Source organism: Erpetoichthys calabaricus, chromosome 14 (genome assembly GCF_900747795.2).
Source record: "Erpetoichthys calabaricus chromosome 14, fErpCal1.3, whole genome shotgun sequence".
NCBI lineage: Eukaryota > Metazoa > Chordata > Cladistia > Polypteriformes > Polypteridae > Erpetoichthys > Erpetoichthys calabaricus.
Genome location: NC_041407.2, coordinates 98,212,499 through 98,318,711, shown reverse-complemented (window position 1 = coordinate 98,318,711; position 106,213 = coordinate 98,212,499). Strand labels below are relative to the sequence as shown.

Sequence of the window (106,213 nt, the reverse complement as noted above, 5' to 3'; positions counted from 1 at the left end):
CTGTAAGGAATGAGCCTGCCAAATTTCAGCCTTCTACCTACACGGGAAGTTGGAGAATTAGTGATGAGTGAGTCAGTGAGTGAGTGAGTCAGTCAGTCAGTGAGGGCTTTGCCTTTTATTAGTATAGATATATATATATATATATAAAATCCAACGTATGTCTGTCTGTCTGTCTTTTCATGAGAGAGCTACTTAACAAATTTAGATTGGGTTTTTTTTCTATAACTTGCTTGAACATTCTATTTGATTTTGCAACTCCTCTCATCGCACTAAGTATCATTGTTCAGTTGCGGCACCAATTTATTTGCGCAAATCTGAGAGAGAGGTTGTGGGCAGAGAGGAGGGGGGCATGGCCCTCCTCACTCACACACCTTCCTCCATTTGAGTCGCTCTACCTGTCACCACGAGTTGGAGCGTACCTTGCCTCCACTTAGCTAGTGATACCTGTTTGTTCAACAGACATCATCTACAGATTGTTAAGAAGTAACGTTTGACGTTTTTGAGAGAGAGAGAGATCAGAGCTCCGTGTGTTTTAGAGGGTAGCTGCTGATTGCCAGAGATATCACAGCCATATGCTTTTCTCCCCACGCAGGAGACGCTCTCTCATCAGAGCTGAACATGATCAGATACTGTGTCAACGTTTGACGTCCTTCTGCTTGAACAGAGTTACATTTTTTTTTGTTATTGATTTTTAAAGCGTGTCCTGTTTCACTAGTACGTGGGCGGAGCCACTGGAGATATAGAGTATAAATAAGTCTTCTGTAATCATAGTCATTTCCAAACCTGCAAAGTTCGAGGTAAGACTGGAGCCTTTCCTTGCAGCCTTAAGCTCTTACTAATACTGCGGCCAATATGGAGTCAGTAGTCAGCCTTACCTGCACATCTCAGTGGGATGTGGGAGCGAAACCCATGCAAATATGGGGAGAATGTACAAACTCCACCCCAACCACATCCACCCATGGGATTCAAACTAAGGATGTTAGTCTGGGTAGCAGAAGCACTAACCACTGTGCTATCATTCCATACTACCACTTTTGCATATTGCAATATATTTTTAAAATGCTATTAATATATGCTAAAATCACACAGGTGCTCCCTGTGCATGGTTTGCATATTGTCCACATGGTTTTCTTTTGGGTGCTCCAGTTTCTTCCCACAGTCCAAAGACATGCAAGTTAGGCAGACTGGGAATGCTAAATTGTGCTCTGATGTGTGTTATTGTGTGTTCATCTTCCCCAATCCAGGGATTGTTCCAGCCTCGTGTCTGATGCTTGCTGGTGTAGACTCCCTACGACCCTGTTGTGGATAAACTGGTTCAGGAAATGGATTGATCTTCTAGATGTAGATCCTGAATTAAGTTTGATTATGATGGATATCAGTAAGAGTGAAAGGGAAAGTGTACAGGACATTGGTGAGACCAGTGGTGGAGACAATGGCACTGATCAAACAAACAAGAGAGCTGGAGTTGGCAGAGTTAAAGATGCTAAGATTTTTGAATTGGGTGTGATGAGGATGGATAGGGTTAGAAATGAGGACATTAGAGGGCCAGTTCAGGTTGGGAAGTTTGGAGGCAAAAGGAGAAGAGGAAGGCCTAAAAGAAAGTTTATGGATGTGTTGATAGAGGACATGCAGGGGATGGGTGTAACAGAGCAAGATGAAGAGGACAGGAGGAGACGGAAAAAGATGATCCGCTGTAGCAACCCCTAACGGGAGCAGCCGAAAGAAGAAGAAGAAGATGAAGATGAATCCACAATGATCAACTGGAAAAAAGCAATAAAGTTCTAGCTGGCAAAGTTCTGTCACCCAATCACCACAAATTGAATTGCACAATCCTTCTACCTTCAATACAGGCAGATGCTGTGGTCAATTGTCAAGAAAGTCAAGCTCATAGGGAAGTACGGAACCAAGATTGGCATGAAAGTCATTAACAAAGAGCTGGGAGCGCCCTTTTAGTGCTGTGGTGAAATCTTATCTGAAGAGGTTGTTCTAATTTTATGGCTGGGGTGAGTTCAAATGTTCTAGAAGGAAGGGCTGAACAGGTCATCCCAGAACGTTTCAATGTTGTTGGGACCCCAAACTGGATAAGCTTATTAGAATATGGAGGAAAGGATGGATGTGTTAGGATGTATATTTAAACATGTAGTACCTTGTAGGAGGAACTTGCTGCTACTTTCATAATTGTTTATCATACTTTTTACTTTTGCTTGTTGTGCAAGAGTGCTCTCCTTTCTCAATTATGATCAATACTAGCTCTCTGTTAAGACTCTTTTTCTTAACCGATGCAGCTTCTTTCTTCAAAGTTCCCAGACACACTGAGCCACTTGAATAAAAAGAAATAAATAATCAGAGGAGCTTCATTTAAGGAAGGTCACATCACAAAACCACCTGTGTCCGTCTGTGTGGAAACCTAAACAGGATCTAATATGGTAAACTGACAGACAGCTAGGAGCTGATAACAATGATAAGAGGCCCATTTATTTGAACTTTTGATTAAAGATTCACTCAGGTGCATGGGTAGCCTCAGCCACCTCCGTAATTAGTAGTCTGTAAAAGCCACAGAGATACCAATTACTACCCATTATCTTCAGACGATGTTGGAACAGATCCACCTTCATGGTACTCTCTGCAAGCCAGAGTAAATTGTGTGTGCACATGTGAGTATTAAACTGCAAGCCCGTAGACGATGAAAAGATTTTATCCCTTTAATAATAAACCTGAACACCCAACCGTCAAGTTAGGACCACAGTGACTTACTATAAAATAATCTGTTTAGACACAAGAATGAGACATAAATGAGCACAACAAGTACATCTTTAGATAGATAGATAGATAGATAGATAGATAGATAGATAGATAGATAGATAGATAGATAGATAGATAGATATCGATGATGAGAGGCCCATTTATCTGAACTTTTGATTAAAGATTGACTCAGGTGTGTGGGCAGCCTCAACCACCTCCATAATTAGTCTTTACAGCCCAGTGACATGCAGGTTGGGTTGACTGGTGATTTTAAACTGGCCCTGAATGGCTTAGTATGTAGTTACACCTTGTGCTGTTTGGATAGGTACCAGCCAAAGGCTGATCATAAACATGAACTAGAAAAACTGATTAGAAAAAAACTTTTATAAACCAAATTTAATATCATTCATTATCCATCCATCCATTATCCAACCAGCTATATCCTAAGTACAAAGTCACGGGGGTCTGCTGAAGCCAATCCCAGCCAACACAGGGCACAAGGCAGGAAACAAACCCCGGGCAGGGCGCCAGCCCACCGCAGGGCGCACACACACACACACACACCCACACACCAAGCACACACTAGGGACACTTTAGAATCACCAATGCACCTAACCTGCATGTCTTTTGACTGTGGGAGGAAACCGGAGTACCTGGAGGAATCCCACGCAGACACGGGGAGATCATTCATTATCTAAGATATTTTTAAACTAATGCTCATTTATTTACAAGATGCTCTTCAACTATCTTCAGGCTCATTAGCATGACACTGTGAAATGTAGTTTTAACATTGTGGGGAGTGCACAACACCTGACCAGGTGAGTTTAACAGCAAATGATGGTCTGGCATTGCTTTACTGAATCTGTGAACTGAGCAGTAATTACTGCTTTGGTCTGTCGTGAGTATTGTCGGCCGCTTCAAATACCCTTTTTACCTTACATGTAAGAGAGAAAAGATGATAAACTGCCAAGTATCTGATGTGTTTTAATACTGTGTCTGCAAACGACTCCTTGAAAATAACAAGGGTCATTCCTCATTAGAGACATTTTCAGATTTTTGTTTGTTTTTTTAAAAAAATTTATTCCTATACATTGGAAATGTACTCATTCACAGTTGTGTGTTAATTACTTTTTCCCATTTGCTTTGCTTTTTTATAATTAATTAGATGGTAGCACCCAATTTTAAAGGCAATTTTGGGTTGATGGTTGGGAGAGACTGAGGTACAGTATAGAAAGAAAGAAAGAAAGAAAGAAAGAAAGAAAGAAAGAAAGAAAGAAAGAAAGAAAGAAAGAAAGAAAGAAAGAAAGAAAGAAAGAAAGAAAGAAAGAAAGAAAGAAAGAACTGATTGCAGATATCCAACAGGGATATGGATGGATGCTACTAAACCATAGACTACATTGCCTCATAAATACAGAGTCAGTTTAGATCCAGCAACCCATTTCTGTCAGACTATGTTAGTAGACTGTGATTGGAATGGAGTAGGATCTTCATGCAAAGTCTACATACTGTAGATAACATGACATTCAACGCATTGTGGAACACAGAAAACCGACTGGGTGTGGCCTTTTGCCTCGCTGTGACCTAAGACCGTTTTAAGGATGGCCTGAACAAGCACTGTTCCAACTGACCTTGTTGATTAAAAGTACGTCTAATGAGCTTTTATGTATTTAGCAAGTTGCAGTGTCTCACTTTACAAGACGTCTAGCGATTCAAAGGGAAAAAACCAGTGCACTACCTAGAATTGGATTTTTCTCATTCCAGTTTTAGTTTTGCCATTAATATGTTTGCACAATATTTAAGGTATCTTATAAAGACTTGAAAGACCACATGTTTTTGCATATCTAATGGCATTTTTTGAAATGACAATTGATCTGTCGGGGTCTGTTAAGATTTTTTTTTCTCCAGGCACTCTAGTTTTCCTCCCACATTTAAAAGAGAAAGGGTATTAGAAAGTCTAAATGAGTGAGTAAGTGAGTGAGTGAGTGAGTGAGTGAGTGAGTGAGTGAGTGAGTGAGTGAGAGTGAGTATGGTTATGCTTGTACCCTGTGAAGGACAGGTGTCTTGTTTAGGTTTGGTTTCTGCCTTGTCCCTGGTGCTTCATGAGACACATTACAGGATGCAGAAACAGAAATTTGATAGGAAATCTGAATTTTTTTTATACATATTAAAGGCCTTTAACACTAACTCCACATAGATAGATAGATAGATAGATAGATAGATAGATAGATAGATAGATAGATAGATAGATAGATAGATAGATAGATAGATAGATAGATAGCCTGTACCCTCATGGAGTGTCAATAAATAAAGCTCTCTAGAGGGAAAGATTCTTCAGGCATTGAAAAGCAGCAGCCAATCAGAGTCTAAGATGCAGTCAGCTGAGGAGGAGGTTGCCATAGTTACTGTTTCAGACAGATATGTTGGCGACATTTACATACAAGGCAAGTTGCTGGCTGCAGGACAGGTGGGGGAGGGGTGAGTGGGTTTGTCCTGCATCTGGCAGTCTGATGCTCTTCCTCTTGTATCTTTATCAGGTTAGTGCTTAGTGTGGTGCTTCAAGCAGTCACACTTACAGGACTGTATGCACCCGAGAGGATTTTCTGAAGCTCCTTACCTAAAGCACCTAAATTGTGTAATATCAGCTTGGCAAAATAAAAGTATTGTGGAGGTGGTCCATTGCTTTTTTGAAGCCTTTGTTTCATGATATTTGAGATAATCTAAGTAATTGTTTACTCACACCTTTGTAATCTAATTAACTTTGGAATGGTCAGTGTGCCCCTTCCCACACTGGTAGAAACAATTAGAGGGGAATAAAGCAGTCTGTGATTCTGGTGGTGCTCTTTTAGATGGTTTTCCAACCTGAGTTGTCAGACTATCATGAGCTGATGGATTTATACAGTAATAAGAAGATGGAGAGGCTATTAGAAGCAGAAGTCAAACTATACAATACACTTGTGACATAAGACTATGCTATTCATAACTAACCAAGAATAGTGCTTTAATGATTGTATCCAATCTCACTCACAAATTATAAAGGGTATTTATTTACCTACTTTTACAGTGTCAAGTCTGGCATGTTAAATGACTCATCTGTGTCATACAGTGGTAGGGAGTGAAGTGTCCTTGTAGTTTATAATTCAGTCATTTAGCCATGAAAGGTCATTACTATAGCACTACATAACATAGTATTCTCAAACTCACTTACCCCAGTTCAGAGTTGTGGGCTTCTGATGTCTGTCTCAGCAGCATTAGGCAGAAGGCAGATCCTAACTGTGGATAGGATTCTACCACACTCACACCCACCTACACTCACATTGGGACAATTTAAAATCAGTTACCCTAACATACATGTCTTTGAGATAGTGAAGAACACTTGGACAGTCCTTTGGGGAAAAGGGGGTGGAAGAGTGAAGCAAGAAGGGGGCAAAGACCCCTAGTATATATATATATATATATATATATATATATATATATATATATATATATATATATATATATATATATATATATATATATATATATATATATATATATATATATATATATATACTAGGGAGGGTGGCATGGTGGCGCAGTGGGTAGCGCTGCTGCCTCGCAGTTGGGTGATCTGGGGACCTGGGTTCGCTTCCCGGGTCCTCCCTGCGTGGAGTTTGCATGTTCTCCCCGTGTCTGCGTGGGTTTCCTCCAGGCGCTCCGGTTTCCTCCCACAGTCCAAAGACATGCAGGTTAGGTGGATTGGCGATTCTAAATTGGCCTTAGTGTGTGCTTGGTGTGTGGGTGTGTTTGTGTGTGTCCTGCGGTGGGTTGGCACCCTGCCCAGGATTGTTTCCTGCCTTGTGCCCTGTGTTGGCTGGGATTGACTCCGGCAGACCCCCGTGACCCTGTGTTTGGATTCAGCGGGTTGGAAAATGGATGGATGGATGGATATACTAGGGACTGCAGACCTCACAAACTCCACATGGATTATGGCCAGGAACAGGATTATGCCACTGCTCCACAATACCATAAATGTAATTATTATATTGTTAATTATTTATTAGATAGATAGATAGATAGATAGATAGATAGATAGATAGATAGATAGATAGATAGATAGATAGATAGATAGATAGATAGATAGATAGATAGATACTGTAGGTAGGTAGGTAGGTAAGTAGGTAGATAGGTAGGTAGGTAGAAACAATTATTAAATGAATGGAAACAACAAACCCCCTCTTAAATACATATCAGAACAACTGAAAACAAAGAAAACTAAAATGAAATAAAACTTCTGACTTGGCTAAAGATAAGAAGAGCAGTCACAGTCCAAGTGAGGCACTATAAAGGTCCATTTCTGTTGGCATAAAGTAGCTGCAGTAGTTTCTTCACACACCTCTTCTGAATAATTTGTGGGTTGAAAGTCCTCAGTGTTAGTGTGTCAGACAGAGGATCTGTAGCATTGTCCAAAATGGCCATCACCTTTGTTTGTAATTCTCTCTTTCACTTCCACCTCCAGGGAGTCAAGAATGTGTCCCATAACTGAGCTTGTCTTTTTAATTAGCTAATTGATTTGGTGGGCCTCTCTTGCGGTGATCTTAGAAGCCCAGCACATCTCTTACTAACAATCACAGAGATGTAGAACGTGTAAGGGAAAAAACAGTTTCCTTTGCCATTTTTATAAAGTTCCTCACATGTGTTATGAGAGCACCACAGGTTGTCAGTGATTGTGGACTCCTAAGTACTTGTTGTAGTGTACCACCTCCACATCCACTCCCTGTATGGTGACCAGATGAAGAAGTCAATAACCAGTTGTTTTTTTGGCTGATGCTGAGATGTGGACAATTCTTTCTGTACCAACAAACAAAGTTCTCCACTTGACTCCACTCCTCTCTCTCTCATCCCTCTTGTCAATAAACCCCGCCAGAAAGATGGATTCTGTTCTCTATGAAATTGCAGATGATACAGCAAAAGGTCTAACTGAGGAAAGCACTAAACACCACCAACAAGGGATCATGAAGCAAAGAGAAAGAGTGCCCTCTAACCGTTAGAGTCTAACGCATGACGTATCTGAACCCAGAGCAACAACAAAGCAACAACTCTACACGACATCATCCATAAAGACTTGGTATTGTAACACTAATTATCTGTACCAAGGTAAACTGGAACTCTAAATAACCAATAAACTGCAAGCCTATATGTTATACGTTGGTCTGCGTTCTGACTTATATGTAAATATATATGTACATTTATCATACTTCTATCATCTTTGTGTTTATTAATATATTGTATTATTCTGTTTCTAAAGTGAGTGTGCATCAATTATCATGATACAAGTTTAAAGGCCCGAGACCCCCTACTACAATAGAGAAAGGTAAGGTAAATAAAGTGAGAGCCTTCCCGAGTTATCTGAGTAACTACTGGTATTGCCAAAGGCAAAACTGATAATTAATTAACCAACTTAGTATTAACTGAGATCCTATTTTTAAATTGACTGTCCCTGTGTGGGTAAGTTAAAATGTCCTTTATAAATCCTACATCAGATCTTGACTTGATGGATTTTTGAAAGTGTGTTTGGTGAATGCTCATTAACAAGCTTCACTGGGCTATATGGCCTCTTCTCAAGAATCTTCACGTTTTGTAATCAAATTTTCAGTTAGTTTAAAAAATACAAGAAACAAAAAAATAACTAACTTTGAAGGACAATAAAACCGAAAGTCCCACTCCCTACTGCTATGACCCTCAAATCACCCTCCTCTTTCCACCCAGCCTTGTGAGGAACAATTTAAGAAAAATGAAAATTAGACATCCATCAAGAGAGGACAGTAGCCCAGTCAATGAGCCAAAAATGAACTATTAAAAGGTAGAGTTAATTCAGAAATTAAGATCTCCATATTAATGACCATTGGTCACCCAGACTCATAAGCAACAGGCATATTTTTTTTTAAAATTGGAGCTAAATGACCTATTAATTTACAATGCCAATATCTCCAGAAGTATAATGTTGTGAAAACAAAATTATCAGAAGCACAGGGTTAGGTTGCACGTGCTTCGGTGCGTTAACGCAACATGAGGTGGATTTTCTCTTCTTATATTGTTGTGGTTCAGTGTTGTCTGCAGTTGCTCGATTTACTAACAATTTCACAACAAATAATAACCAGAAAGAGAGTTAGGGACTTTCCAGTGAGAGACCAGTGCTGACTTAGAAGACAAGACTGTCTACTTTATAAACCTGACAGTAAGAGCAAAGATGTCTACAAGAAGAAATATATAGAGAGAGAAATGAATATCAGTAAAAAGGACTGGGGTAAAGTATGTTTGAAAAAATTACTAGAAAGAGAAGACAGGATACAGTTCCATAATATGTAAGGGAACATATCTTTTAAAGAACAATCATAGCAACATGTACTGTATGTTGTCATGTTCTTATTACAGCATGTAACTGCAAACGACTAACAAAGCAGCCCAAAGTTTAACTTTTTAAATATGCAACACATGAGATTTAAATAATGCTTTATTGGAAAAGTTATATTGTGTTTTTTTATTTTCTTTTTGCTTGGTTATATGTTTTCCAATTAACTAACATGAACCTCTGGCTCAGCTGTTTGCGTGTTTTGTCTGCTCTACAATCTACTATTTTAAGCCTTGAAGTAGCAGCACATTAATGCTGTATAATTTTAAGCAGTTCATAGCAATTTATAATTACCCTTCAGCACTTTATGTCAACAAATAACAATATTGTAATGACTGGTTTGTAGATGACTTTTGAAGCTACCCTTGTTGATTGTGTGTCCAATACCAAAAGGCACTCCTGACTTTTGATAAAGAACACGACAGACTAGGCTGAATTAGCAGCTAGAAGAGTCATAATGCAGTATTGAGACTGTGAATTCCACCTGGTAGGATGTGTGACGCCACTGCCAATTGCTTTTTATATGTTTTATTTATTTTAAGGATTTTATTACAATGAGTAAATTGCATCTCAGTAGGACTAAGGGCTCTAGTATACTTAAGTGGACATGACTACTGTACACATGCACAAACATTATTATTGTCCTTTCGTACTACAATAACTCCTTAATGAACTTCACCGGGTTATGTGGTTCCTAATAGAACCACTGCTTGATAAAGAACTATTTCATTCTGGAAAGAATTCTTCATGTATGAAACTGGTTATATGTACTTTGAATAAATTTCTAATATGTATGTGAACAAAAAGGAAATCTGTAACGTATAGTAGGCTACCCCAGCAGGATACTAACAGATCAAGAAAACCAGAACCGTGCCTATGTTATCGTATGCTTAAAATCATTAGCCCATTGGTATTTTACAAATCTGTTATCATTGAAATAGATAAACGTTCTTTCTTGATCCTTCAGGTTAATTCTTTTGGAAACTAAAAAAATATTTCTCCTATGGTATTTTGCCCACTTCATTTTTAAGAGTGTACATTTTCAAGGATAATGCCCCTGCACCGCTTGCACATGCACATTAATGCTTCAGAGTGAACAACACTTCACTTGAATAAGTCCGAGTAGATACAAAAGATGAAGGAGTGCAGACATTTCTCTGGACAAATGTGGTTATCCTCCCCATTGACCCCAACATTACAAGTGTGAATCCAAGTATGCATAAAGTACGAATTAACTTATAGAAGTGTTACATCTCATTCTCACCAGATAGACATAGAGATAGGGAAAGAAAAAGAATTAAAATGAAGTAATAGCTCAAAAATAGTGACAAAGACAAAAGGTTAGCAAAGGTTCAACTTGCTCAGTTAATTGAGAACGGTATTAATAAGTACAAAATTCTAAAGAATTAACTGTCTCTTGTAAAGTTCATTAATTTTTTTTTACTTATCAATCCATCCATTATCCAAAGAAGACAAACAAGTTCTATTTAGGTTTATTGAATTTTTTCATGTAATGTTAACATTAATTATATTGTTGTATTAAAAACAAACAGAAAGAGGTTTTTCTAATAAGGGGTGGTCATGTGTAAAAATGAAGAATCGTAAATCAGCTTGTACAACCCCTCAAAACCCACAGAATTTTGGAAAAAATAAATTTGCAGAAAGTCTTTAACTTTCGTTCCAAGTATACAAAGGTGTGGAGATCCCTTGGAACATCCATCCATTATCCAACCCACTATATCCTAACTACAGGGTCACGGGGGTCTGCTGGAGCCAATTCCAGCCAATACAGGGCGCAAGGCAGGAAACAAACCCCAGGCAGGGCGCCAGCCCACCGCAGGGCATTTTTTACTTATTCTTTAAGCAAAATTTGCACTCTAGGCAAAGATTAGTGGCCTTCATATCTATAGTAGCTTGCTTTATTTGTAATCCTCTCTTCAAAATCTTAGATTAAATGACTGGAAACAAAAGGTATATTGACACCATTTAATGATTTGCTATTAATAATAATAATAATTCATTCATTACATTTATATAGCGCTTTTCTCAGTACTGTACTCAAAGCGCTATCCACACTGGGAGGAACCAGGAAGCGAACCCACAATCTTCCACAGTCAAGAAGAACAAATAAAATCATAAATTCTAAACTGGCCTGATGTGACGCCTTTTGATGAATTGTCATTCTGTCCTGGACTGCTTTTTGTATTTCCACCAGGTGCTATTAGCATAGGCTCCTACTTCAAAAACGGATATATATATATATATATATATATATATATATATATATATATATATATATGTAAGTATATATATATATATATATATATATATATATGTATATATGGAAGAGAAGGTCTGTGATACGGTTTGCATATTTGCAGCTGGAGATCCATGAAGGGAGAAAAAAGAATCACGTATCATAAAATAGTTTTTTATTCCTGAGCTTTCAACCCCTATCAGGGGTCTTCATCAGAGGATAATGCTTAGACTTACAAGAATCAAAGGCAATATATAGTAACACATTAAGGGGGGGGGGGAGGTGACTAAGTCCGTATGATCATAATAAATAAATAAACTATACAAACTATACAACCCCCCCCCCCCGATCATACGGACTTAGTCACCTCCCCCCCCACCCCCCACAGCTGTATTTATCAATAGCACCTGATGACCCCAAATCTCTTGATTGGCTAACACAATGTCTAACTTGTATCTCAGAATGGATGAATAGTAACTTTCTCAAATTAAATAAAGAAAAAACCGAAATCTTAGTGATTGGCAATAATGGATACAATGAGGCTATTAGAAATAAACTGGATGCATTAGGATTAAAAGTCAAATCGGAGGTAAAAAGCTTAGGGGTAACCGTTGATTGTAATCTGAATTTTAAATCGCATATTAATCAGATCACTAGGACAGCATTTTTTCACCTAAGAAGCATAGCAAAAGTTAGACCTCTTATATCATAGAAAGATGCAGAGAAATTAGTTCATGCGTTTGTTTTCAGTCGGCTAGATTACTGTAACGCACTCCTCTCAGGTCTACCCAAAAAAGACATCAATCGTTTGCAACTAGTGCAGAATGCAGCTGCTAGAATCCTTACCAGGAAAAGAAAATCCGAACACATTTCTCCAGTTTTGATGTCACTACACTGGTTACCTGTGTTATTCAGAATTGACTTTAAAATTCTGCTTATGGTTTATAAAGCTTTAAATAATCTCGCCCCGGCTTATATATCGGAATGTCTGACACCTTATATTCCAAATCGTAACCTCAGATCCTCAACTGAGTGTCTCCTTAGAATTCCAAGAGCAAAACTTAACAGAAGTGGTGAGGCGGCCTTCTGCTGTTATGTACCTAAAATCTGGAATAGCCTGCCAGTAGGAATTCGCCAGGCTAATACAGTGGAGCACTTTAAAAAACTACTGAAAACACATTATTTTAACATGGCTTTCTCATAACTTCACTGTAATTTAATCCTGATACTCTGTATATCCAATTCATTATAATAACTATTCATTCAAAATCTGTACTAACCCCTGCTCTCTCTTCTGTTTCCTTTTCCGGTGTCCTGTTGGTGGTGGCGTGCACCACCACCATCTACCCAAAGCACCATGATGTTCCAACAATGATGGATGGATTAAAAGCCAGAAGTCTGTATGACCATCAGCATCAAGTGACTCCGTGAAAAACCTGAACTACAAAGAGGACTATTTCATTTATGTTAGGTAGAATGCCCAGAGGGGACTGGGCGGTCTCGTGGCCTGGAACCCCTACAGATTTTATTTTTTTCTCCAGCCTTCTGGAGTTTTTTTTTTGTTTTTTCTGTCCACCCTAGCCATCGGACCTTACTCCTTTCTATGTTAACTAATGTTGTCTTATTTTAATTTCTTATTTTGTCTTTTATTTTTCTTCTCTTCATTATGTAAAGCACTTTGAGCTACTTTTTGTATGAAAATGTGCTATATAAATAAATGTTGTTGTTGTAGATATATACAGACAGATATAGATATAGATATATATAGATAGACAGATATAGATATATATATATATATATATATATATATATATATATATATATATATATATATATATATATATATATATACTGTGTTGAGATAGGTTAATCAGAGAAATAACATGTCATAACTTACATCTGCTTACGTGAGCTCTTTTATCAGTGTTTTTGCCTCACACTAGTTCAATCTTATTGTGGTTCCTGGCTGAAATTCTTCTTGTAGATACTTTTTATATTTTTACTATGTCTGTTTGTGTTTCTTCTGGAAATTTTGATTTCTTACATATTCTAATAACCTGCACATATGACAAATGAGAAGTCTAAATTGAGCAAACCGAAATGGTAAATGTATTCTATAATTGACTGGCCCCTCGCCCAGGTCTGGTTTCTTTCTTTCATCCAAAGCTTTCACGATCAACTTCAGATCACTGAAAATGTGGACTTCACAAACTGGTTTAGATAACTGATGAATGGTCTGCACATATGCTGTTTTGCTATGTAAAATAAATCCAACTTAAGATCACAGGGTGCTGGAAAATATCCTGGCAGAGGAAGGAAGAACGTGTTAACCTGAATGTGGCACTAATCCATCACTGAGCTATTTCATACACAAACACCATTTCAATTTGGAATCACCATTTAAACTGCAGTGCAAGTCTTTCAGGGATGTGGGAGGAAATACATACAGCAGGTGTGGAGGATGCTCTGTGCTCCACGGATCCTACTTTCACTTGGACAAATCCAAAACCACAGTCCAGATAAGTCTCTAACCTTTCCAATGCTTTTAACACCATTCTGGGGAAAAAGCTCAAGGCTTTGAATCTTGATGCCCCCACAGTCTCCAGGATTGTGGACTACCTGACCAACAGACAGCAGTTTGTGAGGCTGTGGGACTGTGTGTCAGAAATGGTGGTGTGTAATACTGGAGCACCTCAGGGAACTGTCCTGTCTCCCTTCCTGTTTCCCCCCTACACAACACAATTCCAGCACAATACCAGTGCTTGCCATCTACAGAAATTTTCTGATGGCTCCACCGATATAGGCTGCATTAATAATAGAGACAAGTCACACAGTACAGGAGTCTTATGGAGGACTTCATCTTGAGGTGCAGGGACATCAACCTATTTCTCAAAATCAGTAAGAGCTGCAAGTGGAACATGGAAATGGTGCAGAGCTACCGGTAACTGCAAACTGGACTGGTCTGACAACATAGTGGCACTGTACAAGAAGGGCAAGAGCAGACTGGACTTGAGCCTCAGGTCTTTGAATGTGTGCAGTGAGTGGCTAGAAATGTTCTACCAGTCTATAGTAGTCAGTGTGGTGTTCTACCACTGTGGTCTCCTGGGGAAGCAACCTGAGCTCAAAATAAGCACAATGCCAGAACAAATTTATTGGGAAAGCCTGCGCCATCACGGGGCAAACACCTGGACACACTGGAAGCTGTTGTGGAAAACAGGATGGGCAAGGATGAAAAATCCCCTGCATCCCACTCAAGAGGTGTTCTCTTGGAGCACTTTTAAACACAGGCTCATTCCACCACAGTGTGCTAAGAAGCACCTCTGGGGTGTTTTACTGACCACTGCTATCAGGCAGTTCAGTGCTTCCACCCATAGTACTCGTTAAGTTTATTCATTTATTTATCAATTGATTGATTGGCTGTATTATCTGCCCTGTGAGTCTGCATCCTTGTTTTTTATGTTTCTCCTGTGCGTATATGAATTTCCCCATGGGATTAAAAAACATGTATCTAATATAATTTAATCTAATCTAAATCCACAATTCCAAGAGGAAAAGCTACATGGGTGCAAAAAGAGTATGCAGACTCCACACACAAATGCCTGGGTTTGGGATTCAGCAACTGCACCACGCACAGTACCACCCTGTTTTGCTACGGGAAAGTCAGAATTCAAGAATGAAGAGGACAACAAACATTTACAAACATTTATACTCACATTGCCCACTCGCTCTCCGAACTGACTAATCCAATTAATAGTTGCCATTATGTGAAACGAACGAACAATGAATGGAGCATCAGTCCATTACGGGGTACACTCATTCAGATGGGGCCAAGAACCAAAGAGATTAATGTAACAAATGTGTCTTTGCAAAGTGACAGGAACCCTGAAATACCTGGAAAAACTGAACTCAAACACAGGGAGATAGAATTACCTCAGACACAAAGCAGGCAGTTATTTAACCCAAGGATTTTACAGCTGTGAGAATGCAGCATTACCTACTACAATATCATGCCACCAGAAAAAATAATACCTCATTTTAGACACTACTTAAATAGTAAATTTCAAAATCAATTACATACACCAGAATATTCCTTTAGTTACTTAAATATGTTTTATTGCATAAAGTTATTCTTTGAAATGTACACATGTTAATATACACAGCATAGCTTGAAAGCTAGTTTAACATTGTATTTGTTCGGTCATGAAAAAAAGAAAACTTAGTTTATGTTCTCATAATGTAGTGCAAGTCATAAGTAAATTGAGATTCCATTCTGCAAAGAGCACTGTAGATTTCTTTAGAATATCAGAGCCAAGCCATCCCATGGCATAGCCAGTGTTGGTTACAGCTCATCGCTGTAGCTTCGATGCCAGTCTCTAAATCCACAGTCATTCTGCAGGTAGAGCACCCTAATAGGATCCCTAATCTCACAAGATGTAATGATAAGCTTGTGCAAATGGTCATAGATCTGCAAATATAAATTCTTTCTGACAGTTATTTTGAGAGGAGAGGTTGTTCACTTGTCTCCAGTCTTAAGGTTGGATCTCTTAAACCCCAAACATCATGGCATTGTTAGGAGGATCTCCTATTGCAATAGCAACATTGCAGTAAACTCTAGCCAGTTCACATTTGGTCACTCACTTAAACGGACTACATCAAATGTCACACTTCAATGATCTTATGCTGTCGTAAAAGTCAGCAGAGATACCTACGGCATTCACTAATTAGCCTGGACAACCACAGGTTCCATTTCTTTGCAAACACTCTTTTACTATTTAGTGGTAGGCAGGTAGATGAAATTCCTCAGCTATATCCAGTGCACATCAGAAAGCCAGTGAGACACTGTCTAGTCACTAAGAGATGAGTAAACTTCAAAAAACATGTGAAAATAAGCTATTGAGAAATGTATCATTTTGCTTCACTTTAGCAAAAACAAAAAACAATGCTACCTTAGGTTTGACTCAAGTTTAAGTTTTTCTTTACAGTATTTTTTCCCGCAAGGTCAATAGGCATTTATAGTCAACCATGCCTTCCTCTTCTTTATAAAATCTAATTCTTTTCCACTAACTACAACCATCAGAATAATAATTATTATTATTATTTACAAAACGAGATGTATTGTCATCTTGACAGTGGTATTTCTTCTCTTCTGTCCATGGGAACCACAGCAGGCTTCACAACAGAAGGGTTTGAATTTAGTAGGCCGTCACTCTGAGAAGCAGACCCCCTGAGTAAAGTGGGTCCTCGATGAGTTCCTGAATTTCCTGTACACAAAATGCAAAGACAGGAACTTGGATGGTGAAGTCCGTGAGCAGCAGAATAGAAGGTAGGCTGTCTCAGACTAGCTAGTAGGTCAGGTCGTGGGTAAGGAGGATGAGAGAATCGCAGAGAGTCCAAGGGCCGGAGAGGGCTGCTGAATGGTCCAGGAGCTGGCGCCCCAGTGTTAAGTCCCATGGGAGAGTACAGGTGCAGAGGCATGTGAGGAAGAAAAGTGTAAGGAAGACTAGCAGCTGCTTGACTCATCATGTAGGCGTAGAGAGTTGGGTCCATTGGGTTAGGCCAACCTAAAGTGTGCCTCTGCCTCTTGTCTTTCATTCTTCTGTTCTGGAACCAGACCTAAACATAAAGAAATGCAACAACTTTGAGCAAATTTTGAAATGTATCAAATGTGATGTTACATGTCTAAGAACTCTGTTTGTTTCTCTATTGATTCCTTACTTAGTAATTTCTATTTGCTTAACTCTGTTTTTACGTAAAATTATTTTATTAACTCTGCATGGATAAAGTAATAATAATACCAGAAGTTTGTCTTTTTTCTAACCCAGTAATGGCAATAGAAATTTGATTCAGCTCTCTGTTCAACTTTTCAGAATCTGTGATACTAAAACAATGCTTTTACCTCTTACAGTCCTTCTGTCTAAAGGACAGGGGATTTTGTTTTGTGTAGACAATTCAGAAAAACCCATAAACAAGAGATACGCAAAAAATGAAAACAAGGAATCAGCGCAATCTTTCATCAGAACAAGGGTGAAACAAGAATCATAGTTTAAAATTCAGAAAATGAAGACTTAAACTAGAAAAACACTAAGAAATAATCGCAAGTTTATCCAGTCTTAGACATAACATAAAGGATGCATCAATATTCATGTAGGTGCGTCAACAATATCACATGTGGCACAACCCTGGAGAATTCTGGGCAACAATCAATGCTTTTGAGAGAAATGTGGTGACAGCCACAAGAAAACAAAATGGTGTTGCAGCAGCATAGAACATCAGAATAAGTAACTTTATCAGTAAGACTTAGATCGCAAAATACATGTAAACAATAAGTTCCTTGTATATTAAAACCCCATAAAAGATACTGTATGTAAATTGACCCAAACATTACAAGAAAGCATTAGAAAAATTAAATAATGAAATCAATCACTCCATTAACTACCTGGTCACAATACATCTCCTATTTCAAGTTGAACCGATAGACTCAAACATGAGCTTAGTGAATAGGATCTATTTTGTTAAATATATTATTATAGTATGATTTGGGTGGCACAGTGGGTCATAGCTGTTGAGTCCAGAGTTCCTCTTCCAGCCCAGGCATTGCCTGCATGGAGTTGGCACCTTTTCCACATGCATGTACTGTATAGTATTCTGATTTTCCTCATATATTGCAAAGACATTCATGTTTGGTTGATTGTCATCTCTAAACTGGCCTAGTTAAACTGAACACGTGAGTGTGCCCTATGATTGGTTGTCTCCCATCCTTTTCCAGTGCTGCTAGAGATAAGCACATCTCACCACAACCCTCACATGCTGGGAAGAAAATAGATGGATGGAAATTAGAGGAGACTTTAGCTTCCTTCATCCAGTTGCTCCCACTGATGTGACACCATTAAAGCAAGTAGCAGTTTGAGGCAAGGGGACTGTTGCTCCGTCCTGGTTTATTTACTAACTTGCACACAATGCTGCTGGAATAGGCACTTTCCCCTGTGATTCAGAAGTAAACTAAATGTTATTGCAAATGTTGTTTATATTATGTTATGTGGGACGTTCAAAAAGTTTCCTCACTTTTATGTTTTCATTGAAAACAGTGAAGGCGGGAAGAATAGTAATTGGTCATATCTGACAGTGTCATGTGACTTGGAAAATTGCATTGCAAAGGAAGGTGACTGTGTAGAAAAGTGATGTAATTTGTTTTTAAAATTCTTAATAAATAGAGTTTAACAAAGTGCTGAGACTTTTTGAACGTCCCTCATATTTTCAAGCATTTAGAAAATATGCAATACTATTTTTGAACATAAAACTGTAAAAGATTATAACTCAGTTGACAAATACTAAATCAGCATTAGTAATTGTCACTTTTAAAAATTACAGCCTAATACCTGTATTACGGATACAAAATATTCTTTTTTATTTCATTTGTATAAAATATTTGCATGTCCACTCTTATCATATCATATCTTACCCTATAAAACAAGCCTATTCAGTATATTGGACATTCTATATATTGGTACTGGGCGGCACGGTGGCGCAGTGGGTAGCGCTGCTGCCTCACAGTTGGGTGATCTGGGGACCTGGGTTCGCTTCCCGGGTCCTCACTGCGTGGAGTTTGCATGTTCTCCCCGTGTCTGCGTGGGTTTCCTCCGGGCGCTCCGGTTTCCTCCCACAGTCCAAAGACATGCAGGTTAGGTGGATTGGCAATTCTAAATTGGCCCTAGTGTGTGCTTGGTGTGTGTGTCCTGCGGTGGGTTGGCACCCTGCCCAGGATTGGTTCCTGCCTTGTGCCCTGTGTTGGCTGGGATTGGCTCCAGCAGACCCCCATGACCCTGTGTTCGGATTCAGCGGGTTGGGAAATGGATGGATGGATGGATGCTAATTGTGGAATAAAATACTTTGCATGCTAGGAAAATCCAAATTACTTTTTCACTAGCAGAATTGTTACGGTACAAACCTATCAGGTTGTTGTAGGCCGTCACACTAACTGCACTTCAATAAAAGTCATCCACCTGAAGCTAACCATGTTTAGGCCCAGCCAGTACTTGAATGGGATACAGGAAAAACTTGGGTTGCTGCTGGAAGAGATGTTGGTGACACCATCTGGGGGCGCTTACTCTATATGGTCTGTCTGTGGATCCCAATGTCCCAATGCAGTAATGGGGAAACTGTGCTGTGAAAATTGGTGTCATAGTTTAAAAAATTGTAAAATGGAGGTTCTGGCTTTTTGTGGTCATAAAAGATCTCTGGCCATTTTTCAAAAAGAATAGGGCATTTCCTGATGTCCTGGCTAAATTGCCCACCATGGCCTGGTCATTCTGACCCCCTAATCATCCCCTGTCTATCTCTTTCACCATTTCACCACCTAATAGCCAATGTGTGGTGAGCATCTTATTGCATAAATGGCTGCTGCTACACCATCCAGGTAGATGCTATACATTGGAAGTGGTTCAAGTAGCTCTCCACTGTCTATGTAAAGCACTTTGAGTAGGTTAGAAAAGTGTTATATAAATGTGCTTTATTATTATTATTATTATTATTATTATTAGTAGTAGTAGTAGTAGTAGTAGTAGTAGTAGTAGTAGTAGTAGTAGTAGTAGTAGTACTAATATTATCAAATAAGTATGGGCACAAATCAGGACACATGTCAAATGCAAATCGTGAGAAGACATATAGTAGGCCTTTATATTCTATAGTTTAGTGTTAGAATATGCCACATAACTCCAAAGCTGTGTAACGGCCACCTCCCCTGGAACCTACAGTTTTAAAAGTAAAAGTGAAAAAGTGCTTCTTCAGGGTGATGCCGTAGAAGAATCAATTATAGTTTCCAAAAGAAAGGTCCACAATCTTAAAATTAAGGGTCCCTGAGTGGTTCTTCAGAAGGATGCCTTAGGGGAACCATTTTTGGTTCCCCAAAAGACCCATCCACATGAACATTCCAAAAAGACTCTTTTATCTATTTACATCCGTAACAGGATCCATACTGTAAATAACCACAAACAGATGATAACAGATTAGTGAAATACCAGTAGCTCCTGATTTTAAAAGGACTCTCATACACACAGATGCACAGGCTAAGTTCAGGTTTTCTTGTCCTGGTAGGTAGCCTACCATCCATTAAATATTTCAGTTTTTTTCCACACATTAGGCAGTTTTTCAAAGCACAAAGCGTCAATTTCATATGCAAAGAACCCATCTCAGAATTAAATGATGCTTTGTCAAGCAACAGATCTATGGGGAACCACACAACACAGTAATAAATCCTACAATTCCATTAAATAACCAGAATTGTTTAAAGTGTAAAAAAGGAAGAATGAATCATTAATTATTTATTTAGATCTTAACAGGCACCATAAATAACCATGATAAATAATAACAGAGTTATGAAACACCAATAGGTTCCTGAAATACCAAAAGATTTTAAAAGGACTTTTGCTGCATACAACAACACAGGCTAAGTTTAGGTTTTCTTGATCTGTATGTTAGTTGCTATGTAACCTACTAGATGTTAAACATTTCTTTTTTGTCCACATATTTGAATTCTTTTCAAAGTCCAAAGAAACATTTTTCCCCATGTCTGAAAGATGTATATGTTGAATTTATGATTTTAACTGACCCTGTGTGGTATGGCGGTAAAGTAGTATGGTGTCATGAGTATGAATTCTAGGCCTGGTTGTTTTTTGCGTGAAGTATACTCTTACAAATTAAAGTGCCAGAGTGGTTCTTCCAGCAATGCCACTGCTGGGGAACCATTTTTGGCTCCCAAAAGCTCCATCTGTATAAAGACTTCAGAAAGAACCTTTGTTTATTTTGATCAGTAACAGGTTCCATAAATAGACATACTATAGATAATAACAAATTTGTGAAATACAAATGGGTTCCTGATTTCATGCTGCATACAATAATACAAAGTGACTTCAAGTTTTCTTGACCTGTTTGTGTAGGTAGCCTATTATACAATAAATATTTCAGTTTTCTTCAGATATTAGGAACTTTTCAAATTCTTTAAAAAGCAAATGTCAATAGCACTTCCCAGAGTGAAATTGCTCTTTGTCAAGCAATGAGTCTACAAGGAACCACAAAACCCAGTGAAGTGCCATTAAGGAACCATAATTTTAAAGAATGTAATGAATATGTTTGCATATTGGGAGTCAATCGATTTTGTATGCATATTTTTTGGGATGTGGAATTAACTAACTCCCGTTATTCACAGAAGCAGGAGGCTATGAGTACACTCAGTCTATTTATTTTAGCATATTTAGTGTATTACATATTTTTATTCTATTCTTTTTTAAAATTATACTTTCAATTGGATCCCCTGTATTCTGTATTTTTGTTATGGTATGTATTTGAATTGCCCTTGAAGATTAATAAACGTATCTAATTTAATCTAATCTAAGATAAAACAGTGACGTTTGAACCCAGTCCCCTGGAGCCCTTGCTATTGCACCATCACCGAAAGAGTCGCGTCCAGGAGACCATTATCATCATACACGTATACTACATCTGAAGGAAAGGATTTGGCTTTGCTGGAAATTGAATTTTGCGTGTACCTTTATTGTAGTCTCCGGCAGGTTGAGCGCCGCGGCCAGCTCACAGCGCCTCGGTCTTGACACGTAGCTTTCCTTGCAGTATTCCTGCTCCAGGTGGGCGAGCTGCTCCCTCGTGAACGCCGTCCTGTGCCTCCTCGTTTGATCCATCCCACCGTGGAAAGAGCCTCGAGAAGCCGAAGAATCCTCTTCGACTGGATCGGGGTCCCCGGACCCCTTTATTGCCACGTGGGAATCTCTGTCTTCGGCCACTGTTAAAGATGTTACCGAAAGGAAATAATCACAGTTTTTAACTAATGAAAAATAAAAATGTTTCAAGTATCTATCATACAATGTATTAAAATGTATTTCACTAATCAACAGCTTCGTAAGTCAAATTCCTGTTGCAATAAACACGTCATTCACACTATTGTAATAAAAGCACAACAGTAATTACATAGTGTATTGTCTGTGCATGCAGAACAATACAAACAATTAACAACATTAGTTGTATAAAAGATGTAAAATGACTATTTTTTGTTTATAAAATTATACACTTACACATTGAGCTTTTATGGAAGTGCGCACCGCATACACAAATATCCTCCTGATGAAAGTATATATCCCAAAATTTGTATAAGAAAAAGACAAGGAATAAATGTCCCACTGGGTGTTTAAAAAAGTTCTCAGTGACAAAGTCAGAATTCCAGACAACTGCAGAAAAGCGAAGCAAGTTATTCAGTGAGTCAATTCAAGCCAGAAGAAAACTGGAAAAGTGCGGCATCTCCTCTCAGCTGTTGCGCGTGTGTGTTTTCTCCCGCTGTTTGCTTCAGACTTCAGTCATGCTTGTTTACTCTGGGGAAACCCTAAGTGCCAGTTGCTTTTTATATCGCTTGGGTCGTGATATCTTCCTATAATAGTGAGACGAGGTCTATCCGCCGCGGCGCCGCCTTGATACTGGGACATGAGGAGGTGTTAACAACCCTTCGGTCACAAGATAGTCTTTGTACTTTTGTTATGGTGAATGAAAAAGACCACCTTCTTTTTATTGTAAAAGAGGCTCATCTATTGTGATAAGCTAAACGCTATTGTTCTGGTACGTTTGAAGTTTGTGTTTTGGAGGCAAATCATGCGAGTTTTCCGATACCACGCTCTGAAAGTTGAAATCAGAAAATAATTCGGCTAAGCGATATAAGCAGTGATATGAAAACTTTTTTACGGAAAATATTAAAAATATAGACCTTCACCTATTTGTGCAACATGTACTTTTCAACAAGTAACACTCTTAAAAATAATAACACTTTATTGGGTTGTGTGGTTCCTCTCAGAAACATTGCTTAAGAACCATTAGACTTCATATACAAGTTCGTTCTTTGGACTTTGAAAAGGTTCCTAATATGTGGACAAAACACAAATGTTTAATGTAGACTCTTACAAATTAATGTGCCAAAGCGGTTCTTCCGTTCCCAAAAAACCCATCCACGTAAAGGTTCCAGAAAGACCATTTATTATTTTGGTCCTTAACAGATTTGTGGTTTTTAAAGGACTCGTAATGACACAAGTTTTCTAATTTTGTTAGTGTCTGGCTTGGTACCGCATACCTAACAAAAAAGATTTTTTTTTTTCAACATATTAGGATGTTTTTAAAAGCACAAACAACCATCTTCATATACAAAGAATCCGTCCCTGGATGAAATTATGTGCTTGATCAAGCAATGGTGCTAACAGGAACCACACAACTTAGCAAAGAGCTATAAAGTGCCATTAAAGAACCAAGACGTTTAAGAGTGATGTGGTAGGCTATAGTATAAGATACAATATATCAACAAAACCCGAACTTAGCCTGTTTTAAGAGATGTTTAACAATAAGGAACCATTTGATATTTCACAGCTCATGTGGAACCTGATACGAATATAAATAAGTAAAGGTTATTTCTGGAAACTTCATGTTGATGGTTCCTTTTGGAAACCAAAAATGGTTACCTTATGGGATCGCTCTGAAGGATCACACTGGCACCTTTAAATAATGTGCAAGCATTGATTGAATATTTATGGTCCATTCGTTTTGTGAAAACGTCAAAAGCTGCCCTCTCACGGATCCGTTTGTTGCCAGTTCACAAAACATGCAATCATCTGGTAGTAAACCAGAGTGTGCAAGAAACTCTCATGGGCACGTGCAGAACCTTTTTCAGACACCCATGGGGTAACCGAAACAGGGTTAAAAATTAAGATATTTGTGTGAGTAAGTAAGTACATTTTACTTATACTTTTCAAGAACAAATGTCACAAAGTGTTTTACAAGCAGTCATCACGGGCACTCGCACAAAAACGAGTAAATAAGTTAATGAATTCAAGCCAGTAAAATGTTTAGACGCACACAATAAAATGTAATAACACATATATTACTGTACTTTTAGATGTATAGTATAGGCCAGACGTATGAGTAAATATTCAGTTTCCATTATAGCAAACGGACTGAATGTAATATGCAGGAGAAAACTGACTCCCTATATTTCTAAAAGTTCTATTATGCGCATACCGCTCTATTTACAAATAATTATATACCTGTTAGGAATCTATGTTATGACTGCAATACTACTTACAAGCTTAACCATTTTACCCAAATTAATATCATTTACCGTAATTAAAGCTTATTTTTTTATCCGCTGTTATAATTTATGTTAGTGAGAGTGGTGTTTAAGTTTGCCGGAGGGATTACAAAAGCGTAAGAAATATAAAAAAGAATTTTACAAGTAGTAGTATATTTATAGACAATTAAAAATCTGTTGCCGATCTCAGCTCGCAGGTTTCTTATTATGAAGTCATAATGTCAACTGTGTTCTTAGTGATTGAAGTAAGATTATAATTAAAATGTTTTGAAGATGATTGCATTGCCTATAAACTTTTCAAAACACAACATTAAATAGACTACACACAGAACTACAGACGGTAAGCAGAGCTATAATGAACCCACCGCATCTACTCTCAAAGTAAGTCTAGCAGAATTAATATTTTGCTTTGCAATGAGTAATTTAATCCTAATTCCATATTTTGTGTTAAGTATCTACAGCTCCACATCATAAGTTACTAATTACAAGTGTTCTTCTTAGAGTGATCTGTATGCCACTGACTAGTATTTTATTTTCTATCAGAGTAGACGCTAAGAAACAAAATATAGAAAAAAATAGATATTATTAAAGCGAGTTAACATTCGATCATCCGTTTTTGCTATAATTCAAATTTAATTCATATAGAACAAACTAAAAATTTCAAACCGGGTTATCTAAAGTTATTTTTTATGCTTTATTTTTTTTCGAAATCACTCCAGATTTATTATCTTGTGCAAGAAGCTGGATTAGACTGAGAAATCGCGCCATTATTTTAGTTATGTATTGTGCAAACCAATTTCTTTAAAAATTCAAGAAGGAACTGTTTAGCCGCTTACCATGTAATTTGCTGTTTTAAATTATCAAATCGATACTAGTTGTTGGTTAATGATATCTAACCATGCGAGACAGCGAGTTTTCAACGTTTTTTTTTTACTGCGATTTTTATCATTTTTGCAATAAACTAACAGTGTTAATTCTTCAAGTGAATAAGATAAATGTTGGAAAGGATACTGTTCTAAATAAAGTTCAATCATTTCTTCGATTGTCCTGTTGTAATGTAAGCTAATAAGAAAGCTGCAAATTAGACGGAATCATTACCCATTGGCGTCGCATTGATTGCATGCACAACAATAGACTTTTCATCAACTGTAGTCCGATTTACAGCCTAAGTAGGTCTCCTGACTATGAGAAAAAAATGGTTATTTTGAAGGTTAGAGAATAGGAAGCGTCAAGTATCGAATGAATGTCTTGCAAATTACTGGCGCGTTAGGACCTTAAGCTTAATCCTTCTTTCTAACATTAATATGAAGACGTCTTTCTTTCCTTGCTTTTTGATGTCTACCTATAACGTCAGCCCTTTCAAACTACAGTAAATTTAATTTGGTTGGTTAGAAAAAAAAAACAATTAGCTAATGTGGTAATTCGCCTGATGAAATTAAAACACGCGTATAGAGGGCGCCACATTGTTGGTTTCATGTTTCAGTTTTTCGAAACCTGCCAGTTGATAATTAAGACGAATCTCATTTATCCGACTGCGATTAAGACCACGGCACAACGCACAGGAGATGTATAGGACTAGAACATCTGTCGGGCAATGGTAGTGCTGCTGGGTCGTACTAAGGAGACTATACGGTTTACGTCTCGGGTCATCGAAAATTGCATGATCTCCCCGTGTCGGCGTGGGTTTGCTCCGAGTGTTCCAGTTTCCTCCCACTGTCCAAAAACATGCAGGTTAGGCGACTTGGCGATTCTAAATTGGCCCTAGAGTGTGTGTGGGGGGATGAAGAGTGCGTGTGTTAGCAATGCGATGGGCTGGTGCTCTGTTCCCTGCCTTGAGTCCCATGTTCCCTGGGATAGGCTCCATCAGACCCCCATGACAATGACTGACTGACATTTCTGTTTCAGTGGTAGAAAGAGAAGTTTGTTTGGATTAAGAAATTCTACATTTTAGGAAAACTGACCCTATGTGACTGTGACAGCCATGTCAGAAGTTTTCTTACTTTTTATTTTTCTTGCTTGTCAGTCGTTCTGGTTTGTGTTCAGAACATATTGCATTTATTTATTTAAAGAGCTTCAAAGCCATATAAAGTTCTTTCTGCCTATCTAATGGATTAGATTGCTGGATGGGTGGGTAAATGAATATCTCCATTTGTGAGAGCAGCTTGGGTGATGTTCTGAGTGGTCATCTCTGTGCTAGAAAGACCACACAAACAAATCCACTTTGACATTTAAAATGTAAACCTAAAATTCAATAAATATTTCAACTGCTGTGGCATGAAAGGTTTTTGCAGGTATACAAGTGATCTTTACTTTTAAAAAGAATGATTCTGTAATGGCACTGGATTGTGTGGTTCCTCACAGAACCATTTCTTGAAAAAGAACCGTTTCATTCAGCACTCTTAAAAATAAAGGAGACAGAGTGATTCTTCTCCCATATAAGGGAGCCATTTTTTGTTCCCAAAAGAGCTATCCCAAAGAAGGTTCTAGAAAGAACCTTTATTTATTTAGATCCCTAACAGGCTCAATATGGTATAGATGGTAATCAACTTTACATGCAAAGGACCCTTCCCAGAATGAAATAGTTCTTTGTCATTGTCAAGCAATGGGTCTCTGAGTCTATGAGAAACCACACAACCTAGTAAAGAAGCATATACTGCCATTAAAGAACCAGTATTTTTAAGAGTGTGGAGAGATTTCTTTGTGAATACAATTGGCTCTTTGGGATTTGAAAATGCTCCCAATATGCGGTCTACCCAGGATTTGAACAATATCTCCACATCTCTGTGTTATATACAGCAAGAGACCCTTAACAAGGAACACACTGTTAACTGTCTCTTCATGGTTGTTAATGGAATTCTTTCCTAAACCTTCATGTGGATGCATCTTTTGGGAGCCTAAAATGGTTGCCCCATAGCATCACTCTGAAGAACCACTATGACATCTTTATTTTTAAGAGTGCAGGTGCATTCATTTGTCGTTTCTCCAGGAGTGCTTGTAGCTCTGCGCATGGATTTACCCTGTGATTGAATGTAAAGTTAGGTCCCTGCCTTGCACACCGTGCTGCCTGGACAGGGTTAATAGACCCACGAATCTCAAATGGATAAATGGGCATGATACTTGCTGAATGGGTTTAGAAAATAAAAGGATGGATGGAATATTCATATAGCGCTTTTTTCTGGCTTCCTGAATATCTAATGCCTTTGCATATAAAATAAGTTATATGTCAATCTTTAATTGTATGGAATCTCCGTTAAAATTAAAATTAAAAAATGGAACCTGATTCGTTTCTTCCAAAAATCTGTCTAGTCCCTTAATCCTCTTACACAGTCCAAAACGAAGATCTCATTCTTCCGGGTGATGCCGTATAAGGAACAATTTTTGGTTCTCAAGGGAACCATAAATATTAGGGTTTTAAAATTACAATTAATTTAGATCTGTAACAGTTTTTTTTATCAATAACTATGAACATATTTGTGAAATACCAACAGGATATTGATTTTTAAAGGGCCCTTCCTTAAAGCAGGCTAAGTTCAGGTTTTCTTAATCAGTTAGTACCCTGCTTGGTAACCTACAGATTGTTTTGTCCATATATTGGGGACTTTTCCAAAGCCCAAAGAACAAACGTCATACGTAAAGAAACTTTAGGAGGAAATAGTTCCTTGCAAAACAACGGACAAAGAACTACACGACCCTTCAGTAAAGTATCATTAGTATTTTTAAGAGGGTTAAATAGTGTGCTTTGTCATGCTTGGGTCACAGATTTGCACAGAGACACAGGAGGTTGTAGAAAAAAAGGAACTTTATTCAAAGCACTGCAAACAAACATTTGTCTCTTTTCAAAAGTTTAAACGTGCTCCTCCATGACAAGTCAGAGATGACAGTCCCGCCAGGAGCAGAGAATGTCAGAGAGAGAAAGAGAGAGAGAGAGAAGCAAAACAATCAATTCCAAAACTGACAGGCGCTGTACAAGGCTTTTAAGTAAGCGGAGTACCGCGCGAGAGGTTTATCGCGCGTTATAGCGCAAGCAGGGCCGAATTTATATGAAAAGAGGCCCTAGGCTATTCCACTTATGAGGCCCTTTCACCTTCCATTTTTAAGTTTGTAAATTACATGAGAGATAATAAAATTTTGCTAACAATTTGAATGTAGACCCCTCTTGATCTTGAGGCCCTAGGCTGAAGCCTAGTTAGCTTATAGGAAAATCCGGCCCTGAGCGCAAGTAAGAAAGGTAAGGAGCAATGTGAAGGTAGACTGTCAGCTGTTTCAGGGGTTTTCCCAGGGGCATCTGTGTCCTCTGAGGGTGCGATCAGCGCTCCAGCTTACAGCTTGTACCAGCTAGAATACAGGTCCCCTAGCATTCAGGGATTAAAGATGAGGGTTTGAGTATCTCAAGATAAAGTGAGGGTTTGAATCCCTTCCACAGAAACCCAGAATCCAGTCTTTGAAGATAACGGCATATCAACCGACCAGACGTCTTTGCTCGCGGTCGATGAGTTTAAAAGCGAATTTGAACCTTAAAAGCACGCCGTTACTGGTATACAAAATGGGCAAAAAGCAATAAAACATATAAGCCAACGTATACCCATATAAGATTAAAATAACTGACTGTCCCAGTCGCCTCGCAGAGCCTTATTTCGTGCTATTTTTTACACGAGGTTCAGCACATTTGTATCATATGATATACCTTTTCTGAGAAAAATTAATTGCTTCTCGAGTCTCCCGAGACCTGAACAGTTCTGTGATACAACGAGCAAAGACAGGAGAGTTAGCGCACTAAAGAATGAACTGAAAGAAGAGAAAACTAAACCTGGAACGAAAGAAACGTCAAAGAAGTGCTTGGTGTCGTTTTATGCAGAGTTCGCGCAGAAGAAACCATTAAAAAAGATATTTTAGGGAGAGGGGCTGAGACAGACTTGTAAGGATGGAAGGCAGGAACCGGGACATGGAATTTGGAAATTTAGAAGGAAATTAGATCTTACGATTACACTGATTTGGTTGTTTTAGAATGTAAAATGACTCTGTGATGGCTTGCTACTCGTTCAGGGATTGTTCCTACCTACACCCGTTGCGTGCTGGAAGAGGCTAAGGCTGCTTGGCGACGCTTGAATCAGCGGATTTAGAAAATGAAATAAGAGAAATAATGAAGTATTTACTTACATGCCGGTGTTCTGGTATTTTTTTAATCGCATGCACACCGGCAGCCTTCGCGTCCAGTCAATGTTCTGACCGAGACGGACGGGAGAAAAGCATAACTTGGACAAGAACATGATTTAAGTGGGTGAAGTGCATTTAAGATAATTTAATTTTACTGATATAAAAAAATTCTATATTGATTTATAGTCGTGGCCAAAAGTTTTGAGAATGGTTTTCACAAAGTTTGCTGATTCAGTGTTTTTAAATCCTTTTGTCAGATGTTTTTGTTTCTGGGTTTTTGTTTGTCCACACTCCTCTTGAGGACTGACCACAAGTTCTCAATGGGATTAAGGTCTGGGGAGATTCCTGGCCATGGACCCAAAATTTCAATGTTTTGTTCCCCGATTCCCTTAGTTCTCACTTTTGCCTTATGAGCATGGAGTTCCATCATGCTGAAAAAGGCATTGCTCATCATCAAACTGTTCTTGGTTGGGAGAAGTTGTTCTCAGAGGATGGTTTGGTCCCATTCTTTATTCATGGCTCGAAACTGGGGCACCACCTGTGCCGAGCTTGCTCAGGAATGGCAGCAGGCAGGTGTGAGTGCATCTGCACGCACAGTGAGGAAAAGACTTTTGGAGGATGGCCTGGTGTCAAGAAGGGCAGCAAAGAAGCCTAGAAAAACATCAGGGACAGACTGATATTCTGCAAAAGATACAGGGATTGGATGGCTGAGTACTGGGGTAAAGTCATTTTGTCTGATGAATCACTTTTCCAATTGTTTGGGACATCAGGAAAAAAGAAGAAAAGGTGAGTGCTACCATCAGTCCTGTGTCATGCCAATAGTAAAGCATCCTGAGACCATTCATGTGTGGGGTTGCTTCTCAGCCAAGGGAGTGGGCTCACTCACAGTTTTGCCTAAGAATACAGACATGAATAAAGAATGGTACCAAAACATCCTCTGAGACCAGCTTCTCCCAACCATCCAGGAACAGTTTGGTGACCAAAAATGCCTTTTCCAGCATGATGGGGCACCGGGCCATAAGGCATATAAGCACTAAGTGGCTTGGGAAAGAAAATGTTGAAAATCTGGGTTCATGGCCAGGAATCTCCCCAGACCTTAATCCCATTGAGAACTTGTGGTCAGTCCTCAAGAGGTGGGTGGACAAATAAAACCCCACCAATTCTGACAAACTCCAAGCATTGATTATGCAAGAATGGGCTGCCATCCGTCAGGATTTAGCCCAGAAGTTGATTGACAGCCTGCCAGGGTGAATTGCCGAGGTCTTGAAAAACCAAAAAGGGCCAACACTGCAAATATTGACTCTTTGCATAAACTTAATGTCATTGTCAATAAAAGCTTTTGAAACTCATGAAATGCTTGCAATTATAATTCAGTATACCATAGAAACATCTGACAAAAAGATTTAAAAACACTGAAGCAGTAACCTTTGTGAAAACCAATACTTGTGTCATTCTCAAAACCTTTGGCCACGACTGTACAGTGATGCTGTTATAAGATTTCATAAGATGTACTTATACACTTTTTTTTTGTCTTTGCCTCCTGACTCACTAGTATGATCCATCTAGACTCTAAAATACATTTTTAGGCCATTTTTGGGAAATATTTTGTACAGGAATTTATACCCTTATCATAAAGAGTAATCTAATTGAAGTCTTCAGGACAAAGGAAGTCTTGTATGTGCCACATCAGCTGGCACCAGGGGTTCACCCCCTAATGGAATATGAGGGGTCAAAATTACTCTTTTTCAATTAACTTTGAAAAAATGGGGGTCAATATATAATATAATAAAGTATCTATCTATCTATCTATCTATCTATCTATCTATCTATCTATCTATCTATCTATAAGCATGTGGAGTGTCACTTTATGCTATTTTGAGATTGTTGATCAAGAATACAATTTTTTTGACATTTGATTCTTTCCCAGTGGTTCTAGCCACCCAGTAGGTTAAAAATGGCAGATATCAAATATAAGTATGTATCATTTTAGACCATTTAAGGTTGGTGATTACGAATATAGTGTTGTTTTTGAATTCTGATCCTTTACTAGGGGTCTAGCCCTCTATTGACCTCTACCAAAAGATGAAAAATGACACATTTTATTACAATTAAGAATATTTACTTTTAAACATTAAACTGAACACAATTATTTGAATATTTCAAATATTTGTTGCAACTGCTCTTCTTCATTATGTACTTCTACCTCATTAAGTAAATCATTACATTTTTTATGAATATACCAAATTTGGGTGGCTCGCACTAATTCAGACTGTTATTCATTTGCAATAACTTTTGCCTAAAATGTAAGTAAATTTAATTAAAAAATTGTTATAAAATTGTCCAGGAAATAACTTAAAAACTACAGTTGAATGACTGGCCTCTGGTGTAGAATGGGAAGCCTATTCTGTCCTAAGAAATAAAACTCTGCAAAGGACAGAATTTATCAAAAATAAGTGGATGGCTAGTGAGGTGGTCTTTTGGAGAAATCGTTTATATTTTAAAAAGATTAATATGAATACTAAGTACACTCTTTCAAGTCTTTAATTGATTAAGGCTTGTTTATATAGTATGCTTAAAATCAAATTCCCTTTTTAATGGACAATAGGTAAGCAATTATCTAATCTGTGCACTATTTCTTTTTTGAATTGTAGAGATTTATGTTAAATGATGAAAATTTGGTTTTAATGGTTGAAATAGGTGTAAGTAATTAAAATGGAAATGTGTATACGCAACTGAACTGAACAATATATTAGGGAAATGGCATTGCATTTCTTTCATTCACATGGTGAGTGGAACCTTTATGCAAACCAATAATACAAAGCAATAATACCCGTTTTTGTTTATTTGAACCCTTTTCTAGAAATGTATATAAATATAAATATATAAATAAAAGTGGTCATTCTCTTGTGATTTCTTCTTTGACATCTGTTCGTTTTTCTCTTTCTGCATTCAATGAGTCTTTCATTGACGCCATCATTGCTCAACGAGTGCTACGTCTTCTATTGGGCACTGGTGCACTGGCCACTGCCCATTTGGCCCTTACATGTATGCCATGCTAACCCCAACTTGATTTAGGAGGCACTCCCTTCTCTAATACAGGCATGTTTGTGAATAGCTTCAGCTTCCATTTACCGGATGGCACACGTACCTCAGGCTATTCTGTCTGTGCTTTGTTTTGCTCATCGTCTTGTGCTTATTTCATTGCCACCATTTCTTCAAATCAGTTTGAGAACACGTAAACATTTTCATTTCACGTCTTGCCATTTCATGGAAACGAACACTGCTTGCTGCAAATAGATGTATACTGTATTTAGCATGATGCAATGTGTTAGTAAGTCAAGTTGATCTTTGCCTTGCATGGCATATCCATTTTTGTATGCACACTATTTCAAATTTATAATTGATTCAGGCCTGTTTATATTCTTAAAATCAAAATCCTTTTTAATAAGCAACAGGTAAGTGTATATATATATATATATATATTGTAAGAAGAATGAGTCGAAGACATCACAAAGGTTTGGGGCAGCCACCCGTATATTATGCTTGGCTGCAATTGCTCTTTTTAAATACACGAAGTTAATCGTTCGGAGTCCAAAACAGAACTGACTCTTAGGAGACAATATGGCAGTTTTAAAGGCCCAGAAGGGAATGACGTCTTCATCACAGGAAGTGGGAGTGGTATCCTGGTGTTCGGAAGTGACGTCATCCTTGGGGCCATCCAGAGGCGGGATTTCCCGGGACAGGTCTGCAAGGGACTGAGAGAGATAGTCAGTACACTCCGCCGCCCCCTGGCCTGGCATAGAATTACAAGTGTCTAGGCCCTTCAGCTGTTTCCCATGTGCACGTGTGTGACAATATATATATTGTTTATTTGGATGATACGGGTAATACAAGCAGTCGCATCAGTTCAAATACAATTAGTTATGTGAATGAATATGTATAAATGAATGTGAGCATGCTGGACTTTTATTCTGCACAAGATTATTATTATTTGGCAGACATCTTTGCCCAAATCACTTACTAGATTAGCATATTTTATAATTGTTTACATTATTTATTGTACGGTTTATGCACAGACAGGTTAAATGATTTGCCCAGGGTCTCAAAGGTAGAATTGAATACTGTACGTTTAAAGTCCGATGAGAAGTTATTTCTCCAGGTCTCACTGGCTGACTTTTTAATCTCTAATGGCAGCATTTTCTCTCACCTACTCTCTCCTTTCATCTGCCCTGGATTTGTTACCTCTTTCCCCTCCTATTTATGTTACCTGCTCTTTCCTTTTCAGTTCCACACCGGATAGAGAGCTGAAACGTTGTGTCTTAAACCTTCTTTCCTTTTTAGCACGGTAATAACCATTAATCGTTTTTTTCCTTTTGCAGATACACACTGAGACAAGTCCTCCACTAACTCCATTAATGAGAAACTATGCCATAACGTCTGTTTTGGCTGGCATGTTGACTGGGTGTGTGGTACTTTGCCAGTTAGGATTTGCTCCAGGTCTTTGCATACTGCAAATAATCAAATACAAATAATAATAATAATACTGCATAATCTTTGCAGGGTTCTTCCTACCCCACACTATGTGACTTTTCCTCCCCCACACTATGCAACTCTTCAATTCCATATGGGGGGGTAAACGTTAAAATTATACAAAGTTATTGTCTGTCTGTATACCTGCATTGTTATCAGCATTGTTATCACTCTTTAATTTAATATTGCTCTTTATCAGTATGCTGCTGCTGGAGTATGTGAATTTCCCCTATCTATCTATCTATCTATCTATCTATCTATCTATCTATCTATCTATCTATCTATCTATCTATCTATCTATCTATCTATCTATCTATCTATCTATCTATCTATCTATCTATCTATCTATCTATTTGCATACTGGAGTAACCAGGTGTAAAAAATAAATGGACAAACTGAAAAAGGCAAAATAGTGGCCCATTAACTCTCTTAACAATATTAAGTCCACATTTAATTCATAGGAAATGTTTGTTTACATTTGCAACAATAAAAGGAGAAGCTCCAAAAATTACTACTCCACTTTTTATAGTATGTGTGTTTCAGTACAATTTTTTAATCAGGAGCCAAATTCTGACTACGTGGGGCTTCACACAAAAATCACAACGTCTTTCTCACAAAACCTAAACTGAACAAAATGTTCTTCTCTGTGAAAGTCCTTTTACACAAATTTCCCACTCTCAATCACTTTCTGGGTTAGTTAACTACAGAATTTCCTGGATTGCATTTCTGAAAATGGCTACTTCTAATAATTTCAAGAGTACATTTGTCATGGGCACTGCATCAATGGGGCCTACAGAGGAGAAGCATGCTCACTGCCACGTGAATCTGGTTTTCTATACCATAACTGGCACTGTGTTTTCTTTGTTTGTAAAATGGTTTGGTTAGCAGTGAATGATATAGCTAGATGCTTTCTGATAAATGTATTATTAATCTGTATTAATCAACTTTATTCACTAATCCACTTGACAGCATTTTCTGTTGTGGTGCATTCATGGTATTGGATACCCTCAAAATATAAGACACATTATGTCAGAACCATTTGAGGGACTGGCCTGGAATTCTGCCATCACACCACTCACATCCTCCTTTATAACCTTATGCTCAGTCAAGGACAGGGATTATGTCATCTGCCTGTCACTTTCCTTCAAAGGTTTAATAGAAATGATAAAGAAACGTGGCAGTACCTTATTTAAGAGATTCACAATTTAAAAAAAGATTTAGATGGTACAGTGCTCATGTTGCTGCCTCACAGCAAAGGAGCCCTCCTTGTAGACCCTTGTCTGTATGGGGTTTCTCCCCACATCTCAAAGATGTGCATGTTAAATTGGTATTTCTAAACTGACCATGTGTGGTATGGTAATACAGGTTGGGAGCATGCGTTAATAGGGCATTGCTGCAGACTTAAAAATAAAAGGTGCCAGAATGGTTCATCATAGTTCCATGGTGGAACCATATTTGGTTCCAACAGAACCTTAATTTATTTAGATCCATGTCAGGTTCCTTAAATAGTCATGAATAGGTGACAAAAGGTGTGTGAAATCCCAGTGGATTCCTAATATCCTGATACTTGCAATAACACAGGCTGGGTTCACGTTTTCTTGACCTGGTAGCCCTCTATAGACTCTTACAAATCCTGGTTCTTTAATTGCATTTTATGGTTCTTTATTGGGTTGTATGGTTCCTCATAGAACCTTTGCTTGACCAGCACCATTTCATTCTGGGAAGGGTTCTTTGCATATAAAGTTGGTTCTTTGTGCTTTGAAAAAAATTCCTAATGTTTATAGAAAAACTTAAATCTTTAATGTATGATACACTATATTCCTATAAGGAGCCTAACAGATTAAGAAACCCTGGACTTGGCCTGTGTTATCGTGTGCAATGAGAGTCCTTTTAAAATCAGGACCCATTGGTATTTAACATATCTATTACTATCTAATCATAGTTATTTATTGTATAGCACTTGTTATGGATCTAAATCAATAAAGTTTTTTTCTAGAACCTTCATGTGGCTGGGTCTTTTGGGAAACAAAAAACGTTCCTCTATGCCATCACTCCAAAGTACCACTCTGGGACCTTTATTTTAATGAGTGCACAACATCCTTTAGACTAAATGTGGTGGGAGCTCAACAGTAAGCCAAGCACCCACTTGACAGGAATGGTATTCATTTCACTGTTCTGTGACATAATGTATGTACTGTGTAATTAAACAGCCATCTTTGTGTTAGTGTCCTGCTAGGACACCACACATTTAATGATTTTGGGCTTTTTGTACATATTAAGAGGTTTTTCAAAGCAAAAAAAAAAAAAAACAACCTCATATGCAAAGAACCCTTCCTAGAATTGCATGGTTCTTTATCAGCGAAAAGTTCTATGAGAAATTATTCAACCCAGTAAAGAGCCATATAACCCCATTGAAAAAACAGTATTTTTAAGAGTTTTGTTCATTTCCCCCAATATGTAAAATATATGTGTATTAGGTTAACTGGCGCCTCCAGATTGCCTCAGTATAAGTGAATGTGTAAGGGAGTAAGGATGTCATGTGAGGACTGGTATTGTAATGGTAAGATAAGGACTTGGCTTCACAGACCATAATATAATATAATATAATATAATATAATATAATATAATATAATATAATATAATATAATATAATATAATATAATAACACTTTAGAATGCTGACTCCATTTGAAATCAGTCATTTTTGGCCCTTTCCATACCCCCAGCAGAAAAACGTTTAAAATACAACAAAACTGATAGGGTCTACTGCATGCATGAAAATAACATTGCTGTACATAAATTTCAAATATTTAACGTTGAAAATTTTGTTGGGAAGTACTTAGTTTTGCAATATACATTTGCCCTTATTTGCATGTTGCGTTTGTCACTTTGAAGCTGGGGCATACATAGTGACATGCCTATACTACTTAGCACACTTTAAATTTGAACGTTTATTGTGATATTCTGTATTTACAGAATGTAAGAGAGAGTGTTAATAATCCCAACTTTTTTTTACTTTTAATTACCTTTAGCATAATTTGTTAACCGTTGTGATAATATGAAATTAAAAACACAATTATTTTAATAGGTCATTGAGTAAATTTAGCGTTTGGGTGGCTCTGTGAGAGCCTTCTCTGTATAAGAAGAACTTGCAAAAGCCTCTCCGACTTTGTAGAGACTCGACACGCAAAAGCTGGCTTATGTGAAAACTGAAATAGCTGCACTCTTTAACGTAAAGGTGCCGAAGTGGTTCTTTAGGGTGATACCATGGTAGAACCATTTTTGGTTAGCAGAAGAACAATCCTCATTCAATTTCCAGAAAGAACCTTTATATATTTAGATAAGAAAAAGGATCCATAAATAGCCATGAATAGATGATCAGAGATTTACGAAATCCCAATGGGTTCTTGATATCAAAAAGATTTTCGCTGCATACAATAACACAGAGTGAGTTAAAGTTGTCTTAATATCTTATTATCATGCTAAGTAGCATACTAGATATTAAAGGTATCGGTTTTATCCACAAAGTTGTCATAGTTTCAAATCCCAAAGATGTTTAAAATCCCGCGTTTTACACCACAGTGTATATTTTAAATGTCGTCTATTCTTGAATAAGTATTTATTTGTTAATTGAATGAATCAGTTTCAACTCAAGGTCGTGGAGAACATACAATATAACATAGAAAGTCACAACAGAATAAAACAGAAGGCTAAAGTTTTTAAAACACTGACGTAAATTATTATTGTAATTGTCAATTTAACCACCTGTTAATTGTGGTTAGTTTTTTGACTCCGATTAGTTACAGGTATACTGCCTAGTATGGCTTTCTGTTGTGAACCCGAAATAAGTTATAAATTTCCCAAAAAAAATGTAAAATACACTAAAATTTTACCAAGTCTTTAATGTTTCAATCAAATTTTGCTTAATTTTACTTTTTAAATTTCCTTTATATTTAAGAATGAAAGAAAAATATAAAAATGACAGAAATATACTTCTTCAACGAGTTGAAAAAGCAGTGAATTCACTTTTTGTCATTTAAATGAGAAATAGTAGGTCAAACTATCTTCAAATTACATTGAAATTACACCCCTTATATTGATATTTTTATATGCTGAAAAATGTTCATGTTTCTGTTTCAAATATTCTTTTGTTTCTATGTTATTAGTTATGTTTTTGTCATTAAATAAGAGTGTGCTAAAGAGTACGTTAAACTGAATTTCGCATTTTGTATCTAGAAAAAGTGATTCATTAAACTAAATTGAGTATAATTTTAATTACTGAACGAAGTGGTTATAAGGTTAATTATATTAATCTGAGAAATGATTTGCCAAAATGAATGAACTGAGGATGGTATTTTGTTACAGTTTAGGGAGTTCAGGTGTTGCAAACCCTCAACTTGTTATAATAACGATTCCAAAATAACTTTGAACAAATAGATTCGATAGCACGAAAACAAAACATCTATCGAATATACCTTTAACTATGTACATAGAATTCACTGTGCAAAACTGCTCACATTTAGTTTTGCAATAATAAAACTTTACTCTAATTTCTTTTTGGCTCATTTATAATATACATATAATGGAGGTGTGTACAAATGAGAAATGCATTCCAATCACTTTGACATCTGTTCTATTAACACTTTTTAAGGTATTTAAAATGTTTTAAGTATATTTAAATCACTATTGAAATGTATATTAAAGAGAACGGTGATATTGCGTATTGTATTTAATATACTCGTTATTAATAGGGTAAATAAAACTTTATAAGAAAGGTAACGTGTTTATCTATTTTCTTAACCTGTGCTATCGAGTACACTGCCGATGAAGAATGAATTAGAAATATGTTTAAAGTCTGGATGGAGCTCACTGAAGCAGAATTTTTCTTCTACGTTTTAGTTTAATTTTATTTTATTCTGTTATTTTGTTTGATTGCATGAACAAGCGCTCCTTCCAGTCTTCAAAAACTGCAAAATCTGTTTGCCCTGCGCACATCGGCCTTTTAAAGCCATGCATGTATTTTTTGTCTACTCAGTCATGGTTTTCTTCAGCAGCCTACAAATAATATATTTTTTCTTTTAATCAACTGTGTTTTAAGATTTATTAAAATTGTACTATTTGCGTGCTAAAATACAGAAACATGTTATGCTGCTGCAGGGATAGGCTATCGCTCTTGAGACGGAGAATCAGCTGGAGGCTAAGATATATTGAATATGCTTGTGGATTTGGGTGGATTAATAGACATTTCTGCGAGTGTACGTCTGTTTCTGTTTTCTTATAAGAATGACAATTCAATTTTCATGTTGTTTTTGATATTTGTATACATTTTTCAGATGGAACTTGCGCCGGGTGAGAAGACATAGACTTTCACTGGTTTTGTCAAAAGAGCGACATTCGACAAAACACTGATGTTTCACTGCACCCTGCGTTCTTAAGACAATTAACTTTTCAAGAGAGACAAAGACACACATCACAAGAGAATTAATGTCGAAGAAATATTGAAAATATTTATTGGCAAAGCAAATGACAAAGAAATGGTCTAAAAAAGCAGAACAGTCACACTACAACCCTTTGTTTAAAGTTAAATAAGACCGAAGTAGCCCCGGATACAAAACGCCTGTTCCACTAAAAGAGGCTTTGCTTACAGGTTCTTTTTGGAATGTCCTGCGAGAGGCACTGAATATTTTGTCGTTAAGCGTCTCGGTATGTGCAGTGCCTATCATTGTGCCGCCGTATATAACATGACAGTCAAAAAGAGTTGTCTTGCGTTTTAGTTAGAAATGTGATTGGTGGTATTGACGACATGACACAAATATTATGATCCGCAATCCCTGACCCCTATGTTCGTAGAAAAGAGCCTCCTTCCCTAAATATGAGAATGACATGCGAAAGCAATCTCGTGATAAGGAAGGTTGTGGCCAGTTTGCCAGAAACTGTGTATAAGATGCAGCAATAAACCGACCTGCAATGCTATAGGGCAGAAGAAGGTTAGTTTCATGGTGCGTGGCGTTTGGAAGACATTATCTTTAATTATTTTTGCGGACAATGCATGAGAAGTAACATGACAGTTAATTGAGTTATCATCATGTTGTTGTCAGACATACAGACCATCAGTATTATCCATTGCTACAAATTTAGTGTTTAGAAAAGTGAAGTCATGATATCTGGAGGAAAAGGAACAGTTGCTTTTGTAAGGTTGGGTATGCTGCAGGTTCATCAGTTTATCAAAAATAAATAAATAAATAAATAAAACACAATCATCTTCCACAAATAACCTTCAACGCACAGAAAAATAAGTTTGATAGCCATCTTTAAGGTTTAATTTCTTACAGTGCAAAGGTGTGGGAGTCATTTACAATGCTGCTGCAAATTTATGCTAATTTAGTTTTCTGTGCCATTGTGACTTTACAACAATACAGTCAGTCATTATCCAACCCGCTATAACTGCTGGAGCCAATCCCAGCCAACACTGGGCGCAAGGCAGGAACAAATTCCAAGGAAGGGCGCCAGCCCACCGCAGGGCACACACATTAAGGACAATTTAGGATCGCCAATGCATGCATGTGTTTGGACTATGAGAGGAAACCGGAGCACCCGGGGGAAACTCACGCAGACACTGGGAGAACATGCAAACTCCACGCAGGGAGGAGCCGGGCTGCAAACCCAGGTCTCCTTACTGCGAGGCAGCAGCGCTACCACTGCGCCGCCGTGGCGCCCTACAACAATACAATTATTCACAAAACTATTCTTGCACCATGAAATAATTAACTGATAAACATTGCTTAAAATTAAGTGTATTCAGTGTATTCACGCATTTTCCTCAAAATGTACATCAATTTGAATTTTAAAGGATCGTGAACTCTTTCTCCTGTCCACCTCATTATTGGATCACTTACTCCTTTTGTCTCGATTTCTCTGCGTGAATGAAAACTTTCTAATATTTTGCATGATATCATACAGGTCTCCATTAGTGTTCCTGTAGCCGGGATTTCATTTTTAACTGTAATTGTTCCACATAAATAAGTGAAACTCTATGAAAATGCACAAACTGAAAAAGTCCCACAATGCCAAGCGGACCAGTCCAATCACAATTTTTCAGTGATTTGCTGCCTTGTGACAGAAGATGGCTTAGTCTGCTGTGATTACAGAATACATTGTTCATTAAGGCGTTTTACTGTGAAAAATTAGAGTTAATGCGTGTGAAATGCTGGAAGTTGTTTTACAGTGCATACATCATTCTTGTCAGGTGAGTGAGATACAGTATGGACCCTGCACAAACAATGAAAGTCATTGCAGTTTGTAGCGGTTTGTTAATAGACTGCCTCATGTATCAGTTGCAGTGCCCGTGGTATCCTCCCAAAAAATGTGCACGTTATTTATTTATTTTGCTTCTTCCTGGCACTTATTAATCGACCTACCACAACCAAGCTGCCGCCATTTTATTTTCAATTTCTATCCATTGTCACCGACATTTCTTCAATGTCTTTGCCATAAGGTCGGATTTTCCTCCTTTATCATATAATTGTACATTCCATGTACATTTGCCTTCTCAACATGCCCCTTCTCCAATACTGGAATTTATTTACACACTCAGTGTCTGACAAACGTCAATAATCCTTCGCTGCAATGTTTATTTATTTATTAACTTGATTGTTTGTTTTTTGGAGAACCATTTACTTCAATTATTATTGCATTTCGTAGACTGACATACCGAATGCCCTTATTATTTCTTTATTTAATCTAGATAGATAGATAGATAGATAGATAGATAGATAGATAGATAGATAGATAGATAGATAGATACTTTATTAGTCCCAATGGGAAATTCACAATATAATATAATCTGCATTATCATCAGGGTTCCTAATTTAAAGTTCTCGTTAAATCTTTTGTCGACCACACCTCTTAACATTTTTTCTCACTCAATTTTTTCACCAGTGTAGGGGTCCTCTCTTCTTATATTAATCTTTCTGCAAGCTTTCGAGAAACTGGCCAAAGAGGTTGTTGAAACATAAGTGAGAACAGCATGATTAACTCACTCGCCGTTTGTTATCGAGAAACCGGGCCTTGGTCTCGTTTATTGCTCCACACTGAGCTCAAGTCCCAAACTGGGTTAGACGGACATGTCCCTTTAAGGGAATGTTCTCTATATGGTTTGAGTTTCTTGTGAGCCGAATGGTAATACATTAAATACGCACAATATGTATGAGGAAATTAAAGCCCAAAGTCTATAGGCTCAAATTTGAAACGCTCCATTAAAAAAACAATAAGCAAATTGATGTACTTTGTGGTAAAGTAAACCTTATTAATTGGTAAATGGCTGGCAGGTTGTGGTTGTTATCAGTCAAAAAAAAAAGTACCGTCATACAATTTCGGGAATTTAGGGCACCGCCTGACTGATGCAAAGGTCCATCCATCCATCCATTTTCCATCCCGCTGAATCCGAACACAGGGTCACGGGGGTCTGCTGGAACCAATCCCAGCCAATACAGGGCGCAAGGCAGGAACCAATCCCGGGCAGAGTGCCAACCCACCGCAGGACACACACAAACACACCCACACACCAAGCACACACTAGGGCAGGGGTAGGCAACGTCGGTCCTGGTGAGCCGCAGTGGCTACAGGTTTTCATTCCAACCCAATTGCTTAATTAGAAACCAATCATTGCCAATCTCAGACCTTATTTAATTTTATGGCTTGTTAGTCTGTGCAATGTAAGGCTCTTATATCGTAGATTTTTTTCCTTTCCAAAGATATCATCCAAATGATATGAAGCCTAAAACAGATCATTTTCAGTCTGTCACATTTTTCTATTAAGCGTTTTATTAAATCAAACAGTGCATGATGAACACACACAGATGTAATTGGAAAAAAGATAGCTGGAGAACTGCTGGCTGCTTTGTCTTTTACATCTTATTGCTAATAAGGAGCAATTAAAACACTGAATGCAGCAGTTTAAGATTGAAATAAGCAATTAAGGTTGGAGAACCTTAACAAGCGAGACCACTAAAATGAAGCATCAAAATGTCACTTAAGCAATATGTGCTTCATCAGCAATAATTGAGTTCTCGTTAAGGAACTGGGTTGGAACAAAAACCTGCACATACTGCGGCTCACCAGGACCGACGTTGCCTACCCCTGCACTAGGGCCAATTTAGAATCACCAATCCACCTAACCTGCATGTCTTTTGGACTGTGGGAGGAAACCGGAACGTCCGGAGGAAACCCACGCAGACACGGGGAGAACATGCAAACTCCACGCAGGGAGGACCCGGTAAGCGAACCCAGGGATGCAAAGGTCCACTTCCCTAAAATGTTTTTTGCACTGAGCTTGCTGTCACAGATGATTTGCCGATCGTTTCTACAGTTCCAAACCTCGTTTTGATCTTAATATGTTTCAATAATATAATCTCAATAAAGTCATATTTTGAAACCCGGAAATTGCAAGAAAGCTTTCTTTAGCTCTATATAGGCCATGCACTATTGTAAAATATTGGATGGCTTTTGGTTAGAGGCACAGAAAAGAGATAGATACTCCTAAAGTCCGCCAAAAACTATTTCCGGTTTCCGTCTCATGGATTCTTGACGCAGCCAAACAAAATGCGAAATGCTCTGTTAAAATAAATATACATGCAGCATTCAAACACAACATCTAAGACGTATTCATACTGTATATATCAAACTTTCAATTTGTTACCAACATATTTTTTTTAATTAACAGGTAATGAAAAATATAATAGCCTGTGATGAAATGGCTCTCAGGGCACTGTACTCACTGGTAGGGTTATTAAAGAAGTTCTCCTTCCTACACTCTTAAAAATAATGGTTCCTTAAAGGCACTTTACAGGATTATGTGGTTGTTTTTTTCTGGAACCCTCATGTGCGTGCTTATTTAGAGAACCAAAAATTGTTCCTCTATATAATTGCCATGAGACCTGTAATATTCCAGAATCATTCCACAATATAGTAAATGTATATATATTTCAGTATTTCCTGTACTGCCTTGTAAATTGTATGCATATGTATACAGTGAATTTATCTCATGTGTGTACTTATCAATTCTGTGTATGTTTGTCATGTAACTGCGACATCAAAAAATGGAGCTAAATTCAGTATGCGTGCATACTTATTTACAGTAATTGGCTTCGGTCTTGTATATTCGTTTCTGTTGAAAATATGTAGGTGCCTTAAGCACTTTTTAGCTTCTGACGTGGTGAGGAGATTCGCCGATTCTGATGCACGACTGCGTGCTTCACTCTTTGAGAAAGCCGGCAAGTCTCCTAAGCATGTCAGTGCAAGGCATTCGAAAGGTTATTGCACTGGTGAGAACAGTCTGTGAGATTTCCATTAGCTTTCTTGACAAGAGTGACACAAGCGATATTTATGAAGAATAGGTGTTTCTTCTCAGCAGTTAGGGATGTAGTGAGAAGGTTTCGGGCGGTTGAATCTATACAATTCTTGGCGATAGGTAATGGAAAATGGTTGCATTACCACACATCGGGATAGGAGACCAAAATGCGAAAGATGACCAGCTATTCAAATATATACTTCATTTTGTCAGGGTAAGTGAGGACGGAATAGTTAAAAAATGTTGTTTAGAAAACCACGCCATTCACACACATAAACCTCTAAGTCTACTTAAGAAGCTGTATAATATGTTGCCAACTATGCAACATTTTTTATTTATTTTAATATGGTGCACAGGTATAATCACCAAGAAAACTCTGAAAAGTATTGGTAAAAGATTTATTGCAGTAATAATACATGTCCTAGCTTTTGAGGCGGTTTTTTACTGTTTCACTCAAAGTTCCTCTATTGAATATCTCAATGCATTAATAAAGTAGCGTATAGTAAAGCGTCCATTTTCACCGTTATATATTTAGAACCGTAACGGAGGTGCGTCAGATTCCAGAATTACAATACCTTTATTGTTATTAAAACTATAGGTTTGCAGAACGTGTTAATAAGTATGCGGAATTTTAGCTGCTTTCTCACTATTTCTATATGCCCGAGTACTAATTGTGAATGTGAATTTCCCCCTGGGATTAATAAAGTATCTATCTATCTATCTATCTATCTATCTATCTATCTATCTATCTATCTATCTATCTATCTATCTATCTATCTATCTATCTATCTATCTATCTAATTACTGAATGAGTGAGTTTTTGCGTGTACTCCGGCTTCCCTTTCACCTAAAGATGTGCGTGTCTGGTTATTTCTGAGTCGTAACGTGTCCATTATGGTGCAGTGCTCTTGCTCCAAACTTTTATTTCTGCACCTTGCAGCCGGGAATGACGAGTCTATAGTGCCATGAACGGGCGGCTATTTGTTTGTGTACATGTGGATGAGTGTTTTAACTATGCAATACACAAAGAATGATAGTAAAGGTTATTTCTGCAACATCTTTGTCTTTGATCTCACAAAAAACAACCGAAATCCGAAAAATTAATTCAATCTAAACCAAAGAATCGATTCATCGCAGAGCTTTATTTAGGCATAAGCTAAAGTTTAGAGCCTCGCTGTGTGCTACCGCCTCTCAAAATGTATTTTTCTTTATTTTAATGCGTTACTGGTAAATCTTTAAAGTTCTAAAGGATCAACCCCTTCCCCCATCGCACGAGGTTGTTATGCATCTTTGGATACATTATTGCTTGGCTCCCTTGGCCAGCTTTAGGGGGCTTTATTATCTTTTAACCTTTGACAAACAGCGTTCCCCTTAGTTTACAGCCTCTCTGTCTGCCGGTATCTTGATAACGAACGGTGAGAGTTTCACTCGGATCCTCTCAATAGTTTTTCATCAAGCTCTTTCGTCAGTTCCCCGAAAGCTGGCGAGAAAATCGTTCAGAAGGAAGAAACGCTCACCGGTGAAAGGAGACCACGCCCAACCAAATGAAACAGGGGACCAGGGGTGATGTTACCCCTTTGTCATCGCTTTATTGTCTTTCGTAAGGTATCTCGAGACCTCTCCACTTCTAGTACAGAAATTTATGTTTTAAGTCGCCATCGTGACATTGCCTTCTTCCGTAGGGATTTATTTATACACTTTTAAAAGGTTTTATAAATAACCAAGACATGACAGATTTGTGAAATGGCTTAGTGATTCTAGAAGGGCTCTTGCATGCAGTCTTACATGCTATTCTGTTTTTATTTATCTGTTGTATTCTGCTCAGCCTATACATTACATATTTCTGTTTTGTTCAAATATTTTGAACCTTATCAATGTCTAAAGAACCCTTCACAGAATTAAATGTTTCTTTGTCGAGTAATGGTTCTACAAAGAACCACACACCCCAGTTTAATGACATTAAGAAGCCACTATTTTAACGACTGTGGCTGGTACTGGAAAACCGATCATTTGGGATATGGTCGGAAATACTATCAGGGTGCACATGCCGTACTTGCAAAAGGGCCTTAGGATAATCCAAAATGCCTTATAACCGGAAAAATCCAGGTTTTCACCAGCACTACTGGCGCTAATTGCAATTTGCTGTCCAGCACACTCCCTACCCCACTTCGAGCCTCACGACTACAAACCTATCTAAGATCAGACCTAAATAAAAAGCTTTTAAAAAAGAGTATTGCATGGGGTATGTTTTCCCAAAGCTTCTTAACGCTAAATACCTTGTTATCTCGTACTTAAGATCGTTTTTTAATTAGCGAATGTTTCCCGAAACCCATCGTAACTAAAGTAGAACTTAATCTCTTTCGTAAATTAAAGAGGGAAATGACCAACGCGTTATTTTCAACGTCGTTCTATATTTAGATTTTTGCCTTCGATTCTGTCACAGAGAGACAGAGGTCGCCAAAAGTATATCACGATAAATTCACTGACTATCTTATTTGGACTACCTTATAACAACAACGTCAATATTCATAATAATAACAATAATAATAATAATAGTAATAGGTTGATGTTGCCAACATAAATATAAAAACATTACACAAACATTAGGAAGTTTTTCTTTACACAAAGAGCGATAGACACTTGGAATAAGCTACCAAGTAGTGTGGTAGACAGTAAGACGTTAGTTTCAAAACCTGACTTGATGTTTTTTTTGGAAGAAATAAGTGGACAGGACTGGCGAGCTTTGTTTTGATGAATGGCCTGTTCTCGTCTAGAGTGTTCTAATGTTCTAATGTTCTAAAAGTACAATGTAGGCTACACCGCTGTGTTAAAAAAAATAACAGTACAACATCTGTAACCTGAGGAACCACTATTATTAGTAGTATTGTTATTTCTGCATTTCAAATAATTTACTTGTACTGTAATAGAAAAACAATAGACAGAGCTGCCATGACATCCACGGTGGTTATTCTGAGTAATTAATGCATTCATTGAAAGGAATGTGTTCAAAATAATAGCAGTGTGGAGTTTAATTAAAGAATTCATTCATTCTATGAAAAATCAGGTCTCATTCATTGTTCTTAATTAAGGCGTAAGGGAAGCAAATGTTTCACACATTGTTATAACATATATTTCCTTCTTAATTGCTAAGTAAAATGGTCCGTTCCAAACTTTGTTCGGAGGAACAAAGTTGATTAAAAAAAGATAATTGAAGAGGAGAAAAGATATAAACAAGTGCAGCTACTCATAATGATACTCAGCTAAAATGATCTCAATTGCTTTTAAAATAACAACAAAAAATCAGAAACACGCGGAAGAAAACGAGCAAATACTGTTAAAACGGATCGAAGATTTTAGTCAGAAAGGCAAGGATTCAACCAATCGTCACCTCCAGAAAGATCAAAGATAATTTTAAATAACCTGTAAGTACTCTTACAATCAGAAGACATTCGATCGAAGTCAGCAAGAAGACCCTGTATAGCACCATTGTTGAAACAACAGCAGGTGCAGTTAAAACTTGCCAAGAGACATTTTGATTGGCCCAAAGAGAAATGGCGTTACATTCTGTGGACTGATAAGAATAAAAATGTTCTTTTCGGTCATCGACAGTACATCAGACTACCCCCAGGTACTGAATTCAAGCCACAGCACACTGTAAAGACAGTGAAGCAGGTGGCGTAAAATGGAGATGTTTTTCGTACTATACGGTGTGGGCCTATGGGATCATGGTTTAGATTGAATACATCAAAATACTTGAAGAGATTATGATGCCATATGCCGAAGAGGAAGACATGCGATTAAGTACGTTTAGTTTGAGTTTGAACAGAAACATGTCGACACTGCTATGTTTTTGAACAGATTAATATTCATTTTCTTTGCTTCCTCTAAAAGAATAATGCAAACTTGATAAAATTTGTGAATGGCTTGATTTGGAGTTGAGTTTGGAATTGAATGTGTAATGTTTCCATTATATTTTCTATTATATTTAAAACATGGAAATAAAAGCTATTAAAATATTTCACTTTATTCACGCACTATTTGAACACACCTGGAGATTAGCGCTAAAAGAGCTCTAACACCTGCAGACAATGTATGTACTTAATGAGTACTTAATGTCCTCACAGGTGGCGCAATGGTAGTGCTTCTGCTTTGCAATAAGGTGACTGTGGAAGATTGTGGGTTCGCTTCCCGGTTCCTCCCTGTGTGGATAGCGCTTTGAGTACTAAGAAAAGCGCTATATAAATGTAATGAATTATTATTATTATGAGTTAACTAATCAAGTTCGCTATGTCATCAATCGCATCATTTAAAGTCGGAAAGTGAATCGCCCCTTAATGCCAGCAAAAACAACGTCAGCTGTCCAGAGAATTGTGCGACTCAACAGGAGACGCATGAGACAGCAACGTCCAGAAGTCGCAGATTTAAATCCACTGCTGCTGGCAAACTTGATCCCCTTCGGACCATTTCAGTAATCAACAATTAATAGACAAATACAGGCTACTTAGAATTAACAACCCTCCTTGGTCTGGCGTAGAACAAATTGAAAAGAGGAGCCCACCAAAATTTTGCCATCAGTCCCTCTGTGCAGTTTCCAACAGCTCTCCGTTTTTACGCCACCGGATTCCTCCAGACAGTCGGTGATGCACATGACCTCACCATGGCTGCTGTGTTCATATCTGTAAGTACATTAACCCGATTACTATTGCGCCATGCATGCAACAACACTGAGTTGCGTGTTCAAATCCATCTGGCACTGTGTGACCATGATTAAGTCACTCCATCTGCCTGTGCCCCAACTAGAAAAACAAAATAAGTGTAACCAAACCAATTGCATCTCAAACGTCGTAAGTCGCTTTGGAAAAAGATGTAGGTCAAGTAAGTAAATAATAATATAATACCTTTCATGGCACTAAAATTGATTATAATGCATTTGCATTCATATATCTGCATACTGTATGTGGAGTGGATGGAGCAATCATCTATATTCATATATTCCCAGACTCATGAATATCATCCTACACCTGTCGAAAAGTGTCCTCTGCCCTAAATGCCCAAGTGATATGCAACTTCAGATACTCTTTACGGATATTGTGTCCAAGCGACTTGGGAATACACCTGATACTCATATCTGCTCCATCCCTAGAGTGAGTCAAACGGCAAGTGATGGTGTGTTTGCTGGAGGCTTGGGAAACAGTGGTCATCCTTTTCGTGAATACCTGCTAACTCCATTGTCGAATCTCCATACCGTGGCTGAGGAAACCAAAGCATGCACTATTGCAGATCGAGTTCTGGGCATGTGCAGGAAGACGCGATTCCGGTGCTTGCACAAGTCCTCGGCGTTTTTCCACGAGCCTTGGAAAACAACGCTTCCTAATTTGTTTCCTGACTCTTACGTAAGGTTGTTTTAGCTCCTCTTTTGTGCAGTGTTGCGCTTTTCTTAGCATTGTCTTTGGTCTTCTTGCAAGAAACGAAGTCACATTTGCGTCTATTTAAAAATTATCGACTAATACTTTAAAAACACTTTATCTATTAGTCAAAATTGTAATTTATTTTGTGCTTTTTGCTTGTCAATTGTTTTTTTTTATTATTTTTTACATTTGCACATGTCTGGTGTAACAAAATAATATTTACAATAGAAATACGAGGGATCGATATTCCTGTTATCGGCAGTCTACTTTTGTGACGGAGAATCTACGAGCGCAACAAAGTACTTTTCGTAAAATGTCGAATAACGAAGGCACTCGCCAAACCAACTCGTTCTTTAAGTACACTCTTAAAAATGCTGTTTTTAATGGCACTACATGTTTTTTTATTTGTGTGGTTCCTTGTACATACATTGCTTAAGCCAGCACCATTTCATTCTGAGACTGTTTTTGGCATATAAAGATGTTTTTTGTGCTTTACAAAACTTCATAGTATGTAAAAAATCTTTAGGGTACAAGAAAACTTGAGTTACTGGACGTACGCAGTGAGAGTCCTTTTTAAACTCCTGACCCATTGGCATTTCATAAATCTGTTACTGTCTTAATGATTATTTATGGAACCTCTTGCAGATATAAATGAATAAAGGTTCCCTCTAGAATCTTCAGGTGGGTTTTTTGGGAACCAAAAGTGGTCCCCCTATGGCATCGCGCTAAAGAACCGTTCTTGCCCCTTTATTTTTAAGAGTGTACGTCGTTTGTTATCTCGTTCGTTATTCATTAAGCTCGAGCGTTTTCGGGAAAGCACCCCAGAAAAGTTGAACAATCTCATAACAGTGACTTTTTCCATATTTGATGTGTTACCCTGCCGAAAAAAAAGTGTACATTCAAAATTAAAGCTGAGTGATATGACAAAAATAACAAAACAAAAAAAAAAACCTTTAAGACTTCGACACCTGAGTCTTATTCCATCCTTAATTTGGCATTAGAGAAAAAAAGGCATGGACGGACTATAGCGGTGCTGTCAAACAGTTATCCAGTTTTCGAGAGTATTGTAGGGCTCTGTCCTGATGATGAAGCGACCTTTTAATAAACCAAAAAGACTCGTTTGTTTACAGTATTTAGCTTTTTTTTCTTTTTTTTTCGTTCAGGGCACGTCTCCAGCGAAGGATAGCGGGTGATTCATAGGCATCAACAAATACTGATAATGATAAGGAATGTCCGCTTTCTCCCAGACGCCATGCACCATGAAAGTCACTTTCTCCCAGACACTAGTACTGTAGTCAGGGGCATATTAATTTAGGGAGCGTGGGGGAGGCAGACATAAAGTACATAAATCATAATTCCGTCTGTGATCAATCTTTTGGAGCTGTAAATTTAAAGAGGGGCTCAAAACCGAAATCCACCCTTGGCTATATACTCCTAAATAGTTTCAACTCTCTGATAATTTCCACATTTTCGAAAGGATGTTATTCTACACTGACAGTTTTGAGGTTCGATTAAGGGGTTTGATTCCCATACGTGTGTTGTCAACAACAGCAATCATATTTGGACACTCGCAAATGGCATTTAGACCTTCTTTAGACAGGCAATGCACGTTATAAACTGCAGTGAAATTGACTGTTTAAGTCCTGCACACTAACTGAGCAGCGAATCGAAAAGTATTCGTTTAACGCGCGTATCTCGGAATATTCCGAAAAGCAAGGAATCTTTTTGTGTTATCAGTGGTTTTCTGGTCAGGTGAAGTTTCGACTCGTTTGCCTTTTAACGGAAGGTTACAGTGTAATGTTCTACTTGTTTAAACAATATGTTTTACTCCTCACTTAACTCGTTCGATATATGTTTTAGATACTTTTTCATTCGTTTCTGCGTCGTGTCTTTGACTTTGAGGAATATTTCGGAGATTTAAGTTTATAAACGGATCTTTTCCCGTCCTTCAATACGTTAAGAACCACAGATTCATCCGTGGAGTTGACTTTCACGCACGGTCGAGTGCATCACTTTGTTCGAGGAAGACACGGAGAGCCTCGCAAGTTCATCTCACACGTGAAAGGAGTTCGATAAACTGGACCAGTCTTGATTACCTGGTTAAATTCTTCACATTAATTTGTATAATGATGTAAAGAGCGCGTGCAATTTATGCCGGCTGCACCATACTGTTAGAATTTCAACCAAACTGCATGTGTGCAAACCTTTCCCTCTGTTGTGTGGAACATAAAGCGGTGTTTTATGAATATTCTGAATATCTTTAAAGCGGTGTTTTATGAATATTTTGAATATCTTCCTTTTACAAATGCTCATTGTTTTATACGGAAGCGTATTAGGGCCACGAAAAAAAAAATACGGGCACGTTTTATGATCGATTGGCTGTTTAAATTTCATGTTTCATGGCATTTATTATTTTTGTTTACTTCTGCATGTATTGGTTGTTGAGAGAACAACACTTACTGGTTACATATAGCAAATTAAATTTCAATTTGAATGTAAACATTTCCAAAGTTAAAACATAAAGCACGACGTATGCGTGTGCAACATTTCATCAATTATGTCTTTATTATTTTAGTTTCTAAATCAAGACTCTTTATTTCGATGCTCAAATAATAAACTAAGGAATGTGAATGTACATGGATTGAAGTCTTTCTCAGTAAACAAGACTTATTTTCCATTTAGGGGTTTAAATCTATATCCAAATATTTAAACGTATACTTTTGCTTTTGACAATTAAAGCATGCATGTGCGCATTCCCCTCATTCTGCAATATAAGCAAATATCTGTTTTATTAATGTGCAGTTTAAATACACATTTTTTACTTCGATTTTATGTATCCGTTCATTTATGCATCTGATTAATTATACAGTTGTATTTAATAAAATATTTAAATTGCAAAGTACAAAGCAGTGCCAATAAGCCTAACGTAAAAACATTTGGAATTTATGGGAAGCATAAAAACTGAGAGCACAAGAGACAACATGCGGACTTAGAGGCTGGTAATCGGACCTGAACCCTTGAAAATCCTTATTATTTCATGGCACTTTACTGGGTTATGTAGTTCCCGGAGACCCATTTCCTGACATATGCAATTCCATTCTGTAAAATATTCTTTGCATTTTAAATTTATTTTTTGGGATTTGAAAATATTTAAATATGTTGAGAAGCCAGAAGTGACTAATGTGCTGGATACAACAGGTTAAGAACACCTGAACTTAGTCTGTGTTATTGTATGCAGCAAGAGACCCTTTAAAATCAGGAACTTCGCAAATATGTGATCTTCTAAGGCTATTTATGAAATATTTTAAGGACTTTAACAAAAGCGATCTTTATGGAACTTTGGTACGGATATTTCTTTTGAGAACCAAAAAATTGTTCCATATGGCATTGCTTTGAAGATCCACTTTGACACCTTCATTGTTAAGAGTGTGGGATTCACACTATAAGACGCAGCATTGTGATTAAGTGTAGTCATTTTGATGTCACTGTAAACATTCTAACAGAGGCGGATTACAAACTGAAAAAGATTTTAGTCTAAAAATGCTATTTTATATTTACTTTCGGCCACGGGGCATGTCAAATACAAAAATATGTCTCAAGCATGAGATGCTAGACTTTTCACTCAAACCAGAACCTTGCTATTTTATATTAACTCTTTTAGGCTTTTAATTTCAATTACAAGATATCAACAGAACGTGAGGAGAATATACTTGATAGTTAAATTTTCAGGTGCTCAGCTGACGACTCCAAACAGCATTTATCCTATATGTAGATGTCTCTTCATGCAGACTGTAACATCAAATTTCTTTTGATAAAAAATAATTCATCGCTTCTACGAATTCGTTTTCCCAACTAAAGGGTCGCAAGAAGAGAAAACAATTTCACCCGCATGCAGCGTCATATTTAACACGAGCTCCTTCAAGGAGCAACAAGGAATTAGAAAAAGAAAAAACAATCTGCCCAGAAACTTTGTTCTGAGGATCTGACAGCACAGCAGAAGAATTCTCTGGCAATCAGGTGTCGATGAAAGAGTATATACTTCACCTACTGCATTTTAATATATTTAAGATGCACTCCTTGAAATGAAGTTTTACAAAAGAAAGAAAACCGGTTTCAAGTTTACTTTTCTTTTTACAGAAAGTGTGTTGGTTAATTTAAATCCCTCGGGGGCTGCTGTCTTCTGCCAACGCAGCAAGTTTAGCGTGTCCAATTCGTAGAGTTAATGTTTTAAGTAGCACTTACTGAGTTAATTTTGTACACAGATCAGGCCTCTTCGTAAGATGTTTTAAACGCGAATGCTGCCATTCCAAAACGGATCATTGCACGATTCCTAATGTTCAGGACCTTCCAGGAGATGGAAGCCGTGTTACCTGGCCGCATAAATGACAGAACGATCTCGGCGTCAAAACAAAATAGTGGCAACCAACAGAAAAAGAAGGAAGGCAAACGCATGAAAAGAAATTGTTGAATTTGTGACGTCAGTGGGACAAATGCAAGGAACTAACCCTCGACAAGTGTGTTGACATTCAAGTTTTGTTTACCTGTCATTTTAACCATTCGTTTAAAGCGCCCATTACAGGGGAACTACGCTTCAGACACAGACATAGACACCATCACGATACTTAAATATTTATGTATATATATATATATATATATATATATATATATATATATATATATATATATATATATATATATATATATATATTTATTGGTAATGAGGTGTTTGATATTTTCAAAGACCAATATGACTTTTTTTCTAATTTCAATATAATTAATTGTAAGTTAGCATATTCGTTAAGATAACTGATAACATTTCCATTTAAAGTGAGTAAATTAAAGACTAAACAGATTTTGTATCACTCCTCATAACGCAAGTTGTGAGGAATGTGTAAAATATTTCTCATATTTTTCCCCCCACAGTCGTCCATAATCTTTATGGGTAGAGTTTTCGCGACAGTGAAAGGCTCATGTTAGGTTTCCAAAGAAGTAAAGGAGGGAGCTGAACGAAATGGAGAAACCTAAGAGAAGAAATACACGACACTCACTATCTTGTTAATTTATTAAAATACATATACTATCGTCCAAAAGAAATGAATAGCACACACAAAAATGTATGGTGAAAGCAAACTGAAATTGCCCTGTACTGCAACATACGGAAATCAGTCATTGAATAAAAGACAAAATAGACAAGTGAAAACAATGATGGCGTTTCTATAAACAAAATATAAAGCGATCATAAATATTTTGGGCTCATATGACGCCACCTGACTGATTAAGTTAGCTCAGGCGAGATTTAATCGGACATCTGACCCTCCCAGAGACTGGTCCCGTCTTTGTCATGTCTGTCATTCAGTTCTCGTCCTGTGACAGCTTTTAAGCAGTCAGTCGTATATCTCAAAGGATTTGAAGAATATATGACGATATACTCTTACCAACATTAAACTACTAGACTAATAAAAACGTATTAGAAACTTGATGAAAACCTGTGTACAGCGTTATGTTTTCTCACAGTTACGCGATTGCTAAATATGCCTCCTTTTCCAAAGTGGTTAAAGTTAAACCGACTTATTGTGCCTCGACTAAGTTGCAAGTCTTAATTATAAATACTATAGAAGCATAATCAAATGTTCTGTAGAATATGCACATTTATTCAATAAAAGCATACATTCGTCAAACAACAGACTACTCGGAGCTCGCCAAAGCTCCATGATAGGACTCCTCCATTATTGGCTACACACGTCGTAAACAGAATTTCACACCAAAGACTTTATGATTCTAATCGAATCAGTTACAAAATGTAGAACTATAGTCAAGCCATAACTGAGCACTACCGTATTTTATTTGAATAGTTACTGGAGTGACTTAACTGTAACTTGCATAATGGGCGTGCATTTACAAAACCAATGTGTCTTCAAGAATTTGCTATCTCTGTCTCCCCCTAAATTCATTCATCGTCTGACGTTTCATACTAATGTTAATTCCTTCGCAAGTATATCCATTCTCCGAGGTGGAGTTTCGGAAGACTAGAATTAGAAGATGAATTACTATTAATAATGACCCACCTTTTAACAAACCACCTGATATCGTCAGTTTGTACTAACTGGAGACGTATGAAGAAATCAGTGATAGAAGTAATCAGAATAACCATACATATCACAAATGTGCACTGTTAAAAATAAATGGTCCAGAGTAGGTCTTCATAGCGTTACCTATGGGGAACCATCACAAAAGAACCATCTATGAGAAAGTTCCAGAAAGATCCTTTAATTATTTAGCTTCCTAACAGGTTCCATAAATAACCATGAATCAATGATAACGGATTTGAGAAATAGCAGTGGCTTCATAATTTTTAAAGGACTCTCGCTGCATATTAAGATGAAGTTCAGGTCATGATTTGTTAGTCTCCTGATAGATTTCTGCTTGTCCACATAGCTGTCATCTTTTCAAAGCTGAAATTGCTAACATCATGCAAAAAAGCCTTCGCCGAATAAAATGGTTCTTTGTCAAACAACTGATCACGACCAACTAACCACACAACCCAGTAAAGGGCATTTTAGAACCGTTACTTTTAAGAGTGTGGCAGAAACTGCACTCTCAGTGGTATAAATGTTCGCAAGCATAAATTTGGTATCTAAGCACAACTTCTTTGGAAAATATTGACAGTTTTGAGTTAAATAAACTCATTTGTTTTGAGAACCTGAATTTCTATAGGTTTTACTGTTTAGTGTTAACATTTAGACTCATAATACTGCTTGCGTATTAATTTTTTACATACGAATGAGATTAATTAACACAACGGCTATTTAAAAATGCAGGTATGGACTATTTACAATCAAACAAGGCTTCTGCTGTTGATTTTTGCTTTAAATAAGTTACTAATATTTGCACCTTGTAAATTGAAATGGAGTGTATAATGATTAAAATAAATGATGAAATAAATAGATATGAAATGAGAGAATGCCTAGATGTATTTGTAAATCATACATCCAGACTAACATACATTAGTTAAAATTCAAAAATTAAGCCATTTTTTCATAGACCTCGTTTTAAATACGAGTTTTATTTTGCCTATCTTGGGTTTTTTTGCTGAAGTGCGTGTTTCCAAGTGATTAATAAACACCAGTTAATTAAATTAGTCTATACGATTAGCGCTGGGTTTAAAGTGCTCATAGCAAAATTAAACATTATTAAAATATCCCCAAGGTTTATCAAGTATCTTTCTGGATTATTCCCATAAACTCAATTAACTACGAGATTTGCATCTCAATCACACATAAAGTATGCAGAATTTTCTGTCTGATATTTGAAACTTACATTTTAACTGGTAATATGCAACATTTTTACTCACTTTATTTTTATTATACATTTTATTTATTATAATTATTTTATTATTTATTATTATTATTATAAAAGCTATGATATCTTAACCTTTAAAAGATGGACCAAAAGTGTACAGAAACTCAATACGCCTCCGCAATTATTGCTTACAAAAATAGAAATGCTTTTCTTCTTCGCCCTTAAAAACCACGTCGAAACCTAGAAAACATCTACCTCACAGAAGTGCACTGATGAAGAAGAAGAACTACTGATTTGGGATTGTTAGTTTATGTATTTTTGAAATAATAATTGATTTTTAAAAAGAACATTGTGAAAGTTAGTAATTGGTCTTGAATCTAGCCATCTCAAATCTCAGGTGTATTTCAGAAAAATTCAATCTTAGGACTTGATGCGTTTAACGTTACAATTCAACTCGTTATCGACATTTGTCTTTGACTTTAAAATTTCAGAATTTTTTAAAGTTTAAGCTACTTATTAAAATAGAACATTTTATAGTCTATATGTTCCGATCAACCCGATCAGCTAGTCAGTTAGTCGGCTAGCCATCCATTAATTTCCTGAAAACATTTTTCTCATTGCAAGGTCGAGAAGCTGGTGGTTATCTGCAGAATCAATGATTTCATCATTAAGACGGCCAGTCTCCACATTGATTTCACACTATGGTTCGTATCCCCGCGACGAACTATAACTTCGCCCCACCCTTCCTTCCATGGCCACAATATTCCAAAAACCCTTTCAGCCACAATCTTTGAAAAGGTAATATGTCACCCAAGAGTGAATTGTCTGTTTGATGTTTAAGATTCCAATCTAAATTTCCTGAATCTTGGGTTAAGAGACCCATCACTACAGATAATATCACCCTAGGTACTTCAAGTTTCACGTTAACTCGTGGGTAGTACTTTTAACCGTATTTTGAGATACTGTCCTTAATAAAATGTAAAGGGCATTTTACCATTAATTTCCAAGTTAAATTACTCTAACTTAGACGAGGAAGCTTAATTTGTCAAAATAATGCACAGCTGTGGGTATTAATTTGGCTGCAATGAATTTTGCATTATTATTGAGCGCACTGGATTGTTGCGTAACTTTCACAATTGTCGTATTCAAGTACAGTAAATAATTTTCATATCATGCAAATGTTATATAAGTACAAAGTTAACATTAACAAAAATATTGATGTATGTTTATTTATCTTCTTTTGCATACAATTTATGTGGCACACAGAATACTTTAGGAATATACTCTAACTCTGCAAAGCAGCAGGAATTTTATTCGTAAAAACTACGTTGGTTATTCCTAAATATTACGTTGAGGAAAATATGAATATAAGCGTTAACGTGCACAATATGCGCTCGATAAACATGAAGGACAGCTGGAAATAGCATACTGCGTTTGTAGTATGCTGTATGAAAAACCTGCCCACGTGCCTTACACTGTTAATATAGACCTTTTAGGTTCTTTTCTAAACAACATTTATTAAATTTTTTAAACAAGTTGAAGAATGCTTCCATTTAGAAAATGTAAATATGACTTGATTTGATGCTACAACGACATACAACTAAAGTCTCTTGCCATCCACGACAAAAGAAGCAATACATTTACTGCTTCCTCACTTTGTTCTTTCTCAGGGGGTTAGCATAAACCTGTAAGGTGCTGCAAAAATAACTCGGACAAGAGCGCCCCTGTCCTTGCAAAAGAAACTCCAATCCTTGTTGAAATTACTAAGTAGCAAACCCGAGTGATAATCCAAGTCAAGTTACCTCCAAAAGTATACGCCAAACAGTATTCATAATAATGGAATAATACAATTTTGCTTTAAGGTCGAAAGGTCTGATGTTTTCACTAATGAATCAATTCTTCTAATAGATGCAGATTTTGATGGGGTTTACAGAGTGCATCTTTCGTAGAGAGGGATTAGGCTGTTAGATGTGCCAAACTGATCCCTCAAGCTCCACGGAAGAATCAATAGAATTCCTATTGCTTCTTCAAAGTATTTTTAATCATCCTATTGTGAAAGCCTCACGAGGCGCGTTTGGGAACTAAATATCTAAATATCCAGAATATCCCCACTATAGTATACTAGAATGTGCGCATTTCTTTAAGACGTTCAATAATTGATTCCTAAAACCATCACCCAATCAAAGTTTGACAAATGAAGTTTCGCGGCTGTTTTTTTCACAAAGGAAACTTTTTATGTGAAAAAAGCGGGCACACTTTGAAACTTTGTGTTTGTAGACGACTTAAATATCTAATTTTAGATCTTCTTGGAATTTATTGGGTGAGTACTAAGGAAAAAAGAAACCTTCAGATTGTAAAATACATAGTTTAAATGTTCAAAAATGGAAGTTGATTTAATGTCAAGTTGAATGCAACAGATTATATTGATGATTTATAAAATTGATTTAAAAAAGATTGATTGATAAAATCTCCTTCACTTCTGTAAAATGCTACCAATCATTTTACATTTTACATGCGTAATATCGTTCTTCCGTTTCTTTCTTTATTTAAAAGAACTATGTTTTGAAAACAAAATTGAACTTTCACTGTAAAAGCATTTCTTTTATCGCAATTTACAAATTTTCCTTGTGTTAAATTTTGACATTTATTTGATCACGTTTAATTCAAAGACGCACTTTCTTACACCTACAATGTGCCACAAATTGCCACTTCCGTGAACTAAATTAAGAGATTTAATATGAATGAACGGATGGATGGGCTGTATTTAGTGCTTAATAGGTATTATTTTTTTTCCAAACGAGTAACTATTTGTATTTAATGATAGCAATCTTTCAAATTAACCCCACGTACACGATATTAATAAGTGATGTCCTATGTAATTAATTTGAAAAGAATTACAAACTTTTAACCAGAAATCTCTATAATACTTCAGAGAAATGAATATCTGTGCAAACGTTGAATACTTTGCACCATTAAGCTAAAATACTATGACAGTTATAATGATGTAATTTCTCATATAAACATTTTAATATCAAATGAACTTTGTATTTGTTTTTGTAACTTGTTATACAAATATCTTCTTATTGCAGAAGGTTCTTCCTTAGTCTGTTTTTTTCACAAAAAATAAAATAAAATTAATGTAAAATATTATACATCTCGTAAAGCAGCCGTTAATTAGTCGACATCCACATATGACACATAGCTGCCGGGTTATAAATAATGTGTTCTTTATTTAACATACGCATTAGCATAGACTTGCTTCAAAATGTCTTAAAGTTCAAACTGATTATAGCGAATAAGTAATACAAATACTTTTGTAGTCATTAAACTTACTCGGATTCCAGCGTGGAATAAAGTAGGCCCGTCTGTCACCCACTATTATTAAAAAAAGAAAAAGGAAAAAGAACAGCAGTCTGGAGTCGTGGATTTAAAACTCTTTACTACTCGTTGAATAAGTAAAAAAGAATGCAGGAAGCTTTACTGCAAATACACTGAAGGCATTTCCTGGGTATAATTGTGTTAAGTAACTACGTAAGCGTGAGTAACCCAGTAAAAGGTGGTCAAATATTTCACTTAAAGGGATTTCTGTATTTCGCTGACCACAGAGACCACACTGTAACACGCTGCTTTTTCTTCTACTTTTTAATTTTAATTTTTATATTTTATAACATTTTCTACAGGGCTTTATTTAGTGCAGAATAACTGCATTTTGTTATTTGCCGTCGATATTTTTATAAAAAAAATCGAATTGGCATTGCACCGCTTTTCAAGGAAAAGGTAAAAAGCGATACGGAATTATTCTGTCTAGGCAGGCTATTTACGTTTATGATTAACTTATTTATTCATGAAAATTATCAGATGCAGGGGTAGCATACATCTTTTTTAAAAAAATAATAATTTTAAAGTTTAGAGGAATACACAATATTTTAGCTATGGCATCCAAAAAAATATATTTTATTGTCTTTGCCCCAAGATAAAATTTGGTGGAATGAACTTGACTAGACTTTCCTTTGTCTGGGAGATCGCGTACACTTAAAACACCTCCACTGGCGGCTAGACTTTCAACTTGGCCTTGACCTTGAAGCCAATGTCTAACCCTTGTGTGAAGAAGTCCTTTGAGGGTGGTGTGAGAAAAGTGGGGGGAAGTGTTCTGGGATTGCCATGTGTCTACGAAGGACTCTGAAATCGTAAAAACAAAGAAGTTTACAAGTAAGAATTGTGTACGCTGAAAAGAAGCAAGCTGTGTCTGGGGTCATTTCCATACATGTCTAGCTTTAGAGTATGATTCCTTAATGGACACGCAACCTGAGGGAGAATTTCTGCCAATTTGTATTGGTTTGATAATATTCACTTGGAAAGAAAGAAAGAAAGAAAGAAAGAAAGAAAGAAAGAAAGAAAGAAAGAAAGAAAGAAAGAAAGAAACCATTACTGCAAAGCGGAGAAGGAGTAGCGTAACACTAGTGCTAAAAAGAAAGCAAACCTCTGGCCCTTTCCCTTGTTTATATGCATGTTCAATTGTTTTTCATTCTTTAAGCACTTTCAAAACAGCTTTATTATCACTAACCGGCTTGCTACAGAATATTGCCTTTGAGTCTATCTTTGAGTGAAATCGACGTTATACATTTCAATGTAAATAGCTTCTGCAATAATGGAAATGTTTGCTGAATATACATTGATTACTTTCGCACAATGCATTTAATTTTGTCGTTAACAGATTTTTCACCACGGAAAAAAGCTGACTGTGTTAGTGTTTTTAAGGTTTGGACTTCAAACCCTGGGATCGTGTAGGCTTCAAATGCTGCTCCTCACACTGAGGAACACTCTTAAATATACCAGAATGGTTCTTCAGAGCCATACCATTTTTGGTTCCCGAAAAACCCATCCACTTAAAGTTTCCAGAAATAACCTTCATTTATTTAGATCCGTAATAGGCTCCTTACAGTAAATAAACACGAATAGTTAGTAACAGATTTGTAAAATACCAATGGGTCATGATTTTAAAAGGACGCTTGCTGCATACAAGAACCTGTAAATCCAGGTTTTCTTAGTCTGTCATGTTCTGATAGGCTGTCTACCATATTTTAAAGATTTCAGTTTGTTAGGACGTTTTTCAACGCACAAAGAACCAACTTCATATGAAAAGAAATCTTCCCAGAATTAAATAAATCAATGGTTCTACGAGGAACCACACACACCGCTAAAGAACCTTATACTTCCATTAAAGAACCAGGGCTTTTAAGAAGTGAAGTCTCTTCCCCAGTCTATTTTCTAACTAGAAAAACTAAAGAAATGTAACCAATTCTATCTCAAATCTTGGATAAAGGCGCCAGTCCAATAAGTACATGCGAATTATCCGAATTTTTAAACTACTGCGTGCGTTTTTTGCCTGTAGATGTACGCTAATTCTATCACTAAGCTTTCCTCAGGTTTATGTTCATTCATATACAGGTACTGAATGTTTGCACGTTAGTAATTCGCAATGTATAAATTAAGGATTGCACTTTGGCCATTAAATGGGTATCCTAAAATCATAAATCTACTTTTTTAACTTTATCCTGTAGAAGAAAATGAGATTATTGATACTCGATTGTATTTTTATGTTTTGAATTTCAAAATAGTCTTTTGTTCAAATACGTTAATTCAGAATTACATGGAAACTAATCACAAGTTTTCTTGACTTGATGCGAAATACTGACAGGAAAATATAAATACTCCTGACTTCCAATTGACTCTAGATAATAAATGAAAAAATTCTGTTTTTCACCAAGAGACTACCTTCTGTTTTGCATGTCACGTGGAGCGAGCCGTAGCCAATTAGAAACACTCGCACTGCACTCGACTTTATTACGTCAATGCAGTAAGCGGAATGAAATTCACTATCCTGTTCAGAAATCCTGTCTTTTATAAGAGAATCCTTTTCCCGCATGGTGAACGTGATATGACCACATCCCTTGTGCTCAAACCTCGTTGGGTGGATACCGTGATGTTCGTATACGACAACAACTTGGATGAAATCAACAAAAGCATGGAAGGGTTCGTGGGTGCCGGTAATTTCTCAACCAACCAGTGTCGGAATCTGATGGGCCACTCTGGTTTAGGGGGTCATGCTTCTCCTTTGATACATGGCTCTGCTTATCCAGCGGTTGATATGTCAGTGTCAGGATCAGGGGAAACAGGTAAACAATGTCCTCCATGCACAGCTATGCCACAAGGCTCATCTCAAGCAACTTTACCATACGGATATTTCGGCAGCAGCTATTATTCTTGCCGCATGGGGCGTGGATCGCTCAAGACCTGCACCCAGTCTTCTCCCCTGTCAAGCTATCCACCAGAGAAATATATGGATAACGCGATTCCTCCAGAAGAGTACCCCAGCAGGGCAAAGGAACTTGCATTTTATCACAGTTATGCCAATCCATATCAGCCTATGGCAAGTTATTTAGATGTTTCTGTAGTCCAGACAATCGGAGGAGGTGGTGATGGACGACATGAGACTTTGCTCCCTATGGACAGCTACCAACCGTGGGCTTTAACAAATGGATGGAACAGTCAGATGTACTGCTCGAAAGAACAGAGTCAGACTGGACACATATGGAAATCCGCAATGGCAGGTAAAAAAAGCTAAAACAAAATAAACACAATTATAGGAAAAGTATAAACTTACGTCCATATTCATAAAGCCGTATACACGCATTTACGTTCTTCATGCATCTGCATTATATAGCATGACATATAAATAATAGCCAGAATCATTTTCATTTCACAGCACGTGTACAATTATTGAGCAACACAAAGACATGTAAATTTATGTTTGTTTTGACATTAAATGCCAGCTTTTATCTACGATGAAACAAGCTAACAAATAATACAAAAAAGTTAGGACTACAGCTATGCTTTTATTATTAATTCCAGACGTGGTGGTTCATCAGCAGGATGGGAGTTCATTTCGACGTGGTAGGAAGAAAAGAGTCCCATACACGAAAGTCCAGCTTAAGGAACTGGAAAAAGAATATGCGACCAACAAATTCATCACGAAAGATAAGAGGCGAAAGATCTCAGCTGTTACCAATCTTACGGAGAGGCAAATAACTATTTGGTTTCAAAACAGGAGGGTTAAAGAAAAGAAGTTTGTGTCCAAAGTCAAGAACAGTTGTGTTTAATTATGGACACAGCTGACAAAAATTGAAAGAGATTTTCCATTTAATTTTCTTTGAATTAAATTGTTACTCTGAAGGCAGCACTTATTTTTGTTTCCTTTCTCCTTTTTGCTTTTGTTTTATTGATTTCATTTTTTTTTAAGAAAAAGGGGCAAAAATAAAAGATTTTATGAACTATTCATTCCAGTGGGGATTTAAAAATAATGTAAATATGATTGACACTACACATACGTTATCCTACCAATCTACTCTGTATTACTAGAAATGAAAAAAATAATGATGTAGCGTCATTTTAAAATGCTATTTTTTTTTTCTTAAAAATGGTATATGCTTGTAAAGAATATTAAAAAATATTGTTACATATTAATAAAGGTCATGTATCAATCTTCGGTTTTGAAGAGGTTGTTCGAATGCAGTTGTTTTGTGCACTTGAATTAAATACTTCACAAGAATCAATTTGACCATTTTTATTGATACAAAATTTCTCATGTCATGTTTTGATACGATTTTTTATATATACAACAAATAGGTTTCTTAGTTAGCTTCAGGTTCGTTAGTTAATCGTGGACACAAAATTAGTCTAAGTAAGTGCTTTATGGGACAAATCAAAAAATAAATAAAAAATGTATTTATTAAATGTAAAAATGTGGCAGTAAAAAACTGAGATTTATGTGTTTCAAATATTTATTTTCTTACTTTTTCTGAAGTTTATTTTGCTTTATATATATATATATATATATAGCTTTATACTTTTGGGGAAATTAAAAAAAAATTGAATGTTGATAAAGTATATCAAAAATAAAATTATCAGTCCGTGGTCTAAATACTTTTAAAGATATATATATTAAATATATTAAATATTATATATTATTTTAAAGATATATATATATATATATATATATATATATATATATATATATATATATATATTGGCATCGTATTAACAGTCTTGCTATTTTAATGTGTACTTTGTACAGTCTTGTTAATAAGTACACAAATACTGCACAATCGATGTAGACAGATAATTATTACAATCTAAAATTTTAAAGGAAAGTGATTTTGAAATAACAATAAAAATATAGGTAAAACAAGAATACACTTTTTCCCTTTCAGTGAGTTTTACTAGGCATGATTCCTGTTCTCGGCGGGGAGTGTGGAATTCTTGATGCATGAAAAAAGAGAACTGCAGACAGCAGCACTAAATCAGTGTTTAACCTTGACCTTGAACGTCACGTGAGAGCGTGATAAGTAATAACCTTGATCTTGATGAACAATCAGACGTGATTCAGCAAGCAAAATTGACCCGTTCGGGAATTCTAAAGTCATTTTTATCGTAAGAATGGCGCCATCTTCTGGTGAATTTATATAATGTTTAATAAAAATGGTGCTGATATTATAAGCCTTTATACAACGGACTGATCATTTTATTTTTGATATACTTTACCAACATTCAATTCTTTTTTTTTCCCCAAAAGTATGTACAGTATATGTATATATATATAATTGTACTGCAGCTGAGCTCAGACATTTTTCCAAAATGTTTTAATAATAAATGTATTATAGTTCGTAATGCACCAGTTTTTAAGAAAAAAAATATATGAAATTAATTACTAGTCTGCAAGATTTACAAGTTTGTCTACAAAAGTATAAAACTATTTAGATATATTTGTAAAATGAAACAAAATTAATAATTTATATTATTTCAATGCACCAATCAATAAGCTGAGATACTTTTTCCCAAAATGTTTTAATAATACACTAAATTTTAAAAAATCTGTTGTTACTTGGCATATACCATTTGCATGAAATTAATTAACTGGTCTAAAAGAGTCATTTCAAACTTTGTTACGATTTGTGTACGCATTTTCTTTCTTTCTTTCTTTCTTTCTTTCTTTCTTTCTTTCTTTCTTTCTTTCTTTTCGTTTTATAAGTTACTCTTAATTTTGAGCATTTTAAGCATAAACGTACAACATATTCCACTGCTGATTTAATCATTTTAATTTTTTAATCTTTCCTGCTCCACTGACAGACTGAGGAGATCGTTCCTCCCCCACACTATGCGACTCTTCAATTCCACTCTGGGGGGTAAACGTTAACATTATACAAAGTTACTGTCTATTATACCTGCATTTTTATCACTCTTTAATTTAATATTGTTTTTTATCAATATGCTGCTGCTGGAGTACGTGAATTCCCTCTTGGGATTAATAAAGTATCTATCTATCTATCTATCTATCTATCTATCTATCTATCTATCTATCTATCTATCTATCTATCTATCTATCTATCTATCTATCTATCTATCTATCTATCTGATTTAGTTCCAGCTTTGTCCTGTGTATAAGATATTATGGTTATATTTGCTTTATAAGGTTAGTTTATCCGTCTGTTTGATTGAAAAAATTTTCAGAAGTCCACATAGGCTCTAAAATATTTATTTCTGATGTGTTTTATATCGAATATTTACGAGGATGATCATTTGAGACATGCTAACTGTAATATTTTTAATGTTTTGCAGCTGTAAATAAGTTTAAAAAGAGAAAGTTCATTAAGGTTAAATGTGATGTTTTTGACTGTTTCTTATCCTTCGTACAATTTAATCCGTGAATTTTATGTTTTCAGAAGTACTGCCCGAAGTCAAGAGTAAAGATTGCCTGGAGTGGAAAATGATGCGCATTAAGTGCATTTTTGTAAACTGAACGTGGATGACAATGTTAGAATATTTAGTGTGTATTATATACGGCATTGAGTCTGAGTTGGATACATTAAAAATCACGTGTAACCCTTTTGTAATTTACAAATTCTTTTTAAGACAAATATAATATTATTATAAACAATGCAAACATTTTGTGTTGAGTAGTCGCTGCATGACACGTAGGGCGAGAGAAGTTTAAGAAAACAAGAATTATCTATTTTAATTTGTCTTTAACAGGCGGTGATGCTTTGTATTTTGGTATCATTCTGTTTAAGAGTAAAGCTGCAGCTTTTCTTTTGTTTTACGTCGCTTCTTCTGCTTCTAATTATTATTATTATTATTATTGTTGTTGTCGTTGTTGTTGTGATATGGCTGGATTATGGTAGACAACGTTTTTCATTAGTGAGAAACATTCAATTAGCAAATCGAATATATTTACCAACATATACTTGTTTCCTTACGTTTCAGAACTTAATCATTTCGTTAAAAATATAAGCTGGTTCTTCTGAAATCTTTAGGAATTCTGAAATATAAAAATCTCCTGGAGTATTAAAAATGTTACATTCTAGAAAAACAATTGGAATAAACGTGAGCACGATGTTGAAGTTATTTTAGTCGCTGTGTATTATCCCTTTCATTTCAAAAAACGACTTATTTAATTTAACCGATTCTCGCCTTTGCCTTAGACGTTGAAATAGTGTAGAAATTATTTAGAAATTAAATTAATTTTAAAAATTGAACTGCAATTATTGTTTGCATTTTCAATTGTGTGATGCGGTATAACAAAATGTAAAAAGAAAAAAAGCAGAAAAACGCCATAAGGAAAATAAAGAAATAAATAATAATAAATAATAAAGCGTTCCCTGTTGCAAAGTCAAGGGCGAGATTTTTGTGTTTTAATTTTTCCTCTCCTATTTCCTTTACATTTTTTATTTTTAATGGAGTTCCTGTATGAAAAATGTCAAGAGTTAACGCTTTTCTGTGTGAATTAGTTTGTACGTGGCACTACAAACATCTTCTAAAATATACAAAACGATTGTACGGGTAATATAAATATATGAACAAAAAATAAATTGTTTCAAAAAGAGTCTAGTAATTCATAAATATTAACATAAGTAGTTATATTAACAGTCATTTTTATTATTAACTTGAACTTTTTTTGAAATGCACAAAAATGGGACAATAACAATGGGCCGCCTTCTCATGTCATCGAATTTTTATGAATGCCTTGAAACAGACAAAGGTTTTCAGAATTAATGCCTTTAAATAAAATCAGCTGGCATTATACAAAAATAAAACATTGCCTTATGAAAATGTTACGAAAAAAAATTCTGATTGCCGTTTTCTCAATTATTCTCTCTTTTCACAAATGACAACGAACGGCAAAAGGTTAGTTGATGACGTTACACTCTCTCATTACGTGTCCTAAAATTATATTTTCATATTTGAGAAAGCGACCACGTATGATAAACGCTTAGTAAACACGTCGCTTAACTGAATGCTGTCAGAGATCAATCGGCGTGTCACGAGGTGCTTGATAATAAAGCATCAACCATTAAAATAAATAGCTGTAAAACGTAGGCACATATGCACCGTATTTCGCCACACTGGTGACCAAGGCAATGATTAAACATTGAAGCAGGTGAGCACCGAGTGCAGCATTTTGTCGTTTTTCCAGCTGTATACTTTAATCGTACCATTTTGTCTTCAAATAAACTCGCCACTTTGAAGAGGAAAACATTATTAAAGAAGAAAATGTGAAGCTCTTATCACTGTACTTTTTATTTGATATTCATGTTACTCATTCAGAACAGAATGTACCTCACAAACTCACACCGAACCCCTTACTCGTCACACGATGCCACCTTCTCACGGTGTTGTCTACAAAGGGGGAAGACCGTCAGTTGGGTGACTTTGCAGTTGAACTTGAGACATCTTGTAAACAGTTACTAGTCTGGCGGCTGTCTGGAAAAACACTGGAGGGTAGACGGTTAGTTCCATTCCACACGAGGTAAAACTGAGGGCCGAAGCAATAAAGCCAAAGTAAGTTCGGCCACATTCAAGATACACACAGCACGGGACGTCCTAAACGTTTTCAAGCTGACTGCTTTTTTGTTGTTTCACGTAGCTGTAGTATTTTGTTTTAAATGCACACAGTAAATACAAGGTATATTAAAGAGCCACAATTTCTGGTACTGCAACGTATCAAAATTAGCGCAGTGCTGCATTTAATTAAAACAAAGTAATGCTTGCTAATAAAAGAAGTCTTTTACAATGCAATTTCAATGATCTGTGAGAATAATGATATATAAGGCGACCTTTAATGGAAAAGGTTTTTAATGCTGTGGTTGCATATTTCCACTTGCTTAATTCAGATGTCACTTTCACTCTTTTGTGGGTTGTTGAATGCCACAAATGCTTCATAATGCTCAGTTTATTGGACTGCTACACTGAGTTAGTCACGGTATGTTGAGAATTGACATCAGGAATCTAAAAATACACATAGTAAATGAATTAACATCTGCATTTGCCATACATAGTGTTTTACATTGGGCGTTTGAGTCTTTATTATTTTTTACTGTATGGCTTCATTTTAAGTTGGAATGCTCTGTGTGTGAGCGTGTGAAGTTCTGGAAGCAGTATAGACTAGAATGGCTGGGGAAGTTTGTTGTTTCACAATGTTCTTTTTTTAATTAAACTGTTTCATTTTAGGGCGGCACGGTGGCGCAGTGGGTAGCGCTGCTGCCTCGCAGTTGGGAGACTTGGGGACCCGGGTTCGCTTCCCGGGTCCTCCCTGCGTGGAGTTTGCATGTTGTCTGCGTGGGTTTCCTCCCACAGTCCAAAGACATGCAGGTTAGGTGGATTGGCGATTCTAAATTGGCCCTAGAGTGTGCTTGGTGTGTGGGTGTGTGTGTGTGTCCTGCGGTGGGTTGGCACCCTGCCCAGGATTGGTTCCCTGCCTTGTGCCCTGTGTTGGCTGGGATTGGCTCCAGCAGACCCCTGTGTTTGGATTCAGCGGGTTGGAAAATGGATGGATGTTTCATTTTATATCCTAGGGCTTCCTTCTGAATGCTTTCATTAATATATGTAAATCATTGTTGTTAAGAGAGTCTGTGTGATGCCATTTTAGTGACTGTCATTGTAACAGCATTAAGATTTTCTGTTCAAATGACTTTATTCTGTATTTTCTCCCATCTATTTTTACATCACCTTTTTAAATTCTTTTTCTTTCCTATTTTATTCTTCTGCTTTCTTAGGTTTTGTTCCTAAACACTAAATGATCTAAATTTCCACCATGTGTTTTTAATTTCGATTTTTGTCACCTCCTGCAGCTTATTAGCTGATTACGCAAGTCAGTGAATGCCTCAAGTCATGCACAGTTAAGCAGCAGAATTAGAAGCATTGGAAACATTTCGGACTGGGAATAGAGACTCAGACCTCCAGCAGAGTTTTGTGATGATGGACAACACCTTTACAAAGTGCAGACACAAGTTGGCTTTAAGAAGGGGCTTGGCAAAACACAAAAACTTACTTGGCTCCATCAAGCTGCTATATGCAGAAGCTGAAAGTGAGATGTCGGTTGACAAATTGGCTGCCATAACCAGTACAAACAGAGATGACACATTCAAATAACAGGCCAATTGAATGGACAGTGTAGTTTTGCTTTTGTTCAAACACTTAAAAAAAAGATCTGAAAGTGGTTGTTCAGGGTGTAGAGGAACCTTTATTGTTTTCCAAAAGAACTATCCATATGAAGGTTGAAGATGAAACTTTTATTTATTGATTTAGATCTGTAACAGGTTCCATACATACAATTAGGTCCATAAATATTTGGACAGAGACAACTTTTTTCTAATTTTAGTTCTGTACATTGCCACAATGAATTTTAAATGAAACAACTCAGATGCAGTTGAAGTGCAGACTTTCAGCTTTAATTCGGTGGGGTGAACAAAACGATTGCATAAAAATGTGAGGCAACTAAAGCCTTTTTTTAACTCAATCCCATCATTTCAGGGGCTCAAAAGTAATTGGACAAATGAAATAACTGGAAATAAAATGTTCATTTCTAATACTTGGTTGAAATCCCTTTGCTGGCAATGACAGCCTGAAGTCTTGAACTCATAGACATCACCAGATGTTGGGTTTCCTCCTTTTAATGCTCTGCCAGGCCTTTACTGCAGCGGCTTTCAGTTGCTGTTTGTTTGTGGGCCTTTCTGTCCAAAGTTTAGTCTTCAACAAGTGAAATGCCTGCTCAATTGGGTTAAGATCAGGTGACTGACTTGGCCATTCAAGAATTTTCCACTTCTTTGCTTTATTAAACCCCTGGGTTGCTTTGGCTGTATGTTTTGGGTCATTGTCCATCTGTATCATAAAATGCCGCCCAGTCAATTTGACTGCATTTAGCTGGATTTGAGCAGACAGTATGTCTCTGAACACCTCAGAATTCATTCGGCTCCTTCTGTCCTGTGTCACATCATCAATAAACACTAGTGTTCCAGTGCCACTGGCAGCCATGCACACCCAAGCCGTCACACTGCCTCCACCGTGTTTTACAGATGATGTGGTATGCTTTGGATAATGAGCTGTTCCACGCCTTCTCCATACTTTTTTCTTGCCATCATTATGGTAGAGGTTGATCTTGGTTTCATCTGTCCAAAGAATGTTTTTCCAGAACTGTGCTGGATTTTTTTAGATGTTCTTTAGCAAAGTCCAATCTAGCCTTTCTATTCTTGAGGCTTATGAGTGGTTTGCACCTTGCAGTGCACCCTCTGTATTTACTTTCATGCAGTCTTCTCTTTACGGTAGACTTGGATATCAATACGCCCGCCTACCCCCTGGAGAGTGTTGTTCACTTGGCTGGCTGTTGTGAAGGGGTTTCTCTTCACCATGGAAATGATTCTGCGATCATCCACCACTGTTGTCTTCCATGGACGTCCAGGTCTTTTTGCGTTGCTGAGTTGCTGAGTTCACCAGTGCTTGTTTTCTTTTTCAGGATGTACCAAACTGTAGATTTTGTCACTCGTAATATTGTAGCAATTTCTCACATGGGTTTTTTCTGTTTTCGCAGCTTAAGGATGGCTTCTTTCACCTGTATGGAGAGCTCCTTTGACCGCATGTTGTCTGTTCACAGCAAAATCTTCCATATGCAAGCACCACACCTCAAATCAACTCCAGGCCTTTTATCTGCTTAATTGATATGACATAACGACGGACTTGCCCACACCTGCCCATGAAATAGTCTTTGAGTCAATTGTCCAATTACTTTTGAGCCCCTGAAATGAAGGGATTGTGTTAAAAAAGCTTTAGTTGCCTCACATTTTTATGCAATCGTTTTGTTCACCCCACTAAATTAAAGCTGAAAGTCTGCACTTCAACTGCATCTGAGTTGTTTCATTTAAAATTCATTGTGGTAATGTACAGAACCAAAATTATAAAAATGTTGTCTCTGTCCAAATATTTATGGACCTACTGTAACTGTATCTACAACAGATTTGTAAAATATGAGTGGTTTCATGATTTTAAAGCTACTCTTGCTACATATACTGTAATAAGACAGGCTCAGTTCAGATTTTCATGATCTGTTAGTATCTTGCTTGGTAGTCTACTATACTTTACAGGTTTCTCTTTTGTCCACATTTTAGGAAGTTTTTTAAAGTCCTCCCTAGAACCAATTATACATACAAAGGACACACTCTGAGTGAAATTGTTCTTTGTCAACTAATGGTTCTATGGGGAACCACACATCCCAGCAAACTGTCATCAAGAAAAAAGAGTGTAGGTAGAAGATGCTGCACTTATTTATTTGTCCGTCCTTTTAATATTATTAAAGGTCAACAAAGACCTCCTTGCAGCCTTTGTTGATTTTCGTAAAGCGTTCGACTCAGTTAATCGAGTTGACCTGTGGAACATTCTGAGACTGATGTTGAATAGTTCTTTTAACTAACATATCTTCTTCTTCGTCATCTTTTTCTGCCTCTATGTGGGGTCGATGTGCTTGATCTACCTTCTCCAAATATCTCAGTCTTGCATCTCCTCCCCAATCAGAACCTTTTCCTTCAGATCTTCTTCTAATTTATCTATCCACCTCTGCTTTGTCCTCCCCCATTTTCTCTTCCCCTGTACTTCCATTCACGTCACTCTTTTGCTCACATATTCATTGTGTCTCCTCATCACATATCCATACCACTTCATCTTACTTTTCTGTACTTTCTTAGACTTTTGCGGTACCTCTGATGATCTCATTTCTTATTTTATCCTTTTTTGCAACTCCACACATCTATCTCAACATTTTCATTTCTACCACATCTAACTTCTTCTCCTTCTCTCCCTTTACTGCCTGTGTCTCAGCTCTATACATCATTGCTTGTCTTACCACTGTCTTAAAAGCCTTACCGTTAACCTTTGCCTTAATTCTTTGATTGAACAATAATCCTGATAACTTCTTCCAATTGTTCCATCCACATTACACTCTGAGAATTACCTCTGCATCTAGTTTTCCATCTTGGACTGTCACTGATTCTAGATATTTAAATGTTTCCACTCTTTTCAGTTGCTCTCCCTGTGGGTAACTCCTGAATCCTGATCATCATTAAACCTCAGGTATTCTGTCTTCTTCCTATTCATCTTCAATCCTCTATCTTTCAAAGCCCTCCTCTATTCTTCCAACTTCCTCTCCACTTCTTTTCTGGTGCTACACAACACAATGTCATCAGCAAAAAGCCTGCACCAAGGAGAATGGTCTTTTATTCCATGACTGAACAAATCCATATGTGACATCAGAATAGGACAATGCAGAAATATACTTACATTTACTTCATTATTGTTCATGGCTTATTCATGCCCTTTGGGCTGGCTTTAGCCAAAGACATAGTTAAGATGAGAAGATTTTTTCACAGGAACAGTATGACATGATGTTTTTCTGAGTTTTTTATTAGAAATTCTTTCTTGTTTCACATGGTGTTAATAAATCACATTCATTTCATGATTTGAACATTGGTCAGATTTAAAGTTACTTTATATACCCTTTTCCCAAAATTTGTTTTTCAGTACAGGGTTATAGAGATTGTGGAGTCTATCCCTTTAGTAATGCAGGAAAAGGTGGAGAACAACCCTGAAAGGGACCCACTGAGCACACTTTTGTACACACTCTTAATTATTTGGTTGCCTTATGTAGCCTTTGAAGTAGCTGCCTAAACATCTGATGGCTATGGAGCAAGCAAAAGTGTAAAATACCACAAAAAATCTGGGGAAAGGCAGGTTACAACCAGAAGTGGGGGTTTGCATATACAGTATACTGCTCAAAAAAATTAAAGGAACGCTTTGAAAACACATCAAATCTCAATGGGGATATGGACTGGTTAATGTGTTAGGAACAAAAGGATGCCACATCGTTGGATGGAAATGAAAATTATCAACCTACAGAGGGCTGAATTCAAAGACATCCCAAACATCAAAGTGAAAAAATGATGAGGCAGGCTAGTCCATTTTGCCAAACTTTCATTGCAGCAACTCCAAATTGTACTCAGTAGTTTGAATGGAGACCACATGCCTGTATGCATACCTGACAACATCATGGGGGGGGGCAGCTCCTAATGAGACGGTGGATGGTGTACTGGGGGATCTCCTCTCAGGGCATCACTGAGCTCCTGTACAGTCTGAGGTGCAACCTGGCAGTGTCAGATGGACCGAAATATAATGTCGCAGAGGTGTTCTGTTGGATTTAGGTCAGGCAAGCATGGGGGCCAGTCAATGGTATCAATTCCTTCATTCTCGCCACATGAGACCGGGCACTATCGTGCACCAGGGGGAACCCAGGACCCACTGCACCAGCATAGGGTCTGACAATGGGTTCAAGGATTTCATCCCGATACCTAATGGCGGTCAAGGTGCTGTTGTCTAGCCTGTAGAGGTCTGTGCGTCCCTCCATGGATATGCCTCCCCAGACCATCACTGACCCATCATCAAACCAGTCATGCTAAATGATTTTAGAGGCAGCATAATGTTCTCCATGGCTTCTTCAGACCCTTTCACGTCTGTCACATGTGCTCAGGGTGAACCTGCTCTCATCTGTGAAAAGCACAGGGCGCCAGTGGCGGACCTGCCAATTCTGGTATTCTATGGAAAATGCTAATCGAGCTCCACATTGTCAGGCAGGCAGTGGGCACAGGGCCCACTAGAGGACTTTGGGCCCTCAGAACACCCTCATTAAGTCTGTTTCTGATTGTTTGGTCAGAGCAGTGCTCATCTTGTTCCTCCTTGCCTAAAGGAGCAGGTATCGGTCCTGCTGATGGGTTAAGGACCTTCTACGGCCCTATCCAGCTCTCCTAGAGTAGCTGCCTCTCTCCTGGAATCTCCTCCATGCCCTTGAGACTGTGCTGGGAGACACAGCAAACCTTCTGGCAATAGCACGTATTGATGTGCCATCCTGGAGAAGTTGGACTACCTGTGCCAGCTCTGTAGGGTCCAGGTATCACTTCATGTTACCAGTAGCGACACTGATCATAGCCAAAAGCAAAACTAGTGAAAAAACAGATGAGGAGGGAAAAATGTCAGTGGCCTCCACCTGTTAAACCATTCCTGTTTTGGGGGTCATCTCATTGTTGCCCCTCTAGTACACCAAAGCAGCTGAAACTGATTAACAACCCCCTCTGCTACTTAACTGACCAGAAGTCACAAGTTTCATTGACTTGATGCTATACTCTCATTAAAAAGTGTTCCTTTAATTTTTTTGAGAAGTATATATATATATATATATATATATATATATATATATATATATATATATATAGTGAAGAAATAAATGCGAGAAGCAAACAGATTAAGGGTTAGGGAACCGTCCCCGTTCACTATTGTACCAAAATAATTCAGTATGCATTGAAATAACGGTCAGCTTAATGAAAGAAAAAGTTGACAAATGAGTCTGTACAAAAAGAGCAATTTATATGATTTTAACCGAAAGTAGGCTGAAGGAAAGGTTGACGTAGTTAGAAGGTGATGAAGGTGATGTCATCAGAGGGCGATAGGAAGTGACGTCGTCACAGCTGTACGGGCGAAAACGAGAAAGTTTCTTCATGAGACGGATCGATGTTTTCTGGGGTGGAATTCAAGATGCAGGAGGTTTTTCTTCCTTTTTTCTAGTGATGAAAAGAGAAAAGCATTAAAAACGCTGTCTTAAACCCCGCTCCGGTGTGTTTTCGCACTTCGTCTGGCCCTTCGGCTGCCCCTAATCACGTGTGTGTGACAATATATATATATATATATATATATATATATATATATATATATATATATATATATATATATATATATATAAACGTCTATGCGTGGAAGTGTGTGTTTCTGTCTGTCCAGCCCTGAAGTGCAAGGCTACAGCATGAAGCTCAAAGAGCCGGCAAGGCAGCCCCAAGTTAACGAGTTGGAAGAAGAAGTACAAAGTATATATTTATCGATGAATAGTGTGGTGCTGCTGTTTGTTCTACTCATGTTCACAATGGATTTCCTTCGACACTTTACTTACTTTTCTTATCACCCTGACATAAATATTAGGATTATTAATGACATTAAATTAGCTTGGCATGGCAGAGCAGAGCCTGTGATAGGTTGTCATTCCTTCCTGGTTTCGTCACTCACATTGACTATCCAGTCTACTTAAGTGTCCCCACAGTTTTATGCAGCTCTCAAAAGCCACTTTTTTCCAAGTCAGAGAACCAGCTCCATGGACATGTAACAATACATCACTGTTAGTGAGATGTTCTGCAAGTTTGGATTCAAGTAAGAAATATTTGAGATCACAGAGATGGAAGCCATTTGCAGAAAAAGGTGATGACAGTCAGAGACAGCATAAAAATGGTCAAATAAACAAAAACAAAAATAACCTGAAATACTACATTATTTCTTGAATACATAAAAGTGCTGGTGGGAATGCCAGTGGTAACACAAAAAAGGAAGACTGACAATAGATATTGGCAAGAAAATATATTTTTTGTTGCCAGCATAAGGATAATACAATAAAAATGTTTACATATTACACACACATACACACACACACACAAAACAAATCCTCTCTCAGTATCAGTGCCATCAGAGAAAACCTGAAGACACATGGCTCTCTCTTCATCGCAGAGTATATACTTTGACCCTGAGCAAAGCATGTCCCCGGATATTGCTCTATTTGTATCAATATGGAAATAATTTTTGTACTGTGATCTAACAGTCTCTTTAGTGGATGAAAGAGTTCAAGTAAATAAAGGTAATTGGATAAAGATAAGTAGCTGAAGGGACTTTGTATATTGAGGATTTAATGTATATGTTTTTGGTGAGACCCGTTGAACAGGAAACAGCCAAAGTCAATGCATCAGGAAAGAAGAGAAATGCTGATAAGATCTGCACAACAGGTAAGCAGATGGCTGAAAGCCCTGAGTTCAGTTGTGTGTTTGTTTTCTTTCATCAGGTAATCAAGAGTCACCAGGACATAAAATCAGAGCTACAGATTAGAGGTATGCTGAGTGATGCCACAAACCCCTGGGTTTCCTTATAAAACAATGCCCTTGAACGTCTGTGGCCTTCAACAGCATGTGAAGCAACAATTGAAGGTGCTTCAGTCCCACCTGAGCGCAATCAGCTTTCCTACACCAGTTCTTATAAAACATCCCTAAGCATTTTGGTCAGTATTTTGTCTCGCCGATGATTTCTAACAGAGATTAGAGTCAAGTGGCTAAAAGCAGTCAAAGGAAGCTGGAAATTACCCACTCTTAAGGAGCTTCCTGAATATCTTAGTTCCTGGTCTGGAACTTCTTATTTTAAGATATTTAATTTATTACACAAAGACTTTCGATTTTGTTGAAATGTTGCTTCCCATTTACAGATGAGTAGATTTATATTTATAACTAAAACTACAAACAACAAGTGGAAAATTCTCAAACCTTTTTTATTAACATTCTCAGTCATCCATTACCAACCATCATTCCTCAAAGACCATCCAAGGCTTTCAACCCCACAATTCAGAGACCTAAAATTAATTTTGAGTTATAAATCTTTAAATAAATTAAATTAAATTAAAATTTCTGGGACTGAGGTCACCTAGGTGGTCAAAAAACTCCTTGGTTGAAGGGCCCCGGGGATGGATGAGATACACCCGGATTCCTCAAGGCTCTGGATGTTGTAGGACTGTCTTGGTTGACACACCTCTGCAACATCGCATGGACATCAGGGACAGTGTCTCTGGTTGGCAGACTGGGGTGGTGGTCCCCCTTTTTAAGAAGGGGAACCGAAGGGTGTTTTCCAACTACAGAGGGATCATACTCCTCATCCTACCTGGAAAGGTCTATTCGGGGGTCCTAGAGAGGATGGTCCGTCAGATAGTCGAACCTCGGATTCAGGAGGAACAGTGTGGTTTTCATCCTGGTCGTGGAACAGTAGACCAGCTCTACACCCTTAGCAGAGTCCTGGAGGGTGCATGGGAGTTTGCCCAACCAGTCTACATATGTTTTGTGGACTTGGAAAAGGCATTCAACCGTGTCCCTTGGGGAATCCTGTGGGGGGTACTCTGAGAGTATTTGGTACCAGACCCCCTGATAAGGGCTGTTCAGTCCCTGTTCAACTGGTGTCAGAGCTTGGTCCGCATTGCTGGAAGTAAGTTGAACCCATTTCCAGTGAGAGCTGGACTCCACCAAGGCTACCCTTTGTCACGGATTCTGTTCATAACTTTTATGGACAGAATTTCTAGGTGCAGCCAGGGCGTTGAGGAGGTCCGGTTTGGTGGACTCAGGATTGGGTCACTGCTTTTTGCAGATGATGTTGTCCTGCTTGCTTCATCAGGCCGTGATCTTCAGCTTTCTCTGGATCGGTTCGCAGCTGAGTGTGAAGCGGCTGGGATGGGAATCAGCACCTCCAAATCCGAGACCATGGTCTTCATCCGGAAAAGGGTGGAGTGCCCTCTCAGGGTTGGGAGCGAGATCCTGCCCCAAGTGGAGGAGTTCAAATATCTCGGGGTCTTTGTTCACGAGTGAGGGAAGAATGGAGCGTGAGATCGACAGGCGGATCGGTACGGCGTCTGCAGTGATGCGGGCTCTGTATTGGTCTGTCGTGGTGAAAAAGGAGCTGAGCCGTAAGGCAAAGCTCTCAATTTAGCAGTCGATCTACACTCCTACCCTCACCAATGGTCATGAGCTATGGGTAGTGACCGAAAGAACGAGATCACGAGTACAAGCGGCTGAAATGAGTTTCCTCCGCAGGGTGTCTGGGCTTTCCCTTAAAGATAGGGTGAGAAGCTCAGTCATCCGGGAGGGGCTCAGAGTTGAGCCACTGCTCCTCCACATCGAGAGGAGTCAGATGAGGTGGCTCGGGCATCTGATCAGGATGCCTTCTGGACGCCTCCCTGGTGAGGTGTTCTGGGCACGTCCAACCGGGATGAGGCCCCGGGGAAGACTCAGGACACGCTGGAGGGACTATGTCTCCCGGCTGGCCTGGGAACGCCTTGGGATTTTCCCGGAAGAGCTAGAAGAAGTGGCCAGGGAGAGGGAAGTCTGGGTATCTCTGCTCAAGCTGCTGCCCCTGCAACCCGATCTCGGATAAGCGGAAGAGGATGGATGGATGGATGAAATCTTTAAATAATCAAGCAAGCTATTTTGTATCTAATATACCATGTCTATTTGTTCTCACTTCATTAGTGTTATCAATACTCCTCATTCTCACATGAACTTCCCAGGAGTTACAGTATCTTTTTAAGTAGTTCCTTATCAGTGATTTAATAAATGATAATGTGCAGGTATTGAAGACCTATTCTTTGAATGCACCAGTAACTGTTATTTCTGAAACTCTCACAAAAATCATGTCCACAGATCTAAGTTTTTCCACAAACATTTTTTTATCTATCTATCTATCTATCTATCTATCTATCTATCTATCTATCTATCTATCTATCTATCTATCTATCTATCTATCTATCTATCTATCTATCTATCTATCTATCTATCTATCTATCTATCTAATTTGCTGCATTTCAAGAATGGGCAAAGTTAGCAGTGGTACAGTACCTCTTTGCTTAGCACTGATCAAAACCATCAGCAGAGTCTGTTAATCCATTAGGTGACATAGGTACCATTTATGAAGGTTACGTGGCCTACACAATGGATACCGAAGGGGTCAAACAAGTCGTCAAAGTCTACAAATACTGACTACCAACTATGGACAACAAGGACCAACATCTGTCAACCTCACCTAGAGCTCAAAATGGGCTTGGGAGACACTGATCATAAGATTCTCCTTTGCACCCTCTCTGATCTCAACATCTTGGACTCACATGGGTTGAATCCTACCTCTCGGGCAGATCCTACCAGTGTGAAGGTCACATCAGGCAAGCACAGGTGTGCCCCAAGGATTATGGCTGTGTCCTCTCCTCTTCTCCTTGTACACCATCTCACTAGACCCTATCATCCAGTCCCATGGATTATTACATTAATGATATGCCGATGATGTACAGCTGTTCCTGCTATTTTCTCCTATGGACCACACAGTCTCAGGTAAAATCTCAACCTATCATGCTGATATCTCAAACCAAATGAAGGAACACCGTCACTAACTCAACTTAGCCACAATTGAGCTCTTTTTTTATTGCATGCAGCCTTTCTATTGAACACCCTGTCTCTGCAGCTTGTTTCATTATCAGTAAAACCTGCTAAGACACTATTCAGCCTTGGGTTGGTGACTGATGACCACCTATCCTTCACGGACCATATTGCAAATGCCTGTCATTCATGCATTCATTCTGTATAACATCAATATCTGACAGAGTATGCAGCAGAGCTTCTGGTTCAGCCTCTGGTCTTGTGACATCTGGACTAATAGAACTCTTTCCTCTCTGCATGTGCTACCAAGCAGATGCAGATGACTTGGTGCATGTCACTCCTCTTTTCAGGTCGCTGTATTGGGTCCATGTAGCAGCAAGCATTGATAGAAAGGTTCTTATAACTAAGGATAACTTAACTAGCCTTGCATTTATGTGTTGGTTTAAAGCTCTTCACATGTGAGATCTGTTTTGTAATCTTGTTCTGTAACACTTGTTTCTAGACAGTCGCCCCAGATTTATGTTTACTCAATTAAGTTGACCTCTTTTTGTAAGTCACTTTGGATAAAAGCGTCTGCTAAGTGAGTCAATGCAAACATAAATGTTGGCTCACTGCTTTGTGAATCTTCACCCAGTACTCTAGGTTTTCTCTTTATACAGTTTCTGAGGTGCAGGTTCAGTTTACATGGTGATTCGACATTAATTGGCTTGGTGAAGTGTACATGTCTACACCTTGTGGATTTAACAATTACACTCTGCAGAGCTAGCTTCTGTCTTGCAATTGATGTTGTCGAGATAGGCTCCAGCAATCCTGTATTGCAAGGCGTGTTTTCTGTAAATTGAAGGAAGGGTTTGACCTGGGTCAAGGTCTGGCTAAATGATTACAGTGTTTCATTACTTATTGAAGTGTAAAAGCATTCATCAAAATCATAGTGCTGCAGTTTAAAATAATTTAAATGCCCACTTATTTCTGAAATGTACACACTGTTATTAAAGGATATGCGGAGAGCTGTGCTGTGTGTGAGTGTGTGCGATGAGTACTGATTTGCATGATTTCAGTATAAAGGAAAATAGCTGTCTCTGCAAAATCCTACAATCAGGTGAAGAAGTCAAAAACAAAACATGATGACAATCAAGCTTAAATAATATGAATAAATACAGTTTTAAAAGAAATGTCTTAAGATTAAGTTATTAGGTGGCAAATTAGACTTCAATCTGCTGTTGCACAGTTAACTTCTTCTTCCCAAGCTCTACATAGTTAACAAATTTATAAATATGATAAAGGCACAAAACCTCAAAATCAAAATGAAGGCAGGTGTACAAATACTTTCTGTCTTACTATTTGCATATGGTGCCGAAAAACCAGCTAGGCATTTCTATTAAATTCCATAAAGGAGATTAAATTAATGTTCCTTGCAAGCGTATTGTAATCATCATTCTTTGGCTCCTTCTTTGGAGGTTTCTTTTTCATAACATAGATAGATAGATAGATAGATAGATAGATAGATAGATAGATAGATAGATAGATAGATAGATAGATAGATAGATAGATAGATAGATAGATAGATAGATAGATAGATAGATAGCACATTACAAAGTTGTCTAAAACATGTTTCTTCCATCTTACAAATGTTGGAAAATTAAGGCGTTTTCTAAATAAGCAGGATTCTGAGAAATTAATTTATGCATTTATTTCTAGTAGGATTGACTACTGCAATGCTGTGTTCACTGGATGTTCAAACTGTTCTTTATACAGCTTCCAGTTAATCTGCTGCAAAAATTTTTACAAGAACAAGAAAATATGAACACATAACTCCAGTTCTTAAATGCTAAAGTGCTTTGGCTCAAAGTGAAAGCAGTTGTTCCTGCTACAGCGATAAGGTGTGCTAACCCGAGTTCAAATCCTAATTGGGGCTCGCATATGTTAAAATAAATCCTTACACTGGCTCCCAGTTAAGTTTAAGGCAGATTTCAAAGTCCTCCATTTAACATTTTAAGGTCTTTAATGACCGGCTTATTTCTCTGAACTTATCATAACTTACAAACCAGAGCGCACATTAAGATCTCAAGATTCCGGTCTGCTTACGATTCCAAGGATTAATTAAATAACAGTGGTGGGTTGTGCTTTTAGTTAAAGGACCCCTAAACTGTGGAATGGTCTGCCTACTACTTTAAGAGATGCCCCTTCAGTCTCAGCTTTCAAATCCTAGCTGAAGACTCACTACTTCAGTTTAGTATACCCTGACTAAAGCTGCTGATTAACTGTTCAGGCTGCATCTCTGTTATTAGTCATTAGCACTAAAACATAAGTAACATGATATTTATATTTTGTTATTAACCCTTACCTATGCTGTTTCTCTTCTTGCTACTCAAATGTGGCACATGGTGCCACTGCCCACCTGCCAAGTTGTTTTGCCTGCCTAAAGGTAAAGTCAAATCTGATGGAGGATCACAGGAATCGTCGGATAGAGGGGTCCTTTCATCAGATTGGCTGTCCCAGCACTGACTCAGCTGTGGAATTGGGGGAGGTAACTTGATACCCAAGATCTCCAGGACTCTGAAAAATCCAATTTGTATTATGTAATATCATTTACTGTTGAATTCTGCTCTCTACCTGTAATATTTCTGTTGCACTATTATATCGTATTGAGGATTACTTGTGTTCTATTCTGTGTATTGTATTTTTACCACCCACTGCATGCCCAGCCTACCTGGAAAGGGGTCTCTCTTTGAACTGCCTTTCTTCCATTTTCCTCCCTACTAGGGTTTTTCTTGGGAGTTTTTCCTTGTCTTCTTAGAGACTCAAGGCTGGGAGGCTGTCAGAAGGCAGGGCCTGTTAAAGCCCATTATGGCACTTCTTGTGTGATTTTGGGCTATACAAAAATAAATTGTAATGTATTGGGTTGTATTGTATTGTATTGTATTGTATTGTATTGTATTGTATTGTATTGTATTAGATAGATAGATAGATAGATAGATAGATAGATAGATAGATAGATAGATAGATAGATAGATAGATAGATAGATAGATAGATAGATAGATAGATAGATAGATAGATAGATAGATAGATAGACACAGTAATCTGAACATACACCAGAATAAGTAAAAAGGAAGAAAATTAAAAAGAAAAAATTGACTTGGCAGTCCCAGTGAGGCATTATGCAGGCTGCTGGTATGAAGGAACCCCAGTCATGTTTCTTTACACACTTCTGCTGAATAATTTGATAGCTGAAAGTCCTCAGTGTTGGTGTGTCATGGAGGGAGGATGTGCAGCATTGTCCATAATGGCACTCAGTTTTGTTTTAATTCTCTCAATTACTATGACCTCCAGGAAGTCTAGAGTGCGCCCTATAACTTATCTTGATGTTCTTTAGCTTGTTGATTCCCTGGGCTTCTCTTGAAGTGATGTTACCAGCCCAGTACACCACAGCATTGAAAATCACACTGGCCGTCACAGAGTTGTAGGAGATGTAAAGGATGTCTCTACTCACATTAAAGGAGTGCAGTCTACTAAGAAAAAAGAGACTGCTCTGCCCTTTCTTATATAGTTTCTCTGTGTTACAAGACCAGTCCAACCTGTTATTGCTGTGGAACACCAAGTACTTGTAGGAGTGCACCACATGGAGGAGCAGGGGTACAAATACTTGCAGTTTTTCTATTTCCATGTGGTGCACCAATACTTACCAACTTTGCATTTCTATTAAATAGATAGATAGATAGATAGACAGATAGATAGATAGATAGATAGATAGATAGATAGATAGATAGATAGATAGATAGATAGATAGATAGATAGATAGATAGATAGATAGATAGATAGATAGATAGATAGATAGATAGATAGATAGATAGATAGATAGATAGATTCTCCATAATTGATAGGAGCCTGCTGAGCGCCCTTCGCTCTGCCACAGATGTTAAACTGTCCAGCTCCATGCCAACAATAGAGCCTGCCTTCCTCACCAGTTTGTCCAGGCGTGAGGCGTCTTTCCTCTTAATGCTGCCTCCCCAGCACACCACTGCGTAGAAGAGGGCGCTCGCCACAACTGTTTGATAGAACATCTGCAGCATCTTATTGCAGATGTTGAAGGAAGCCAGCCTTCTAAGGAAGTATAACCGGCTTTGTCCTTTCTTGCACAGCGCATCAGTATTGGCAGTCCAGTCTAATTTATTATCCAGCTGCACTCCCAGATATTTATAGGTCTGCACCATCTGCACACAGTCACCTTTGATGATCACTGGGTCTATGAGGGGTCTGGGCCTCCTAAAATCCACCACCAGCTCCTTGGTTTTGCTGGTGTTCAGGTGTAGGTGGTTTGAGTCGCACCATTTAACAAAGTCATTGATTAGGTCCCTATACTCCTCCTCCAGCCCATTCCTGATACAGCCCACGATAGCAGTGTCATCAGCGAACTTTTGCACATGGCAGGACTCTGAGTTGTATTGGAAGTCCGATGTATATAGGCTGAACAGGACCGGAGAAAGTACAGTCCCTTGTGGCGCTCCTGTGTTGCTGACCACAATGTCAGATCTACTAGGACTGAAAATCTACTTATCTACATATGTATAAGAAAAGACAGCATTTAAACAGGAAAAATAGAACACACAGCTGAGCAGGAGCAGAAGTCAACAGGAGGTAGAATTCAAACCCATGGGCATGAACAAGGAAACACATGCATTTTTTTATTCATCCCAGAGCTCAAAACCGTTCATAGTCCACTAGATCTAGGCAACAACATTTCCTATCAAACTAGCAGTTTTAGTAGTACTAATATTTCAATACAATTACTGTAAATTATTTCAGTACATCAATTAAAATATTTTCCATTGTAACAACTTTTATTTCAAAAAATCTGAAAAGCCCCTCCAGCACTTTTATTATCACAGTCAAATTATGGAATTCTCATTAGAAAGCTGAACATGTTGGATATACAGTAAATGTGGGGTGCCAAATGTATACTGATCAGCAGATGAACTTGCAGGTTGCTAATGCAGGTACTTTATACTTTATGATGTGCCTTTCTTAGTTTTCATCTCACACTGTGGCTGTGAATGGTCTTCTTTAGCACTTTTCCTTTTCAGTTTGCAGTTAGTATCTCTTCATTTTCATGTTGCCTCCCACTTCACCTGTAAGCTGTTAACTCTTCTCCTCTATAGGTTGTATGCTTTCGATTAGGTGCTGATAAAGCTTTGCCTTAAGAGAAACTTGCATTAGGCTGCTGATCCTAATATGATGTAGGAGACCTTCCGTGACAAGACTCTGAAGGTTTCTGAGGAATCAGAATCAGAATCAAAATCAGAATCAGCTTTATTGGCCAAGTATATATACACATACAAGGAACTGGACTCCGGTTTTACCTAGTATTGTCCCTGATGCTCTGAGATTGACTTAAGTGTTCATGAGAGTGATGGCCTGAGGGAAGAAACTGTTCACATGTCTGGTAGTTTTGGCGTACAGTGCTCTGTAGTGCCTACCAGAGGGAAGAAGTTGAAAAAGGTTGTAACCAGGGTGTGATGGGTCTGCAATGATGTTTTCTGCCCGTTTCCTGACTCGAGATCTGTATAAGTCTTGAATGGAGGGCAGATCAATACCAATGATTTTTTCTGCAATCCTGACTGTCTGTTGAAGTCTGTTCCTGTCCTGTTTTGTGGCTGAGCCAAACCAGACTGTGATAGATGAACAGAGAACAGACTGGATTACTGCAGATTAAATTTGGATGAGCAGCTCCTGAGGCAGGTTGAACTTCCTGAGCGGACGCAGGAAGTACAGCCTCTGCTGGGCCTTTTTAACAATTGTGTTTATGTTTAGTTCCCACTTTAGGTCCTGGGAAATTGTGGATCCCAGAAACCTAAAGTTTTCCACAGCAGACACAATGCTGTTGAGTAGTGTGAGAGGGGGCAGCACTGGGGGGCTCCTCCTGAAGTCCACTGTCATCTCCACAGTTTTAAGCTTGTTCAGCTCCAGGTTGTTTTGACCGCACCAGAGGGCCAGCTGTTCAACCTCTCGTCTGTATACAGTCCTTGATGAGGCCAATGACTGTCATATCATCTGCGAACTTCAGGATTTTAACAGACGGGTCTCTTGAGGTGCAGTCATTTGTGTAGAGGGAGAAGAGCAGAGGAGAGAGGACACATCCCTGGGGGGTGCCAGTGCTGACTGTTCGTGTGCTGGATGTGATTTTTCCCAGTCTTACTTGCTGCTTCCTATCTGTCAGGAAGTTTGTGATCCACTGGGAGATGGGAGCTGGTACAAAGAGCCAAGTGAGTTTGGTGTGGAGGACTTCTGGAATGATAGTATTGAACGCCGAGCTGAAGTCCACAAACAGGATCCTAGCATATGTCCCTGGAGAGTCGAGATGTTGCAGGATGTAATGCAGTCCCATGTTGATTGCATCATCCACTGACCTGTTTGCTCGGTAAGCAAACTATAGGGGGTCAAGCAGGGGGCCTGTAATGTCCTTCAGGTAGGTCAGCACCAGTCTTTCAAAGGATTTCATGACCACAGACGTCAGGGCGACTGGCCTGTAGTCATTTAACCCTGCGATGGAGGTTTTCTTTGGAACCGGGATAATTGTGGAACACTTAAGACAGGAGGGAACTTCACATAGCTCCAGGGATCTGTTGAAGGTCTGTGTAAATATGGGGGGCAGCTGATCAGCACAGGCTTTGAGACAGGAGGGTGACACAACATCTGGACCTGGTACTTTCCTGATCTTCTGTCTCCTGAAGAGCTGACTCACGTCCCCTTCACAGATCCTGAGTGCAGATATGGTGTCAGTGGGGAGGGGCAGGGGCATGGTAGTGGGTGCTGGGAGTGTATTGTGATCGGCGAGAGTGAGAGTGAGAGGTGTGAAAGAGGGATTATCAAACCTGCAGTGTTGGTGTTACCAATGTTCCCAGAAGGAGGTGTTTCATCTAGCAGGGCACCCTGGATATCATCGATGGCAACTCCGGTCTGTACCAGGAACTGAGAAGGATGGCTGCGAGGGCTCTGAGGGCAAAAAAGGAGGCGGTTGTTACAGGAATCTGTGAGCAAGTGACACACCATTTATGGTCTAGTGACCCACATCCTGCTTACAAAGGAATCAAAGCATTACACACATCTAAATCTGCTCCTTGGAGAGTCGCAATCAGGGTAGGTGATGGAACGGTCCTTACAGATGACACTGTAATTGTGACCCGCTGGGCTGGCTACTTTGAGCAGCTGTTTAAAGCTGATCCTCCGGCTAGGATGCTGGACATCTCTGGGTCAAGGATTCTTGAAGCTGATCCTCCAATTAGCTGTGAACCAGCTAAGGGTAGGGGAGTCTGCAGGGATCTGTGGTATCAGGGGTGAACTCCAGGCTGATGGCAAGGCTGTCTTCTTTACATTGCAAGCAATCTTTGCTTCCATTTGGGAGACGGGCATCATCCGAACTTATTGGAAAATGGGACTTGTCGTCCCTATCTGAAAAGGGAAGGGTGATCACCTGTATTGTGACAACTACAGGGGGATAACACTACTTTTGTTGTCGGGGAAGGTCCTTGCTAGGGTTATCCTTAATAGGATTCATGGGAACTTGCTTACCTACCAGCAACCGGAGTGGTCCATTTCTTTGCCTAAGAAGTCGACAATCGATTGTATCCTGGCACTGAGGGTTCCCATGGAGCAAGTTTCTTTTCGGCCTTTGGCAATTTTCAGTTGACTGAGCTGACCTGTGGGACATCCTGAAATTTCACAGGATCCCATGGTCTGCGTGTGCACTAGTATTGTGAGTGCTGTGCGTTTTCCCAGTTGATTCTGGGGTTCGTCAGGGGTGTGTTCTTGCTGCTACTCTGTTTAATGCTTGAATGGACTGGGTGTTGTGCAGGGTTGTGGGGTCCAGCGGCTGTGGGGCATCTGCTGGTGAAGAAAGATTCACTGATCTCAACTTTGCCAAAGATGTTATGATCTTTGCGGAATCAATGATTGGAGCTCTTGAGAGACTGAGTGAGGAGTCTGAATGTCTAGGATTGCCTTCAATGACCTATTGAGCACAGCCATCAGCAGTGTGTCTGTCTGAGGAGAGAGTGTTGACTTCATGAAGAGATTTACTTACCTTGGCAGCAACATTCATGTCTCTGGTGACTCTTCCTATGGAAGTCAGTAGACATGGCATAAATGGCAGCAACTCAATAGATTTAGGCATGTAGACATTGTCAAAGCAACCAGTTTAATATTCAACCCGAGTATCAGAATAGGGAAGAAAGATGATTTAAATGACTACGAACTTGGCATATTTGAGTATTTCAGAAACTACTGATCTGCTGGGATTTTCACGCACAACCATCTCTAACGTTTACAGAGAATGGCCCAGAAAAGGAAAATATCCAGTAAGTGGCAGTTCTCTGGGCGAAAATGCCTTGTTGATGCCAGAGGTAAGAGGAGAATGGCCAGACTGGTTCAAGCAGAGAGAAAGGCAACCATAAGTCAAATAACAACTTGTTACAACTGAAGTGTGCAGAAGAGCATCTCTGAACACACAACATGTTGAACCTTGAAGCAGATAGGCTACAGCAGCTGGAGACCACACCGAGTTCAACTCCTGTTAGCTAAGAACAGGCAACTGAGGTTACAATTCGCACACACTCACAAAATTGTACAATATAACATTGGAAAAATGTTGTCTGGTCTGATGAGTCTTGATTTATGCTGCAACATTCAGACGGTAGGGTCAGAATCTGGCATCAACATCATGAAAGCATGGATCCATCCTGCCTTCTGTCAATGGTTCAGGCCGGTGGTGATGGTGTAATAGTGTGGGGAAAATTTTCTTGGCACACCTTGGGCCCTTGAGCATCATTTAAATGCCACAGCCTACCTGAGACTTGTTGCTGACCATGTCCATCATTTTATGACTGCCGTGTCCCCTTCTTTGGTGGCTACTTCCAACAGGATAACCTGCCATGTCACAAAGCTCAAATCATCTCAAACTGGTTTCTGGAACATGACAATGAGTTCACTGTGCTCAAATCTCCTCTACAGGCATCAGATCTCAGTCCAATAGAGCACTGTTGTGATGTGGTGGAGTGGGAGAGTCACATCATTAATGTGCAGCCACAAATCTGCAGCATCTGTGTGAGGCTATCAAAAATCCCTGAAGAATGTTTCCAGTACCTTGTTGAATCTATTACACAAAGAATTATGGCGTCTCTGAATGCAACCAATAATAGCAACGTGTACCTAATAAGATGGCCAGTAAGTGTATATTCCAAAAAGTGAAAACTAACACTATTACCTCATAAAGCAACTCTCTGTTTTGGATGTGCAAGAAATCTCTCTCCCTGCATGGAATTTCCACTTAAATATTTAAGTGTTGCTGACACATAGAGCAAAAGTGAATTTGGTCTGAAAGTTTAAAAAATAAAATAAAACATCAGATACAGACAGAATGCAATTTGTTAGTATGGCAGCACCATCTCTACTATCAACAATAGTGGCAGCACCTAATATTATGGTCCTGAATGAGGTTGGGAGTTTGCACTGATAGTGCGTTGCTTAACCCACCACATGAGGAGCCACCTGGATTGGGACCCAAGCGCAGTAGGTGACATTTCAGCACCACACTGGAACAGTGTTGAGGTTTTTTATGGTGGCTGGGGTGCCAATCCTGCCAACCAACCCCCAAGTTTTCCATGTAAGTTGGAAGGCCTGCTTGCAGGGCTGGATGCAGATTAACGTCATAAATAGGATGGTGCAATTGCAGGTTAAAGGCCTTGCTCAAGGGCCCAATGGAGTAGAGTCACGTCTGGTATTTACAGGATAGTGCAGATCCCTTGCCTCAGAGCCACCACTCTGTTGTCCTGGACATTCTTTCCTTTACTCCAATATGGTGTGGGTGGCACAGAGTTTTCAGCGGTGTCTGTTGCAAAACAGGGAGCCTTCCTGAATGGGATGCCAGCCTATTACAGCAAACATTAAACCACACTCAGTCATATCAGGAAAATTTAGAGCTGCCAACACTCAAAAAGATGAACTACTGAGGATGTTCAATTTTTGTTATTTAAGTTACTTTAGCTTATAATAATTATGTTTGCTGTTGTTACTTTTTGCTTAGCTTTTTCTAGTTACATCGACCTAAATTTGTTATAAGTCAAATTAACACAATATATTTATGTTGAAACAAAGCAATCACATTATTTATATATTATAAAAGAGCTGGTGGTGGACTTTAGGCATGAAATGGGGCATCTGAGAACTGTCACCATCCAGGGGAGGATGTGGAAGTGGTGCAGAGCTACAAGTACCTAGGCGTCCATATAAATAACAAACTCGACTGGTCTGACAATACAGTGGCTCTGTACAAGAAGGGCCAGAACAGACTGAACATCCTGAGGAATTTCCTTATTTTTATGTTTCTTCTTCATGCACCTGAATATCCCCTTGGGATTAACAACATTGATCTAATCTAATCTAATCTAATCTAATCTAATCTAATCTAATCTAATCTATTTCTTTCCCAAAAGAAGCATAATCTATCTCAGGGACTGTTGTCATTACTCACTTATTTTTTCTTAGTCCTCAAAATGTACTTTTCATTTTCTCTGTCTTCTTCTTCTTCTTCTTTTGGCTGCTCCCATTAGTGGTCAGCACAGCGCATCATCTTTTTCCATATCTTTCTGTCCAACGCATCTTGTTCTGTTACACCCACCACATCTCTCATCACATCCATAAATCTCCTCTTTGGCCTTCCTCTTACCTGGCAGCTCCATCCTTATCATCATTCTCCGAATATACCCAGCATCTCTCCTCTACCCATTCAACATGAGCTGTCCATCCTCGTCACACCCAATGCAAATCTTACCGTCTTTAACTCTGGCACCTCCTGCTCTGTCTCCTGCTTTCAGGTCAGTGCCACCGTCTCCAGCCCATATACTATAGCTGGTCTCACAACCGTTTTGTGGACCTTCCCTTGCCCTCTTGCTGGTACAAATCACAAATCACTCCTCTCCACCCTGTCCACACTCTCTTCTTCACCTGTCTTCCACACTCCTCATTAATCTTTACTGTTGATCCCACTGTATTTAGACAAATACACCTTCGCCAACTCTACTCCTACATCCTCACCATCCCTCTGACCTCCCTCTCATTCACACACATGTATCCTGTCTTGTTCCTACTGACCTTCATTCCTCTCCTCTCCAGAGCATATTTTTACCTCTCCAGGGTCACTTTGACTTGCTCCCTACTCTCACTACAGATCACAATGTCATCCACAAACATCATAGTCCACAGGGACTCCTGTCTAATCTCATCTGTCAACCTGTCTTTCACCATTGTAAATAACAAAGGGCTCAGAGCTGATCCCTAATGTAAACCCACCTCTACCTTGAATGCATCCGTCACTCCTACTGAAGACCTCACCACTGTCACATTTCCCTCATACATATTCTGTACCACTCTTACATACTTCTCTGCCACTCCCAACTTCTTCATAAAATACCACATCTCCTCTGTAGGCACTCTATCATATGCTTTCTATAAGTCCACAAAGACACAATGCAACTCATTATGTCCTTCTCTATTCTTCTCCATCAACAGTTCCCATTTTTACTGTACACAGTTAAATTAAGTTGGTTTAACTTAAAATAATTAAGTTTTATGGAAAATTCTATATATTGTATATATTAAATGTTATATTTTGCATAAAGAACAGCCTAATTTGTTGACAACATGTTCCAAGGGGCATGGTGGCGCAGTGGAGTTTGCATGTTCTCTCTGTGTCTGCGTGGGTTTCCTGCAGGTACTCCGGTTTCCTCCCACAGTTCAAAGACATGCAGGTTAGGTGCATTGGTGATCCTAAATTGTCCCTAGTATGTGCTTGGTGTGTGTGTGTGTGTGTACACACCCTGTGGATGGGCTGGCGCCCTGCCCGTGGTTTGTTTCCTGCCTTGCGCCCTGTGTTGGCTGGGATTGGCTCCAGCAGATCCCTGTGACCCTGTAGTTAGGATATAGTGGGTTGGATAATGGATGGATGTTCCAAGGGATCTCCACACCTTTGTATACTTGGAAGGAAAGTTAAAGACTTTCTGCAAATTTATTTTTTCCAAAATTCTGTGGGTTTTGAGGGGTTGTACAAGCTGATTTACGATTCTTCATTTTCACACATGACCAACCCTTATTAGAAAAACCTCTTTCTGTTTGTTTCTAATACAACAATATAATTAATGTCAGCATTACATGAAAAATTCTATAAACCTAAATAGAACTTGTTTGTCTTCTGCAGTAATAACTGAACCACTATTTGCTTAATAGGCAATTGGTGTTCTATGCATTTATTAAATCGCAACATCCATCCATCCATTTTCCAACCCGCTGAATCTGAACACATGGTCACAGGGGTCTGCTGGAGCCAATCCCAGCCAACACAGGGCACGGAACCAATCCTGGGCAGGGTGCCAACCCACCGCAGGACACACACAAACACACCAAGCACACACTAGGGCCAATTTAGAATCGCCAATCCACCTAACCTGCATGTCTTTGGACTGTGGGAGGAAACCCATGCAGACACGGGGAGAACATGCAAACTCCACGCAGGGAGGACCCGGGAAGCGAACCCAGGTCCCCAGGTCTCCCAACTGCGAGGCAGCAGCGCTACCCACTGTGCCACCGTGCCGCCTAAATCGCAACACTATTCACAAATTTTCATTCATATGTAATGAAATAAGGTTTATTTGGATTGACTTTACAAAATGAATGCAATAGACTTCAAAAGAATGTTTCATTCTAAAACTACTTGAACTAACTGTGTAGAAGCACTGTCCTTGACTGAATTATGTTCATTTAACAAAGCATTTTTTGAGTGTAATTTATCTAACTCACATCAATGTCTTTGGGAAATGGAGGAAGCCTTGATCCTTAATGGAAATCCACACAAACCCACAGGAGAATATGTTAACTCTACTCAGTGCATGTCAAGAAGTTAAAACCAGGACTCCAGAGCTTTGAGGATAATGTACTAACTTTGCCACTGTGCTTGCCCCACCTGTCAATTAGTCTTTTTTTATTTTATATGACACATTTAACAGAACACACAGACATAACGAGCTTGAAAAAGCAAACAATAATGCCATCCATAGCAACAAGATAACAAAGTGCCATACAAGGTAACTGTCATCAACAGGTACTGGCAAGCTTGTCAGGGTTCTAGAGGCCATAACAACAAGAACATTTCAGAGGAACACCTGCTTCAGTCTGCTAAAGAAGTACAACTGAGACGGAAATTCTCCTTTCTACAGCATGAAGAATCCAAACTTGACTGGATTGTGTAAGGAATGAGATGCTCATGCAGAGAACTACTTACTTGGGTAATTGTCATTAAACTCTGAAACCTGACATGAAAAGAAAAACAAACAAAGTAATTCTTATGAAAACAATTGCATTTCCTTTAAATTATATTTTTAATTACATAATTTACGTCAGAAATATTCTAACATTATTAGCAATGAATTAAAAATATCATTTAACCGATTACACCTTGCAAAAGGAAAGCCCAAAACCTTAACGCTTCCAGTGAATCTCTAATACTGTGTTTTGTTTTTTGTTAAACAATTAGCTAACAAAATATTATACAAATCAAAAACAATGACTGAAAAACAAGTACAGATAGTAAATTCAAATGAATTCTTGTCATCTCAAATGACATATACTGTGTGAAAGAGATAGCATGGTGTCACTGTGGTAATTGCTGCCTTGCTCCTCCATCCATCCATTTTCCAACCCGCTGAATCCGAACACAGGGTCACGGGGGTCTGCTGGAGCCAATCCCAGCCAACACAGGGCACAAGGCAGGAACCAATCCTGGGCAGGGTGTCAACCCACCGCAGGACACACACAAACATACCCACACACCAAGCACACACTAGGGCCGATTTAGAATCGCCAACCCACCTAACCTGCATGTCTTTGGACTGTGGGAGGAAACCGGAGCGCCCGGAGGAAACCCACGTAGACACGGGGAGAACATGAAAACTCCACGCAGGGAGGACCCAGGAAGCGAACCCAGGTCTCCGAACTGCGAGGCAGCAGCGCTACCACTGCGCCACCGTGCCGCCCTGCCTCGCTCCTCCTAAACACAAAGATTTTAAGTTAATATTTTTCGTCTAAATTAGTCTGGATGTCGGTGTATGTGCCCTGTGATAGCCAGAAAATCTAATTTAATTACATTACCATTGTAAAGCACCTTGTGAAAGTGTGTTCTGCTAACTGTGTTTTATTAAATAAAGATTACTTGTTTGACAGTTTTTCGAAAGTCTGTTAATCCAGCAATGAAGGCTTAATTGGTTGATTGCTTGATTTTTTCCAAGTTGAATCATGCCTTGTGCAGAATGCAATTTCTGTGATCCTCTAATAGAAAAATGAAAGGATGTTAAAATCATTTTAATGTGATTCAATGAAGTTTAGTATAATTCTTACGATACAATAAAATTAATTTTTGCAACAATGCATTAAATGGTAGAATGAGATAGTAGTCAAAAATGACTAAACAAAAAAAAGAAGAGATAAATATGTACTTGTTTCAAAGTAAAAATATATCAATAAATCTCAGATTTAATTATACAGCACATATCAGACAAAACAAGGAACAATTGGATAGTAAAACTTAACATGTACTGAAATGTAAGTAAAAAGGTAGTGTAAGTGCTCACATGATAAACAGCTGGCCACCGGTTAAGAGGTAGATTGTATGGGAGTGAACAGTTTAAAGGCCCCCACGTACGATTGTTATTTTAAAAGTCTGATAGTCCAGTAATAAATTGGATGATATTGTTTTCTGGATGGAAATAGGGCAGTAGAGTCTGTCATAATGAAAAAGGCTTTCTTAAGAAACTCTTGTCAAAAAAATCCTGTACGTTTGAAAGCCTAGGTCCAATTATAAATTGAATACTTAAATCATTCATTGGCAGGGCCTTGTAGTCCACCACAGTTCAACTACTAGACTGTTATACTGTTAGTCAGTATGTTCTCCACTGTGCATCTGATATCTGTGCAAACGTAATGATAGATTTGGAGTCATACTTGGCAACACAACTGTGTGTGAACAATGAAAATTTAAATGGGCTGAAGCATATCCCATAGGTTTAGGATCCTCTAGCTTTCACCTGAGTAAGGAAGTCAACAAGTGCTGAATCTAGTGACAGAGAGGGAAGTTCAGTATAAGGGCCATTAGGTTCACTGCTAGTTCCAGAGGATGATGGCATTGAAGGCAGAGAAAAAGTCAATAAAGAGCATTCTGACATGATTGTTCCTAAACTTAATGTTCATCTATTCTGTATTGTTTGCTGTGGAAAAAGTATCTTCTGTTGATCTGTTTTCACAGAAGGCAAAACTGATGTGAGTCCAGAATGTCTTTTGATGCTGGACTTCATTGATGTCATGACCTACCACTTGAAACACTTCATAATGAGACAGGAGAGTCCCACAGGCCAGGAGTCACTTGCAGTAAAGCAATGGTAATTGTCTTATAGCCACTGACATGTAAACAGTGTAGCAAAACCATTATAGAAGTACAGAAAAGGCACAAATGTCCTCAAAGGTCAGGGAAAACTAGCAGTCTCAAAAATCTTAGAAATTGGTGGGGTCGATACCACTGAAGACCCAGTGGATATACAGTATAGAAAGCCTGAGCTGCCCCAAGGATTCTTTGTAAAGAGGTGCATCTTCAGAATCTGCTTCAACTTGATGCATTTCATAATTGGAATTTAGTGAAGATAAGGAAGCTGAATAGTACTGTGGATGAAGAATATTATATTTTAATTTCACTAATATTTTAAATTGTTATACACATATAGATCCATTTTAGGACTTACTTTATCCAGTGCAAAAATGTTTAGATCAGAAACTACTCAGCAGAATCAAGTAAAGTTGGAACTCTGGACAGGCTGCCCATCCATCTCAGAGCACTCTTGCATACTCACTCACAGTATATCTGAGCTTTATTAGAGTTTCTAATCAACCTAAAGTGTCTGTCTTTGGAATGTTCCAGGTAAATTCAGTGACTGAAGTGGGCCAGTACCCATCTATTTCAATTTCAGCGTAGCGTACTGATATGTTTTCAAGAATATTCGCAGGAGGTCCAAAGCTCTCTCCAAAACAAACACCATCCCCACTCTCCACTCCAACCATTTTCTGATTGACAATCATTGTAACTCAATGATGCAATGAATAATATTTCACCGTAATGGCACCTGTTCCTAGTGTAACAGTGAGTACCGGCTGCCCTTCAAGAATATTCACAGAATACCAACTCCCAACCCCCTGTTCTCCAAATGAAAATCATTGTAATGCAATGATGCAACAATCAGAGTTTCATCATATCATCAACTCTTCCTAGCATAACAGTGAGTACCGGCACCTCTTCACAAATCTTTACGGGGCACCCAACCCCACCCTCCCTCAACTATCTGACTAATTGTCAATGTATCCCAATAAACAGAGCACTACCAGTTATTTGGTTCCATTTCAATCACTGGGTTAACAAAAATTTCCGGAAAAAAGCCTACACATGAAAACATTGGGAGTATATTCAAAATAGATGTAAATATTTACTTATTTGACTGATGCCTTTGTCCAAAACTCCTTACAACAATCATAATACAATCGGTTACATTTCTTTTGGTTTTCCACACAGGAAAGTCAAGTGACTTGCTTATGGTCACATAGTGTCAGTATTGGGATTTGAACCCACAAACTCAGGCCTTGAAGTCCAAAGCCTTAACCACTGCCTGCCTATATAGATCAGACTATTATAAACAGACTATTATCCTCACAGGTGGCGCAGTGGTAGTGTTGCTGCTTTGCAGTAGGAAGATTGTGGGTTCACTTCCCGGATCTTCTCCCTGTGTGGATAGCGCTTTGAGTACTGAGAAAAGCGCTATATAAATGTAATGAATTATTATTATAAAACATTCTAACAACTACTTATTCCAATTTACTATGTGACAAGAGATTATCACAGAAGGGTGGGCACATTGGCAGAATATAATATTGAATAAAATACCAGTCCACAAAAGGGCACTTTTAGGCACACATACCCATACAGGGGAAAATTTTCAATCACTAATTAACAAAACACACAGGTCTTTAGTATGTGGGAAAAACCAGCAAAAAATAAATAAATAAATAAGTGAATAAATAAATAAAAACTTAGAAACAACACACAGGCAGAGGCAGGGCAGAGCATTTGAAGCCAAGAATCAGCAGTGAATCCAAGAGTCAGCAGTGCTAATAACTGCCCTACCATGACATAACATTTATAACAACCTTGTTATTATTTAATTATCAGATTTTTTTTCCTAGTTCAGTGGCTAAAACTTAAATGCCAAGGTTGTAACTCACTCTGAGCAAGTCATATAGCCTGCCAACACTCCAGGTGTCCAAAAAGAAAATACATAAATATTTGTAGTCTATCCAGATATTGTATGACACTATGGAAAAAGACATCAGCCAAAATATACAGTAAAATGATAATTAAATTACTCCATCAGTTATTCATAAATGCATGTTAAACATTTTATATTGATCCATCCATTTCCAAATCCTCTTTACTGTATCAGGGTAGTAAGCAGCTGGTACCTATACCTCCATGACTGGATTCAAGGCAGGCATCAACTCAGGACATTAGCACCAGTCTAACAAAGGGCACACACACACACCCACACCAGACTAATTTAGAATTGCCAATCAGTCTCACATACAACATTTGGACATGTCCACACAGAAAAAAGGAGGACATGGAAACTCCAAATAGGCAATGCCCAGACTATAATTCATTGAACTGATATTTCACACAGTAAATATTTTAAGACTTTTGAAAAAAAACTTGAAGACTATAAATTAGAGAATTAAAGAAATTACAACTAGTCTACCTACAAAAGAGCTGTTAGACCTGAAGGTTAAGAGAAGTGTCAAGTTTTTGTTCCTTACTCCTTTAATGACTGCTGAAGGTAGACTCAATTGTTGTAGTTGTGCTGCAGAGGTTTCTTGATAGCCACATGCAGTCAGTGCATTTATTTTTCAATAAAGACCTCTACCAAAAGCCAAGGGAAGAGCTGGGTGACAGTAAAATTGTCTGCTTGAACCAGTAAATCAACACAAATTTAAAATAATTCAACATTTATTTGATCAATGATAATGTATTTCCTTTTCCTTCCATCCATCCCTTTTCTACCACATTTACCTAGTTCAGGGTTACAGAGAGCAAAGGTTAACCAGGCAGCAAAGGGTACAAGAAAGGAAACAACTCAGGATGGGGAACAAGTGCAAACTAGGCCAAGATTAGTTCACACTGGGACAATTTAAAGTGGCAAATGCTGGCCTCCTGCTTTGATCCCACTGCCTGCAGGATACACTGTAGCTGCATGTGACTCTGTAATGGAGTAAGAGTGTTGAGAAAAAGAATGAATTAATGAATGAGTGAATGTTAAATTATGCTTTTCATTCTTCTTAATTGCATTTTCTGAATTAAAACAAAAATGAGATAGGGAGCTAAAGTCTATCACAGTAGATCTAGATGTATGGCATGCAATACTCAATCACAGAGTATACTGTTAGCCAAACAGTCAGCAGGTAGCCAACTTATACAGGTATGTCATTGGTGTGTGGAAAGAAGCCATTGTTGTCAAAGAAAAAACCATAAGGACATTGTTGAAAGCATACTAATTCCACATAGGCAGTCAACATGCTAGGAAGTGAGGTCAGATCCCTGGATCTGAAATGTACTCTATATGTCTTAACCACTGTAAAATGTTTGTCCATTTTTTTGACCCATATATATGTCCTATACTGTACACTGAAAAAAGTATAACATTGATGTTGTTCATTCAACGCATATTTTCTCTTTCAAGCAACTTAAGATTAGTCATTTAGTGTTGTAGCTTGAAATATTTAGTTTCAGATCTCAATCAAAGTAAGTTATGGTGGAGGGAATAAACATAAAAATCCTATTTCAGTTAACCTAATATTTTAGGTTGTTCGTGGCCATTTGTATATTCATCCAGTCGAACTTTCCAGCGTGCTGGCTTTCCAACTGCCAAAAAAGAAGAACACTTTGCAGAGTGGAGTGGAGGTGGCTTTTCAGCAGCAGACTTTTATAATGGAGGATTTCTGGTAAGTAACCCTGTTTCTTAACTGTTAATTTTAAGTATAAGAACTCGTAATAAAACATACTTTCAAGAAAGCTGTAGAAACGTTTAATAATTTTTTGTTGTATATTTAAGATTTACACTGCAAAATGCTTGTGTATTTGCATTAGATTTTTAAATAAATGTAAAAAGTACAGCACTGGAATGTGTTATGTTCATAATATTTCTAATAGCATAAAAACAGGTTGCGACCAATAAACCATTTTAAATTGTAACAACTTAAAAAAATAGATTTACTTCAGTATAAAACAAGTGAATTACACCCAACCACTCTAAATGATGTGCCTCAACTTAAAAATTGTGGGTTCAATAAGATAAAAAGAATTATATTGGTTCAGATTGAAAATATTAAGTGTGAATCATTACCTTAATTATTTTAAGTTGAATGGAGGTTATACTTTTTTCAGTGAGAGGTCCACTGTGATCTGTGGAAGTATTGGTGATAATATCAGAACCAGGTGAGTTGAATCCAATTAAACCTTTCTGCATAAATGCAAGGAGAATGAGCAAACTCCACACAAACAATGACTGGACTGAAACGTTGAAAAAATGCAGTGTTGTAATCCTTGTAATATTTATCAATTTATGTTATAAAATAACTTTTTTCATTAAAGGATCGTGAAGGAGTCACATGCAGTTTTAAGACCAGCATGGAATGCAAGGCAAGAACAAACCTTGGACAGAGTGGCAGTCTACTTCATGGCACATTCACCCATACACCCACACTCACTCACACTAGGCCAATATAGAGTCACCAGTTAATCTAAGCTGCTTATCTTTGAGACGTGAGAGTAACCACAAAAAAAAGAAAATCAACCAACTGTTGGAAAAACATAATAGCTCAAAACAGTCCAGGACTAGACAGTGGTACTAAACCGATGTTAGTAAAGCTGCCAGTTAGCATCCATAACCAAATTACCAGCTGTGTGATGTTTAGTTATTTTAAAATTAAAGGAAGCACATCATATTCACCTGCATGTTCACTCCAGAATAGAAGATCTCTGGTTTTCAGGTCCAGATTTTCAACATTCAGTATGGGTGCTAACTGTTTTTCATACTACACTCTAAAAAAATAGAGGGGCCAAAATGGTTCTTTGGAGTGATGCCATAAACAAACCATTTTCAGTGCCCAAAGAAAAAAAGAAATATCAACATGAAAGTTTCAGAAAGAATGTTTATTTACTTATATCTATAAGAGGTGTCGGAAATAGCCATGAAAAGGTGCATTTCCAGTAGGTTCCCAGTTTTAAAAGGACTCTTGCTGCATATAGTTAAGCAGATTCTGTTCAGATTGTCTTGATCTTTTGCATCCTTACCTTTTAAAGTTTTTTACTTCATCTACATATTAGAAACCATTCCAAAGCCCAAAATTCAAATTTCATATGCTAAAGATCCCGTTCCAGAATAAAAAGGTTTTTTTGTCAAGCAATGGTTCCACAAGCGTCCACACAAGCCAGTAAACTGGGCATACAAAACCAGTATTTTAGTGTAGTTCATGCTTCATTGGCATGAGAGTCTGATATATTTCTCTCTTTTTTTTTTTGGTATTTGGAGTTACCTCTGTAGTTGATCTCTCACTGTCTCTGTTCTTTATTTTTAGTAAAGACCCCTTTTGACTTTCCTCTCCACAGCTTTGGGTTGAAGATGGCTCAAAAAGACGAATGTATCTAATGCTTTCTCATTCATTTCCAATTTATTTAACCAACATAACATCCATCCCTCCATTTTCCAACCCGCTGAATCCGAACACAGGGTCACGGGGGTCTGCTGGAGCCAATCCCAGCCAACACAGGGCACAAGGCAGGAACCAATCCCGGGCAGGGTGCCAACCCACCGCAGCCAACATAACATGACCCCTGATAAACTGAGCAGCAAGGCAGGACACAGTATTGCACTTTACCAGTTACAGCTTGAACACAGAACCAGCTTGATTAATTTGCAAATGGTTCTAACAACACAGTTCCTCACATTACTGCTCACCACAGAGCAAAAGAAAGAAACAGCCTTGGATTGGAAACTGAATTTGTCCATTTATAGAAGATTGTAAATGTCAAGATAGGCACATGGTATGTGTTACATGAGAAATCCCAAAGGTAGACACAACCAGCTAATGTAAATGTATAAAGAATGTAACATTTTCTTGTACTGGTAGCAAGCATAGGAAAATACAGGAAACCAATGCTCATTATGTGTGCCATGCAGAATTAATGTCCTATTAATGCTTTCAGCCTCCTTGAACTGATAATATCTAAAACCACAGCCAAATGCAAATCAATTATAAGAATGACAAAAAACACAATAGACATGCAACAAAAATACTTGGACTTGAAAGAAAGATAAGAAAACTACAGCCACGGCCTATTCTTTCACCAAAGGAAATGAAGGTGCTGGGCTTTGTTGACTAAGTCAAGTGGAGATAACATATGCAGAGCAGTATTTCATGAAACGTTTGTATTAACTCTATAAAAATGACTTTGTACATTTGATACGTTTCTACTTTTCTACTTTTGAAAGAGTAAAAAGTCAGTCTTTACTGGGGATGTTTTCTGATTGGTGTGAAATGTGTAACACGTGAAGAATAGTTTCAATTTGTACTGGTACTTCTAAAGTACCTTGGGTCCGATATACAGCGGCACTCCATAACCTGAAGATTTTTTATTGAATATGTACCACTATGTTGTCTGGGACATGATTGTCCTCAAATTGCTTATTTTTGCAGTGTTTCTTTAGACTTTTTCTATGATGGCTGATAATCTGCACTGGTGTAACGGCAATAACAACAATCCTCAAACCCCCTCCATTTTGCTCCTGATAGGGAAGGATGCAAGCTGTCCCGGATGATCCTGGCACAAAGCAGGAATCGGCGCTGAACGGGGTGCCAGTCCACTGCAGGTCTTACTGACACACCAAACCGACTAACAAGCACATGATTTGGCTGTCGGCGGGAGGAAATAAAATACCCGGAGAAACACCAAAAGCAGTCGTGGGAAGACAGTGCAGATTCCACAGAAACAACGGTTGGAGGAGAGATTGGGACGCTATGCTGCACAAAGCTGCATTAATGAACTTCAAATATGTTTTCAGAAAATCAGTAGAGAAACACCTGAAAGAGAAAGCGATCCAAAGAAACTTGAATCTGCATTGACTTCCCCAGTTGTTAACGCGGTCCATAGTTACATTGTTCAGCGCAGAAGTTTAACACAGCATTCTTAAATCGACAACGTGCAAGTATCCACGGACGTTTCCTTCATTGTTTCTGTAGATGGAATGAACTGCACTGAAATGTATTAAATTTTAATTATGGTTATCTGGTCTTCCATTTTCTGAACCCATTTTTATCGGTGTCATCATGTTAATAGTCAGAGTTTATCCCAACGCCAAAAACGACTGCAAAGAAAGGACACCGACCTACCTGAGAGGCACACTGAAGTATATTTGTCTAAAATGATATATTTTCAGTGACTGACTGATTGATTGATTGATACCTAGTCGTAGACTGTTCATTTTAGATGGGTTTTTGATTTCTTTGTAATGTCGGGATTTGTATTTTGTTTTTTTTCTCCTGCAAATACAACGATACCTGGGTGCCCAGGAAGAAATAACACCCAACGCGTTTTGAAGGCAGATATTGTTTTCTTTTGTTTACCGAGTTGCCTTTTATCCATTGCAGCTCCTTGCTTTGCACTCCAAAAGTTGCTCCAGAAGACACATGTATGGATTGACTTCTTTGTCTCTGAAGGTAAAGGGCCTTCTCATCACCTCACTTAAGATGAAAAGTTCAGATGCGAGTCAAGTGTATTTTTAAGGCAAAGAAGAAATTAAAAAACTAAAATATATGAGCCACGCTTCGCCTTCCTTTAAAAGCGGGGTTACTGAGCGATTTCAAATTGTTATTCTCTATATTAGACCAACTATTATTTATATTTGCCGAGATTTTCTTTACATGAAAACCTATTTGTGTGCAACAGCTAAGACGATAAACTTGATGGTATTTTTATAACCTGAACACGCAAAAATAATTTTGAAATCACAAATGAACCAGGCCATGTAACCGTTAAATTAATAAGTCCGCAATGTACCGATAAATTCATTAACAGGGGAAGTTTTCAGCCCACCCGAAAAGACCTATGGAAGAGATTATTTGTTACGTTACTGTGGTTCATCAGTTTCCTCCTTTCCTCGAACATGTTACTCAAAATTAATTAACAACAGTAGGTCAGGTTAAATTTGTGCTTAACAATTGTAAGCATAACTCCTGTGTCATTTAGCGAAGGTATTGTTTTTTCACAACCATCATCGTTTGGTTACTCATGATATTAAAAAAAAAAAAAAAAAACTTTCCAAATAATTTACTTTTCCAGTTGGAAAAATACCAAGTGTGAGCGTTGTAAATAAAATATCTGTCATTAGAATTTTAAAACGTGTTTCGAAAAAATAACTATTAAAACTACACGCTGAATGAATGTGTCATATCTTAAAATATAGTACTCCTAAGGATTTGTTAGGACAGAGTACAGAACTGGGTCGTTTTTCGTCGTACAGAAAAGATGCTTCAAACTTTAAAAATTATCTGAGTGTGAAACAATTTATTTTAATAGGAACAGGGTTATCATCAACAATGTAATAATATATTCTTTTTTTGCCTATTCAAAGTAAAAACCTGAAACATCGATTTTTCTTGAAAGCATTATGACATTATATATTTATGTGAAATATTTTTCACAAGGAGAAAGCATTCTAAAATACATTTTCGTCACCTTTCTTTCATGAAAAATATGCGACATAGTAATTTGCTTTTATGACTAATTTATGCATAATAAAACACAAACTTTTTTTATTTTAATGTTGTTATTCCGTTATCGTATCTTCCCGCCTTTCTTGATTCAAATTGGATTTTTTTGTCGGGGGTTTCTGTTTATTTCCGATTTTTGGCTTAAACTTAACGATCTCTATTAACGTAAGAGTGAAATTAAATAATTATATTTAGTGGTGTCTGAATTCAATAAACTACTTTAAGTTTGAATCTCCCAACTCATTTAAATGTGAACATCGAGCTTTTGTTTACGAGAGACAAAACTTTAATGTAATACATTTGCAGGTAAAATGTGGACCAACATGCAAATAACTATACTGTAGGCATACCCCCAGAATTAACGGCTAAAGGTTTTAACCCGTATTACAGTATAATGTTCGTATTAACTGACCGAATTGTGCATTTAGAGCCTGTAAGCCTGTTCTGTTTAAAGTTACTAATTACGCAATACTATATTTTACAATATGTGTTTTCGATATCTGTATTGACTATAAAATATTTTGCTTAACATTGTAGCTTTACTTCAAATCAGTGTAACAAAGGACTGAATTTTTTTATAAATACGTTTAAAATATATGCAATTACATAAACGTAAACTTTGGGCGTTTTTTCCTTTTCTTTTTTTTATAGTGTTTGAATTTTTCCATTTAAGAATACATTTAGCACCAATAAATAACTGACAAACTTTAGTTATCATTTTACTTCTAAGCAACAACAACAGAAGGACAGAGTTTTTTCTCAGTCATCGTTTTTTGCATATTACCGCCATCTGGTGTTCACTTACGATAGATGAATTCAAGAGCTTACATTTGCTCTGCGTTCACTTTTGCTATGGCTAGGTTGTTTTAAAAGTTCTAAAAATTAGACACATATCAAACATTTGCTTATTTCAATAATATGAAGCCTTGAATTTCAACTTGATAACATTTTAAGACAAAAGCACATTCTGTGTTTTAACGATCACATCGCATTTATTATACAAGTACTTAACTTTGTTTTTGCAATGATCTTAGACTAAAAGAATAGCTTAAGCAGAAAGAAAGAAAGAAAGAAAGAAAGAAAGAAAGAAAGAAAGAAAGAAAGAAAATCAACTTCCGACTTTGCATAAGCTATATATATTAATTTTAAAAACAAAGATTTCATTCAGCTGTACAGGTTTTACTTAAAAGGTGCATTTTTTAATTATACTCTGTAGTAGATTTATTGTGTAGGGGCTATTCCGATTTATATTCATGTTTTAAAATATTTGGTTCATTATTTTCGAAAAGAAAGTATAGCTGCGTTTAAAATCATTCAAAATAAATAGCAATATTCACTATTCCTTATATATACAGTAAATTATAAAATTTTTTATATTCAAGTTGAATCTAAATCGTTTCATAATGTTGTTATTTTTTCATATTCCAAAAGCATGTTTTATACTAGTCTGTGTCTATAAGAGGCTTTTGTAATCACTATCCTCCACATTTAAAAACTGGTTTACTATTTTAATATAATTTCTTAAATTCAGAAACACATCGTGATAAGGAATAGACAGCGGGTTTAGGAGGTCTAGTATTTTTTTAAGA

The 106,213-nt window shown here is 37.8% G+C and overlaps 2 protein-coding genes across 2 annotated transcripts; one reads left to right on the top strand and one right to left on the bottom strand.

Annotated features, from left to right (window-relative positions):
- Window positions 1–15,586: 15,586 nt before the first annotated feature.
- On the bottom strand, window positions 15,587–49,773 carry eve1 (even-skipped-like1). Its single transcript, XM_051936215.1, has 3 exons — window positions 49,761–49,773; window positions 21,929–22,218; window positions 15,587–17,000 (listed from the first exon to the last, which is right to left on the bottom strand). The coding sequence occupies exons 1-3, from the start codon at window positions 49,771–49,773 to the stop codon at window positions 16,506–16,508; spliced, it is 798 nt and encodes a 265-aa protein (XP_051792175.1). The 3' UTR covers window positions 15,587–16,505.
- Window positions 49,774–63,189: 13,416 nt separating this feature from the next.
- On the top strand, window positions 63,190–64,618 carry hoxb13a (homeobox B13a). Its single transcript, XM_028818463.2, has 2 exons — window positions 63,190–63,862; window positions 64,164–64,618. Exons 1-2 carry the CDS (start codon window positions 63,190–63,192, stop codon window positions 64,409–64,411), a joined length of 921 nt encoding a protein of 306 aa, XP_028674296.1. The 3' UTR covers window positions 64,412–64,618.
- Window positions 64,619–106,213: the final 41,595 nt, after the last annotated feature.

Coding starts and splice junctions, on each gene's coding strand:
- hoxb13a (XM_028818463.2), top strand. CDS start 63,190: ATGACCACATCCCTTGTGCTCAAACCTCGTTGGGTGGATACCGTGATG. Junction 63,863..64,163: donor ATGGAAATCCGCAATGGCAG/GTAAAAAAAGCT, acceptor TATTAATTCCAG/ACGTGGTGGTTCATCAGCAG.
- eve1 (XM_051936215.1), bottom strand. Junction 17,001..21,928: donor TGCCGGAGACTACAATAAAG/GTACACGCAAAA, acceptor CTTTATGTTTAG/GTCTGGTTCCAGAACAGAAG.